The sequence below is a fragment of the Pelodiscus sinensis genome, chromosome 15 (genome assembly GCF_052426305.1).
Source record: "Pelodiscus sinensis isolate ZL-2025 chromosome 15, ASM5242630v1, whole genome shotgun sequence".
Classification (NCBI taxonomy): Eukaryota; Metazoa; Chordata; order Testudines; family Trionychidae; genus Pelodiscus; species Pelodiscus sinensis.
In genome coordinates this window covers 35,853,837-35,971,691 of record NC_143066.1, presented here as the reverse complement: position 1 = coordinate 35,971,691, position 117,855 = coordinate 35,853,837, and the positions used below count along the sequence as shown (strand labels likewise).

At 57.9% G+C, this 117,855-nt stretch overlaps 1 protein-coding gene across 1 annotated transcript; it reads right to left on the bottom strand.

Annotated features, from left to right (window-relative positions):
* Positions 1 to 12,886: 12,886 nt before the first annotated feature.
* Positions 12,887 to 104,914, bottom strand: MYO15A (myosin XVA). Its single transcript, XM_089782282.1, has 64 exons — positions 100,498 to 104,914; positions 95,429 to 95,511; positions 94,876 to 94,939; positions 94,227 to 94,336; positions 93,652 to 93,726; positions 93,165 to 93,255; positions 92,349 to 92,354; positions 88,818 to 88,921; positions 87,242 to 87,305; positions 87,046 to 87,159; positions 86,536 to 86,697; positions 84,981 to 85,094; positions 84,312 to 84,370; positions 83,130 to 83,253; positions 80,639 to 80,734; positions 79,930 to 80,061; positions 77,590 to 77,715; positions 77,034 to 77,111; positions 74,432 to 74,586; positions 73,941 to 73,986; positions 72,139 to 72,263; positions 71,646 to 71,763; positions 70,967 to 71,142; positions 70,173 to 70,257; positions 68,273 to 68,326; positions 66,669 to 66,750; positions 65,521 to 65,651; positions 64,034 to 64,129; positions 62,540 to 62,775; positions 61,818 to 61,996; positions 61,236 to 61,308; positions 60,502 to 60,693; positions 59,740 to 59,852; positions 59,242 to 59,333; positions 58,277 to 58,391; positions 57,666 to 57,709; positions 55,214 to 55,268; positions 54,341 to 54,479; positions 54,070 to 54,166; positions 53,602 to 53,725; positions 51,207 to 51,328; positions 49,831 to 49,890; positions 48,799 to 48,874; positions 48,199 to 48,314; positions 47,375 to 47,493; positions 45,751 to 45,892; positions 40,188 to 40,299; positions 39,763 to 39,837; positions 37,223 to 37,428; positions 36,840 to 36,982; positions 36,004 to 36,076; positions 33,815 to 33,887; positions 33,110 to 33,183; positions 32,866 to 32,948; positions 32,253 to 32,383; positions 29,542 to 29,636; positions 28,484 to 28,561; positions 27,577 to 27,673; positions 24,260 to 24,420; positions 20,446 to 20,579; positions 18,421 to 18,554; positions 17,413 to 17,546; positions 16,242 to 16,382; positions 12,887 to 13,110 (listed from the first exon to the last, which is right to left on the bottom strand). Exons 1-64 carry the CDS (start codon positions 104,836 to 104,838, stop codon positions 13,009 to 13,011), a joined length of 11,151 nt encoding a protein of 3,716 aa, XP_089638408.1. The 5' UTR covers positions 104,839 to 104,914; the 3' UTR covers positions 12,887 to 13,008.
* Positions 104,915 to 117,855: the final 12,941 nt, after the last annotated feature.

Below are 117,855 nucleotides of genomic sequence, written 5' to 3'. Positions count from 1 at the left end.
GCTGTGTCTACACTGGGCCACTTATTCCGGAAAATCAGCCGCTTTTCCGGAATAAGCTGCGAGCTGTCTACACTGGCCCTTGAATTTCCGGAAAAGCAACGATGCTCTACTGTACAAAATCAGCCGCTATTCCGGAAAAACTATTCTGCTCCCGCTCGGTCATAAGTCCTTATTCCGGAACACTGTTCCGGAAAAGGCCCAGTGTAGACAGCCCAGTAGTCTTTTCCGGAAAAAAGCCCCGATGGCGAAAATGGTGATCGGGGCTCTTTTCCGGAAAAGCGTGTCTACATTGGCCACGGGCGCTTTGCCGGAAAAAGGGGTTTTCTGGAAAAGCAGCCTGCCAATGTAGACGCTCCTTTTCCGGAAAAACTGAAAACGGAATAGTATTCCGTTTTAAGCATTTCCAGAAATTCATGCCAGTGTAGACACAGCCATGGGGAAAGTTACCCACCCCTGAGTTCTGCGTACCCAGCCACCCTTACATTGGAGACTGAAAGTACAGAGATGGGACAGGGGTTTGCCCCTTACAATGCAGGCCCAGGTCAGGGGAGTCTCTGCACATGTTCATTCTCCTTCCAGCATCCCTGTGCATCACACCTTTTTTTGGTATCTCAGGAGCATTAAGCCCTTTTGAGTAGCAAAGAACTTGCTTTTTAAAAAAAGCCCTGGTGAATCAAGGGATCTGTGTATAGTACAATAATGTTACAACCCACCTCATCCAGTTTTAGTGTGATCATCCTTTCAGAGACTTTGGGACTGAAGGACATAAACTTTTGTGCCCTTTTAGTACAAAACCCTGTACTAGTCTAGGGAATTAGACTAGAAGGCTAATATGAATTCTAAATAATTGCTCACATTACCAGTAGATCATAATGTTAGATTCCAAACAGAAAGTGGCTAGTGGTGACCTTTTATCTCTAGTGTACTATGGGAGGAACAGAAACTAGCTATGCAGAATCAAAGAGGACAGGCGCTTTTAGGTTCCTGGGAACACCCGGAATGTCACTGACTGTATTCATGTGCTGAGAATAGTAACTCACTAAGTCACTGAAAATGAAAAACACCACAAGCCACAAAAACAGGCTGCAGGTGGCAAGTTCATCTTACAGGCTGTCCAGGCCACTGAAGAAAAAATATCAACCTTGAACACAAGCCCTGAACCTTTGCCTTAATCTGTTTTAGATCACAACTGCAGTTTCCTGGCCTGTGCCCAATTTCTACAGTGCACAGAAATGAATCATAAACAGAGCCCTCTTCAGGAGATATGTGAATATACATTGCACCACCACCACTGTCCTCAAGCTACCATCTTGTGCTCCAGCAACTCAGCTTTCATTTTAAAAGAAGCATATTTCTAGCTTTCAGGATTTAAAAGAAATCCTTCAGAATGTGAACCAACCATAACCGAAGTGATGATGGGTACCTGAGTCTGCAGAGCCAGAAACAGTAGCTCTGAGAGATGTGAACTATCCCATTCAGCCCAATGGGGTGATTTAACTGGACTATCCAATACTGGTAATTTAATGTCACCAGTGTTAATGATTTCTCTGCTGATCAAAGAAAGGAGGGGGATGACCCTTTTATGAAAACAAGCACAATGTGCTGTGAATGGGATTTCAACTGAGTGGAGTTTGGTTTGTGGGTGGAGCTTGGAAGAGAATCTGTTTCCCTGCCCTGCCCAATTTAACCTGTGAGGGTAACATTGGTGAATTTCATAGTTCAGCCTGGGACTACACTGGGAGCCAATGGGCAGCATGTGGACCTCTTTCAGGCAACTGGCACCAGCGGGGGCTCTGGTTGCGGCCGTTTCCTATGCTGTTCTGTGCAGGTTCTTATCTTCATCCCCATGGAATCTGAGCGCCTTCCAGTAGAGCATTAAGTGTCATGACTGACATCTGGCACATGCGCTTTGTTCAGCCTCATCCCAGGGCAGAGTTGTGCATGTCAGGGTGTATTTTGGTGTGGTAGGCCTGCATTTGGTTTTTTAATGGCCTTGCTGCTTTGTATATATGTTAGAGAAGGCAGGTCAAAAAAGTGCCCCTTGCAATTGCAGCAGAAGGTGGTGAGCAGTAGGGATGTTAAGTTTAGTTTAATCAACTAATCGATTAGTCGATGGATTTTCAACCCCGCTGCGGCCCTGCCTTTTAAATGTATTAGGAGCCTGTTGGTTCTTAATACATTTAAAAGGCTGGTGCGCAGCGGGGGGACCCGGCACAAGCCAAGAATCAGCTGTCCCAGCTCGTGCTGGGTTCCCCCTCCGCTGCACGTTAGCCGTTTAAATGTATTAAGAGCTGACAGATCCTTAATACATTTCAAAAGCAGAAGCGCAGCGTCTGGGACTGGGCGTGAACTGGGAATCAGCTGATTCCTGGCTTGTGCCTGGTCCCTGCTACCTCCCTGCCCCCTGGGAAGATGATGCTGGGGGGAACCGGCTTTTAAGCTGGCTCCCTCCAGCACTGGCTGCTTCTCTCCCCCTTGCTGCCTGGGATAGAGGCCCCCCAAGGCTGCAGGGAAACAACTAGTCAAGGAACTAGTCAACTAGTCGCTTACATCCCTAGTGAGCAGGCCTGCTGACAGGGGCAAAGGGGCCTGGGGTTCAGCAGCAGTGGCGGGTGGAGCCCCAGGACTTACAAGTCTCTGCAACGTGTGGTTCGGGCAGCGCTGAGAGCTGGCTGCCCCGGCCTTGCCCCTTCTGGGACCACGGAGCTGGGTCCCCACACACACGTTCGCCAGGGGCGTGCGGAGCCTCTCGACTCCCCTGGTGATCAGGTTTGGGTCCTTGGTTCCGGAGGGAGTTCACTCCACAGGCGTGGACCAGCTCCCAAGAGAGCTCTGTCGCTTGTCCTGGCTGAGCTTTCTTCTTACAGTAGAAAGTTCAGCGTGCGGGAGGAGCGGTGTTGTCAGTCGTGGCTCTCATCCCAGAGCTGTAGCTAATCTTCTAGGTGCCCTGAGCCCAAGCAGGGGTGACTGATGCTGGTGGGGGAAGGGGAGGCAGGGAGGACCACTCAGAGCGGCAGGGAAGGGGGCACGTGGGGGCACCTCGTTTAGCAGTTAAAATTTGGGAGAGCATAGGGAAGCAGTATGTTTCCTGAGTGCTACCATGAGTCAGCTGCGAGCCCAAGCGTGCAAGTCTTTAGATCCCTAAGGAGAAGAGGAGACCCTCCCCTGAACCTGTGCCCTGCTTGGTTTCATTCCAAGGCTACAGTCTCTTCTTTGCAGCCATGTTTCCTTTGAAGAGGCCCTAACTCCTTCAACTCACCCTCCAGGGAAATGCTGGGCCAAGAAAGCTGATGTTTCTCAGGCTTCTTTTTCTCAGAGGGGCTGTCTTTATAGGCGTTTTTTCAGTAAGATTTTTAACCTCCGACTGTTGCTCTGTTTCAGCCTCACTCATCCCAACAGGGGGAAGTGCTGTCTCAGATGACATACTGGGCTCTGTCTCCTTGTCTCCTCTGGGTGTTAACAGTCAGAGGCTGTGTGTGTGCAACTTGAAAACAGTCAGAATCACGAAGCAGCCGGATGAGCTCGCATGGCAGCAACCATGTTTCTTAGAAGCCCTCGGGCTTGAGGGGTGGCGGTGGGGATTAGGAGGGGCACTGGACTGGTAAATAGCTTCATAAGATTGCAGTGCACGGAGAGATGGGAAAGTAGGTTATTACTACCTGACACAAATAGGACGTTGCTATCACTATAGACCAGAAGGGGAGAGACTAAGAGAAACCGAGGGAAAGGTTGTTTGTGAAATAGGAAGAGCATGGTGAGTAAAAGTCGCTCCCTGTATCACCTCATGCTCTCTTCTCCTCCTTTAGGGTAGGTCATGCTCTGAAACAGGTACATGCATAGCGATTTCCTTTCTCTGTAATTTCTCATCTCTCTTTTGATCAAATACCCAGGCACCTGTAGTTAATAATACTTCACACTTCCATAGCACTTGTCATCCAAAGACCTCAAAGCACTGGGCAAAATGGGTATTGTTATCCACCCTGGACAATGGGGAAACCAATGCACCGAGCAAGCCAGGGAATCGTGCATGGGGACATAGCCATAGCATGGCCAAATGGGGACGAGAATGCCAGTCGCAGGGCTCCCCTAGTGCCAGGCTCAGGGCATGCACGTAGCGTTTTGTATGTCTCTAAGCACTGCCCGGGCATTCCGCCGTTGAAACCCTCACACGCATTTGAAATCCTCACGTACAAACAGTATTTGGAATGTACGTACAAGAGCAAGAACATGAGGGGAAAATCAGGTCCCCCCGGAAAGCCTGGAATATCATTTAGCCTCTGCCCTCGTCTCTTACCGCAATTAGGGAATCATTATTTTTAAAGCTGGGAGCACCGGGAATAAGTGACCTGCTAACCCCTGACTGTCGGCTCTGCAGCAGGCCTGCTGTGACTCTTGGAAAACTTCTCTCTTTCTTGCTGGCCTGCCAGTTCAATTAACACAGTGTAACTGGCCCCTTAATAGGCTCTGGCAGGTCTGTGCTGCTGTTGTGCAATGGAAGGATGCCTCTAGAGTGAAGAGACCTCAGCTCCCCGCGGTGGAGTTAGCCCTTCCCCGGGGGTGGGAGATGAACAGCCCACTGGGCGTGTCCCCCGCAGCGTGGCTCGGTGAATATGCGGTGGGCAGTGCAGGGAAACGGCTCCAGCATTTGGATACTGAGAGGTGGGAGAGGCAGGTCCGAGGATGGCGCTCCAACACGGCAGGGGGTTGTCGTTCCACAGGTGTGTGCTGCTCAATGTGGGGACTAAAAGAAGGGAACGAGCGTCACCCCCAACTGCACTGTCTCCTGAGCGCCTGGCAAAGGCAGGGCCAAATCCAGCCTGGATGTCAGATGGCCCCGCTGCACCTCCACCATGTACAAAGAGGAGGGATAGGAAGGCTTCTCTCTGGCGCTGGATCCGTTTGGTTTCACCCTGTTGCACCTCTTGCTGTGTCTGTCCCCAGGCGGCTGGCCCACACAGCCCTGGTACGCACATCCCTTACTGTCCTGGTCATCCTGTTCCTCCAGGACGGGTCTCGTCGCTCTCAAACCAGCAAGGCCCCAGGGTGGCACATGCCAGGAGGGTCCATGCTGCTACTCAGTGCATGATAATTGTCTACAGATTAGACTGAAACTGATTCGTACGCCTACCTCTTGGCAGGGAAGAGCTTCTCCTGCCCTGCCTGTGCCTGTCAAGCTCCACAGCTGATCAGAAGACTTCCCCCAGACTGAGAGAATCCAAGATAAGGGGGAGGAGGTCAGGTTTTTAGGTTGGCCAGCTGGTCTCCTCCCAGCTCTCCAGAAGTTCTGGATCTAGGCTGCTCCTTGAAAGAAAGGTGATTCTAGCTTTTTACTAATTTGTACTACAAAACTTTAAAAATTAAATCAAGAAAACATCCCCAAAGCTAAGCATGTCTTCACATTAAACTAAGAAGCAAGCAGTACAGCTATCAAATCAAGGTTAAGCCGACAAATGAGTCTCAATGTTGGACAGAAGTTAAATCATCAAAATTAGTTAAATAGTCAAATTAATTACAAAAATCAACCTTCACAGTCGTAGGGTTGCCAGGTGTCTGGTATTGACCTGGATAGTCCAGTATTTTTGCCTCCTGTCCGGTAAAAAAAATTCAGAAAATACCAGACACCTGAACTGTCTGGTATTTTCTCATTTTTTTCCCAGCCAGGAGGTGAAAATACCAGACAGCTGGCAACCCTAATGCCCAGGCCCCTGGCTTCCTCCCTGGGCCCCGACACCCCTAGTCCCCTTCCTCCTGCCCCCATGCTTACCTGGTTCCGCAGGGAAGCTAAGTTCTGGTTTGAAAAAGAACACAAAATGGCCTCCAGTAAAAAGCCTAAAGACCAACAATAGAACACCACTTGTCATCACCTACAACCCCCAACTAAACCTGTCCAACACATTATCAATAAACTACAGCCTATACTAGAACAGGATACCATACTCCAAGAGGCTCTGGGAGACAGACCCATAGTCTCCTATAGACAACCACCTAACCTCAAGATGATTCTTACCAACAACCACAGGACATACCACACTAATACCAACCCTGGTACCTTCCCTTGCAACAAACCCCGTTGCCAGCTTTGTCCACATATTCATTCTGCTGATACCATTATTGGACCTAACCAAGTGAGTTAGAAGATCAAGAACATATATTCCTGCGCATCCAGAAATATAATCTATGCTATCATGTGCCGAAAGTGTCCGTCTGCTATGTACATTGGACAAACATCTCAGACACTTCGCCAAAGGATTAATGCCCACAAAACAGATATCAGACAAGATCACAAAGAAAAAACAGTTTCTTGCCATTTTAACCAGAAAGGACACTCTCTCAATGACTTAACCACCTGCATTCTGCTACAAAGACCTTTTACATCTGCACTTGAAAGGGAATCCTCTGAACTGTCATTCATGTTAAAATTCGACACTTTCCAAAAAGGACTCAACAAACACTTGAACTATCTTACCCATTACCAAGATAGCTTCCCCAATTATCACCTCTAATACCATTAACTCACAAACATCCCACTCTCCCCACCTCTAATATCATCAATTCACAGACACTTACCTTCCTTCCCCCCCCCCCGCCTCCCCCTCCTGTTCTGAAATGTGATTTGTCCTTTTCATATGTGTTCATTTTTTTAAATTGTATCCTTTGGTATATATGGTTGTGACTATTTTCTTCCACTATTTGATCTGAGGAAGTGGGTCTGGCCCACGAAAGCTCATCACCTAATAAACCATCTTGTTAGTCTTTAAAGTGCTACATTGTCCTGCATTTTGCTTAAAGACCAAGGGGAAGCAATGCCTTCCCTGGGTCTTAGTGCTCAACCTCTCCCCTGTTCCTATCCCTATTCTAACTCTGCACTCACTCTGAAAGGGGCCTTGCTGTTTTAATGATGTTTTATTATTTATTATTAATTATTATTATTATTTTGCTTAATAAGTTTTGGAGTCCTTAATAAGTCCCCGGTGTTTTTTTGTTGTTGTTTGGTTTTTTTTTTGGGGGGGGGGGGTGTTCAGTATTTTTGGTTCAACCATCTGGCAACCCTAAGTGTAAAGAGGATTCTAAGGATGCGTCTGCCAGTTTGGTCATCCGTCCCAATCAAAGGGTAGTACCAACGTCATCCAATCTGTAATTTAGAATGGGCTAAATATCTTAATATTGAGCCAATTATAAACCTTCCTCTTAGATGTGTTTCCAGCCCTTTCCTTCTTCCCTCCTATAACAGATTTTAACAAAATACTCTGCTAACCCACAGTGTAACGGCCTTTATTTTCTAGAAATTACAGGTGACAACCACACTTCACTGAGTAAATGTACAAGACAATCTTTAGAGCTGGTTAAGCCTGGGAAACTTTTCTTTCAGGTACTTTTCCCATGTGGACCTGCTGTGTGTTCATACACACGTACGCACAGAGCCATGCTTTCACTTGCAGAGCCTAATCATAAAAAGGCTGAAGAGCTAGGACGTCAGCCAGCTAATTAAAAACAAAACCAGAGAAAAGAGAAACCAAAGACTTAAAGAGGCAGGGGGTTAGGAGCTCCTGCAGTCTCTTGAATGCTCCGAGTAGGAGCTGAGATTGCAGTCAGGGAGCCAGACAATGATATGCTATTGGCATAGCATTTGTCATTAACAGGTCTCCTTCAGATGCAGGGACTGACTGGTCACAGGAGTGCTTTCATCACAATTTCCTCTCCCGAAGGCAGCTGGTGCTGAGAATTTTGGAAGTTCGCTCTTCCCCCTCCAGTGGCTCCTTGCTCTGAAAGGCCTTATGGTTTGCAATCTTCACTTACCCTGCCTTGCGACACCTGTCTTGGGCCACTCAAGGTCGAGTTAGGTCATCCGTAGTGAGCGTCAGTTTTGGGAGTGGCCCACTTAAGATCAGCAGGTTCAAAAATATTGGGAGGTTTGCATCCTGCAGGGACCAAGCTCTGGGACTCCTCCTGCCCCAAATCCGAGTTGCACACACATGAGACCACATCTGAGACGGCTCTGGGACCAGAAAGTTTGATATAAAAAATCCTATAAAACAGCTGATGACTCAGTGGGGTGGAGGGGAGGGGGACGATTCCGCAACAACCAGTCACTCATCATTCTGCCATCAACAAAATATAAAATAAACCGGCGAAGTGTACGACTGAGGCCAGCACTCTGGCAAACAAGCCAACCTGCAGCAAAACTTCCATTTTGGAACCGAGCTAGAAGTCAAACTTTTAGAATCTGTCTCTTGAGGGAGAAAAGCGACTTTGAAACCGACTAAGAGACAAACCCACTTCAAAGAGAACATTTTCTAGAAGGCTGGTGGGGCTTCCCGTAAAAGTTCTGGACTCCAGACTCAGATGATCGGCTATTGTTCATTGTGCACAGCCGTGCTCTGGAATCCAGTTGGGAAACAAGCCAGAACTGTAACAATATGATCTGTTATTAGCTTAATTTCCTGCTTCCAAATGAACCATCCTTAGGCACCGATCAGATATAGGAACCGAGAGGTGGCTGAATGAGGGGTAGGCACTCGATCACATGCCTGTCCTAGTGACACACACAACAGGGTAAAGTTACAGTAGAAGCGGGTGATGTTGCAGTTTTGGTTCCTCTCCTTTCTCAGGCTGGGCTGGGCACGCCGCATGGAAGGGTGTTGTTGAACAGTAAATGATTCATTGAAAGACATAGGAGAAGGACAAGTGGGGGTTTAAGGGAAAGCAGCAATTAGTCAGCAGCTGTGACTAATACGGAGAGGATGGGCTAGGCGGTAGTCAGGAGAAATGGGACGGAGTGCACGCTGGTTCCTAGGGGTTCAGGAACTCAGGGGTTGCTCCTCCTCCACCTGCTAGGGTGAAGTACAGCATCAGCTGACCAGCTAGTGGAGCCATCTTTGGGGGCTTCATTCTAGTATTTTCCTTCTCCACCGTCCCTGAAAAAGGCCAGGTAAGGATCCTCCCCTCACTGTCCATACAGACTGGGAAGGGACATGACAACGGGAAGAGTTGAGCAAGCTAAGAAAGTGACTTTCGGAAGAGATGAGACCAGCAGCAGCAGGCAGGTGGCTTCAGCACTAGTCGTGGGATCTATTTTGTGAGCTGAGCATTGACCATAAGCCATTGGGTCAGCCCAGCTGTCTATAGTCAAACACCAGGGGGCTGAGTGCAGGGTGCAAGCTGGTGCCCAAACTGCCCAGCCGTGGGAGCAGCAGCTTCAGCCCCCGTGAGAGGAAAGACCGGGTCAGTCTGCCTGGCTGAGCCAAGGAGCAGCATGGTCTGGGTTGGCTTCTTCCGCCCAAGAGCTGGAGTCGGGCTGCGATGACGCGGGGCCCCGAAAGGAGGGGAAAGAGGCAGGGTGGAGAAACACAGTGAAAAAGCCGCACGAGGAATGCCCCAGGGAGCAATTGCAGCTGAGCGAGGACACAAGGGGGGACTCACTCCCTGCCTAGCTCTGCTCTTTCGCTACTCGCTGTGTGTCCGGCTCCTGCCTCTAAGGTGCAGGGAAGCAGACGGCAGTCCCTCTCCCCCCACATGTAACCATATGCCGGGCTGCTTTACTGGGAGGCAGGAGACCGGGCGAGAGCCAACCCCCCGTCCCGGGAGTGGCGTCCCAAACTAGCGCCCGGTGCTGCCAACGCACGGTCCCACCTTTCGAGATGATCAGCGCCACCACAACCTTCTCCGCAAAGGCCGCGCAGTCCAGCCAGCCTGGGAGAGGCGCCGACAGTGACTTGCTGGGCCTCGCGTTCTTCCCACCCCTTCACAGACCTGCCTTGAAATAGATTCGGGGTCCAATCCTGCGACTGAGCCCACGGGGCCCTTTGTCTGGGAGTCCGGTGGGAGCAGGGCTGGGCAGGTAGCTTCTTTACCCCGCAGCTGAACAGGTCTGGGCACCCCCCAGACACAGGCAGCGGATTCTTCACAACACCCCCGTCAGGCGCCAGAGTGCTTTATCTCCCCCGACAGGTGAAGTGACGTGCCCAGGGCCACACAGGAAGTTTGGTGAGTGAGGAACTGAACAGAGGTTGTCTTTACACACCAGCACCCGTCTCACTAGACCGGAAGGGATAAAGTACGGCCCACGGGCCCGTGGGACCCTTCTGTCTGGCCCCTGGGCTCCTGCCTCGGGAGACAGTGCGGTCAGGGACAGTGCCGGAGGGGTGGATAGAGGGCAGGGGTTGAATCTTGCCATGCTTTCTGGGGAGGCACCCCCCCCCCCAGTCTTCCCTACCAGCCCTCCATACAATTGCCCCGATGTGGCCCCCAGGCCAAAAAGTTTGCCCATCCTGCTATTCAAGTGGCAATGGCTACATGCGTGCTTGCTGTGTAGCAGGGTGTGAACCAGCGCCCCAGCTCTGGCTCTCCACGTCTCTCGTCTCCATGTCACTCCACTGGACACAGCCCCAGCTGCTAATGTCGCAAACCAACTCCAGCCGTAGCCAGCCCATGCCAACCGTATGCTCTGAAACCGGAGCCTCGGTGTTAGCCTCCAGAATCGGAACTTACTGGCTTACGCGCTCCTGGGGCCGGGTTTGAAGGGCTTAACGCTGCCGATAGGCCCCTGGAGGGAATTTCAGAACTCGCTGGGCACCTGGCTGCTCACGTTACACACGTTTATTGGGCATCAGCTCTGCGGGCTGGAGGCATGAGGTGGAAACAGGGCCGGATTAAGGGGGGGGGCAGCCGGCCAGCTGCTCGGGGTGCCCACCTATAGGGGCGCCTGATTGAAGTGGTAAGGGGCGCCGTGCCCAGGGCGCAACTATGAAACGTCCGTTTGGCAGGGATTTATGCCCACGCCCAGAGGGGCGTGTTACAAAAGGGGCCACGGCATGGTCGCTGATTCTGCCGAAACAGACTCCCACGGCTGCCCCTCCGTAACGTGTCCAATCGGAGTGAGGCCGGTCAATCTGCTGGGCAAAGCAGCCTGGGTCCATGCTTGAGAGTCGCTGTTCAAGTTTCGCCAACATGTTTGTGTTCGAGTCCCCTTCTAGACCACCTGCCGTCTCGCCCACTCAGGCTCATCTCCCTTTGCGGTTACTGTCAGGCAGCAGGGGCTCAGCTGGCAAACGCTGGCGCTATCGCTGCAGCTTGCACACAGCGTTAAAGGCCACACTAATCCCTGGGGGGCATCTCCAAAGTCACATGGAAAATCTGGCAGGGCCAGGAACATAACCCAGATTCCTGGTCCTGTGCCTTAGCTGCATGATCTTCTGCTGTGGAAAGATGCTGCGATTCAGCAGAAAGGCCTGGTTGGATTCAACAAATTGCCACGCACAAGCTGCAGTTTCTCAAGGCCTAGTTGCCATGGTGGTAGAACACTTGGGGCCAGGGGGCGAGGTAGCAGAGACGCTGTAGTGATCCTCGAATTTCCCCGACCTGAGATCAAGTAGGACCCTTGAGTGCTCCGCTGTTCTGTGGGGATACATCTAGACTAGAGTTTGGGGGCCTCTTTCAACTTAACTGACACCCAACTAGTCAGTACGATTGTAAGAACTAGTCCAGTCACTTGCTCTATATTTGGGAGAGTTTGTCTGTTTGTTCAAGAACTCCTCCTACAAGGTAAGAGCTAGGAACACCAAATTTGGTAGGCAACTTCCTCTTATCATAACAAGGTCAGGGTTTGGTTGTGCCAGCACAATGGGATGTGCCTGGAATGGGATGCGTCTCATAACACCGTACAGAAAAGAGACTGAATCACCGGGCAGGTGAAAGAAGCCCCCGTCTGGTACTGCCCCAGCCAAACCTCCCCCCCACCCTTAAGGCAGGGTAGGGGGGCTGACACCCCCTCCCTAATTTGTATACGAACATTGCTGGCTATTCCCTTTGTCAGCGAGCAAGGGGAAAGTGCACGGCGCTGCATTCCTCATTCTGCCTGTGGAGTGCAGGGGGCAGATGAACCTGGACCTGCCCCAGCTGGGGGACATGCCCCCCTCCCCCAGCAGCAGCCATGGAGAGGCACTTCTCACCTGGCCCCAGGCTGCTGCAGGGAGAGAGGGCTGGGTCTGTCCTCTCTCCCCAGGGCAGCCTGCATCTTGAACCCCTCCTCCCCAGCCCCGCCCCAGAGCAATGATTTAAATGAAGCATGGGCCTTGTCATTGTATTTTCCAAAACATAAACATTAATTGAGTTAAGGACCCAGCAACACCAGGTAAATCTTCTAGGGCCACACATTTGTTTTAGGGTACAGCCAAGAGTAAACCATAAATATTTGTGTCTGGCATAAATGTCTGGGAGGTGGGTAGACGCATTGACGCTGGGGTGAACAGGCGCTTAGTTGAAACTAGCTTTCAAACTCTGCTGTAAGCGCTACGCAAATCCCGAGTCGAGGCAAGACAAACAAGTTCCCCAGCACAAAGCAGCACAGCCGAACGACAGGCGCCTTGTGACGTCGAAGGAATTTTTAATTTTGCACCAATTAGAAACAAAAATTAAATCTCAGCGCAACGCGGAGTGCAAAAAGTTACAAAAACGGGAAGCCATGGACTGGGCTAGCGCTACAGCCCAGTGTACAAATGCAGGCGCCAATTACATTTATAAAAATAAGGATTACATCAGAGGACAAACAAGAGCAAAAAAAAAAAAAAAAAAAAAGGAGCGCAGACAAATAAAAGCCATCTGGTGTTTGCAGTCCGCGAGAGGTTAGCCTGCTAGGCCCTTGATACGGACAGATGTGCAACACCGCGCATGTCCTGCATACGGCCAATCTGACAATACGTTGCGAGTAAAGGGACAGATTAAATACACCCGATTCCGGAAAAAGGTCGTGACCTTCGTCCAGGAGGGCAGTTATTAAACACAAATTAAGGCATCCGTGTTCACCTGTTAACTGGCCAGACTGCATTCCCCATACGCTTAACCCCTCCCACCTCACCTGTGGTCTGGAACTCCCCCGTCCCACCCCTCAGCCCCATGCCACTGAAATGGGCAGAGCTACGCTGATTGGGACCAGCTGAGCATCCGTCCCATCAGTGTCTATAGTTAGTCCCTGCTGGCGTGTGCAAGTGTGTGCGTGTTGAACAGGCCTGATCAGAGCAGCGTGATCTCGCTGGGGGGGAGGGTCAGTCTCTTCTCGCGTGCGCACAGCAGGCTTTCCACGTGGGTGGCGATCACGCGGCACAGCTCCAGGCCCTGAGGAGGGAAGGAAGCCCAGTGGCGCGTTACGGCATTTTCACTCTGGTGACCTCCCCGCCCTCCCCCCCCACGGCAAGGCACACGATGAATCGCACTCCTGGGCTGGCCCCGGAATTGTCTGACAGCCGCTGCTCCTGCAATGGCGAAAGCCGAACCCTTGTCATGCACCTCTGTGAGAACCTGCGCTTGAGCACGGGCAAGCCAGGACCCTGCTGCCTCTGCACTCGCAGCGTGGCTGCCCTGGACCGATAATGGCGTCTGCCGGCAAGGGTGCAACGCGGTGCGATCCTGTGGGACTCACAGGGCCCAATCCTGAGAGGCACTAAGTGCCCCCCGCTGCTGCCGAGCGCCACCCGCGCCTACTGCTGTCACTGGGAGCCAAGGTCACTCAGCCTGGAGGTCACCAGGACCTGGCTCCAGCCATTTTCTGCTGCTCCTTCTCTTTGTGGCTGGCCCTTCTCTCTACCTGCTGTCCGGCAGTAGCTCCCTTTGGCGCTTGCTTGGAATCGCTAGGAAACCCCCCTCACTCTGGCCCGGCCCGTGGGGCAGTGTTGGAGGTGCCTTTTTCCAAAGCAGCCATCACGTCGGGCAGCCCCTGCTTCTATCATGTCCCCCACGTCCGGCGAGCAGTGCCCCCGAGCTGCAAACCACACGCAGCCGGGGCACAAGAAAGGACACCGATCAGCTCCTGACGCTGGCAGCGAGATCCTCGGAAAGGGGCCGTGGGTGATAAGGAGCCGCGGGTCTCCTGCTGCCCCATGCTGGGCTTTAAACCACAAGGCCACTTCCCCTCTGCAGCCTGCAAGAGGAACGGAAATTGCTCCTGGCACGGCCATAAAGCCCTGGGATGATCTCCTCAGGCCTCCGGCTGCAGTTACAAGGAGAAGCAGCTAAGGGGCCTTAGCTTTGGAGACTGATGGGGGAGCTGGTTACCTGTCAGGGCAGGATTTCATTGGGGTTTAGACTCAGGGGGTGCATCTGGGTGGCAGTCGGGGGGCCTGACTGCAGTGCGACTAACTGTACCGAGATAGATTTAACCCAGCAGCTGCGGTAACATCAGCAGGGAAGCTGCGGCAGCTTGGACTGCAGCGTGGGCCGATACTTGCGCAGGTCACCTGCACTGAAGTCTGTGCCCAGCTAGTGTTCAGCTGGCTTTGGCCAAAGGGAACATGTATCTATCCATGCAGGCCGCCGACACTCTGAGCTTGTCTCACTTGGCTTCCCTTGTATTTAAGCAGCTGCCTCCATGAGCTGGTTGTCCGAGCCAGCTGGGCAGGGAAAAAGCCAAGCCTGTGACGAGGCAATCCGCCTGCACTTACATGGTGTGTGGAGATACCGGGACTGCACGTGAAAAGCAGGTAACTGCTCACACAGACCGGCCTGCTTAGCACAGACGCCGCACACTCCCTGCGGGGGCTGCTGAGCTCCTAACTTATCTGAAGATGTGTCTCTTGCTTTGCTGAGGCGGAGCGTGTGGTCCAGGGGCACCGTTGTGCAGCGATCCCGGAAGAAACAGGCTGGGCTGGTGTTGGCTTTACTGTGTTTCTGTACCCTCCTCAAATACAACCCCCACATGCATTCTTTCTGGAAGGCAGCCGCTACCTACCATCTGCAAGTTTCGCTTCAGAGATCCGAGGGAAGGAGCCAGGAGAAAGCCGAAAGGAGACAGTAGGAAGAGAAGTGACATGGAAAGAATTAAAGGAGAGAAGGCAGAATGGGTCATGTGGAGCCTTCTCTGGGCTGTATTGGCCTGATGAGACATGCACCCTGGTTGTGTTCGATACCTCCCCTCCCTGAGTCTCTTCCTGGTGGGTTCTGTGCTCCCTGCAACCTGCTGGCCAGGGCCACTGGTGTCTTTATTGTGTTGTAATACAGGGGGCCTCACAAGTGCTGTGTAGAGGGTGTCTGTGGCCCTCTGGAGCACGTCTCATAGAACCATAGAATCAGAGCTCATCGAGTCCAACGCCCGCTCGTAACAGGGCCGAGCCCAACTCAATCACCCCAGCCAGGGCTTTGTCAAGACGAGACTTCAAAACCTCTAGGGATGGAGATTCCACCCCTACCCTAGGGAACCCAGCCCAGCGCTTCACCACCCTCCTAGGGAAATCGTTTTTCCTAATATCCAACCTCGACCTCCCCCACTGCAACTTGAGACCATTGCTCCTCGTTCTGCCGTCTGCCACCCCTGAGAACAGCCTCTTGGGAACCCCCCTTCAGGTAGTTAAAGGAGGCTATCAAATCCCCCCTCCCTTCTCTTCGGTAGACTAAATAATCCCCAAATCCCTCAGACGCTCCTCTTAGAGAACATGTTCTCCAGCCCCCTCGTTTTTAGTGCCCTCCACTGGCCTCTTTCCAATGTGGCCACCTCCTTTCTATAGTGGGGGGCCCAGAATTGGACACAATACTCCAGATGCGGCCTCACGAGTGCTGAATAGAGGGAATCATCGCTTCCCTAGATCTGCTGGCAATGCTCCTCCTACTGCAGCCCAATGTGCCGTTAGCCTTCTTGGCTACTAGGGCGCCCTGTTGACTCTTCTGAGGCTTCTCATCCCCAGGCCCTTTTCTGCCCAACAGCTGCTGAGCCAGTCGGCCGTTTGTGGGGAGGGACCATAGCAGGTCCACAGCCTGCGCTCCCCGCTCTCACCTCTCACTGAGGTGGGGGGGTTAGATAGGGAACAGTTGCCCCTGCTGGGCTCTCCCCTCCCCAGGCGACACAGAGGACAGTCACACCTACGACACCTGTGGCAGTGCCACCCAGTCTCCATGGGGCACACTGGCGAGAGGGCGTTGCCTAGCTCCAGGCAGGGGGTGCATGGAGTCAAGGACCTGCCAGCCCCTCCCCTACCCACAGTGGTGTGGGAGAGACCTTGCAGGGCAGTTTTCGGGGGCTCCTGGCAGCCTGCTCCCTGCAGAGGGGACCCAGGCAGGCTGGGCTGCATCCCGCCAGCCTTGCTGCTAGCGAGTGGGGCCATTCCGCCCACAAATCCCTGGGCAGCCAACCACCCAGAGTCACTAACCGAGTCCAAATGGCCATGCACGTTGCAGGGAGGTAATACAATCCTGCCCTGCACCACCTCCTGCCTCTGGATAGGGCTGGGGAGCTTAAGGGGCTCATCTGCCCTCCGTACCTGCTCCAGCTGCAGCTGCGTCACCCTCTGTGACACCAAGTCTCCCAGCATGATCTCCACGTAGGGGTAGCTGGAGCCGGCCGTGGGCCGCTGGGTCCGGGTGGACTGGATCTCCTTCAGCGAGAACTTCACAATCAGCTCCTGGGGCGGCAGGGCAGCTCCTTTAGACATGCACCCCCCACCAGGGATACACTCCCTTATGTACAGCCTATGAGCCCCTTCCTACCCTGCCATGGCCTTTTATCATTGCAATCGTGCTTAGGAGCCAGCGTCAGAGACCGGACTCCACCACGCCAGGGGCTGTACAAACCCAGAACAACAGGACAGGCCTGGCCACAAAGAGCTTCCAATCTAACCCTAGGACAGGAGACTCTCATGGATACCGAGGTGGGAGGGGAACACCAGGAAACAAGAACAGCTACCCCTGCCTTGGGCCCTTTGGGTAACCCATCTCCAACAGTCGTTGCAAAATTGCTGGGGCTCACGTGGAACAGCTTTGCACTGAGAGGCAGACCCAAGCTGGGGTGGCCACTCTATGGACAGGACACCCCCCAGGCCACTGGGCTTAGCCCCGTGGTCCGGTCCAACGGGGAGGGTCGCAGCGACAGCAGAATTAAGCCATTGCCCGACAGAGAGGAGGCTCCGGTGTCTCACAGGCGGGTCGCTGCCATGGGAGGCACAAGGCTGAGCTCTGGGGGGCCTCTGTGTTGGGGCTGCCAGGGCAGTCGGGAGGGAGGGGGAGATCTCAGCCCTCGCAGCACAATGTGGTGCTTTCACGCTGACTTCCAAATTGAGGGCATTGGCCCTTTACTGGCCTGGTCGGGAGCAGGTGGCTGCTGGGAAGCCCCTGGCCCCCTGCCAATCTGCCCACTGCCCGTCTGGATGGGTTCCACTCTCGGAGCCAGCCCTCCTAGGGCAGAGGTCACCCCAGTGGGCTACGGCCAGGCCGACGTGCTCCTGTCCCTTTCAGAGGGGAAGCAGCTGGCCCAAACTTGCAGGGGCCGTTCAGCTCTTTGCATGCCCCGGGGGCTCTCCTGGAGCCCCCCCCATGCTGGCGGGTAGCCCTCCGAGCCTGAGCCAGCCCACACGTACGCCAGGCCTTGGCCATCACTGCACATGGCATGTCAGGAGAGGGACCGGGCAAGGGCTGCCTGCTGCCCCCCACACCTACGTGGGTGTCCTTGTTGAGGAAGTTGAGCCCGTTCTGGTTGACAGCCAGGATGCACGGCGAGACGATGGCGTTGTTGCTGCAGCTCTGGATGTAGAAGAAGGAAGAGCCGAACATGGGGAAGGCGCTCAGGAGCCCTGCCCAGACAACATGCAGTCAGCAAAGACCTGCCCTGGGCTGAGCCATGTGGGATAGGGCCACAGGGATGTAAGGGGGGGCCATTGAGGCAGGCGGTAGTACTGACACTGTCCAGTAGGGGGTGGCATTAGGTCCTACCACCCTGCTGGTGGAAGCTGCTCTGGCCCCGCCCCTTCTAAACATCCTACAGCTGCTCTGGCCCCGCCCCTTCTATAGAGCCCCGCCCCCTCTGGGCTCTCCCGGGCTGTCTGTTCTGGCGCGAGGCTCTGCGTGGAGGCCAGCTGCTTGGGGAGAGCATCAGGCCCTCTGCGAGGGCTAGAATCAAATCAGCACCAAGCCTGGCAGGTGCTTCAGTCTAACTCTGGGGCTGGGACCCTCACAGCAGGGACAGCCCGTCCTGGGGGATTTCAGCTCTTTGCACCTGGCGGGGGCATCGCAGGGGCCTCAACTCCCCCCTGGCTCGGCACGCCCGGTTCCCCACACGGCACACCCGGTCTCTTGCACAGCTTCCGCCTCAGCCTCTGCTGCTGGCTTGGGAGTCGTTTGGGAAGCGACATTTTGCGTCGCTGACGAATGAGCAGAAGCCAGGACACCCAGGGGAGCACTAAGGGCATGGCAGGAACCTGGGGGGCACAGCTGAGACCTGCCGCTGCCAAGGCCCAGCCATGGTGTGGGGCAGCCAGGGGGCTCCTCTCTGTTGCTGGGGCCCAGGGCAGGCCTGAGCTGTTCTATCCCAGGCTCTGCCCCACCTGCAACCACGATCTCCTCTGATCTAGGAGCTCCCCAAATCCCGGCTCGGCCGGCTCCCAGCAGCGGCTCCCTCGCGAGCGTGGCCACGTTGCCCACCCCCGGTCCCGGCAGGGGCTGGCTTACCGAGGAACTGAGCTCTGGCCTGGTGGGCGCTCAGGGCCTGGACCTGCGGCATATGCTGCAGCACCATGTTGAGCCACGACTGAGGCTTCAGCGCCCGGCAGAACTGGGGCGGGACGTAACCCTGCACCTCGTGGCTGCGGGGGGAGGGAGAGAGACAGGGAAAGGTCACAGCCCGCCCCAGGCAAACACCCCCTGCCCCTGTCGCAGGATGGAAAACCCGCCCCAGCCATCCCCCAGTGCGTGCTGGGCCGCAGAGAGCCGGGCGCGGAGGAGAACACAGATCCCGCCCGGGCTAAAACAGCCGGGCTCAGCCCTGAGAGGGACCCCTCACCTGCTGGTCCCCTTGCTGACGGGGAGTCCCTCATCCCTGCCAACGGGGGATTCCCCAACCCCCTCCCAATTCACCACATCCCGCCTCGGTCCCTCCCACCAGTCGATAGCGGAGCCGTATGGCAGGGGGGTGCATCCGAGCACAGGCCCCACCCTGCAGTGACTCACACATGCACCTAGCTTTGTGTCCCCCCTTCCATCACATGCCTATGGGGGGCCGAGCGGGCTGATGAGTGTTTCCCCCGCAGGCCGCCTGCCCTCTGCTCACTGCCACTTCCCTCGGAGCCGCTCTGCTCCTTAGGGCACTAACCAGAGTCCCCTGGTCTGGTTAGCAGGGGGAGTCAGAGCAGCTCTGCACCTCCACGCAGGGCCCGGCAGCGGGAGTCCCGGAGACAAGGGCACGTACCCAGAGTTCAGTCTGAATACGCGGCAAACCTTGGCTGGACCTGCCAGCTGATCTGCGCCCTGTTAGGAATTCAGTGAGGTCCAGGGGCTGGGCAGACCCAGGCGGATCGGATTGCAGGGTCTGCCCGCAGGCAGCTACGCGCTCAGCCTGGAGGACCGGGGAGGCGAGCCACCAAGCGGACACTGCTGCCAGGACACCCAAGCCACAAGGCAGCCTCAGTCCACGGTGCTTGGTCCGGGACCGAAACTCCTACCTGAGTTCATCTTTCTGCTCATTTAGGGATTATGGAAGTGGAGGGGATTCTCTCACCTTTCCTCCTGCCTCAGGCTGCTCCCCAGGGGGCGGCGGCTTCGCACTCGCCTGAAAGCTGTGCCCCCCATGAGTCAAACTCCAGGAATTCCCCGGCCGCAAGGGCCGTGTGGGATCTAGTTCCCCGCCACAGGAATGGTCAGACTCCGATTTGAGACCCGCCTTTTGCATCGTCTCATTGCGGGCAGCCACTTCCCCACGCGAGCGCCGCGCTGGGGGCTGTTCTGCGCCGTCGCCCAGGGGTTCGGAGCCCCCGGGTTCAGCGCCGCCATGGTGCCAGCAGTCTTCCCCGAGTTCCTGCATCCACTCTGGGGCTGGGCTCCCCCTGGGATCTCGCTGGGACGCTGGGGACACGGCCCCACTATTCTAGGCGCTGCAGCCAGCCGAGCCGCCCTATAACTCTTTCCCGGTGAATCGTGGGAGAGCTTGTCTGTTCTTGTGGGCATTCGGGGGACCTGTGGGAAGGCCTGGGAGGACTATCCATGCTCTTTAGCCAGCATCCTCACTGCAGATCAGCCTCAGTGGCAATGGATCCAGGCTCTCACCCAGCCAGGCCAGCAACCTGAGTCAAAAGCACCACTACACTCGGCCCAGACTGTTAGAGGTGGGTTAGACACGGGGTGACTGCAGTGAAGACAGACCCTGGGGAGGCCCATCAGGTCATACCGATGCCGATGCCACCTCGTCTGTCTATAGCATGTGCCCTCGGCGGACCTGGAGGCACTATGCAAGCAATGGGGCCGGACGTATCACACGTAGGTTTTACAGCCAAACGAGATTAGGCAGAGAGCGGCTAAGTGACTCCCCCAAGGTCGCCCAATGAGTAAGTGGCGAAGTGTGGAACAGAACCTAATTCTCACTCCTCTGCTCCAGCCACTAGCCGGGCTCCCCCCTCACTAAGGCGCGAATGCACCGCGCTGAGACACCAGCCGTGGCTAGCGGGGTACGCCCAGCGCCGCCAGGCCCAGCCAGGGACCTACACGGTGGGCAGGTAGATGCTGTCCTTGGCTCGGTGCTGGAGGGCTGCCAGCTTGGAGACCTGCTGGCGCTGCTGGTCGCTGGGCTGCTGGGGAGGTAGGACGCTGAAGAGTCCCTTGAGGTAATCGGGCAGGACCTGCAAGAAGGCGCAGAGCAGGGCGGGAGTGAACGGGAGCTGCTGGGCGCAGGAAAGGCTGGTCCTGGGGTGGATTCGTTCGCACCCACAGACACCACGGCGAGGGCCACGGCACAACCCCACCGGACGCAGGCTGAGGCCCCGAGTCAGCAAAGCATGTAACTTCCCATGTGGGGGGGGGTATCCCCGAAGCCGTGGGCAGGAGGGGCAAGGGGACGGCCAGCAGCTGGCAGGACCAGAGCTTCTGGGCGACCCGGGAGCTAGCAGGAAAGCCTGGTGCTCACAGTAGGGGTCCGCCACCCCCCCAGCAGCAGTGGGGAAGCGGAGCAAGGCGGCCCCTGCTCGCTCAGCTCTCGCAGCGCATCGCTTGGGGGAGGGGAAGGGACCACCCTAGGGACCCCTGTTCCCATGGACTTCAGAGAGAAGTGTGGGCTCGAGAGCCTTTCTGACCAGATGCTTTCCAGACTGTGCGCGCGCATGCAGACCCCCCCCTTCAGGACACAGGCGCCTGGTGCCTGCAGGGCGAGGGGTGGAGGGAGGACGGTGTATGGCGGGGGCCCGAGGGCTCCCCTTTTGGCCATTGGCGGGGACACAGGGGAGATGTCACCACAAGGTGCCTGTGCCCCAGGACACACGCGTAGATGAGTCAGGGAGGATGCCCGAGGAAGGGAGGCACCTGAGAAATGCAGGGGGACCAGGGGCACTCGGGGACTGGCTGGGCAGGGAGACTGGGCCGGGGAAAGAGAGGGGCCAGGGGAAGAAGGTGGAGATGTGGAGGGAAAAGGGCAGCAGGAGACTAGCTTGAGGGAAATGGGCTCAGAAGCTCTGCCCACTAGAGCACACGCCCCATCACATGCTGGAATGGGACCCCAGATGTCGGAGTCTCACCATTCCTCCACAAGCATCAAATATCCCTGCAGCCTTCTGGCTCAGTCCCAACCCCTGCTAGTGCTGGTCCACACAGAAGATGATAAGCTGTGTCCCCGCTAATGTTTTCCATCCATGCGTGGAATAAATTTTGTTCTGTGCGCCAAGGCATGTGCCGATGTGCACCACCAGTAGCAACACACACTGCCAGCTATGGGCACTGTGCTAATAAGCCAGGTGGCACCTGACTCTCTCCTGGGTGGCCACCCAACCCCCCAGTTTCCAGGTTGGCGTGCTGACAACCTCCTATTGCAGCACTCCAGTAACTCTGGTAGCTCACGTGGCAGAGGTCTGGGCGACAGGTCTAAGGGTTCCAACCCTCCCGACGACCCACATGGATGGCAATGCGAGGCCACATGATGAGACCGCAGGGGGATTTCTTGCTTGTCAGTAAGCCGAGGAAATCGCACACAGCAAGTGACATTAAAGAACAGTGTTAAGGCTGCCAAGTCAAGCACACACATTAGCGAATGCCAGAACAAGCACGTAAACAAATAAATACAAAGCACAGGCTAAATAACACAATACTGATAACTTTGTTAAAAAAAAGAAAAGGCCAGAATTAAGGTGCTTTTGCAGCCTTAATGTGGCCCCCTTGTACATGCACTATAGGATACAATCTTTAATCACATGATCACGTCTTATTTTTTCCACAGGCCTCATTCAATGCCCAGGACGGATCTGCTCTGGGGATGAGTCAGGGCTCTGTAATGAAGGCGGATGTTGGCTGTTGGACCCTGATTTATTTGTTGCAGAAGTGAAAAGTGACCGAGGCAGGGGACTGCAGGAAGAGAAAGGAGGCTCCGTTGAAAGCTGTGCGGGAGAACTGGAGTCTATCCCCATCTCTGCCACTGAGTTTCTGTGTGATTCTGGGCATGTCCCTTAACCCAAACTTTTCAGAAGTGGTCACTGATGGTGTGTTCTTCATTTTCTCAGTGGCCACTTGACACCCAGGGGTCTGATGTGCAGACGTGCTGAGAGCTCACAGCTGCAGCTACAGTCAATGGGAGCTGGGCTTTGAACCCACAGAGCTAAGGGGCTGTGAAAAACCAGGACCAAAGCGTCCCAAATGGGGCACCCAAAATTAGTGGAAAATTTTTACCGGTGCCTCAGTTCCTCAGCTGTGAAATGGGGATTACCCCACCCCCACATCCCAGGGATCGTGTGATGATAAAGCCACTAACATCTGCAAAGAGATCAGATGCTACAGCGATGAGCTGCAGAGAAAAGCCCAGGAGGAAACGAATGGTTCTGTCTTCAGAGCTGGGTCTGAAGAGCATGCTGCAGCCAAGGCTTGCAATCACACTCTGGCCAAGGCGAAACCGAAATGCTGAACAGTTGCTTATTACATGAAAACCACCCCCCTGTGCACTGAATGAGGCTGTGTCCAGTGGGGAAAAAAAACAGTCCATGATCATGTTAGGAAAGCCTGTATCCTAATGCACGGGCACAAGCCGGCTGAGTGACAAGTGCACAGGGGCACCGGCAATTTTGGCATCCTCTGACTTTTCAGAGCTTGGCTTTGCAACCTTCCCAATGTTTTCCTAGCGTCATTTTTTGGTGTAATGTGTGTGTGTGTGAAACAGGAATGACAAGGAGCGGACAGGCCAGGGGTGAGCAAGATCCAGCCCGTGGGCCACATCCGGTCCACCAAGCCATTTGATCCGACCCACAGCGGCCCTACTACATCCCCGCCCCAGGTCAATCGAAATGCGGGGGTGGGGGAGTGTGCGAAGTCATTTGCTGTTCAAAGTGGGTGGCGACTCCCTCTCCTCGTCAAGGGCGCATGGCACCTTGAGCAGTGGTTCCCAAACTTTTTGGCATCACACCCCCTTTCTGATTTTTGAGAAACCCGCACACACACACCCCCAATAGAAGCAAAACTTGTTGAGCAAAAAAAAAAAAAAAGCCGTTTAAGAGCAGAGTGGGTATTGCCCTTTTAAGGTGGCTGAGCAGACTGACGAACCAGCCTCTTTCTTGGGGGCGGGGGGACTGGGTTGCCTTGCACCCCCCCTGGAATTTCTTCGTGCCTCCAGGGGGGCATGCCCCCCAGTTTGGGAACCCATGACCTAGAGGGGGCCACCAGTTGCTTTGAAGAGCGAATGACTTTGTGCGTTGCCCCGCCCCAGGTGTTGATTGGCCTAGGGGTGGGGGAGCACACAAAGTCTCCTTCCTCTGCCAGGGACACACAGCAGGCAGCACTTAGGCTGTGTCCAGATTCAGGGGTTTTTTCGAAAAAAGTAGCCTTTTTTCGAAAAAACTTCCCCTGCGTCCAGACTCAAGCTGCAGTCTTTCGAAATTAATTCGAAAGAACGCGGCTTTTCTTTCGATGGCAGTAAACCTCAATTTACGAGGAAGAACGCCTTCTTTCGAAAGTTCCTCTTTCGAAAGAAGGCGTTCTTCAATGTAAATAGGGCTTCTTCAAAAGAGAGCATCCAGACTCACTGGATGCTTTCTTTCGAAAAAGCAAGCCTCTTTTTCGAAATTTCTCCGTGCAGTCTAGACGCTCTCTTTCGAAAGAGGCTTGCAGTCTAGACATAGCCTTAGAGGGACCCGCAACTAATCACCTGGCAGCAAGACACCAGGGCTAACCCCAGTGCTCTGCCAGGGGACTTTAATAACCGCGAGAGATCGGGAGCTTGAAAGGTGGCACTTCATCCCACTTCCGCTCCAGGCAAGGGCGGAGGAGGAGAACTAGGCCCGCCTTCAACTAACCCAACAGAGCCTCCGCCCCGCTGGGTCGGGGACGCTACCTGGTTATAGTGCATGGTGACATAGAGCTCATTGTCAAATTTCAGCGGCTGGGTCCAGATGACGCGCCGGTACCAGAACATGTAGCTGCTGTCCACTAGCTCCATCTCCGTGGCCACGTCCAGGATGTACTCCCGCCGGCTCAAGGGACGGACGTTCTGACCTGCGGGGAGCAGAGGGGAAGGGGCAATCGCGCGGCTGTGATGTTCAAGGCCGCCTGCCAAGGGAAAGCCAGCTGGGCTGCTCTGGTTTTACTCCTTTACGATGTATCCCAGGCCTGAAAGGGTCCTGCCTCCCCTCGGAGACTCTGGGGATGGCTGGAGAACTCAACGGGGTATGCAGAGCAGAACTAGCGCAGGCAGGAAAATGGATTCTCTGCTGCTCTTTGATGCTTTGGCTTGTCTCCACAGCTACGTAACCCTTGGGAGCAGGGCTCTCTTGTTTCAGAGTCCACCCCGCAGCCCGTTCCACTGGAAGCAGAGAAAGCTGCCAGACTGGTCCCCGTCTGATGGGCTGCGTCTACACAGGCTGGCGTAGCCCCGTCGGCATCTCCCCGCTGCCCTTGACCCTTTGTAAAGAAACCGCTGCACACGCCAACAGGAGATCGTGTGCCCGTGTCTGGACACCACCTCCCCGCACGTTGGCTACAGCAGCAGGGCTGGGGCTACGCTGGGGGGGTGGGAGGGGGTTGGTGGTGTGGGCATGTCGCTGGCTTGAGCAACATAGCTCTGCTGGAGGGGTTTTACGTGTAGCCTCAGTTGTCCGTCAGAAACAGGGAAGGCAAGACTGGCCATTCCTGATTGTTCTAAGAGAAAAACCAGGCACAATCCCCCTCCCCTCCGCTTTTCTTGTAAAGTCCAGGCCTTCTTTAACCTCGTCCCAAAAGGAGACATGCTGAGTCCGGGTTTCCTTCTGCAGGTCGGCCCTGAAAGCTTCAGGCTTTGGGGCACACAACTCCTGAGCACACTTTCTAACTCCACAGAGCCCTCACGCAGCTGGATGAATATGGGTGTCATCAGCCCCATGCTATAGATGGGGACACTGAGGCAAGAGGCACTGAATTGATTTGCCCCAGGTCACAGAACAAGTCGAAGGCAGAACTAGGGTTAGACCCTACTAGCCGGTGTCTCTGGACCATGCCGCCCCCGCCCCTGGCGCAGATCCCCTGCTGGGCATCAGATCGGCCAGGCAGACTCTCCATTCAGATCCCTGGGGCTCTGTTTCCGAGCAGAGACGTGTTGTTTTCAGCTGGTGCTAGCCCCGTAAAAGGCAGCGGAGGAGTGAGGGGATGGTGGGGCTAAGGCAGCGGGTGACATTCCTAGGTGATGCAGGATATGACTCAGATGTTATTTCCTGGCTGTTGCGGGACCAGCCATTAACTCGCCCACTGGCCAACGGGGCTGTGGTGGCAAGGAGGAGACAGGGAAGTGGGGGCTCCCCGCAGGATAACACGAGCAATTTCCTGTCTTTCCAGCCATTCAGAAGAAAGCTGAGGCCAGTCATTCACACCTCTCCCCCGGCATCTCCCTGGGGCTGGCATGGGAGTGGGGGAGCTGCCAGGGCAAGGTGAAAATACCATCCCGCAAAGGCAGCACATGCCTAGAGCCGGGCCCAGGGAAGGGCAAGAGGGAAACTTGCTCCGCTACGTGCACTGTCCCCGTCCGGTGCCTAGAGACGCCCAGGCTGCGATCCCGGCACCGCTGAGAAAGGACAGAGCTTGGCAGCTGCAGCTCTCGGGTGCCTTCCTCCTCTCACCACTGCCTGTGCCTTTTCCTTCCTCTCTGCTCCTCTCACCCAGCACGGAGAGGAAGGAAAAGGCACAGGCCGTGGTGGGAAGCTCCACGTTCCCACCCTGGGAACAAAGGAAGGATAAGGGGGGGTCAGAATGTAGGGAGGTTGGGGCCTCCCCTAGTGGCGCAGTGGATAAGGTATCTGCCTGCGAAGCCAGAGCCGTCCGGAGAGGCCTGGCACTGCCCGAGGCTGCCCAGAAAGGGGTGGGCTAGGACCTCGCTCATCGCAGGCCTCACTCAATCAGACCCTGTTTGTGCCCGGGCGGCCCACCGGGCACTGGATCGACTGGCGGTTGCCTCGCATGCCCACTGGCTGTTAGGAATACGCTACAAGAGAAACCTGCCCGGCACAGAACAGGGAGGCCTGTTCCTCAGGGAGGTTATGGGCTTTCCGTGCAGGGTTTCACCCCAGCCAGGAACGTGCATCACACGGGCTAAGCCTCCGGACACACCCACGGCTTAACCGAGATTAAAACATCCCTCGCACGCAATCCAGCCGGCGCGCCCTGGGCCGCTCAATTTCCTAGTCGTAGGATTTTCAAAAATGGTCAATTTCATGCTTTCAAGCTCACAGTTCACGGTGTTGTAAATGGAGGGGTGCTGGCCCCAAAAGGAGGAGTGGAGAAGGGGGGGTCACAAGGTTATTGTAGGGGGCTGCGGCACTGCTACCCTTGCTGCTGGCGGCGCTGCACTCAGAGCAGGGCAGCTGGAGAGCGATGGCTGCTGGCCGGGAGCCCAGCTCTGAAGGCACAGCCAGCAGCAGGAACAGGAGCAGCAGCACAGAAGGAAGGATGGGCTGCTATGGCATTGCCACCTTTATAGCTGCACTGCTGCCTGCAGAGCTGGGCCCTCCGTTAGCAGCCAGCCCTCTCTGAAAGCAGGGCAAAACTAAGGGTGTCAATACCATAACCCCCTAAAAGAACCCTGCGACCCCCTGCAACTCCCCTTTGGGCCAGGGCCCCCCGTTTGAGATGGTCTGCCCCATGAAATCGGTAGAGTACAGGGTAAAAACACCCAAAAGTCCAGATTTCATGGACCAGATAATTTGGTAGGGCCCTCTTCATTAGCGCTTGCTTGCTCCGTGCCTCAGTTTCCTCTCCCACCTGTGCTTGTTAACACTGTAAACTCTGGAGGGAAAGGCCTATCTGTGTGTGCCCAGCTCCCAGGACGATGGCGCCACTGGGATCTGTAGGCAATAACAAGCTGGGTGATGAATCTCTCTCCCGTGTTTTCAGTCATTTCCCTTCTCGTAATGGGGCAGCGTCTTGACCCCAACGATGGCCTGTACCATTGCTCCTCAAAGGAGGGGGAGCACCAGGGCTCTGGAGATGGGCCTCAGAAATGGGATCAGCCAAGAAGCCCCCCCATGCAATGCATTTGGGACCTGAGGAAGCCAGACGCTGGTCAGCTCTAGCTGCCCGTCTGTGGGCAGGCAATAGGGCGGGGTGGCAGAGGCAGGCTGATGGGCAGGACGGGCGGGGTGGCCGGGACCACTTTGGAGGAGACCGCTCCCCGCCCCCGAGACTCACCTCCATTGGTAACGGCGAAGATGACATATTCCTCCAGGGCCTCGGGCCGATGCAGCCCCATTTCATCGCACATCTCCTCGATCACGTCCAGCGCGACCTAGGGCGAGGGAAAACCACCCGCTGCCCCTCAAAGGCTGGGAAGGAGGGTCCAGCACGGGCAGCATGGCAAATGGGACTTCCTGAAGCGACCCCCCACCCCACCCCTCCTGTCGGCTTGGAGGGCCCGATCACGCCACAGGCTGCACTGCCGCCCAGGGTGGGCTTGGCACGCCGGAGCAGGCCCTGGAGAGGAGCCACCGGGGAATCTCCGGTGGGTTCAGAACGTGCCCAGAAGTTTGGGGAGCTTTGCCTCTCGGCGCTGGGGCTGGGCCAGCGACCCCAGGGGATCTCCCCCCCCCCTCAGGCGAGAGCACCGCAGGCTCCGCCTCAGGGACAGAAGAACCGGACCCCGCCTTTGTGGGGCAGGCAGGTGCCAGCCACTTGGGGTTAGCCGAGGCTCCAAGAAAACGCTCCCCTCTGGGCAAACCTTAGAAACCAGCCGCATGCCCTTGCCCCCGGCCTGAGCCTGCGAGCCCCGGCGCTGAGCCCAGCTCTCGGTGAAGCCGATAGCCCTGACGTGCCCTCTCCCCACACGAGCGCTGCTGAGCTGGAGGGACAGCTGCCCAGCGCTGCAGCCTCCTGGCTGGATCCCACCGCGCACGGCGCCCTGCCTGGAAGCAAAGCCTCCCCCGGCTCCCCAAGCTTTAGGGCGCTCCCCTTAATCTTGCTGTCAGGGAGAGGCCAAGCCCTGTCGGGTGCTCTCGGCTCCCATGCTCGGAGCTACCGCCAGGAGCCGCACGGAGCCTCCCTCACTGCCCAAGCGGGAGCCGGGGGATCTGGGCAGCGGCGTGCTCCCATGCTGACGTACCGAGCACGTTTTGATCTTCAGGTGCCTCTCGATTCCTCCTGGCAGGAGAAACAGCTGGCGCTTCGCACTCCGGCCGGCCTGGGGGGCAAAGCACAGAGAAGCAGGCAGGTTTCCTGACTCTTCAGCCATCCATCGGCTCCCACGCCCAGGCGAGAGTCCCCAACCTTGGCGCAGGGAGGGTCCGTCCAGGGGACCCCGTTCTGCCTAGCCCAATCCCCAAGCGCTTTCAGGCTGGCTCCAGCACTCGGCAGGGCTCCCAACCCTCGGTTGGACATGGGAGGCAGGCAGCTGGTTTCACAAGGCACTCACCAGCCCCTGGTCTGCAGACATGAGGCATGATCCTGGGGCTCTCTGTTCCCAAGTTCCTCCCCATTCCCAAAGGGCAGACGCCTAGAGCTTCCCAAAAAACACCTGCCCCTTGGGAAAGCCTTGTCCTGATGGGCAGATGTGCTGAACTCCCCCAGCTCTGGCTGCAGCGAATGGGAGAGGGAAACCAGGCCTAAAACAGCCTCCTCCAGGCGAGTTTCTGTCCATTCCAGCCCTGGGCCTCTGCTCTCCACCCCTCAGCCCTACCGCAGGGGTCACAGAGGCCGTGTTCCCTGGAAGCTGGGCGCTTGTGCGACTGCTCAGAGAGATTCCAGTGCTGCCCAGCTGATTCGCAGAGCACCCACAGCCAGCAGCAGGTGTTTGTACTGGTGGTGCACATCTGCACGTGTTTTGGTGCACATAACAATTTTTTTTCCACACACAGATGGAAAAAAAATTAGAGGGAATATTGCACAGGGATGACATGCCCCATCTGCACCACCCACAGAGCCAGACACCTGCCCAGCCTCGTTCTAGCCCGCCCAGCTGGAGGCAAGGCACAGACAAATAGCGCAGGGGGAGTCCGGACAGTGGAGGCTGCTGGGGGAATTCAGGCTGAGTAGCCCAAAAAGCTGAAGGGACACAGTCCCAGGCCACCCGCTAGGTGAGCTGTTTATGACCCAATCTAGCCCTCCAGGAGCATTCACCCCCACGTGCCCCTTTCCCCCCCCCGGCTCACACTTAGGACTCACCACCATGGCTTTGAGCTCCATGCTGCTGGGGAATTCGCGCCGCCCGCCAAACTGGAAGGTCTTGCGGAGGTTCTGCGTGCAGGCCTTTGCGATCCCTTCGAGAGACGGACACCGGAGCCCCGTCAAAGCAGAGCCAGGCCCCAGGCACGGCACGGGGCGCCGGGTCTCCACCTCCCCTAGAGGGAGGAAGCAGGCAGCCAGGGCTTGGCTTTGGCTCGCTAGGAAGACAGCGGCTAACGGGGACATTCAGGGTGCGGAGGGGAAACAAATTCAAAATCGGGAGGTGCGGGGATCTGGAAGGGAAAGTTACGTTTATTTCAGACGCCCCCAAGAGTTGCCCCTGCCTCCCCCGTTTGCCTGGCTCTAGCACGGCAGAGGCTCTGGTGCGGTGACTACGATTGTCCTGCAGTGGCCCGATCAGGGATCTGGCCCCATTGTGCTAGGAGCTGTACACACACATTTAATGACGAGACAGCCCCTGTCCTGCAGGCTGCACAGCCCGCCAGCCGCGCTGCCTGCACCACGCCGCAGAGGGAGTCGGTAGGGAGGATCAGATCAGGGTGTGAGCGTCCCCAGATTGGCTCAGGTCTCGTCCCGGCGCCGGTGGGCCCTGCCGCGCCAGCCTCTGCTGGATGCAGAGCTGCGGGAGGCTGATGAAGCGGGTCCAGCTGGGATAATCTGTCACCGCAGACAGTTCTCCCCGACAGCTGCAGCCAGGGAGTTTGAATGAGGAAATTACTGCTGGCTGGGCGAGGGATCAAGGCATCACAGATGGGCAGCACTGCCCTTCGGGAGCGGCTCTGGGCCAGGCGCAGGCAAGCCCTCCTGGTGCTGATCCCAAACAGGGAGCTGCCTGGATCGCTGTGTGCAGATGCTGCTAATTCCCCACCCTCACAGCCCCGCTCCACTGGGTCCCTAGGCCCCATGGGCAGGAGACCAGCCTGAACCTGCTCTTCACTAAGGCTCCTCAGCCACACACAGCAATGGCCGGCGCTCGCTTCTGCATGTGGGGCGTGAAAGGGGGGAGAGCAGGATTCCAAAGTGAGGAGCCAGAACGGAGCCAGGGACAGGAGCAGAACAGGGCCTGGGCCGGATAGGCTGCTAAGCCGGGAGGTCGGGGTGTTAAGAAGTGTGTCATTCGTTGATCGTGTGGTCGACAAAAGTTTTGCCAACCGCACGTTTAATCGACAAGGGGTAACACGGCTAGCACTCGGTCCCGGCTCCTGCTGGGTCTAGCCACTACCCCCGCTGCGGCTCTGCACTACAAGCACCAAGAGCCAGTGCCAGGGTTGATGCCAGGTCCCAGCGCGAGCTAGGACTGGGCCAGCTTGTCAGGCAGCCTGCTAAAAAATGTATTTGCGGGTGTGTGTTGTGTGTAATCGATAAGCACCCGCTTATCGGTTAATCGTTTAGCCGACTACGCTATTACACCCCTAACGGGAAGCCAGTGCCATCCGAGGGCTGCAGGAGACACAGGTTAGCGGGCCTCAGTTGTAGAAGACCAGTGGCCATAGCACCATGGCCCAGTGCGCACAGTCAGGGCATGTCAGGCTGTGTCACCTAGCATGCGAACTGTGGCGGGCAGGCGCCTCTCTTTGTCCGGCACTGGCCGCCCCATGCAAAGCACTCTCTCTCCAAGCAGCAGCTGAACTGGAGCAGCACCAGTGCACGGTGCAGGTCACTGTGGAGCAAGCCATCAAATAAGAGAAGCCAGCTTGAGATTTCCCTCTCACCAAGGGGGAAACTGAGGCACAGGGCGGGGACGTGACTTGCCCATGGTCACTAGGGAGTTTGGTGTCAGAGCTGGGTCTAGAATTCCAGAGTCCCTAGCCGTCAGATTTGAGCTTCGGCCATGCCCCTGGTACGTGGCTGAACCGGGAGGGTCCCTGTCCCTGCGCGCCGTCTCGACAAGTCAGAGGAAAGGGGCCCAGTGAATGCCCCGAGCTTTGTCTTGCTCCTGCTTGACATCTCCGCGCCTGCCCTGCCGCCTGGAGCGTGGGAGCCGCTCCAGACACGGACGTGGCGGTGACGTATCTCCACGCTGCGCGAGTGACGTCCAGCCGCCACGATGCCCGGGCAGGGCGTTTACACCGAGCCGTGGCGCCCACGAGCTGGCGTCAAACACACACGTGGGCACAACCCGTGGGGAAGAGGCCACCTCCCAGGGCGATCTAATGGAGCCAGGAAATCCCTGTGAATGGCTCCCTGCGCTGCACCTCCCCTTCCCTGTGCGGGATGGGCTGATGAAACCCGCCTGTGCCCCATGGCTCCTGGCCAGCCCCCACCACTGCAGCATCTCAGCACCTCGCTGCTTGAATGGATTCATCCCCACAGCCCATCTCTGTGGCAGGGCCCGGCTGTTGTCCCTGCAGGGGAAACTGAGGCACCAGGTCGCTTAAGCAACCTGCCCAAGGCTACTCCGGGAGCACGCAGGGATGTCCTGGCTCCATTCTCTCCAGCTGCAGCAGAGTCAAGACTTGAGCCCAGGTTTCCTGAGTCCCAGCGCAGTTCCCTACCCACGAGACTGGCCTGCCCCACCCCGCCTCCCTGGGGCACTGTCTGTCACCCACCCTGACCCAGGCCAGGGGTACAGCTGCACAACCTGCATCTCCCCCTGCCAGCTGGCCCGTGGCTCTGCAGAACGGGCTGAGCGCCAGCCCCCCCGGCCAGTCCCGCGCGGGGTTCCCGGCTCTGCAGAAGGCGCGGCCTACCTTGGAAATGCACCCCGGGGCTCCTGCAGGTCTCCTGGAGGTGCTGCAGCAGATAGGGCCTGAGGACCTCGGAGCACTTGTAGTAGGCGGTGAGGATATAGAGCAGCCTCCATCCCTTCTGACAGCTGTCCCTGCCCAAGCCGGGGGAGGAGAGCGGGAGAGGTTTCAGAGAGGGAGAGGCCCAGGCTGCCTAGCACAGGGATCCCAGAGTCTTTGGGACAGGCCTGGGCCCTGCGCCGCTCCTGCCCCCTTCCATGCTGGGCTTCCAGGTGGGACCCTGCGTGAGCAGCGCTGGGGTGCCAGTGGGGGGCGAGGAGGAGTAAAAAGGAGAAGCAATAGAGCTGGGGGAGGGGAGGTAACATGGAGGGGGTGGCTGGGCGGAAGGCAGGCTCTTCCAGCGGCCGGCTGGCTAAGGCAGCTGGGCCCAGACTGGCCCATCTAGGGCCAGGCCCAGAGCCAGGATCTGGAACAGCGGGAGGCTCCTGGCGATTGGGATTCTCTCCAGGCCACAAGGCACAGGCCCGCCGGCCAGGGAGGGGGCACCCGGGGTGGGGGATGCGCCAGGCCGGCGGGGCGGGGCGGGGCGGGGTGGGGAGGGGAGGGACTCGCTCACGTCTTGGGGCTGGTGTTGTCCGTGGTCTGCTTGACGACCTGGCAGTACACTTCATCCCTCATGACCTCGTGCTCGGCGCACACCTGGAGACAGAGAGAGCGTCACTGCCCCGCCGCCGGGCAGCCCCCTGCCCCTCCAGCACCGCCCACCCCCGCACCCTCCCCCTGGGGCTGCAGGGCAGGGCCCAGCCCGCTGACCCAGAGCCCCCCCCCCCGGCCAGTCTGCCCCCCAGGGAGGGAGGTACCTTGAGCACGGCGCAGACGACGTCCAGCTCCGTCTGCCCCCTGAGGGGCCAGTCGCCCATGAATTTCATCACGGCTGGGGAGGACAAAGCAACGTGCGATGACAGGCTCCAGCTCCCTACGCCCTGGGCAGGGGGGCGGCTCAGGGCCCACCGTGTGGGTCCTGTGACCCACAGGACAGCGGGGCTCCCCCACACCGTCGGAGCCGCCACGCCTGACTCCCTTCTCGTGGGCTCTCCTTCCCAGCCCCAGGGCCCTCCTGAAGTGCTGGCTCCTGGATTCCTCGCAGGTTGCCCTCCCCCCCAAAAACTGCCCGGTCTGGGCCCATGCGCCGGCCTCAGCCCGCTCCTGAAATTCCAGAGGTGCCCCACCTAGGGGAGGTCTTTGAGCCTCACTGCCCCACGGGGGCAGAAGGTGGCGATGGGCAGGCTGCGGTGCCCCACGTGGGGGACAGGGTCGGGCAGAGGAGTCCCGCCGGGGCTTGGGGTGGTTCAAAAGTGGCTGAGATTGAGGGGGACTCGAACCCCAGGCTGTCAGGGGTCCCACGGGGCTGGCCAGGGCGTGAGAAGGCTGCCCCCTGCTGGGCACGTTGGCTTCAGACGCCCGGAGCAGCCGACACCCAGAGATCGAGGGCAGGAGCACACCCTGCCTCCCCTCTGTGGGGCGAACCAGCGGCCTCCCAGCCCCGCCCGGCGCCCCCCACGCACCTTGGAAGGCCTCGGCTGCAGCTCGGCTCAGGCAGCTGTCGGGGAAGTCGATCAGCGACTCCTGGAGCGGGCACTGGCCGGGGAGAGCAGAGGCCGCGCACGGCAGTTACCAGCGGGGATGCCCTGAGCTCAGTGAGCCAGCAGAGCCACCGCCGCCAGCCCTCACGGCCACTGGCGAGCGAGCGAGGGGCCGAGGGCCGTGAACTGCGCCGCGCCGGGCATCCAGCCCCCGGTCCCTCTCTGTCCAGCGCCCCACACACTGCAGGGCCACGCCCAACGCCTGGGCTCCCAGGGTGGGGGGGACACAGAGACCCAGTGGGGGAAGATTGGGGGACCCTAGGATGGAGGGAGATGGGGAAATGGGGAGACAGGAAGAATGAGGGCGCACGGAACCCCTGGCATGGGGGTGGGGTGGGATGAAGCCGGGTTGGGGGGCGCACGGAACCCCTGGCACGGGGGAGGGGTGGGATGAAGCCGGGTTGGGGGCGCACAGAGTCCCTGGCACGGGGGTGGGGTGGGATGAAGCCGGGTTGGGGGCGCACAGAGTCCCTGGCACGGGGGAGGGGTGGGATGAAGCCGGGTTGGGGGGCGCACAGAACCCCTGGCACAGGGGTGGGGTGGGATGAAGCCGGGTTGGGGGGCGCACAGAACCCCTGGCACGGGGGGAGGGGTGGGATGAAGCCGGGTTGGGGGGCGCACAGAGCCCCTGGCACGGGGGGAGGGGTGGGATGAAGCCGGGTTGGGGGGCGCACAGAGCCCCTGGCACGGGGGTGGGGTGGGATGAAGCCGGGTTGGGGGCGCACAGAACCCCTGGCACGGGGGAGGGGTGGGATGAAGCCGGGTTGGGGGCACACAGAGCCCCTGGCACAGGGGTGGGGTGGGATGAAGCCGGGTTGGGGGCGCACAGAGCCCCTGGCACGGGGGTGGGGTGGGATGAAGCCGGGTTGGGGGCACACAGAGCCCCTGGCATGGGGGTGGGGTGGGATGAAGCCGGGTTGGGGGCACACAGAGCCCCTGGCACGGGGGGAGGGGTGGGATGAAGCCGGGTTGGGGGCACACAGAGCCCCTGGCACGGGGGGAGGGGTGGGATGAAGCCGGGTTGGGGGCGCACAGAGCCCCTGGCACGGGGGTGGGGTGGGATGAAGCCGGGTTGGGGGGCGCACAGAGCCCCTGGCACGGGGGGAGGGGTGGGATGAAGCCGGGTTGGGGGGCGCACAGAGCCCCTGGCACGGGGGTGGGGTGGGATGAAGCCGGGTTGGGGGGCGCACAGAGCCCCTGGCACGGGGGTGGGGTGGGATGAAGCCGGGTTGGGGGCGCACAGAGCCCCTGGCATGGGGGTGGGGTGGGATGAAGCCGGGTTGGGGGGCGCACAGAGCCCCTGGCACGGGGGGAGGGGTAGGATGAAGCCGGGTTGGGGGCACACAGAGCCCCTCTCCCAGGCCCGATCTCTAACCCCAACCCAGAGCCTGAGGGGTCACGGGCAGAGACAGTCCCAGGCAACCGGGGCTGTTGCACAGCAAGGGCCGGCCATGTGCCGTCAGGGTCCCACGGGCCAGCTCCATGCCAGGCGGGGCCCTGCCAGAAGGGCGCAGAGTGAAGAACCTAACCGGAGAGGTGCAGGGAGCGATGGGACGGCCGTGGGGACTGGTCACCGGGCCCTGGGTACAGACCCGGCCTCCTGCCAGCCCAGCAGCTCTGGCTGAGCCTTTCCCCCAGCCAGGAAAGCGCCTGCGATCTGGTTTGCATCCACTGACCAGTGTCTCTCCTGCTCTGCGCAGGCCCCCCCGGCAAACCCCGCTGAGAAAGGCTGCTGGGACCGTCCGTGGCCTGCCCCAGCTCAGCTGATCCCCAGGGACTGACTTGGGGCCACGGACTCTCAGGGCGAGGACGGAGCCAGAGGGAGCCCACGTGTTCATGGGCCAGCAAACTATTTTCCATTCCCACCAGTGGATCTGAACCACCAACCCTGAGAGACTCCTTAGCACTGCACCAGCCCGGCCGCCCTCTCCGGGGCAGCTCCATGTGGGGGGCAGTGCCAGGGCCAGCAGGCCAGGGGCCCTCTCCAGCAGGGGCTGTCCTGAAGCAAAGGGAGGGGGCGAGAGGCAGGCAGTTAGTCAGGCTGGGGTCTCTCCAGCAGGCCCAGCCTGGCCCGCTAGGAGTACGCGCAGTGAGCAAGGGATCTCCATTACCTTGGTGAATTTCAGAAGCTCTGCTACATCCGGCGAATCCTTCCCTTTCCGGGATTTCTGCTTGTAGGACTCCCTGGAACAAATCCCCGAAAGAGAATGACAGCTCCCTCTCTGGGCATGAGCTGCTGGGAGATGGGCGGAGGATCCGCTGGGGTCAGCGCATCTGCCCACCCATGTTCCCTCTAATCTTTTCCATTTGGACGCAGAATAAATTTTGTTAGGCGCACCAAGGCGTGTCGGAACGTGCACCACCAGTCAAGACAAAAGCTGTGGGCGCTTTGCTAATCAGTGGGGCAGCATTTGTATCGCTTCCGAGTGGCTGCCCAGGCGCCCAGCTTACAGGGAACACTGCCGCCTACCCACGGATAGGAGCTCTGGGCCCTGCTGTTGGAAGAACAACCGCAGCAACAGCAAAATCCGAGCCCAGACCCTGGTCCTTGCCGTGACCTGCGGGCTCCCATACGAGGGCCTAGTCAGCAGCCTCCCTGAGCCACCAGCAGCGTGAGGACGGATGCGGCAGCTCCCGAGCAAGCCAAAGGCCGAGCAGGCGCAGACAGCAGGCGGTGCTGGAGACAGCCGGGCCTGGGGCGGGACGGAGTGGAAAGCCCACAGGCGCAGCTCCACAACTGACCAGAGCAATGCCAGGCCCATATGCTGCCTCCATGGACAGCCCCTGGGATGCCAGCCAGGGCTGTTAGTGCCACGGGTTCGGGGCTTTCTGCGACGTGGCTTCTGTCCCATGGGGATAATGCTGAGCCCCACCAAACTCACTGCACACGGGGGTCACTGGAGGCTGGGAGGTTAAAGGTCAGGCCCCTCCCCCAGCCAGCACTCACGGCTTCCTCCTCTGCGACTCCCGGAAATACTTCTTGGCAAAGTCCAGCATGGGGAACTGCCCCTCCTGCAGGGCACTGTCCCCGGGAAGCTCACCACCGCACTCCTCCACGTTGTCCGCATAGTCGCTGCCTGTGGGGGACACCTGGGAGAGGGGGACCATGGGCTGCAGGGGGTGCGACGTGCACCGGGGCCCCGGAGCCGTTAACCCTCAGAGGGGCAGGCCCTGCTACAGACAGACCCTCCTGGTGCCCTGTGATCCGTGCCCCCGCCAGCTGCAAGGCCCCCCCACCTAGCCTCCCACTCTGACCAATGCCGCCTCCCAGCCCCGCCCTCTGAGCTCCCAGTTCCCAGCACTGCGAGGATGACACGGACAGGCGCTCACCTCCATCTTCCTGTCCAGCTCCTGAGCCACGGCAGTTGAGGCCACGGCTGCCGCCACGGCCGCCGAGGCTGCCACCTTGCCCTGCTTGTCCCTGGGCTCCTCTTTCCTGTCCGCTGGTAGGTGGATAAAATCGGGGGCTGCCACGGGCTGGACGTACTCAGTGGGGAAGTGCCCTGACTTCCCGTGGATGGCGCCGAACTTCCACCCTGCACCGGGACACGTCGTCGTTAACAGCTCAGAGGAGGTGGCTCAAACACGTGGTCCAGCCAGCCCTGTTGGCTTTTCCCTGCTGCACCGGGTCCCGCTATCGGTCCAGCCAGCCCCGTATCCTGCCTCCCACCACTCTCATTTTAGCTCCACTCGTTCAAAGCAACACCCCAAGCCCTGCTACCCTAGATCAGACGTGTTTCTCAAATCCAGCATCCTGTCTGCAGCTGCGGCCAATGCCTAGGTCTTGTTAGGGAGCCGCAAACTCCCCATGAAGACACACAGCGCAGCCAGACTGCATTCAAGGAGGGGGAAGGATGGTTCCTTCCTGACCTCTGCAGAGACCTGTCCTGAAGCATGAGAGTTGATTTTCCATATCTCAGCAGGCACAGCTGCAAACATCGGCCCCATAAACCCAGCCAGCCCCCTTTGAAAATCCAGCCACAGTGTTTGATTGGGAATGGCTGGTCTGTTTGTGCACAGCACTCTTAAACAAAGGATCCGGGGACCATGCACACTGCATCCCGTCCTGCATGCAGCAACCTGCTGTCCTCCTGGGGTCAGCTAGAGCATCCCCCCCGCCCCCCGAGACCGAAGGGCGGGGACCAGGGGGACATGCACAAACCGGATGCAGAAGCCGGCAGTGGGCGAGGCATGGAGGGAAGCAACGTGGTTAGAGTTACGGGCTGTTATCGAGAGCATGGCTAGGGGGATGCCAGAACTCCAGCCTGTTCCGCCACGGCTTCTCTGCCCACAGGGTCTGGAGGCTGCTGGGCAAATAACCACCGGGCCCTGCGCTCGGCCTGCCACCGGGGCCAACTGCTGGAGCTGCATCCACCCCCCCCCCAAAAAAAAACCATCCCAGGGATGGCATGACGGCATCCTCGCCATATGCACTCATACCCCAGCCTGTCTGCACCCCCACAAGCACCGGGGCCCACAGGAGAAGGGCTAGCTCAGTGGTTTGTGCATTGGCCTGCTAAACCCAGGGTTGTGAGTTCAATCCTTGAGGGGGCGGTTTAGGGATCTGGGGTAAATCTCTCAGGGATGGTACTTGGTCCTGCTATGAGGGCAGCGGGCTGGACTTGATGCTCTCTCAAGGTCCCTTCCAGCTCTATGGGTCTCCCTGGGCCTGGAATGAGATGGGCTGCTGGGCAGATGGATCTTCCCTGGGGAGCTCTAGTTCTCAGCCGTGGACTGAGCAGCTTTTCTAGTCTCTTGCCAGAACCCTGGCACAGAGCCGGAGCAGCAGCTGGAAATCAGATGGCCTCCCTTAGGCATGGGATGTAGCCCCTGTATTGTATTGGACCATCAAGGCCACAAGCCCAGGCTGGTGAAGCAGGAACTCCTGTCACTGGTAGCAGTAGTAGGCACTTGTCCTGCCTAGGGACTAGCTCAGCCAGCGTGAGCGTGAGCACGGATGTGCAGCTCCCAAGCAGGCCAAAGGCTGTGCTGGAAACAAACAGCCAGGCCGGGGGCTGGACTGAGCAGAAAGTGCAGCTCCACAATTGACCACAGAGGTTGCTCTTGAGCAATTCCAGGCCTGCAACACCTACGGCCCAGGGGGTGGAATCTGGCCCCCTGGTTCTGGCCCCTGAAGCTTGGGGCTCCCTGCCCAGCCCCCTCCTGCTCAGCCCCCAAACCTGCTTCCTGGCAGCCGACTCACATACCAAACCCCTCATTTTTGGCTCCACCCCAGAGCCTTGGGCAGGCAGGAGAAGCCACAAAATCTACCAGCCCAGCCCAGCCCGACCCCCCCCCCCCCCCGGCATGTTTTTTTTAGGGGTTTGTTGCTTCTCACTTCTGTGCGGCCCCCGACTGATTTTCCTGGGGTGTCAAGTATCCGAGGGGTCGCCGTGTTAGACTGGCTCTGCAAACGCGGCGAGGAGTCCTGGGCACCTCATCGACTAACAGACGTATTGGAGCATGAGCTTTCGTGGGCAAAGACCCCCTTCGTCACATGCATGTAGTGGAAATTGCTGTGGGTCAGCCGCCCCAAAACAAGCCCCTGGAGGGGGACACAGCGCCCTGCACCAGCGTGTGACAGTGACCGAATGGGGCAGGCCGGGAAGCGCCCTTTGGCTATTGGGTAGGGCTCCTTGCCCGGACCTGGTGCTTTGATGCTACCCCAGGCTGTGGAGTGAGGTCTGGCCGTGCGGGCTGCAGCAGGGTCCTTGGGATTCATCGCCGGGGGGTGGGGTGGGGTGGGGGGCTGGAGAGCACCTGCTTTGCCAGAGGGGAGGGGGGAGCTGACCGCAGAGGAGAGAGCCACACGGGGCGTGGGGCAGGGCTCACGCATGGACAGCACCGCACGGCACCCCAGTGCCACCCACCGAATTCCTGGGTGCCCTTCTTCAGCTCCTCCAGGTACGTCACCTTCTTGCGCACCACGCAGCCGTGCCAGCGGTCTGTGGGGAGGGGACAGCCTCAGGGCACTGTGGCAGGGCTGCCTGCACCCGGCCACGCAGCCCCCCCCCCCCCCCCGCTGCCCAACAGCGACGGGGGCTGGGGAGGGAGCGAGCCCCTTGAGTGCAGTGTGTGTGTGTGTGTGTGGTGGCACCGGCGGGGGAGCAGAGCAGTCACAGACAGACGCATGCTGCGGCGGAGGGGCGGGGGCAGGGGCTATCAGCCCGGAAGCACAGGGCTGGGTGGTCTCTTGCAGCTCACTGTGCCTGTGCAGGGAATGGGCCCCTCGCAAAGCCGGCCCGGCCCGCCCCAGAGGGCTGCCAGCCGCGCCAAGTGCCTGCCGGGCGCTCACCTCTGGCGGGTTGCTCCAGCGGCTGCAGGTGGATGATGTCCCCTTTGTGGAAGCTCAGCTGGCTCCTGTCCTCTGTAACGTGGCTTCTCACAGCAACCACGTACTGCGAGTCCTGGCGCAGGGGAGAGGGGCTGTGCTGGGTGCTGCTGCAGCCCCCCGACCCCGAATACACTCATACAGGCAGCCCCTTGCCCACCCTCCAGAAACAACCCCCCAAACACACACCTGCGCTCCGAGGGTAACTGCACAGCCAAACACACACAGGCCTGCCCAGACTACAACCACATGCATGACCCCTAGCCAACGTGCCCTCTCATTTTTTCCATCCCCGTGCAGAATAACTGTTGTTCCGTCACGTATCGATGTGCACCACCAGTAGAAACACACGCAGCCGGCTGGTGCCAGCTGGGGGCGCTCTGCTAGCCAGCCAGGCGGCATTTGAATGTCTCCTGGGCAGCGGGTGGCTATATTACAGCAGGGGTCTCAACTCACCGCCCGGCGGCCATCGGCAGCCCGAGCAGGGCCACAAACTCACAGCTGCTGGCACGTGAGTCCCTATGATGCTGGGGGGGGGGTATAGCGTACCCGTCCCCCAAATCTAGCTCCTGCTCTGCCCCCGCCCCACCACCTCCCGCCCCTGTTCTGCCCTGTCCCCCATCGCACCCCTTCCCTCAAGCCCCCTCCCCCGAGGGACACAGCCCCAGGGTTTCCTGGGGGCCTGGAGCAGGGTGGCAGCGGGGAGGGGGGGTCCCCCGTACTCACTGCAGCGGTGGGAGCTGCGGGGAGACGGAGGGACACGGCAGCCTCTGTCTGTTTTGCTCTGCTGCCAGCTCCCGGGCCAGCTGGGTGGCTCTGCCTCAGGGCGGCAGGAGGCAGAGCGCCCCGCCCTGGTGTGGGCTGGCCTGGGAGATGGTGGCGGAGTGGAGCAGGCTGCTGTGTGGCTCCCCTCCCCAGAGGCTCCTGCCGCTGTAGCGAGCGAGGGGGGCTTGACCCCTGCCACCAGCCCCCAGCCATCCCAGGGCCCCGCGGGCTAACCCGAGTATGGGGGAACCGCCAGTCCGTAGGATGTTTGGGGCAGCTGCCGCGAGGCCCCCCAAAACGCAGGGCCCAGGAAATCTGCGTCGAACTGCCCTACGGACAGGACAGCTCTGCACACACCTCCCCTAGGTCACAGGGACACGCCTGCCCTGGTGCACAGCTAGAGCAGCCTTCAACTTCCTGAAGGGGGGTTCCAGAGAGGATGGAGAGAGGCTGTTCTCAGTAGTGACAGATGCAGAACAAGGAGCAATGGGCTCAGGTTGTGGTGGGAGAGGTCCAGGTTGGATATTAGGAAAAACTGTTTCCCTAGGAGGGTGGTGAAGCACTGGAATGGGTTCCCTAGGGACGTAGTGGAGTCTCCATCCCTAGAGGTGTTTAAGTCTCGGCTTGACAAAGCCCTGGCCGGGTTGATTTAGATGGGATTGGTCCTGCCTAGAGCAGGGGGCTGGATTTGACGACCTTCTGGGGTCTCTTCCAGTTCTATGATTCTATGATAAGGGGATGGTTTGATGAAATACAGGCAGTCCCCGACTTACGTGGATCCGCAGTTACGAACGGGGCTTTTCTAGCCCTGGAGGAGGCGGGCAGCGGGACTGCCCACACGCACCGCGGTCCCATCGCCCACGTCCTCCAGGGCGAGAAAAGCTGCTCCACGTCTCCCTGGTCTGCTGGAGGACGCGGGCGGTGGGACAGACCAGATGTGCCGCGGTCCCGCTGCCCGCGTCCTCCAGCAGACCAGGGAGATGCAGAGTAAAACCACGGAGGACGCGGGCAGCGGGACCGCCCAGACGCGCCGCGGTCCCGCTGCCCGCATCCTCCGCGGCTTTGCTCTGCGTCTCCCTGGTCTGCTGGGGAGGGCTGGGGGAGGTCCCCCCAGCAGACCAGGGAGACGCGGAGCAAAGCCGCGTAGGATGCGGGCGGGACCATGGCTCGTCTCGGCGGTCCGCCGCCCGCGTCTCCCTGGTCTGCTGGGGGGGGGGGGCGCAGCTAGTGCGCCCCCCCCAGCAGACCAGGCTTTTCTCGCTGACGCCTGGGGTAGAGCAGCTGGAGTGCTGCCAGGTTGGTCCAGCAGCACCGCTCCTCGGCGCTACTGGACCAACCCGGCAGCACCCCAGCTGCTCTGCCCCAGGCGTCCCCAAGTCAGCTGCTGCTGAAACTGACCAGCGGCTGACTACAGGAAGCCCGAGGCAGAGTTGCTCTGCCCCGAGCTTCCTGGAAACAGCCGCTGATCAGTTTCAGCAGCGGCTGACTTGGGGACACCTGGGGTAGAGCTGCTGGGGTGCTGCCGGGTTGGTCCCCGCAGTGCTGACGTGCAGCGCTGCAGGGACCTACCCAGCAGCGCCACAGCTGCTCTGTCCCAGGCGTCCAGATTCAGCCGCTGTTGAAGCTGTTGAAACTGATCAGCGGCTGATTCCAGGAAGCCCAGGGCAGAGCAACTCTGCCTGGGGCTTCCTGTAGTCAGCCGCTGGTCAGTTTCAGCAGCGGCTGAATCTGAACGCCAGTTCCAACTTACATACAAATTCAACTTAAGAACAAACCTACAGTCCCTATCTTGTACGTAACCCGGGGACTGCCTGTAACATGATCTTGGTAACTAATGGACCATTCATTATCAGTGGGAAATAGGTCAATGGAGGGATGATAGGAGCTACGATAGTGAACTTTCTGGGTGTCTGGCTGATGAGTCTTGCCCACATGCTCGGGGTTTAGCTGATCGCCATATTTGGGGTCGGGAAGGAATTTTCCTCCAGGGTAGATTGGCAGAGGCCCTGGAGGTTTTTCGCCTTCCTCTGTAGCATGGGGCACAGATCACAGCTGGAGGATTCTCTGCATCTTGGGGCCTTCAAAATATTTGAAGGCTTCAATATCTGAGATCTAGGTGAGAGGATTATTCTAAGAGGGGTGGGTGAGATTCTGTGGCCTGCACTGTGCAGGGGGTCAGACTAGATGATCATAAGGTCCCTTCTGACCTTAAAGTCTATGGCTGTATCTACATTGGCACCCCTTTCCGGAAAAGGGATGCTAATGTAGACTTCAAATTGCAAATTCCGCGGGGATTTAAATATCCCCTGCGGCATTTGCATTTACATGGCTGCCGCGTCAGGGCATGAGTGGCGGGGGAGGTCCGGGGCAAAGCGCCAGGGCGTGAGGGGCGGGGCAGGGCCAGGGCAGTGCGCCAGGGCGTGAGGGGCGGGGCAGGGCCGGGGCAGTGCACCAGGGCATGAGGGGCGGGGCAGGGCCAGGGCAGTGCGCCAGGGCATGAGGGGTGGGGCAGGGCCGGGGCAGTGTGCCAGGGTGCGAGGGGTGGGGCGGGGCCGGGGCAGTGCGCCAGGGCGTGAGGGGCGGGGCAGGGCCAGGGCAGTGCGCCAGGGTGCGAGGGGTGGGGCGGGGCCGGGGCAGTGCGCCAGGGCGTGAGGGGCGGGGCAGGGCCGGGGCAGTGTGCCAGTGTGCGAGGGGTGGGGCGGGGCCGGGGCAGTGCGCCAGGGCGTGAGGGGCGGGGCAGGGCAGTGTGCCAGGGTGCGAGGGGCGGGGCAGGGCCTGGGCAGAGCGCCAGGGTGCGAGGGGCAGGGCGGGGCCGGGGCAGAGCGCCAGGGCGTGAGGGGCAGGGCGGGGCCGGGGCAGAGCGCCAGGGCGTGAGGGGCAGGGAGGGCCGGGGCAGAGTGCCAGGGCGTGAGGGGCAGGGAGGGGCCGGGGCAGTGTGCCAGGGCATGAGGGGCGGGGCAGGGCTGGGGCAGAGCGCCAGGGCGTGAGGGACAGGGAGGGCTGGGGCAGTGTGCCAGGGCATGAGGGGCGGGGCAGGGCTGGGGCAGAGCGCCAGGGCATGAGGGGCAGGGCGGGGCCGGGGCAGAGCGCCAGGGCGTGAGGGGCGGGGTAGGGCCGGGGCAGAGCGCCAGGGCGTGAGGGGCGGGGTAGGGCCGGGGCAGAGCGCCAGGGCGTGAGGGGCGGGGTAGGGCCGGGGCAGTGCGCCAGGGCGTGAGGGGCGGGGCGGGGCCGGGGCAGTGCGCCAGGGCGTGAGGGGCGGGGCGGGGCCGGGGCAGTGCGCCAGGGTGCGAGGGGCGGGGCAGGGCAGTGTGCCAGGGTGCGAGGGGCAGGGCGGGGCCGGGGCAGAGTGCCAGGGCGTGAGGGGCGGGGCAGGGCCTGGGCAGTGTGCCAGGGCGTGAGGGGCGGGGCAGGGCTGGGGCAGAGCGCCAGGGCGTGAGGGGCAGGGCGGGGCCGGGGCAGAGCGCCAGGGCGTGAGGGGCAGGGCGGGGCCGGGGCAGAGCGCCAGGGCGTGAGGGGCAGGGCGGGCCGGGGCAGAGCGCCAGGGCGTGAGGGGCAGGGCGGGCCGGGGCAGAGCGCCAGGGCGTGAGGGGCAGGGCGGGCCGGGGCAGTGTGCCAGGGCATGAGGGGCGGGGCAGGGCTGGGGCAGAGCGCCAGGGCGTGAGGGGCGGGGCAGGGCTGGGGCAGAGCGCCAGGGCGTGAGGGGCAGGGCGGGGCCGGGGCAGAGTGCCAGGGCGTGAGGGGCGGGGCAGGGCCTGGGCAGTGTGCCAGGGCGTGAGGGGCAGGGCGGGGCCGGGGCAGAGCGCCAGGGCGTGAGGGGCAGGGCGGGCCGGGGCAGAGCGCCAGGGCGTGAGGGGCAGGGCGGGCTGGGGCAGAGCGCCAGGGCGTGAGGGGCAGGGCGGGCCGGGGCAGTGTGCCAGGGCATGAGGGGCGGGGCAGGGCTGGGGCAGAGCGCCAGGGCATGAGGGGCGGGGCAGGGCTGGGGCAGAGCGCCAGGGCGTGAGGGGCAGGGCGGGGCCGGGGCAGAGCGCCAGGGTGTGAGGGGCGGGGTAGGGCCGGGGCAGAGCGCCAGGGCGTGAGGGGCAGGGCGGGCCGGGGCAGAGCACCAGGGCGTGAGGGGCGGGGTAGGGCCGGGGCAGTGCGCCGGGGCGTGAGGGGCGGGGTAGGGCCGGGGCAGTGCGCCAGGGCGTGAGGGGCGGGGCAGGGCCGGGGCAGTGCGCCAGGGTGCGAGGGGCAGGGCGGGGCCGGGGCAGAGCGCCAGGGCGTGAGGGGCGGGGCAGGGCCTGGGCAGTGTGCCAGGGCGTGAGGGGCGGGGTGGGGCAGTGCGCCAGGGTGCGAGGGGCAGGGCGGGGCCGGGGCAGAGCGCCAGGGCGTGAGGGGCGGGGTAGGGCCGGGGCAGTGCGCCAGGGCGTGAGGGGCGGGGCAGGGCCGGGGCAGTGTGCCAGGGCGTGAGGGGCGGGGTGGGGCAGAGCGCCAGGGTGCGAGGGGCAGGGCGGGGCCGGGGCAGAGCGCCAGGGCGTGAGGGGCGGGGCAGGGCCTGGGCAGTGTGCCAGGGCGTGAGGGGCGGGGCAGGGCCTGGGCAGTGTGCCAGGGCGTGAGGGGCGGGGTGGGGCAGTGCGCCAGGGTGCGAGGGGCAGGGCGGGGCCGGGGCAGAGCGCCAGGGCGTGAGGGGCGGGGCAGGGCCTGGGCAGTGTGCCAGGGCGTGAGGGGTCAGGGGATACCGAGAGGCACCCTCCTGGCTCTGTGTCCACAGCCGGCTTCTCACCTTCTTGAGCTCCGTGATGAAATAGTCGATCATGGCCTTCACCTGGGGGGCCCTGGGGGAGAAGAGGATGAGCTTCTCGTGGCTCAGGTTGAACTCCAGCATGTGCTTGGAGGGGATGGTCACGAAGAGGAGGTCGGCGTAGCTGGGGGAGGGGAAGGACGGGTTAAGAACAGGCGAGGAGAGCGCCGCTGAGACAGCCAGGGGTGGGGTGGGTCTTACTGCCAGAGCCAGGGCAGAACGGAGGCACCGCCTGTGCCTCCCATGCACCCTGCTCGCCAGCCACTGGGCTCCGGCTGCTTGGCACGGACTGGGATGGAGCTAGGAGGGGCCTAGAAGTCGGGATCCGGGCTCGCAGGGGAGTGAGGGGCTGAGCTAGGGGCCGATCCTTTACTCCCTCACTGGGGACGAAACGTGGATGCACGTGGGGACTGATACAGCAAAGGATAAATCGCACTTTGTCCTTTCGTAGCCCCTTCTCCTGGGGATCTCAAAGTGCCGCGGGCCCTGGCCCACTGGGTCGGCAGGCGTGTGTTGGTATGTACACAGGTGTGTGCCTGTGGGCTCGTGCGTAAAGAGATGTGTGCGTGTGTCTATGCATTTGTGTGTATGTGCGTGTGCGTACACAGGTATGTATATGGCTGTGCATGTGTGTATAGCTGTGTTTGGACGTGTGTGTTTGCGTGTGCATGTGTGTATAACTGTGGGTATGTGCATGTTTGCCTGGACATGTGCATGTGTGAGTGTGTCCATGGGGGTATGTGCATGAGCATGTGTATAGATGTGTGTGTACATGCATATTTGCACAGGTGTGGGTAGGTGGTTGTGTGTATGTATGTGCACATTTGCACATGTGAGCACTTGTGACTAGGTGGTTATGTGCATGCTTGTTTGCACAAGTTTGTGCACGTGTGGGTTTATGGTTGTGTGTGTGTGTGTGTGTGTGTGTGTGTGTACATGCATGTTTGCATAGCTGTGTGAACGTGTGGGTAGGTGGCTGTGTGTGTGTACACAAGTTTGCACGGCTGTGTGCACATGAGTAAGTGGCTCTGTGCGTGTATACGTGCATGTTTGCGTAGCTGTGTGCACGTGTGGGTAGGTGGCTGTGTGTGCGTATGTGCATGTTTGCATAGATGTATGCACGAGTGGGTAGGTGGCTCTGTGTGCGTACGTGTATATTTGTGTAGCTGTGTGCATGTGCGGGTAGGTGGCTCTGTATGCATGTATGTGTGTTTTCGTAGCTGTGTGTACGTGCGGGTAGGTGGCCGTGTGTGCGCACGCGTAGCTGTGCGCACGTGCGGGTAGGTGGCCGTGTGTGCGTACGCATAGCTGTGCACACGTGCGGGTAGGTGGCCGTGTGTGTGTGTGTTGCTGATCACAGAGCTTGGCAAAGGGAGCTCCCAGGCCTGATCTGTGCTGGGAAGTGGCTCCGTGTCTCACCAAACCCATTAAAACTGCCACCTCCCCCTGCTGCGCTTTGGCAAGGCGCTGCCGGGCTGGTGGCTGGAATTGCCGGAGCCACAGGCTGGTGCGGCAGTGCCAGTGCCAGGCAGCCGCACACCAGCCCTCCCCCGGACGTGCCCGCGGGGCTGGCTCCTCTGCCGGCGTCAGCTGGCCCTGGCCTTACCCGTAGCCCCGCAGCACCCGGAGCTGCTCCCCGGTCACGTTGGTGCCCTTGACTAGCCGCAGCAGTTTGATCCCCGTGTGGGACACAGCCAGGACCTGCACCCCTGTGCCGACGCTGCCCTGCGGAGGGAAGGGAAGAGGGTGCAAGTCAAAGCCCCGACCAGTGTCCCTGGCAGCAATGAGCCTGGCCAGGCTGGCTCCACAGCAGTGCCGGGGCAGAGACTGGCACCGTGGAGAGGCAGGGGGTAGAGCCAGCCCGGGTTGCCCCAGGAGCATTCGGCTCTTCCTGGGCTTGTCTCTAAACCAACAACAGCCTCAGGCCCAGGATGATCCCACAGCCCCAGCTACCTGCTGCGTATGGGGCTTGCATCCCCCGGCCGGCACAGGGCAGCCACTCTGGGCAGCAAACCTCAGGCCAGGGGTGGGACCCGTTTTTGGGTTGGGGGCCGATGACCCACAGAAAAATCAGACGAGGGTCACACACAAGTGAGAAGCAAAAAAAGCAAACAAAAAAAACCCAACCCTCACTGACGTGGCCCCTGACCAAGAAGAAGAAAGGAGAACGACACGCCCCCTCCCCACGGTCTCCTCGCACACCAGACCCTAGGGGGCCAGGCTAGTAGATTCTGTGTTTTCCCCGTGGAGGTACAATGCTGGGGGAGCCCGGAGCCTTGGGGGACGGACCAGGCAAGCCAGGGGCCGCATCCAGCCCCACCCCTGCCTGATTGCATCAGGAGCCGCTGCTGGGCCCTGCCGCAGCCCGGGGACTATCCCTCAGGGCGTGGGGCGCAGGGCGTGGGGCGCAGGGCGTGGGGCAGGCCTTACCGTGGCGGGGAAGAGGCGTGAGAAGTAGACCTCCCAGCTGTCCCGGGCTGCCAGGACTATCTCCTTCTTCACGCTGTCGTCGGCCACGGGGCTGAACGAGTCCAGCTTGTTTTCCGCTGTGGTGAGACCCCCCCCCACCCCGAGAGACATGTCAGGGGCTGGTTCCCCCTCCTTGGATCTGCTGCGGGGGCAAGTGAATCTGGGTGGGGGCCCAGAGGGAGAACAAAGGCCTCCCGGCGGGGGGGAGCTCTGCTTCCTGCTGCGCTACAGCCCCAGCCAGAAGGGCTGTGTCCCACCAGCATGCACGACGGCTCCCTGTCGCTGCCGGGGACCCGACCTTCCCGTGGGGGATGGGATACCCCTAATGCCCAGGGCAGGGCAGAACTAGTGACACTCGGCTCCCAGCTCAGACCAGCCCCGGCCCGAGGGGTGAGAGGCTGCTGGGGCCAAACCCAGCCCACTGCACGCCGTGGCAACCTCACGCACTACACAGACCTGCCCCAAGGAACAGCAGGGAGATGGGGCTGGAGAGAAGAGCCCCCCCCCTCCCAGCGGCCCCTCGGCCTGACGCAGGACTCAGTGGGCCGGGCCGGGCGTTACCGAAGAGGGATCTCATGCGCAGTCGCTCCTCCGGGGAGATCCTGAGGCAGGCTTCGGAGAGCGTGTCGTGGAAGATCTGAGGGGGGAACCCGCCATGTTGGCATTAGCAGCTTCAGAGCTGAGGCCTCTGTGTCCCCGATGCAGCCGCACTAACTCCTCCTTGTAAGCCCCATCCCACGTCCATCGGCTGCCATGGGGCAGGGAGCAAGAACACCCGCCCGGGCACCCGCAGCCTCTCAATGCTGCTGCTGAACTGGCCGGAAGCGGCAGTTTGCCTGAAACAAACCCCTCCCGTCCCAGCAGGTGTTGATCCTGCTGGGAAAAGGCTTGGTGGGTTCCTAGCCCATCTGCATATAAAGGAGGTGGGAGCGGCTCTTTACAGAGGACCTAGGGTGTGGGCTGAGCAGTCCTCAGGGAGGAACCGTGGGAGCAACCCAGTCTGGGGGCAAGGCCTGGGCTGGATCCAACATTCCTGCTGTGACTAAGGCCAAGTCCTAGCAAGGGACTGAGCAGTTCTGAGCCACGACAGCTGGTGTGGCCAGGGCTTGCTCCTGGGGGCGTTGCTGAGCAATGGGGGGGGGCATTTCCTGCAGACTGGGAAACAGATGCCACCAGACACACGTATAGTAGGTCTGGGATCCCCTTCCCAGGGTCTGCCTGGACCCAGGACCCCCCCCCCCCCATGCGCCTCCAGCCAGCCCAGGCTCCGAGGGAATCAAAGCAGCCTGAGCAGCTACCGTGCTGACTTTCTCAAATGCTCCCCGCTGGGGATCAAAAGGCACTTTCCAAATGTTCATTAGCCCTCGCAGCCCCCCTTGGGGCACGGTCCCTGTTATATGGAGGGGAAAGGGAGGCAGAGAGAGGGACTGGTTCACTCAAGTACCCACGGGGAACGTGACCAGGCCACGGACCGAACCCAGGAGTCCTGACTCCCAGCCCTTGGCTTTAAGTCGGGAACCAGAACGACTCTTCTGCTCTTCTAACAGAGACCGCTCACAGCAGGGACACCGTGCGCGGAGCCTGGGGCCTCACCTGTCTGAAAAGGAGATCCAGTAACCAGGGGTTGTTGATGCTCTCCTTTGGATAGAACACCTGCCAGGAAAGAGACCCAAGGGTCTGTTAGCGAGCAAACCCCTCAGTCTGTGCTCCACATTGCTGAGCACAGCGAACCCGGCGGGAGTTTTAAAAACAGGGGGGGTGCGGGGGGGGGGTTTCATTAGTCCCTTCATTGCACTCAAAGCAGGCCAGGCCTTTGGGGTGACATTTCCAAAAGTGACGATGTACCTTAGCACCTAAGTCCCATCGAGTCCTAAATGCCGACGCCACTTTGGAAAACGGGACGTCGGCTCCTACGTCTTTTAGGCACCTTTGAAAACGTTACCCCAAAACTCGTCCATTTCACTTACCAGGGATTGCGTCAGTGACTGCGGCAATTAAAGACGGGAAAACGCACAAAGCTCGCCCTCTTACTAACCTGGGGAGCTGTGGATCTTTTTAATTTGAATAAAGAACTTAAATGTTAGGCCTAAAGTCCCTGAGCTCTTCTCTTGCAAGCCAGAGAACTTTTCATGGACAGTATACAGCACAGCTGAGAGGCAGGCAGCACAGCCGAGAGGCAGGCAAGGGCCAACTTTTGAGGTGCACAGATATGACAGATGGCATCTGGTTCTGATCCCTGACAGGATCCCCTGGGAGCTGCCATATCTCTTGAAGCCCCCTCCTCTTCCCTTTCACTCGGTATTGCGGCTTGCAAATGCCCCTTCCCTTCTCAATTTCTAAAGAAACCCACGGCCGCCAGCTCTGCGCTGAACACTCGCTCCTCAGGAGAGAACGGACACTGAAATGCACTTGCCAGAGAGGTGGGAACAATTTTTGGAGAGGGCCCCTCCCTTATTTCTGTCCAAGCCCCTCCCAGCCCCACAGTAGGGACTTTGCATGTAGGGCTGGGGGCCAGGATCCCAGACCCAGCGGCTGGGCAGGGGCCTGGCAGTAGGGCCAGCAGCTGAGCGGGCCCCAGGGCTGGCGACTGAGCTCCTGTGCTTAGGACTGGCAGCTGAATGGGTCCCGGGGCTGGAAGTGGCGGCCACAGGAGAGGTACAGCGGGGTCAGCAGCCAGAAGCCTGGGTGGCAGGGGCACGGAGCTGGCATCCGGGAACCTGGGAAGCAGGGGCATGGGGCTGGGATGCCGCAGCACCCTCCTCCCACACCCCTACTTTCTGCGCTTATGGCATTTGCGCCTTAACAGCCACTAGATGGCCCGGTTCCTCTGCAGAAAGAGACAAACGGTGATTTTTCAGGCCAGCTCTTTCCACCATCAGGGTCTGCCCTGGGTGTTGATGTCCCCTGGCCCTGTGGGTCAGATGGGAGAGGGAGGAGGGGACCGCGTGGATCCCTGCCTGGGCAAGTACCTCTTTCCGGATGTATATTTTCCAGGACACGTTGCGGTAGGTGTAGAACTCCTCGCTGCAGCACCGGTGCAGCCGCGTCTGGACCTGCTCCTGCTCGCCTGGGAGCTCCCGGGAGACTGCGACTGAAAAGAGCCACAGCAGAGAGCTCACGGGCAGCTGAGGTGCTGTGGCTGCAGGAGGCAACCGGCTAGCTAGGCCACGGCTATTTCATACTGCACTGAGGCAAATCAGGCCTACGCTATCCAACCAACGTAACCTGCCGTCTCCTAGTCTCTGGGCACTGCACAGCCTTCATTGCATTTCTCCTCCCAAGTCCCTAGGCTAGGGGCACAGCAGTGCTGGGATCACCTCCAGGAAAGGAAGGCAAAGTGACTTGTCCAAGGTCACACACAGAAAGTCTGTAGCAGAGCAGCAAACTGAACTGGGATTTCCTGAGTTCTCAGGCAGTGCACTAACCACTGCACCAGACTTCCACTACCAGCTGGTATTGGTGCAGCTATGTGTGTGGTACAGCTGACAAGTTTCTGCCTCCTCAGGGGCTCTGGCATGTGCAAGGGTACTGCCCAGACTGTTTCTTCTCCCCTGTTCCACGCTGTGCGCAAGCTAACATCCTCTGCACCAGGAACAGTTCACCCACCACTAAAATGCAGCCACTTCTGGAGTGGAAGGCAGCAGCTATGTAACTGCACACAACACCACCACTCAGAATTCACCCAGCACTGAAAGGCAGTCACCTCTGGGGTGGAAGGCAGCAGCTGTGTAACAACAACATTGCACAACTGTTTACTACAGAAGTGATGGAGAAGTCCACGTCCAACTGAAATTGCAGGGGGAATTTAGGGCCGTAGGATGTCATTACTCGAGGGGGAATTTACTCTAATCCCAGGCTCAGCTCTTGCAGAAGATACCGAGGGATCCTTAATGGCCATAAACCATCAGGAGTTTGGCTTAATTGCTCTTCAGAAATGGTGCAATACTCTCTCCTGAGGCGCTGGGGAGGGCGGGACTTTGCTTCCTGATCCCATCAGGAGTTTGAGCATATGCCCAGGAACATGAGGACCTAGTCACTTCCTCCTGCCTAGTGTCACAGGAAAACCCACTCCTCTGAAAGTACCCTGGGCCCCTGGCCTCGCCACTGAGCATTGGTGCTCTGGGATTGAATGCCAGCTGTTCACGGCCCAGTCTGATCCATGTCTCGGGTCTCTGGACCATCGGATTTGCATTCACTCACTCCTGCAGGTTTCCTATCCTGGCCTCTGCAAATGTCTACGGTCGGATGACCATGTAAGGCTAATCTCCCTGACTCTTGGCCAAACTCCTATTAAGGACGCCTGCCCAGGCACACATCAATGCTTCCTGTCTCAGGAGAGATTCAAATGCTGCCCTGCTGATCAGAGGACTGCTCACAGCTAGGTTTTGTTTTTACTGGTGGTGCGCATTCACATAGGCCCCAGTGCACATAAAATTATTCCACACATGAATCATAGAGCTGGAAGAGACCTCAGAAGGTCATCGAGTCCAGCCCCCTGCCCACGGCAGGACCAACCCCAACTAAATCAACCCAGCCAGGGCTTTGTCAAGCCGAGACTTTAACACCTCTAAGGATGGAGATTCCACCCCCTCCCTAGGGAACCCATCCCAGGGCTTCACCACCCTCCTAAGGAAATAGTTTTTCCTAATATCCAACCTAGACCTCCCCCATGGATGGAAAAGATTAGAGGGAACATTGGTGTACACCCCCAATCGGCTGAAGATTTCATGGGGTGCAAGTTACCCGCTCCTCTAGGCTCTCTGGGACACCCCTCTGTCCTGGCAGCTCTCTGCTCCATCAGACTCTCATCCCAAGCCCATCGCCATGGTAACCGATCGCCTTGCGTGTGTATAGCTACCGCCTCGTCGGCCTAACATGAGCAATTTAATAGCCCAGGGACCCGCGGGTGCATCCAGTGGCTCAGCATTTTCCTAGCTTGCAAAATGCGAACGTGCATGGACAATGCCAAAGGGTCATTTGGGGGCGGGTAGCAGCAGCAGCAGCGAGCGGGGTCCGAGGGTCCAAACAGGCCTGATCTGGAGCCGTTGAAAGTCGGGTGGCAGTGGAGCGAGACCTCGGCAGGGCTAAGGTCTCTACCAGGCTCTCTGCACACTGGGCACTGCTCTTAGGGCCAGGCCTGCGGGGCTCTCTGGAGGATGAGCCTGCTGAATCAGAGGCATCTCTGGCTTCCGCCAGGCCAGGGCTAAGCTGACCAGGCCCGTCAGTACCGACAGGCTTTCCCATCACTTCCCGGCAACGCGCTCCTGGCCGGGGGAAGCGATGGGCCCAGAACCTGGCAGGACAGCATGAGGCTCCGGCGTCCAGCCCTGAGCCCCGGAGCTGCACAGCCTCTCGTGCTGTTACCTGGAGGCGACGCAGGAAAAGACCTGGCCACGGCAGCCGGCGGGGGAATGGCGGCTGGGGACAGCGGCAAAGGCCTCCTGGTGCTGGTAACCGGCTTCACCATGGCTACTGTCTCCTTGGGCACCTACAACACAGAGGTGGAGACCAGCTTCCTGGGAGGGGTCTGGCGATTTCCCCAGCCTGGGGGGCTCTCCCGTCAGACCCATGGGCAGGAGTGGGGGACACTCCCTGGCCCTGGGGCTCAGTGGCCAGCCGGGGGCCATGCTCTCCCCGGGAGCCCTGTCTCTGATCCCAGCCGCAGGGACTGCCGGGGGTAACCCCGAATGCTCAGCTACACTCAGAGCTGCGCCCCATGCTGTTGCCTTCGCCAGGCCAGCAGCCGGCCTCTCCGGCCACTCTCGCCCTCCTCCCCCCAGGCTATCGACGGGGAGAGCAGCCGCCTGTGCCTTCAGACCAGCATGTTCCTACCGGGGCCCTCGGCGTCCCTGACATCTGCCCCTTTAAGATCCTCAGGGCCTCCTCATGGGGATCCCTCTTCTTCACAAAGACCTTCCCGCCTTCCTTCCTGCAGAGACAAAGAGCCGGGGCCAGTCAGGGGCAGAGACACAATACAGCCCTGGGCCCTCCAGCAGCCGGTGCGCCAGGCCTCAGCCCAAGCTAAAAGCTTTGGTGCAGGGTCAGAGGCTGCTGCTGGAAGGGGCTGGGGCAGTCGCAGGCATCTGGCGGCCCAGGGTCTCACCTGATGGACTCGGGGGGCCGGGCAGGCCGCTGGCACTGCTTGATGATGTTCCTGATGTGCTGTGTGGGCTCGGGCAAGTGCTGCGCGTTCAGCTTGGCCGGCCGCACCAGCTCCCCGGCCCGCAGCCTGGAGGCAGGAGCTGTAGTGGAGGCAGGGAGCAAGGGAGGGGGGGGACTGGGTTGAGACTCTCAGGGGGGGGGGGGGGGAGACAAGCTCCAGCACTGAGGAGGGGAAAGGCGCCTGCTTCGGTTTGCAAGGCTCAGGCTACGATTCTGTCCAGCACCATGCACAAGGACCCGTGGGCCGCCCCTCACTGCTGGGCTTTCCTCTCCCCTTTGCAGGCGTCTTCCCCCCCGCAGGGGCCTTGGCTCTGGGACATGCCCTGCAGAGCAGTCCCGGCGGCCTGCCCAGCCCTTTGCCCCCTTCACATGGCGCGAAGCCCTGCCCGCTGCTCTCACAGCTTTCCCCCAGGCCAGCAGCCCCAGCTCGGTCCATGCTTCCCGACCTGCCGTCCTCATCTCCTGCGAGTCACGGCTTCCTTCCCGCCCTGCCCCCAAACCTCAGCTGGAGCACCTGCCCGGCTGCCTCCCGTACCACCCGGGGCTCCCCTCCCAGCTCTGCTGATGCGCCTCACTCCCAACCCACAGCCCTCCTAGCCCTAGGGTGGGTCATTTTCAAATCACAGCAGCAAACTAGACCCTAAACCACGCTCCCTGATGGGCTGAGCCAGGTCTCCAAAGCCCATGGCACCACTATGCGCCGTGATGTGGCGTCAGCGTCTCCTGAGGGCTGCCCGGCGCGGGGGGGTCAGTGTGAGCGCCCAACCCAAGACAGGAGGTTTCTCCAGGGGGGGGGGGGGGGCTGATTCCTTACCAGCTTTCTGCAGGAGAGCCGCCGTCCTGGCAGGAGTCCCGCTCACAGCTGCCCTCTGGCCAGGGGGAAGGAGAAGGAGCGTGTTACATCGGCAGGCCGGTTTCTGAAGCGCCGCTCTAGGAATTCTGTGTATTATGCAGGTGGCCAGGCTACGGAACCCCTGAAAACTCCCTGTCCAGCTGCTACCGCGGCTGCTCTTTCCTCAGGGTCTTTCACTCCAAAGCACTTATCGGCTGTAGAGCAGGGGTGGGGAACCTCGGCCTGGGGGGGCCGGATGTGGCCCCTGGTTTGCCTGGATCCAACCCCCAAGGCTCAGTTCCCCCCCCCCCCCGTGCATTGGGCAGCCCATACTGGTGCTCCATCCGCCCCCCTCCAATGCCCCACTGCGAGGCTGCTGCACACACAATCTACTAGGCTGGGCTCCCCCAGGCTCTGGTGTGCGAGGGGAATGTGGGGAGCGTCTTTTCCTCTCAGTCAGGGATCACGTTTTTGTTTTGTTTTGTTATTTGCTTCTCCCCGCCCCTGCCATAGAGAATCATTTTATCCTGCCCTGAAATGCAGCTGCCTCTGGGCGGGAGGGAGCCAAGCAGCCCAGTGCGCTGTAGAACAAGGCACTTCTGGCCCACGCAGGCAGTAAATGCCTCATCTTTCCTCCTCTGCCCCGGGGAACTTTAACCTCTTCCCAGAGCAATGAGGGGCTGGGAGGGGGGCGTTTAAGGCTCCATCATAATATTTCCGCCATAGAAAACTGCCCAGAGTGGAGACATTACTACAGGCATGGCCAGGAGATATCCGGGGATGCCCCGGATCCAAGACCTCTGGGAGGCAGAACACTCTGAGACTCCCTCAGTACCCAGCCCCACCACCTGACGCTGGGGGCAGGAAACAAAACGGAGCGTCGTCAGCTGAGAATGCAGAGGGGACCCAGGAAGCTGACAGGAATCGCCAGGGGATCGGGCCAGGACGTGGGGGCCGTGACCTCACACGGGGCTTGGATAGTCACCACAGGTCGGGGCTCCCTGAGTCGGGATGGGTGGGAGACGGGGTACAGCAGGCTGGGCACAGCAGCCTCCCAGCTGGTAAGTCATTGGTGGTGGCGCCCAGTCCCAGCCGGGTGAGCTGCTCCTGGGTGTTCCCTCCCGGGGTGCGAGCAGGGCCCGGTGGGGGATGGTTTGGGCCAGCGGGGCTGTAACAGGAAGAGGATTGTGCCCACGTGCCTGGCCAACGGGCTACGCGTCCTGCTGCCTGTGTGGTGGGCTCTCCCGGCCCGGCTCGGTTTGCCAGCTGGGCTGGGTCCCTGTCAGCTCAGCTGAGGGGCAGGAGTGTTGTGACGTCCGAATATAAACACTGAATATCGCTCACTGTGGAGCCACCGGTACATCACCCCAGAGTGTCCATGAGAAAGTTTAACTCCCCGCCACTTTCCTATGCGGTGCCTAAGAATCATTTGCAGCTGTGCAGCCCCGGGGAGGGGAACATTGAAACCTCAAAGTCCCTGGGGCCCGCCCTCTCCAGCGCCCCCTTGTGCCTGGGGCCTGCCCTCTCCAGCGCCCCCTTGTGCCTGGGGCCTGCCCTCTCCAGCGCCCCCTTGTGCCTGGGGCCCGCCCTCTCTAGCATCCCCTTGTGGCTGGGGCCTGCCCTCTCCAGCGCCCCCTTGTGCCTGGGGCTCGCCCTCTCCAGCGCCCCCTTGTGCCTGGGGCCTGCCCTCTCTAGCATCCCCTTGTGGCTGGGGCCTGCCCTCTCCAGCGCCCCCTTGTGCCTGGGGCCTGCCCTCTCCAGCGCCCCCTTGTGCCTGGGGCCCGCCCTCTCCAGCACCCCCTTGTGCCTGGGGCCCACCCTCTCCAGCGCCCCCTTGTGCCTGGGGCCTGCCCTCTCCAGCGCCCCCTTGTGCCTGGGGCCTGTTCTCTCCAGCGCCCACTTGTGCCTGGGGCCCGCCCTCTCTAGCATCCCCTTGTGCCTGGGGCCTGCCCTCTCCAGCTCCCCCTTGTGCCTGGGGCCTGCCCTCTCCAGCGCCCCCTTGTGTCTGGGGCCCGCCCTCTCCAGCTCCCCCTTGTGCCTGGGGCCTGCCCTCTCCAGCGCCCCCTTGTGTCTGGGGCCCGCCCACTCCAGCGCCCCCTTGTGCCTGGGGCCCGCCCTCTCCAGCGCCCCCTTGTGCCTGGGGCCCGCCCTCTCCAGCGCCCCCTTGTGCCTGGGGCCCGCCCTCTCCAGCGCCCCCTTGTGTCTGGGGCCCGCCCTCTCCAGCGCCCCCTTGTGCCTGGGGCTCTGCCCAGCCCAAGTGCCCCGGTGACTCTCCCGGCAGGGATTTACGCCTCTCGAAGGCGCTGGGCTGGAATCGTCAAGGAAAAAGCTGCCCGGCTCTGGCAGGATGGACAAACATCCCAGCACGCGCGGGCTGCATCACATCTCAGTGCTGCCTCCTGCTGGGCCCCCCGCCTGCCCCGCCCCCACTGACCTGGATAGGGTCCCGCCGCAGTTCCAGGGTGGATTCCTGCAAACCTGCAAGGGCAAAGAGGAGGGAGCTGGGAGCAGGAAGTGCTTGGTGTCCCAGGCGCGTGCAGGGGAGGGCGAGTCCAGCAAAGGCCGGAGCCTGGCCGTGTGCACACAGCCTCGCTGGGGCTCCGGCGGGCCCAGGGCATGGACCCGGAGAGGACAGAGTCACTGGGAAAGCTGGGGCAGAGTGCGCAGCCCAGTGACTCAGGAGCACTCTGCTTCACTCTCACCTGGCTCCTCGCGTCCATGGCTGCAAAGAGCCCTCTCCACCTTTCCTTGGCCCCGCAGCGCCGCCCCTCCCTTACCAGCCAGGGCTGGATCCTGTCTGAACTATGCTCCAAAAAGTCCCGTATTCTGCAGCAGGGAGACTCGCTAATGGACCGTCCTGGGGGCAGCCATACAGGCACGTCGCTCCCAGCGCCCTCATTGCAGGAGGGCTACGGATATGGGAATGGCCTTGTTGAGCTCCCCATCTGCCCTGCTGGCCCATGGCAGAGCTGGGACTATAATCCAGGAGTCCTGCCCCCCCCCCCATTTCCCCAGGCACGGCCACGGGGCTCTGCCCACACTCACCGGTCTCCCTGGGGGCCCTGGCGCGGCTTTGGTCCACGCTGCTGTTGCTGCTCCCACCTCCGACCTGGCCTCCTCCTTTCATCTTGCGGGAGACAGCCGCCGGCTTCTCCAAGTCCTGGCGCCGGCGGGAGGCAGGAGTGGAGCAAACAAAGGGCGGACAGTGGCGGGGTGGGAGCTTTGGGGGCAGGCTGGAAAGTGATCCCTGCCATGGCAGACAGTGCCAGGGAACATCCGGGCCAGGGAGATCAAGTGACAGCTCCGTCCCCAGTCACGCTGCGCTCGCAATGGGTGGGTAGGGAGCAAACGTGACCTCGGCCCCGGGATTGTTGTAACAACTGCGGTCCCGTGTCTCCGAGCTTCTCCCAGGGCCACCTGTCCCCAGGCCCCACTTGCGAGGCCCAGCTAATGGTTCCGCCACCCTAGAGGTGGGCATGGGCCCCAGCCAGCCTTCCTGACTGCCGTGTAACCGGGCCCCTTCCTGCTGCCCGGCATGGCACAGGAGACAAGAACCTCACCCCAGAACATCACAGCAGGTGAGGTTTAGACAGCACCTGTCAAGCCTCCTGTTAGGGAAATGCAGCCACCTCTGGGGTGGGAAGGAAGTGGGAGAACAGAGGCCACCACCCAGCCTCGTGGGGTCTTTGGGGCCCACACAGGCCCTTAGGTCCCAGAGACTCAAAGGGAGCCCTCCCAGCCCCAAAGCTCTCTGCTACCACTAGGGCAGGCGGCCTGGCTAGCAGACAGACCCTCCGGCCCTGAGAGTTTTCTGCTGTGGTTCTCTCCCCAATTAGACCCATGCTCCAAAGGGTCCCAGTGAAACTGCTGCAAGCCAGGGCCTCCCTTGGTCTAACTGTGGTCCTGACCTGGGCCATGTCCCTAGTAGCTGAGCCCCTCACGTCTTTCATGATCCCCCCCCCCCCGTGAAGCCAGGCAGGCCCCCAAGCCCAATGGGAATCGGTCCTTACCCCATTCCCATAGGACAGCACTGGGTCAAACAGACTGTCCAGGTAGCGATCCAACCCCTTGTGCATTCGAGGTTCGCTGACGGTGTCAGAATCTGCCAGCAGGGACACGACAGGCAGAGTCAGGCAAAGGGGAAGGTGTTGCTGGGGTTTGACCGGAGGCGTGTGGCTGGCTAGTAATTCCACCCTGAACCTGCCTGCACACCAGAGTCTACAGCTGACCCTGGTGACACTGATCTCTGCAGGCGAAAGGGGTGTGTGGGATTAAATCGCATGCTTCATGGCATCTGCCCATCACCACCCAGGTCAGGAAGGTCCCCTCTCCCCCCCACCCCCAGGAGTGGTCCGGTGCATTATGGGAAGGGTGGCCTTTTTCTAAGGACAAGGTGATTTCGAGCTGGGTTGTGAAGCGACCGGGAGAGACGTGGCCATGCTGCTTTGGCTGTGGAAAGAGGGGCCCGGTCTGAAGGAAGGACGCCCAGAGGAGAGCTGGACGCTTACCACGACAGTAATATCCCTCTGAGCCAGGGGTGTTTGGAGGCGGCCCCGTGGGGGCCTTGGTGAGCGGAGGGGGAGGGACTTCCTCATCCGAGTCCAAGCCCTGTCCGAATACGCTACAGAGAACAGGGAGGGGCACAGAGAGGGAACAGCTGTTTAACCTCCACCCCTGTTGCTCTCCCTTTGTCTGCTGGAGACGCCAGCCTGCTGCTGGTACCTTCGCGTTGGAGACACACGGAGGTGGAGACCCCGCATGCAGCCAGCTCTGAGGCCAGGCAAGGCTGCTGGGCCAGGCGGCAGGGCCGGTCTGCACCACGCTGCTCATGGGTTCAAGTCCCAGCCTGGCTGAAGGCTCCCATCAACTGCTGATCTCGCATCCCCCCCCCACTGTTCCTGGCTCCCAGTCCTATGCTCAGCTCCCTCCAGAGGCCACACCTCCTCTCCAGGCCACGCCTCCCTCTCCAGGCCACACCTCCTCTCCAGGCCACACCTCCTCTCCAGGCCACACCTCTTGCTTCTTGGAAGGCAGCTCCGGCGCATGCCATGGTGCGTATGCTGCACACTATGCAGCTGAATGATCAGGTGCTTCGAAAGGGCCCCCCCGCATGGTTAGCCGCCCCTTTACAGGGCAGGGCTGCTGCGGAGGGCGCCCAGAACCTCCGAGTGGCTCAGGAACAGGTCTGCCCATCCGGGAAGGGATTCAGGGTCTGATCCCCCCACAGCTGCTGCGGCCCACCCAGCTCCTCAGCAGCCCCGGGTACCTACGCGCTGGTGGCGCCACTGCCCTCCTCCGCCCCTTCGGAAGCGATGATGAAATAAGATTTCTGCTTGGGGAAGCCCCGAGGCAGCTCCAGGTCGGAAACAAGGTCCAGGATGTAATCGTGCCCAGCCAGCTCGGCCCACTGGGCGCCGTCCTTCATGGAGACGGACCAGCCCCGCCAACCTTCTGTCAGCCCCCTGCCGGCAAAGCAAGGGCGCTGAGCCAGGAGAGTGCCCTCCCGTGGGGAGGGGAAGGACGCAGCGAAAAGGGGACAGGGCCAGTTGCCATGGGAGAAGCCCTGCCTGCTCAGCCCCCCTAGGTCAGGCCTTGGCCCTCCCGCGCTTCGTGCACCGAGACCCAGCAGCAGCTCTGATAATCCCACCCACATCAGAACAGGGCCCCGTGAGTTCCCCAGCCCGCAGCTGCTGGGACAGCCCACGGCCCTGCTGGGGAAGGGCTCGCTGCTTTACACATCGCAAGGGGTGGCATTCGGCTCGGGATGGGTCCTGGACCAGCCCCCTCGCTCCCCAGATCCACCTGAACACTGTCCCTCGGGATTCTGGATCCACACTGCGTCCCGCTGGTTAGTCACTGCTGCTCACGTGACCAGAGCTCCCCAGCCCTACCGGCTCTGCCTCGCACAGAGCCAGGACGCCCAAGGCCTTACAGTCCCTGTGGGACACGGAGCAGGCAGGTCCATAGGGCGGGAGGCGGGGAGGCAGGGCCAAAGCCCCCGTACCTGTGCTTCAGGACGTCTCCTGCCAGCTCCTCCCCGGTGCTCCAGGAATGGATGGGGCAGGAGAACTGGTCCCCTGGGAAGTTAAGAGCAGACCGTCAAATCGCTGCATGTTACCGAGCAGCCGAACCCCAGCGCTGCCCCACACCCCATGGGGGGCACTGTGTGTGCACCGCTAAAACTCACCCTGGGTGAGTAGGGAAAGGAAGGCCAGAGGCAGGCATGGGAACAGAGGATGGTTAAGGTGAAATGGGGGTTGGGGGCACCCAAATGTTGGGCTCCCCCAATTTACTGCACCCCAAACCCCCATCCCTCATCCCTGCCCAGATGGAGGTCTGCCTCGAAGGCCTGATCGGCCCTGCCTCCCTGCTTCCCCCACACCCTCTCTCGCCTTAGGGCCAGTCCCCTGAGATCCCAGACTCTGGGGAACCTTCTGCTCTCGCTGACCCCTGTGAGTCCCACTGAGCCGGGCGCCAACCGGCCCCACCAGAGCAGCGGCAGAAACGCTCCTCGCAGCCCCCCTCGATCGCCCCGCCCTGCTGAGTCTTGCCGGAGGCCCGCGGCTTCGTCCAGGAGGCCCCTCACCGTTGAAGCAGTAGACGTCCAAGGCCATGCTGGCTCGCTGCCTGCTGGCCGTCCACTCCAGCAGCGAGGGCGGGTAGGTGCGGGCCGCCTCGGGGCCAAGCTGGGACTTCAGCATGGCCCGCATCAGCTTGTGCTGGCACACCGGCCTGTAGCCGTCGAAGGCGTAGTCGGAAACAAACCTGCCCAGGGAGGATGGACGCCGTGGGCGGGGGCCGGGCCGGCCAGGCGAGTGTCTGCACAGCGGAGTCGCACCCAGCCCCCTTTGACTTTCCCTGACCCATCAGTGGCCTCTTGGGTGGGGCTCTCCAGGCAATGCTGGGGGCCACCTTCCACAATGGGGCCTGTCCAGGGCTGTCCCAACCGTTCCAGGTGCTGAGGGAACACCCTGCATGAGGGCTGATGTCGCCCCCTACAGACCAGCCCACGGATTACAACAGCTTACTGCTGCTGTCCAGCCAAAGGAGTTCCTGCTTTAGCTCCAGGGGTCCAAACCAGAGGGCTGGGGGTGGAAGGTTGAAGGTTTGAGCCCCGGGAGGAGCTGTATGTGTGGATGCCCTTGGCTCCCACGGGTCACTGGCAGGTAAGGAGGCTGGGAGGACTGGGACCATCAGAGAGATGGGATGGGCTGGATTTTTCAGAAGCACTGGGAACCCCGGGGAGCCGTGAGGCTCAGCCTTTCGCCGGCCTCCTCCAGGCTCCCTCCGGCCCTCTCCCCAGCTCACTTGAGCAGGTGTTTCTCCAGGCTGGCGGAAGGGGCGAAGCCGCTGAGGCAGGCGGCCAGGAGGAGCCAGCCCCGCTCCTCGTTGTTGACGTTGGTGTTGCGCCACACCTGGTTGGCGACCTGGGCCAGGAGTTCGTCCCGCAGGCCAGGCGCTGCGAGCCCGCGCTGCACGATGTAGTTCCCAAACAGGTCCTCCTGCGCGCCGCCGAGCTGCGGGTCACCCATGAAGCGCAGAATCTACCGCCAGGAGACAGGGGATCCCGGGGGAGGGTCAGAAATCTCTCCGTCACGTCCCCCCGAAGCACAGACCGGCCCCCTTCTGGCCCCTGGATATTTCTCTCCTGGGATGCACCGTCGAGCTCTGTGGAGCCTCCCACGCTGCAGCTGCTGGCCCCAGCGCTGTGTCCGTGCCACGCCCAGCCCCTGCCTTGGTGCCGGGTCACCACCTCTCCTGGAGGGGGGCCAGGGCTGCTGCGAGCAGGGTGAGGCCGGGCAGGCCCCTATGCACAGCCTGGTGCAGGAGCTGGCCCCAGGGGAGAGGGAGGGGGAGCAGCCCTGGTCCTTTCAGAGCTGCAAGCTCAACACGGAATGGGCAGTGGGGTGCCCTGCGCTGCAGCGCCTCATCCCTGCCAAAGGTAGCCCCAAGCACAGCGGGCACCCGCCTGCCGGTGCCAGGCTCCCCCCCTTCCCCACAGAGAAGGGCCCCATCTTCTCCCGCCCTCAGGGAGCCCCCCACCTTGCCAGGGAGGATGGTGCGCAGGTGCTGTAACTGCTCTTGACGGATCAGACTGGGAAGGGACCTCGGGAGGGGTCTAGTCCAGCCCCCTGCTCAGAGCAGGACCAGCCTCCACTCAACCATCCCAGCCAGGGCTTTGTCAAGCCGGGACTTAAACACCTCCAGGGATGGAGACTCCACCCCCTCCCTAGGGACCCCGTCCCTGTGCTTCCCCACCCGCCTAGGGAAATGGTTTGTCCTAATAGGCAACCTGTCCTCCAAGCCCCTCTCCTCCTGAACAGCTCCCTGCCCCACCTCCACCGCCCTGGGCCGGTTTCACCCCTGTGGAGATGGTGGGTCGAGAGCTTTACCACCACCAGCGTGGGCACCAGGCTGGCGCTGGGGAAGCCGCAGGGTCCCCTAGCAACGCTGGGCACTCCTGGCAGTCGTCTCCTCTCTGTCCCTGCTGAAAGGCCCCTTGGAGCACATGCCGTGGGCCAGGTCGGCAGAGTCAGGCCAAGGCCGGAGGCAGGACAGGAGGGGCTATCCCAGGCCTCCAGCCCAGACTGATTTATTGAGCTAATGCCTGTTGGCCACGAACCCTTCTACCCTTTGGATGGACCCAGCCTCCCTCCTCGCCCACTGCACTGACCCAGCCTCCCTCCCCACCCACCCGGCCTCGCTCCCCGCCCTTTGCGCCCACCCAGAGCCCAAGGAGAGGCTCTGGACAAACTGAGGCCAAGGGGACGAGACTGGGAGATGCTGTGAAGACCGACCTACCAGCTTGAACAGAGCGAGCGCTTCCTGCACCAACTCCTCCTCCAGCTGGGTCAGGGGGGAGGCCAGAGGCACGGTGAGCATCCCGAACAGCGGCTCCTGTGGGGCAACAGAGGGCAGGCGCATTGAGCGCTGTAGCAGGGATTCGCCACAGCTCAGGCGATGGGCACCAGGAGGGGCCCGGCCTGTTGAAAGGCCCAGCCTGGAACATTCCCCGGGGGCCAAAGTAACATGACGAAATCCCCTGGCACCGAGCTCCTCATCCTGGTCTGTTCACACGAAGGGAGAGAGGTGGGGCGGCACCTGGCTCTAGAAATAGCGAAGCACCGTGTGGGGCCACGCCACTTCCAGCAGACAGTAGAGACGCTGCAGCACCCCCAGATTTTGCACCCCACTGCAGGATCCCGGTCTCCAGCCCACGCCTGGGGTCCCTGCTGCAGCCTGCAGGTCCAGCCCCACAGTTCCAGGGAACCCCAGCTGTGGCCCCACTGCTTCTGGGGATACTGGCCACCGGTCTCCTCTGTTGGTCCCAGAGCCCCGGGTGCCGAGGACTCTGCTGCAACCTGACCCTTGGCCCCCCCCAGTTGTGGCCCCAGCCTGGGGCATGGGGGTGCAGATGAAGTAAGGGCGGGGGGGCACTGCTCCGCAACCCCACCCTAAATAGTGTTCCAGTGCCACTGTGGGACAAGCACGGACCAAATCCAGAACGAGGGGCCGCATCCTGCTGCCGGACGCAGGGTGCCTTCCGCACAGAGAGCAGGCCCCGGCCCCTGTTTGCCAGCGGACACTGGACACCGTCCCGTGGGAAAAGAAACGCAGGGGTGAGGCTCTGAATGAGCTGACAGGCTCTTTTGCCTCAAACTGTACAGGATTCTGGCACCCTGCTGCGTGCGGGAGACCCCACTGGCGCCGTGGGCTAGAAAAAGCCGGCTAGGACCCGGCAGGGGCTGAGCGAAAGCCAGAGACGCAGCCAGGTAAAAGGGGAACCAGTGCCACAGAGCAGCCCACTCGCTTTCTCCTCGCGGCGGGTTTTCTCTCAGCCACATCCCTTTAAGCTCAGACCCATTCACAGACGCTGCCTGGAACCCCTGGAAGCCAAGCCTCAGCGCCCTCCAATGACCTGGTGCTCAGCATTCCACAGGATCTGACCCCGCCCCTGGGAGGTCAGTAAGCACCCTCAGCCCTGCTTTGCAAATGGGGAAAGTGTAGTTAAGTGACTTGCCCCAGGTCACGCAGTAAGTCAGTGGCAGAACTGGACTCCAACAGTCCTGATTCCCAGGCCCCTGCTCTAACCACTCCACCCTTCTCCCCAGATCTGGGAGAGCCCGGGAGTTCTGAGTCCCTGCATGCTCTCTAACCACTAGGGTTGACTCCCTCCCAGGTGTCCTGGCTTCTGGTCCCAGCTAACGACCGGCATTGCTCCCTCCCTACACAGCCAGTTCTTCGGAGGGCACAGAGTGGCTCTGGGGGCTGCTCAGGGCCACCCTTACCTGGAAGTGGACCCGCACGTACTTGGCCATGGGGTAGTTGTTGATGTCGAGAGGCAGGGTGAGCTGGGAATCCACTTGCAGTGTGGGCACGGGGGCCAGTGCGACGCACTGAGCAGGCACCGGCGTGTGAGCTGGGGGACAGAGGCACCAGGAGTCAGTGGGGTCAGGAGGAGAAGAGGCTCCACCCCCCACCATTGGCTTATGACTAAGGGTGGGCAACAAACAGAAGCTCCCTGGGGTGTCTGAGCCTAGGATCCTTGGGCTGCGGGGCAAGGCAGGATCAACTCACCTTGGTGCAGCCGGGAGACTGGGCCAAGCTCCTTCTGGGTGGGGCAGAAACAGCGCTCACTGGTCTCTAGAGCCTCCTAGAGAGCAATCTGGCCCAACTAAACCCTACTGGGGAAACTGAGGCCCAGGGGCCAATGACAGAGCTGGGAATAGAACCCAGGCATCCTGACGCCCCGTCCCTTGCTCTAACCACTAGACAGCTAAGCCTAGGAGCCAGTCCGGCTGGCCCCCTGCTGCCAGCGCTCTGAGGGGGGCGAGCCTGCGCCAGTCTCTGTTTAGATGGCAGCTTGGCGCAGTGCTGCTGACTTGGGTAAGATAACAGCATCTGCCTCTAGCCGGCCTTTCTCCCTCAGCGCCCCAAGGCATTGGAGAGGCGGGAGACAGGCCCTTTTCCTCCGTGACTCCCAAGAGCGGCTGGCTAGAATCTGAGCCTACATTTAGGGAGCGCCTCACCTACCACTGCAGGGCAGCCACCTCTGGGGTGGAGTCTGGCGTCTGAGTTGCACAGGAGCAGGCAGACACTGAGCAGGGCGGTCTTGGGCTAACGCTCCTCAGGGCCTGTCCACAGAGACAGGAGGACAGCGCTGGTGAAGCCAGGCCCGGTCCACAACATTTTGGCCCCTGAGGCGGGGAGCTCAAATGACGGCCCCATGTCCCCTCACTTGGGCCAAAACTTTGAAAGGTCTCAATTCTCTGGGTCCTAGTGGTACCCCCCCCCACAGCTCTTTGCCGTGACCTGCCTCAGTTTGCCTCGTGGTAAGGCCAGCCCTGGGTTAAGCTGCCTTTGCTAGTGGCCTGGAGCCCCACAGGACTGTTTGCTGCTGCTCCGGCCCAGCCCTCTGTGGGAAACGCGCACTTACCTGCCACCAGCTCCAGCAGCCCTGCCAGCTCCGCAGGGATTTCCAGGTGCGTCACATCCACCACCTCCCTCTTGGTCAGCTCCTGAGAGCAGAGCACAGAGACGCCGGTCAGCGCGCTATGGTCTGCCCATCGCCCTGCTCCAGCGCCGAGGCGGAGAGCTGGAGGCGCTAACCGGCTTCCCCACATCACCTCTCTGGGTCCAGTCCTCTGGGTGGCAGGCTGGGATGGACCAGCCTTGTCTGCATTGTGCTCCCAGAACAAGGGGTGCAAGTCAAGAGGTGCGCCCGGTGTGCCGCTCCGGCAAGAGCCAGGCTGGGGGCGCTGCTGAGAGCCAGGCTGGGGGCGCTGCTGAGAGCCAGGCTGGGGGCGCTGCTGAGAGCCAGGATGGGGGGGCGCTGCTGAGAGTAGGCCGGAGCATGCACCACCGAGGCTACGTCTAGACTATAGGCTTTTGTCGACAGAAGTTTTGTCGACATGACAGCGTAGACGCAAAGGACAGTGGAGATGCAATAACGCCTTCTGTGGACAGAACTCTGCCGACAGAAGGCGTTATTCCTCGTAGAATGAGGTTTACAGCCGTTGACAAAACTGCTGAGTTGTGTTGACGTTATGTCGCCAGAACCCAGTGGCAGTGTAGACGCAGGTATAGTTTTGTCGAGAAAAGTCCACTTTTGTTGACAAAACCCTGCAGTCTAGAGACACCCTGAGAGCTGGCTGGGGGGCGCCGCTGGGGGGCTCGCTGTGCGCTCTCCCAGCCAGGCTCCTGGGGCTCCTGCTGCAGGCTGGCGTGAGTGGCCCTGCGCGTGCAGCCAGGTGAGGCAGGGGGGCGAAAGGGGCCCGCCAGGGTGCACTGCAGGGGAGGTGGGAAGGCTCCCAGCTGGGCTCCTGATGTGCATGCGGCAAGGCAGGGACCCGCCCACCAGCCAGGTAATGGTAACCTGGCAACGACTGGGACTGGCCCAGCCTCCCCCTACACACACCCCTGCCCTGACCCTCCCCCTGCACTCCCAGCCCCCTGCCCTGACTCCTGCATCCCACCTTCCAATCCCCTGCTTTGAACCCTCACACCCCCAACCCTGACTCCTACATCCTGCCACGTCCCTAGCCCTCCGCCCTGAGCCCCGTGCTCCGCCCCACACTTAATTCTTACAGATACTGCCCTGTCACAACCCGACCCCCTGCCCTGAGCCCCCTCCAAGCCCTGTGATAGGACAGTGCCTGTAAGAAATGTAAGTGACTGTCACCAGAACCCAGCCGCTGGAGATGCAGAGACAGCCACCGGCTTTACACCGTGGGGCCCTGAGCCTTTAGCTCGGGCCCGCCCAGCATTGGCAGGGCGGTGAGTTCAGCTGACACTGTGGGCAGAATGTGGCCCTGAACTGCTTCAGTGGGCAGCTGCCCTAATATGCACCCTCACCCACCACACACAGACACCCCCCCCACTGGCATGCACCGCCCCGCCTGCCAACGCATGCCCTCCACTCGTGCCAGCATGCGTGCACACTCCCATCACACACACACACACACGCCAGTGCACTCACGCACCCGCCACGACATGCTAGACACTCGCCAGCAGGCCCCCCCGGCAGGCACCAGGCATTACCTGCTCGGCCTTTCTCTTCTCCTCCTCCGCCCGCCGGCGAGCCTCCTCCTTCCTCTGCAACCAGAGCACACGGGCACATGGAGAGCAGCAGCCAGCGGCCGTTGCCAGGGCCGGGTCCCTTGCCCGCTAGGAATCTGGTCGGGATGGGAGGGGCCCGGGAGGACGCGGCGGGAATGAAGCCAAACAGCCGGATGCTGGCTGGGGGCTCGACGGCACATGGTCGGGTTCCACTCCTGCCTGCCCCCTTGGCAGAGCTGAGAGCGCGGGGGCTGCAGGCTGGGATTGCAGGGGGAGGGGGCCCAGTCCCTGCCTGCACCAAGCCTGCCTCCATCCTCTCTCTCTCCTGCGTGCTCACCCTGGCGAAAGGCAGCAGGGGACCCTCCAGGCCCGTCACCCCGTGCTCGTCCCCGTCGCCCTGCCAAGCGGGGCTGGACGCTCTTGCCGGTTACTCACCCCGGCCTTGCCATCCAGCTGGAAGCGGACGCGCTTCATGGGCCCCGCCGGGCGCCCGCGCTGCTGCCCTGCCTGGGGCAGGGGACGTGCCCGTCTCGGCACAGCTGGCCAGGGCGGGACTCAGTGCTCGGAGGCGGTTGTGTGTGTTTGCCTGCGGAGCCGGCTAAGCCAAGGCTTAACCCTTCTGCGCTGGCGCCCGGGTGTTTGGCCAGGATGTCCGGCCCCAGCACAGCAGCTCTGAACTGGGGGAGCCCTGGGCAGGGCTGGGCATGAGCACAGCTGGGGGCTCCTCACCCGGAGGGAGGGGAGCATTCACCCTGCAGCTCCCAGCCCATTCGTCCCATAGGCCGCAAGGGCCAGGCCCGGCTGGATCTCCCTGGGCCCCACAGCTGGGGGCCCAAGAGCCATTCGGTAAGCCTGGATGCAGTCAGGATGCCCCAGCCCCCACCGCAGGGAGCGTGGCTGGGAACCCTCTCCCTCTGCCCCATGCTGCTTCCATTCACCCTCTGCTCACGCTGGGTTTGCCCCCTGCCCGCAGGCGACAGCAAAGGTTCCTGAGTCCCCAGCCTGCAGGGAAACGCCCCCCGCCAGCACCGTGGGCAAGATCAGACACCTGGCCTGGTGTCTGCAGGGTGCTCAGCAGCTGGCTCGGGCCCACAGGACTGGCCCCCCGAGTCCAAGATCTGAAGCTGTTCCCTCTGCAATCTCCTCTCTCCAGCGGCTTGCGGGGACGCAGCATTGGGAGCCCCCCCCCCTCACTTAGGCAGACCGGCGCCTGGCCCATGTGACCGCCAGACAATGCCCCGGTGCTGCTGGGGCAAGAGCAGACCCCCCCTTTCCAAGGCGCCATCCAGGTTTGGGCGAATTCAATCCATGTCGGTGTCAGAGTCCCAGCTGTTTTGCACAAGGACGCAGTGCAGCTGTCCCTGTGCAAAGCAGCTGTCACCCGCACCCACCCCGTGCGGCACAGGCCTATAGCAGCCAGGCGGCTTGACTGCACCTCGCACTGCGCCGGAGCCAGGACCTGCCGGCTCTACACGACAGGGGACGGGTTACGTGCTACGTTCTGTCTGTTCCCGCTGAAGCCCCTGGAACCCGCCCCCACAGAAGACTGAATCCTGGCTAGAGGGACCATTGGTGTGACCCAGCCGGGCCGCTCTTGTGTTCTTAGTGCTGCCTGGGCTCTTGGGAACTACACCTCCTGCCCCCACCGCACGCTGGATCTTCGGGGCAAAGGCAGTGCTACAGCACAAGCTAGAGGCAGGGCGAGCTTCTGCCCGTGCCCTGCCATCCCGACCTGCAGCTCCTGCTATTCCACCCCCAGCCCCTCACAGCTCTGCTGCCCCTTCGTCCTGAGCGACAGAGCTCCCTCTGATCCAGGCCCATGGCCCATCGCACGACCCCTTTCCCGCCCCATGCCTGCCCATTCCGCACCAGCCGCTCTCACCTTGAGGTACCTCCTGCGATTCACGTACACGTGCACCAGGGACCGGAACTTGATCAGACTCTTCCTCAGCCGCTTGTACCTCTGCCTGCAGGGAGCAGCGACCCCACGGTTAACGGGGCTGGGGGCAGTCTGTACCCAGGCCCCGAACGCTGAGCCCATGGCGAAAGCCCTGGCACTGCCCAAGCGGCAGCATCGGGACGGTGGGAAATCAGGCACAGGGAAAGGACTCAGAGCTCTGTCTGACCAGCGCTGGCCATGGGCGTGTGACACCAGACTCCTCCTGTGCCACCCTCATCTGCCTGTCGCTGTCTGCTGCCGGACATCCAGGCCAGCTCCTCCCTGACTTTGGCTGGTTGGTTAGGGAGACAGGGCTGGAAATTTCCGTTCTAAGGACAGTCGGCAGCACAGCGTGGCTGCCCTATTGAGGAGTCAACATGCATGTAACATACAGGCCGGGGGCCTGACCCGAACCCCACTTGAACCTGATCAGTCTTGCCAAAGGCCTTTGGATCAGGTCCTCCGGAGTGGGGACGATAGGCCCTGACAGCTGTGCAGGTGGGTCAGACCCCCAGCAGCCTACGCTCAGTCCCTTGACACGGTTTGATTGTGTCTGGATCCCACCTGGTCCCAAAGCGCCGCACGAGGCTCCTTGAAACTCAGCCCCGGAGCGCCCCAAAGGGCAGGAGGCCTTGGCGTGGGCTTTGACCCAGCCCTGTTCCCCAGTAGCTTATCTCTTCCCACGTGGGAGTGCGAGCAGCCGGCTGGGCCCCCCCGGCACAGCCCCGCCTCCGCACCTGGCCAGGTAGCCCCGGGCCTGGCTCTGCAGGAGGACGATCTTGCGGCGCAGCGAGCGGAAGTGTTTCTTGATGAAGAAGGCGCGGGCGTAGTGCTGCAGGGTGAGCGCGGCCCGGTGCAGCGCGCGGTCCCGCTTGCTCTCCAGCAGCTGGTACACGTGCTCCTTCATGAACAGCTGGCGGGAGGGAGAGAGAAACGGCATCAGCCCCAGGGGAGGAGGAGCTGCTGCCCGGCTCGCTCACCTGGCCAAAAGGCCCCGTCCTGCTCCTGCCCCAGGCTCTAGCAGCTCCCACCAGTCTCAGTGGGAACTCTGCTCCTCGTGCCCAGGGCCTGACCCAAGGCTGAGAGGGGGATGGAAAGATTCACTGATTCAGGGGGGCTGGGCCGGGCTCTATGAGAATTAACAAAGCAGAGGTGGGGTGGGTTTGGCTTAATTCTCTGCCCCACATGAGCTCCCTGTAGATGGCCACAGGGCATCTCAGTATCCCGCGTCTGGACGCCAAGGGGTTAACAACACGGGACATGCAGCCGCAGGGGAAGGCACCCATGGTGGTCTGGGACATCCGATTTCCATCCCACGGAAGCTCATGAGTGGAGCCAGGGGGGAGGAGAGGGCAGTCTAATGGGCCCCCAGCCTGGATCCCTTGCTGCCACCGCTGCAGACCGTTGCTGCCGTACCTTGCTGGCTCCGACGCAGTACATGGTGGGGCTCACAGCACACAGCTTCTTCAGCACCTCCACGCAGCTCACGCCGTCCGGCCTGACGTCCGGCCGGAGATCGACCAGGCACCTGTACCTAATTGAGCCCAGGAGCACAGTTAATGCGGGAGACCCAGACTCGAGTCAAGGCAAACTCTCTTGAGCGGTTCCACCCCACACCGGAGCCAAGAACAGGACCCGGAACAGAACCCCGGAGACCCACTCCCCCCAGTTCTCCAGTAAGTTAGAGAGGGAGGAGACCTGTTGGGAGGCCTTTGGGGGAGGTGCAGGATTGCTTCTTGAGGTGCGTCCCCCGTGTGGGGCACCAGCCCCTTCTCAGCTGATTCGAGAGATGAGGAATCAACTTTGCTCTCCCTCTGCCCCACTCCCCCTGTCTACTCGGGCTCCCTTTTGGGACAGGCCCCTTCCCAAAGCTTCTTTGTCTGGAGCCAGCGGCTCCGGGCGGCAGCACCTGTCGATGAAGATGTGGAAGGGGATGCGAACTGGGAAGCCCTCTTTGCGGATGCGGATGGTCTCTAGGATTCCAGAGTACCGGAGCTGGCTGCTGACGATGTCTGCCTCGAAGACAGCTGGCTCCTGAGACGAGGGGGAGGCAAGAGGAGAGTTGTCACGGCCTGGCTTTCATTGCCCGTTGGAGCAGCGGGGACCAGACAACTCGCGAGTGACACAGCCGGGGCTGGTGGCTGTATGGGGACACTGCTGCGTCCTCGGCCTTGGCGCGGCGATCCAGCAAAGCCCTCAAACGCACGCTCAGCGGCAGGCGACTGGATTCAGTGGGACCTAAGGTGGCGCCTTTCTGAGCTTTGCAGCACCGGGGTCTAGGCACAGGGAGCGGCCTGGGGCCCGGGAGGCCGGCGGGAGAAGAGAGAGGGCGAGGTGGAGAAGGCAGCGAGGATTTGAGGCAGCATGGCCGGAGCAGCACGTTTCCTGCGGTTACCGAAACGCTTTGTGCTGTTCACCTGCTTGCAAACCTCCCGTCGTACCGGCAACTGCAGCCGGGTCTCCAGGGGGAGTCTCCTCTCTGGACAAAGCTCCTTTGTCCCATTATTTGCCAAGCAGCACGTCCGCAAAGAGCTTCGATTGGCTCGGCTGTGAGAAATGCTAGTCCAGGGACAAAGGGACAGGAGCCGCCAAGGCCAGATGTGTCTTACGCTGCCCCTGCGGGTCTGGGCTGTGTATTAAGTCTTAGAGCAGGGGTGGGCAACCGACGGCCCAGGGGCCAGATGTGGTCCCTGGCTTGCCTGGATCCAGCCCCCTAGGCTCAGGGATCCTCCCCGCCAGCCCTGGGGAGCCCCCGCTGCCAGTCCAGCCCCCGCTGCCTCCCACCCGACTGATTTTTCTGTGGGTCAGCAGCCCCAGACCCAATAAAGCGCGCCCCACCCCCGGCTTATAGTGTCTCACAGCATCAGCCTCCAGAGGGCAACAGGATGAGAGTCTCGCCCAGCAGAGAACAGCAGGGACGCAGGCTGCGTGAGGCCAGAGACAGACATCGGTGCAGGAAGGGGAGTGGGCAAAGAGCAGGAAGTGCGTTTTGCTTGCGGGCATGGGGGAGAGCAAACAAGGAGAGACAGTGGGTGAGGTCCAGTCTCGGCGCATTGTCTCCTTTTGTTAAGAGAGGCAGATGCAAACCGATATCTCACTTTAGAGCGATAGGCTCCAGGCTTGGGAACAGGGTGAAGCTGTAACTGGAGAGGCACCCGATGCAGTGCAAGCCACATGACATGGAACTGAAAGGCAGTGGGCTGCCAGCAGCCCCCTCCCTCTATGGCACCCGCCGTCACGCCAGCCAGGGTGAGGTACACGTATTGCAATGCCCGTATGGGACACCTTACTCCTTGTGCTAAGTAGCAGGATCTAGTGGGTAAAAAGCCCAGGGCTGAGAGGCAGGGCATTGTCCATTCCCTGATCTGCCACTGGCTCACAGGGTGGCCTTGGGCATGTCACTTTGCTTCCATTTAAAAATATGGGCTCCCTTTGTGGGTGCCTGGCTAGGACGTGATTTACAGAGCTGCTACTGTGCATGGCTGACTTCAGGGTGCATGGCTGTTGCTACGGATACAACCTCTCAGGATATCTAGCCCCTCACCCTACAGCCTGTTCGCCATCCCAACATCTCCAGAGTGCCCACAGTTAAGAGACACAGGGAGGGAAGAGGCAACTCCCTCCTGGGGATTATGTCAATGAGACGTGGCTTTGGCGCTGCTAACCCTGCATCCGGCCCCACTGCCACACCCGTCATGGGTGTATTCTTACCTTCTTGTTGTTGGGTTTGAGGCAGCGGACGAAGAACGGGTTGCACCTGAATCAGAGAGAGAGCTGCACTTATCCGCTGGAGGAGCTGACAAAGGAACCCATGAGCGGGGATGCCAGGACATGCTGGGAAGTTTCCGTTGCATTCGGTGGCCAGGAAATCGAGCCGCGCAGCTGAACTGCTGGCTTCACCCCAGATCATTCTGGGCACATCTGCCAGGCTGACAGCAACTTTCCAAGGCATCTAACTCCCCTAGGCCCCACAAGCGCCTCGCTTCTGGCTCTGGAGAGCAGTGCATTGCAACACTGTGGTTACAACATCCTGGAAAGATCTCTTCCCTCCATGGTCCAAACCAGGACTCTGGGGTGACTCAGGGCAAGTCTCTGCCCCATTCCAGAGGAGGATCTGCCGGGATTTTCCCACCAGCCCATTTCCCCCCTTCCCCGAATAGACAATTTCTGAATCTGTTTCTTTAAGCTCCCTCCTCACTCACCTCTCCATCTTCTCCACCAGGTCCAGGAGCGACTGCTGGAACTTAGCGGCCACCGTTGGGGCTTTATACCGCCGGGTGACTGTGCTGTTCTTCCCCATCATGGTCCTCTGCTGGGCCACTTGCTGGGCATGGCTGAAGAAGAGGTTGGCCACCACCTTGGAAGAAAGGGGGACGGTTGAAAAAGGGGAAGGAATAGGGCTGTGTTGAGACAGTGATGTCTAGTGGCTAGAGCGCTGGACTGGGACTCAGGAGACCTGGTTCAATTCCCAGCCCTGCCAATGGCCTGCTGGGTGAACCTAGGGAAGGCACTGCCCTGCTCCGTGCCTCAGTTTCCCCCTCTGTACAATGGAGACACTGACCTTTTCTGTGAAGCACTTTGAGCTCTGCTGCTAAGAACTATTCTTATTGTTGTTATTCTTCATTATGTCTGCTGTGTCTCCTCAGAGAGTTCAATGCGTAATGCGCAGGAATGGGAGCGAGGGTTCTTGGGCTCTTTTCCCAGCCCCACCACAGATTGACTACGTGACCCTGGGTAAGTCACCGTGACTCAGTTTCCCCCACTGCAAAATGGGAACACCCATATTGTGTCCTCATGGGATGCTGGGAGGCCTCATTGGTTTTTGTTACGTGATCTGTCCGAGACCAAAGGTGCAACAGAAGAGCAGAGTGCCAGGGTAGCTGGAGTGAGATCGGGCAAGCGCGTGCCAGGAGTGAGTGGAGTTCAATGCCTGGTCGAGCACTTGTCTCTAGCATCTGAACAGGAGCATGCTTCACACTTGTCTGCTCCATTGTGCGCACCATCCCCAGGAGCACGGTCTCGGGAGAGGGTGGGCTGTTTGCTAACGCCGTTGGCCAGCTGGCCAGGTGGATTACCAAGTGCCTGTAGGTTGGCAAGTGTATTCATCTTCTGCAGGCGCCTCTAGTCCTACATCCACTCACATCCACATAAGCTTCTGGAATGCAGGGTAGCAGCTGAACAAATCCTTGGGAAACCTATTACAGCGACCCACCCTGTCCCAAGCCCTGGGAAGGGTGACGTGACATCACAGGCCTCCAGCGTGCCTTTCCATGGTTCAGCCTCGGCAGCCAGGGCTTGCATGGTTCAGCAGAGAGCAAGCTGGCGGGCTGCTCTTCGGCGTCAAATAACGGATACTGCCAAGAGGCATGACCGAGTTCCAAGAGAGGAAATCCCCCAGCAGGCCCATAGCCGCTTGACGTGTTAATTACGGACTGGGAAAGAGTCCCACCAGTGGCAGCACGTTCCAACAGTAATATCTCGCTCTTCTCAGTGGTAGACTGCGATGCAGTCTGCATGATTATACAGGCATCGGTGACACTGGTAGCCATTCACATTAAATTAGGGCAGTGGTCACCAACCAGCCGATCGGGATCTACTGGTAGATCTTGGAGCCTTTGATAGGTGATCCTGAGACGCTGTCAAGTGCCAGCACTTTTTTAAGTGCAGGGCACAGAAAGACGGGGGGGGGGAGGGTGCTGACATCAGGGTGCTTCTCCCTCCACCCTGCACCCCATCTCCACAGAGTGGAGGGGAGGGCGCAGGGATGGAGAGAGTTTGCTGGCTGCTTTTGGGAGTGATGCAGGGCCAGAGGAGGGCCAAACCTGCCTTAGCCCCACTGTGTCACCAACCAGCAGCCACCTGTGGTAAGTGGTGCCCAGCTGGAGCCTGCATTCCAAACCCTGACCCCAGTTCTGAACCCCTCCTGCACCCCAAACCCTTGCCCTAACCCTAAGTCCCCCTGCACCCAAACTCCCTTCCAGGGCCTGCACCCTGAACCCCTTCCTGCACCTCAACTCCCTGCCCCAGGTTCATCTCCCAACCCCTCCCACACTCCAAATCCTTTAGCCCAAGATCAGAGTCCACATCCCCCTCCCCCGCACCCCAGCCTGATAAAAGTGTGTGAGGACAGGGGAGGGAGGGAGGATGGAGTGAGCAGGGGCAGGGCCTTGGAGAAGGGGTGGGAAGGAGGCGGGGCAAGAATGTTTGGGTTTGAGGTGGATCCTGGATTGCACTTAAATTCAAAAAGTGATCTCATGCTTAAAAAGGTTGGAGACCCCTGAATTAGAGGGTGGAAAAAATTCTCATGCGTCAGGGCATCTAAACTGACAGCCAGAAGGGTCAGGAAGGAACTTCTGCTACCTCCCCTCAGCATCACCATCCTCAGCATTGGCCTATAGGCAAGGGGTATCACACCACAGAGAGCACTTGGCAGAGCTGGCAAAACACTTGGCATGCAACCCGAAAGCAGGTAAAACTTGCCTGAGTGGGAGCTACAAGCTGGAGGGAGCATTGGCTAAAGCACAGAGCTCTGAGTTAGACTGCCAGGTTTTGGGGACCTGTTCCCAGGTCTGCCACTGACTCACTGAGGTCTGGAGAAAAGTCTAGTCCCAGTAGGCTGGAGACAGAGCTGGGACTAGAACTCTGGTTTCCTTCCTCCATCAGCTGCTCTGCCTTATAGGCCACACTGCTTCCTATACACAATGCAGTGCTGCTGTAACAACCCCCAGCTCCCTCCCTGTCTATCTCCCAGCCAGCACCACCAGCGCTGGTAACAAAGAGTCGGAGACTGGTGGAAGCTCTTACTTTGGTCTTGCTGTTGACAAAAAGGTCCAGAACATCCTGGCGGACTTGATCATAGTTTTTATCCAGAAACTTGTGCACCTGAAAAAACAAACAGAGCCCCTCCCCCCAGTTACTCGGATCAGAGGTGCCAACTCCCCAGCTGCTCCGGGGCTTCAGCACCCCTGGGAAAAAAAACAGGGGGTGCTCAGCCCACACCAGCCACAGCTGTTGGGCAGGGCCACCACTCAGCTGTTCAGCAATTGGCAGGAGGCAGTCAGGGAAGGGGTGGCAGGTGGGGGCCTCGGGAGAGGGGTGAAGTGAGGGCAAGGCCTTGAGATGGAGTGGGGTGGAGCACCCACCAGAAAAATAACAGTGATTTAGACCCATCCGGTATAACAAGGAAGATCTAGAAATTAAGGGCCAGAGGCTCTGGCCACGGGAGTAGTGATTTACCCCAGCTGAGGATCCTGCCCCAGCTGGACAGCAGGGGGGAGAGAGCCAGACTGGTAGCTACCGAGCACTGGTTCTACCCACGTGCCTGTCTCTTGCTCCGAATCCCGCTCCTCCAGCCGCTCACCTGGTAGGTGACTTTGCCAGCATAGTGTTTGATGGTGAACTCCGGGAGAGGCATCTTTGGCTTGGTGTACAATGCACTGGAGCCGTGGTGGTAGTGACACTTCTGCAGGAAAGTATGGTCCGTGGCCTGCGAATGGGAGCAAGGGGCATGGGGTTACCTCAGCAACCTGACTGGCTGCAGCCACAAGCAGGCCGCCTTGCTGTTTTTAGGCAGCCTTTGTCACTGTTTAACCAGCCCCTGTGGAACACTTTGCATCAGCAGGCGGCCAGATGAAAGGCTGGATGGTTACATGGGCAGGGGTAACACTTGTAGCCATTAACTTTAAATTAGGGGCTGGAAAAATTCTCATGCTTCAGGGCACCTAAACGGACAGCCAGAAGAGTCAGGAAGGAACTTCTGATACCTCCCCTCAGCATCACCATGGGCAGCATTGGCCTAGAGGCAAGGGGTATTACACCACAGGGAGCATTTGGCAGAGCTGGCAAAACAGTTGGAATGCAACCCGAAAACAGATAAAACTTGCCTGATTGGGAGCTACAAGCTGGAGGGAGCATTGGCTAAAGCACAGAACTCTGAGTCCGACTGTTAGGTTTTGGGGATCTGCTCCCATGTCTGCCACTGATTCACTGTGTGACCTCAGGCATGTCACCTCATTGGCATGTGCCTCAGTTTCCCCATCTTCAGAAAGGGGATAATAATGCTTCCCTCCTTCCCAGGGGGCTTGGGAGGCTCAATTTATTAACATCTGTAAAAGCTCTTGGAGATCCTTGGCTGGAAACCTCTGTAGACATAGGGGCTACATCTAGACTGGCATGATTTTCCGCAAATGCTTTTAACGGAAAAGTTTTCCGTTAAAAGCATTTTCGGAAAAGAGTGTCTAGATAGGCACGGACGCTTTTCCGCAAAACCACTTTTTGCGGAAAAGCGTTCATGGCCAATCTAGATGCGCTTTTGCGCAAAAAGCCCCGATCGCCATTTTAGCCATCTGGGCTTTTTTGCGCAAAACAGTACTGTGCAAGAGGGCTTTTGCCCAAACGGGAGCAGCATAGTATTTCTGCAAGAACACAATCTTACATGAGAGCATCAGTGTTCTTGCGGAAATTCAAGCAGCCAGTGTGGACAGCTGGCAAGTTTTTCCGCAAAAGCAGCTGATTTTGTGGAAAAACTGGCCAGTCTAGACACAGCCACAAAGTATTTAACCTATCTATACCCACCTGGGACTTTCTGAACCTCTCCATGTCCCGGAGGTGTCCCCATGACCACACACAACACCACAGCAGCAGAATAGCTGGACTGTAGACCCTTCCTGCTCTAAGGTCATGTCTTCACTCTGGGGATGATCCACACTTCCACGATTGATCTTCTGGAGTTTGATTTAGTGAGTCTTGTTAAGACACCCTAAATCAAACTCAGAGAGTCCTCCCCCGCCTCCCTATCAGCCGGTACTCCTGTGAGGAGTAAGGAAAGCCAACAGAAGCATTTGCTCCCCTCAGCCTCCCGCTATAGGGACTGTGGGGAAACTTGAATCAAGGTCCGTCGACTCCAGCTACATAATTAACGTAGTTGGAGTTACGTCTCTTGATTTGACTTTCCCCTTTAGTGTAGACCTGGCAGTATGTCTATACCAGAGCTAGAGTATAATTTCTTAGGTAGACATACCCTTAACAGTGTAGCCCCAGCTGAATGGGAGAGTTTGGTGCTCTGAGCACATTCCTAGGTTTCAGACAAGATTGTACACAGGGAGGTTAACTTGTCCCACCTCCCAAAGCTAGCCTGCTCTTTTTAGCACACTAGCTCACTCACAGCCAGTGCAGGTACAGCTGCCTGAGCTGGAAAATTACATCCCAGTGGGGATGTAGCCTTAAACCCAAGCCCTCTTAACACTCGAGCTAAGGGAGAATCTCGTCCAGCAGCACAGGGTCTGTGACACGCAGTCGTGCAACTCAAATTCAATCCAGCAGAGAACCCTGGTGTGCACAAAAGGAGAGGAACAAACTGGCTTGTTGCCCTGCTTGGCCACATTCATCCCTGTTGGGAGGGCAGTGGAATCGTGCCTGTTCATGCAGCAGCTCTGAATTTGGATCAGTCCCATTCGTGAGACCATAGGATGCCTCCAGGGTCCCTCTCAAAAGCTTATGTGCACAAGGATCACAGTATGTCACTAAGGCTGCCTGCCTTCACAGGGACCGACATCAGGGTCAGCCCTGGGCCTGGCAGAACAGTCCCATCGCTGCTGCATCTGCCGGAGCTCTCTGCTTAGCTACTCGTGCTCACGTGTAAAAACAAAGAGCAATTTGCCTACAAGATGCAGGCAATGCTGAGCCTCCGCAGCGCCGCTACCTGAGGGAAGGAGCTCTGATCATCCAGGATCCTCAGAATCCCATGTGGCTTTTGCGCAATGAGGTCAATGCAGGGCTGGTTGTCACTGAAGGTGATTTCTTTCCACTCGATCTGTTCCCGGATGTACTCCTCCTGCAGGAAGTGCATAGCACAGGGAAGCAAAAGGCCTCAGGGTTTCGGGCTTCATCAGCTGGCTGACTGATCTGTATTACGATTGTTTGGCCTTGACACAATTTTACCAGGATGGCCTTTCCCAGAAGAGCCCCTATTATTCCGAGGGCACAGGGAGCAACCAAAGGCACACAGAATGAGGGGTTTCAAATAATCCTGGAGCCAGCCCTGCAGGCTGTGAAGTAAGCTCTGGGGACTGGAAAGGGCTGAACCCAGGGCAGCCTTCTCCGGGTGCTGGAACTTGGGATGTGGGGGGCACACTCACACCCGCTAGCTTGATACAGGGTTTGGTTCTCGGCTCCCAGCACCCCCACTATAAAAATGGTTCCATCCCCCCGGACTTCCCTGAGAGGCTGATGTTATAAAGGGGGACTGGACTGTTCACTCACTTGCCAGGTTGGCAAGTAGCATACGGGCCAGGAGCTGCCTCGATTTCCCCCCAGCTTGCCCAGCGTACAGGCCAGGAGCTGCCTCAGTTTCCCCGTCCCCCCCCCCCAGAGTACAGGTCAGGAGCTGCGTCCATTTCCCCCCAGCTCACCTGCTCCTCCTTAAAGACGATCTTGTTGAAGAAGAATTGCAGATATTCGTTTGCATAGTTGATACACAGCTGCTCGAAGCTGTTAAAGCTGAGGTCCTGTGAAAAACAGAGGCCTCTGTGAAGCGCGCCTGGAAGGAGGCGCAGCAGGGCTAAGGGATAGGGAGCAAGCACAGACGACCCCCCCCCCACACACACCCTGGGAGCTCGCATGTTCTTCCTGGCTTTGCTCCAGACTGCAAATGCACTTGCTGGGCTACAGCCTCCCTGCCCTCCGTGCTCACAGAGAAGGACCATGTAAGATGGCCTCATTTGACACAGCCGGCTGCATCTCTCGAGGACTGGAACAGCCTGGTGTGCTGCAGCCCAGGACTCAAGGGGCTTTGGGAGGAGCAGCGGAGGAGAGAAGGCGGTTAGGGCTGAGATGCACTGGTCCAGCTGGACTGGAGCAGCAGATAATGCGAGACAGCGAGACTAAGTCACATTGGCAGAGCGGTGAGACAGCCTGGGGTTGGCATAGCAGAGAACTGGATTGTGTAGGGCCAGGATGCTGAACTAGACGGGTCACAGACTGATCCTGCCTGGCACCTCCTATGTTCTTATGGGCAGGAAGGCGGGGGGCAGTTTAAGGGGGAAGGGCTTAGGAGCGTGACAGCAGACAGAGGTAGAGTTCAGGGCAGGCTAGGGTGGTGGGTGAGGATCCGCAGAGCCGGGGCGGCGAGGCCAAGCGTGGAACACACACAGACACCCCCAGTTCTGGAGGCAACAACGCTGGGGCCTGACATCACATTTGCAGGGCTCTGTTCTGCGGAGGATGGGAAGAGACTAGAGGTGGCAGCTTTGGACTTGGACCTTAGTGAGTGTCCTGCCTTAGGCAGCAGCACCATCCACGTCTCCACACCATTCCCAGATCCTCTCAGGAGACCTGCTGCTGGCACGTTTCCAGGGCAACGAGGCCTGTGTCATCCAGGCCTGTTTGGATTAAAAGCCATGGACGTGGGCAGCCGGGAATGTAGGCAAGCAAAGTCTTCCCCAAATTGCCTACATGCCCCGGCCGCCCTCCAGGTGGCCAGGAAGGATTGGGCTGGGGTGGATGGGGCTTGGTCCAGGGGTGGGGCCTCGGGTGGATGGGGTGAGGCTGGGGTTGTCTTCCCCAGCTGGGCCTTCACCTGCCACCCATGTGCACGGACCCATTGTTTTATAGCAAGACAACCAAAGGGCCCGATCCTCGGCTGGTGTCCTTTGGCGTCGCTCCAGCGACCCAGCAGAGCAGCGATGGTTTACCCCAGCTGCGGGGCTGGCCGTGAGGCAGGGCGCTTTTGAGGGCATGGCTGCAAAGCGCAAAGCATGCAGGGAAAGGTGGGCCAGGCTCCAGGCAGGAGGAAGGGGGAGCCCTGGCCATTTATAACAACTGTCTTCACGGGCGTCGTTAGACAAGTGGGGAGTGAAACACCCAGGGGCCACGAGCCCACGAGAGGGGAGGGGTGTCGTGGCAGCATCCGCAACAGGGGGGTGGATCTGAGGTCACGGATGGATTCCCATGAAACCGAGAGGGGAATTGAGGGGGAGGGGTTAATTTAGGGTTTGAACATTTCCATTCAGCGTGTCTTTCGTTTCCTTCCCACGGGCCCAGTAAGTCACGCTACGGCTCCGGTAGGTCACGCCAGTGCCCGTTTGAGTTGGTAACAAACATTTATACTGCCAGGGCTCTCCATGTCGTCTGCTGAACTCATGGGAAGCTGCATTCAGCCCTGGTCACAGACCCACGCTGCCCTCCACAGGGGATACCCATACGTCCACCAAAGCCACGCTGAGTCTCACGTTATTATTCTCCTGGTAAGCCATAGCAGGGGTCTCACAATCACGGCCCATGGTGGGTCATCTGCAGTTCCACAATCCAGCCTCAGTGGCTGCTGGTGTGTGTGTGTGTGTGTGTGTGTGTGTGTGTGTGTGTGTGTGTGTGTATTTTCGGACCCGTCCCCCAAGCCCAGACCCTGCTCTGACCCCACCCCACCTCTTCCTGCCCCTGTTCCACCCTCTCCCCCCATTGCACTATTTCCCCAAACCCCTCCCCTGAGGGATGCGGCCTTAGGGATTACTGGAGCCTGGCACAGGATGGCAGGAGGGGCCAGGCTGTTGTCATCTCTCATGCCAATCCGATTGCTCTGCTTCATCTCCCCCAGGTCACAGGGATGCGCTGGCAGCGGCGTGGAGCAAGCAGCCGGAAGCTACTCTAGCTCCCCTGTGCTGTCGGTGGGGACCCCCAGTGTGTTTTAAATCATCCAGGGATGGCAGATTGGGCTGAGGGAGCATCGGCAGGAACAGACGGGCAGGTGGGGGAATGTACAGAGACCCCCATCCTCCCAGAGCCGGTGCCAGAGCAGCCAAGGTGGAGAATTTGAGGACTGGCTCGTAAACTGAGTTGGAGACCCCTGCTCCACAGGAACACTAGGGATGGGCCAGCATCTCGCACGCAGCCCTGTGCCGATCTCACCTCGAACCCATAGATATCCAGAATGGCTATGGAAAGAGCCTCCTTCTTGGGGTAGACCAGCTTGTTAATCCTGTCCGTGAGCCAGCTGAAAAGCAGGGAGTACAGGATCTTGGCAATGGCATCTCTGAGGAAAGGAGGAGACAAGCACAGCTGTTGGGATACAGAGGGGCAGGCGGACGGGGCTGCCGGACTGAGACCCAATCACTTCGGGAGACAAGCAGTGCTCCCTCCCATCACCTCCACAGGCTATCACTCCTAGCCTCTCCCAGGCAGCCCCTCTGCAGCACTGAGCTCCATCAATAATATGATGGAAATAGCTGGGGCATAGTGGAAAGTGACCAAATGGCCACACCCAAAACCAGAGGGTGTCTACCTAACAGAGTGTTACGAGGAGGAGGGAGAAAAATTGTTCTCCTTCACCTCTGAGGATAGGACAAGAAGCAATGGGCTTAAACTGCAGCTAGGGAGGGTTAGGCTGGACATTAGGAAAAAATTCCTGCCTGTCAGGGTGGTTAAATACTGGAATAAATTGCCCAGGGAGGTTGTGGAATCTCCATCACTGGAGATTTTTAAGAGCAAGTTAGATAGACACCTATCAGGGATGATCTAGATCAGAGATAGGCAAACATTTTTGAAGGGGGGGGGCCACTATTTTGAACAGCTGGCAGTTCCCTCTGGTGCAGCTCGCCAGGTAACTTCACATGCTCCCCCTTCCCAGGTCTCAATTGGACTGGAGGTGGGAGAGCAGCAGAGTGGCTGTGGGCTGGATCAACCAGACTTGGGACCGCTGGATTGGACTCCCTGCTCTGCCACAGGTGGTCTGTACAACCTCGGGCAAGTCACTTAGTCTCTCTGGCTCTGTGTCTCATCTATTAAATGGGGATAATAGTTCTGCCCTACCTGACTGGGGCAACTACCATAAAGACGACAAGGTGCTCAGATATTGTAGGCATGCAGGGCTGTGTAAGTCGACAGAGCAGGCACAAAATAGATTTGGCTGCTGAATCCTGCCTAAGCAGGGTAGCTGAGCTTGCCTGCCACCCTCTCCATAGCCTTGGGCTGTGTTTATTGCATATTTTGATATGCTGCCAGCCTTTCCTCATTCTGAACCCCTCAGTCCCATGTGCTGCTTGCTAATGACCCAGAGACAGTTCACAGCCCCTCCTAACAGAAGCCTTTTACCTGGCATCAACAGCACTTTCCACAGTGAGGGGGGTGAAAATCTTTTCCCTCAGCGTTTCCTGTTGGGAAGGACAAAACCAAACAAAGAAACAGCTGAAATCCCCGCCAAAAACAGGTGTAGCCAACATGGGCCTCCCAGCACCTTTAACGCAAGAATGTGGCCCATGAGTGACGACACGTCCCAGAATGCACTGCTCCATTCTGAATCAGGCAGATGGAAGCGCGGGAGAAGAGGGATGAGATGATACAGGGAAAATTCAGAGAAAGCTTTGCTGTCAGGGAGGCCTGTGAGAGGGCCGGACAGTCGTCCATAGGGGACCCAAGATGCCCCATCTCTTGAGTCCTTCAAAAACAGATGGGACAAAGTGGAGGTGACTGCCCATTGGTGGGACATGCCAAGACACGACTACGTGCTGCATAAATGGAGAGAGAGGTAAGGGGGGAGAGGACTCCATAGGGATGGTCTGCCTCGGAGTCCGACAAACGTGAAAAGCAAAGCAGGGGTGTCCTGTCCTGCCAGATCAGATACTGAAAATACACCAGCTGATGAAAAGTACTTGGAAAAGCAGGTGCGGGGTCTCAGAGCGGTGACTTCTCTTCACTGTCGCTTGACTCTTGCCTCTAGGCACAGCGCCCGTGCATCCGACCAGCTGCGTCCGCGAGCCTTACCGTCACTTTGAAGGTGATGGCCTTCTGCAGCCCCTCTGGCGAAATCTGGAGCAGCTCCGCCACGGCACGGATCTCTCTCTCACTCACCACCGACGCGACCTCCTGGCAGTCTGCCTGGGAAATGCACAGACGGCCCACTGGCAGGCAGCCTCCCAGGGGCCAGCATAGTGGTACTCAGGGACAGCCTCCCATGGAAGGCCTTTGTCCATCTCTGTTTAAGAGTTTAGGCCAGATCCTCAGCTAACGTAAATCAGTGGGGCTGACAGACTCGCCCGGCCCCTGGGCAAGATGGGGAACAGATGGCTTTGTACCCTTGAAGGGGCGTGGCCTTGAGTGGAAGGGGCAGAGCCAGGCAGGCAGGCAGCCTTCAGCGCTGCCAGGAGCATGCCACACAGTGCTCCGGCAGCAATTTAAAGGGCCCAGAGCGCCAACCATCACTGCTGCTGCAGTTGCAACGACCGGGAATCCCGGGCCCTTTTGAATGCCCACCCCTCCCTGTTGGTGGGTCTGAGCTTCATTGATCTGGTGCTCACAGAAGCACTGACTTACCGGAGCGATGCTGATTTACACTAGCACAGGATCTGGCCCATTGTCAACTTTTTGGAGTAGCACTGGAGGAAAGGCTGATTTTCTGACAGTGGCTTTGGTACCAAACAAGGCCAAAATGTCAAAACCCCAATTTATCTTGCAGAACAGGACATCAGAATGGTTAGACTGGCCAGCCAATGCCAGGTGCCCCGGAGGGAATGAGCAGAACAGGCCATCACCAAGGGATCCTCCCACCCTTCGCCCATTCCCAGCTCCTGGAAAGTTCAGAAAAGTGTTAATTTGGAAACATTTTGTGTCTGCTCATTTCAACGAGGAAGCAGCAGCAATGAGGTTCACTGGATGTTGTAGCTCAGGTGCTCAGTGCTGCTTTGCTACCTAGTGGGCATGGGATTTGTTCTCCGTAGGTTCCACTAAATGGAGAGTAGCTAAAATCAATTTTCTTTCGAGAGCTTCCTCCCTGCACAGAGGCTTCGGGTCTGATCCAGATTCCACCGAAGCCACTTTGGCTCCACAGGGGCTCAAAGCCCTGGTTTGCAGCATGCATCTAGGCTACGTCTAGACTGGCATGATTTTCCGCAAATGCTTTTAATGGAAAAGTTTTCCGTTAAAAGCATTTGCGGAAAAGAACATCTAGATTGGCACGGACGCTTTTCTGCAAAAGCACTTTTTGCAGAAAAGCATCCGTGGCCAATCTAGAAGCGCTTTTGTGCAAAAAAGCCCCGATCGCCATTTTTGAGATGGGGGCTTTTTTGCGCAAAACAAATCTGAGCTGTCTACACTGGCCCTTTTGCGCAAAAGGGACTTTTGCCCGAACGGGAGCAGCATAGTATTTCCGCAAAAAGCACTGATTTCTTACAGTAGGAAGTCAGTGTTCTTGCGGAAATTCAAGCGGCCAGTGTAGACAGCTGCTTGATTGCTGCTTTTGCGGAGAAACTTGCCAGTCTAGACACAGCCCTAGAGTCCTTGCCAATCCTCTCCCTTTGCCCACTCCCCAGTGCCCAAGTACCTCGTATTTTTCAAAGTAGACATTCCCCAGGTGGAGGATGGAAGACAGAATTCGGAAGATGCTGTTCTGGTCCTCAGTGCTGAAGTTGAGGATTTCCATGGCGCTGAGCAACCTCCGGAAATCCTCCGCATCGCTCTTCCCAGGGATCTCGCAGTTCCCCCCCTGCAAAGGTCCCAGACCAAGCGTATCTGAGTAACATGCAGACTGAGGCCCAGGCGTTAGCCGCTACAGGGGATGCAAATTTACTGCAACTGGGGATTTTGCAATCTGGGGAGCGAAGCCACCTGAGTGTCACAAGGACATGGTACTATGTCAGCAGCAGGAAGAAATGGAATTGCAGCACTGGGACACGAGACTGTCAGCTCTTTGGGGGTAGGGTGGCATCTTCCGGCGTATTTGCCCAGGGCTGGGGACAGAGGGTCCTGGATCCTGCTTGGGGCTTTCGGGTGCTGCACCGTAGAAATAATAATTCAAGGGGGGCTGATTGCTGAGCTCACGTGGGCTCCATACCTGGTTCAGGTAATAGTAAGTTTCTGCATCTTGAAGGCAGAATTGCTGCTTCTGCTGAGCCGGAAGGCCAGCCAGCATCTCATAGAATATGTGATAGTTCCGCTCGTTTTTGGCCTAGGCAGGAGAGGGAGAAGGCTGAGGAAGCAGCTGGACATGGCAATGGCCTCCGGGGGGTGGGGGAGGGACTGACACTCACCTGAAACACGATTCTTGATTTCTCAAGAAGGTACTGGGAGGTTATGGCACCACAGATCAAGCCTCTGGGAGAGAGGAAGATTAGCACCTGGGGGCTGGGCCTGCATTGTCCATGGGGTTTGCTTGCAGCCTAGCCAAATGGGCTGCAGAACTCAGCCCAGTGGGTACCTTGCTACCAGTGCAGCAGCCCCCTGCACAGCTGAGCTAGTATGGCACCTGCCTGCTGTTGACGGGCAAAGGGCCAACCATGCACAGCCACCCAAGACAATGGATTGGCTGTTGCAGCCTGGCAGACGGCAGTGAAACCCCCTGCACTAAAAGCCAGCGTTGAAGAATGGCATGCTGGACAGCTAGGAGAGGACCTCCCCCTTACTCTCCAATGGGGAGAGATGGATTCTAGTCTGTTCTGCAGAGTATCTCATGCTGCCTTCATTGCCAGAGCATCTGCGTGCCTTCCAGCTGTGCATTAAGCCACATCAGCGGTTGCGTGCCTTCCAGCTGTGCATTAAGCCACATCAGCGGGGTCTTTATGGATGGAGGGGCAGTCAGGAAACCACAATAGCTGCCTGATTGCCAGGCTAAGCGAGAGGACCAAACTGAAACCGGGAGGATTTGAGCTGCTGCGTGTGGTATAGTGAGAACTGTGTAGGAATTGCAAGCTATCACTTTATGAGCGGAGAGGGGAGTGCAAGGGGGAGAGGGGTTCCCAGTGCTGCTAGCATGCTAGAGTGCTCTGTAGTGGAGCAGTCAGTCTGCAGCCAGCCAGCCCAAGAGCAATGTAGGGTGAATCGTGCGCCTTTGTTTCAGGGAGCAGCCTGCTTTGTCGCTCTGGTTTCAGTTCCTGCATCCCAAGAAACAAACTCGCACTGCTTTACAAGCTTCCAGCAAGAGCAGTTGTGTTTTTATCTTGCTTCTCTGCACGTGCCAGGAACACACCACTGAGGACGCCGTTTGTGCAAGGGAGCTGGTGTCCCCGTGAATGGAAGCATTTCTCTCACACACGCATCCGCGTATCTGAATCATGCCCACAGTGCAGAAAGAGCCGTCCCTCTCCAAGGCCGTGTCAGTTGGGCCCGGCGGAGATCAACAGGAGGAATATTTGTAGGGCCCGATATTTGCCGTGACCGCATGTGCCGCTCTAGCAATTGGGTGCATGTGTGGCTGGTGACACGTCTGTCGGGCAGTGCTCAGGGTTCCACGACTGGCAGTGCAAATGAATTGTGCAACGCACGCACACAGGGTTTTGAAAAGCAGGCCCCGCAACTCAAACAACTCCCCCTCCCCATGAGCGACAAGGACACAGTCTGCCAAGAGGGGCGCCTTTCCACAAAGAGTTGCCTGTAGTTGGGTTATCCAACCACCCAGCCAACGGAGTTGCACTGGACCCATGCTTTGAACAGAACCGTCCCATCCCAGCTGTGTAGCACAAGCATCTAACATCTCCCCGGGTTTCTAATGGCCCCTCAAGTCAGCAGCCCAGAGACAGGACCCCGGGGCAGATTCCCCAGGGCTGGGGCCAGTATCAGACACACAGAGCAGGGTGTTAGGGGCACACTTGTAGGCTCGTCGTTACTTACTCCTCCAGAAAGAGTTCCACAAATTTCCCAAACCTGCTGGAGTTGTCGTTCCTCACGGTTTTGGCATTTCCGAAGGATTCCAGCAGGGGGGTTGCTTCGAGGATCTATCCCAGCCAGACAAAAAGAACACCAAGCGCCAGTCAGGGTGAGACAGTCCAACCAGGGGCACCAAGATGCTCCCAGGTCCAGCCTGCTCATCCTGAGGATAGGAAGTAAAAGCCTTTCCCATCCTTTGCATAAGAACAGCCATCCTGGGTCAGACCAAAGGTCCATCTAGCCTAGTGTCCTGTTTTTTGACAGTGGCCAATGCCAGATGCCCCAGCGGGCCATTGTTGAGTGATCCATCCGCTCATCCGGTCCCAGGTTCTGGCAGGCAGAGGTTTAGCGACATCGAGAGCCTGCGGTTGCATCTCTGACCATCTTGGCTAATAACCATATGATGGATCCATCCTCAGTGAATTTATCTAATTCTTTTTGGAATCTGAAACAAAATACAGGACTACACCAGACTAACACGGCTACATTTCTATCACTATTCTTTTTGGAATCTGGTTATACTCCCGGCCATCACAACATCCCCTGGGCAAGGAGTTCCACAGTTGACAAGCTCCCATGATGTGAACTGCTTCCTTGGGGTTTCCAAACTGGTTGCCTATTCATTTCACTGGGTGACCGCTGATTCTTGTGTTACATGAAGGGGCTAATCACAGCTCCTGATGCACTTCCTCCAGTCATGATTTTACCGACCTTTATCAAATTCCCACCTTAATCGCCTCTTTCTAAGCTCAACAGTCCCAGTCATTTTAATCTCTCCTCATTTGGAAGCTCTTCCATACCCTTCATCATTTTGTTGCCCTTTTCTTTATCTTTTCCAATTCTACTATATCTTTGTTGAGATGAGGTCACCAGAACTGCTCGCAGTATTTAAGGTGTGGGTGCGTGCGTGCGTGCGCGCACGCACGCACACACACACACTCATACATATATTGTCTAATGTCAGGGTTTCCCAAAGTGTCCTCTGTGTGAAGGATGACAGAACAAGAAGCAATGGTCTCAAGTTGCAGTGGGGGAGGTCTAGATTAGACATTAGGAAAAACTATTTCCCTAGGAGGGTGGTGAAGCACTGGGATGGGTTCCCTAGGGAGGTGGTGGAATCTCCATCCCTAAAGGTGTTTAAGTCTTGGCTTGACAAAGCCCTGGCTGGGTTGATTTAGTTGGGATTGGTCCTGCCTTGGGCAGGGGGCTGGACTTGATGACCTCCTGAGGTCTCTTCCAGTTCTATGATTCTATGGAGCCCTGGGGTTTTGCACAATGGGTCAAGGGGGAACCACAAGAAAATATTAATGGCAGTCATGTGACCCTGTTATTTTATTACTAATTTTCTGATAGCTGTCTTGGGGAAAAAAGAATGTATAAGAAATATGCAAGAAATAAACATCAAATTCCAAAGCGTTGTCTATTCATTTGGGTACCTATTGAATGAAAAAAATCACAATATTTTAACAGCTCCGCCAAATTTTTAAGACCCCATCGGGATTCTGTGGCCAAAAAAGTTTGGGAAACCATGTCTTATGTTATATCCCATTCCTAATACAGTAAAACTCCAGTAGTCCAGCACCCAATTGTCCAACACTCCCGACAGTCAGGCATCAAAATGGCAAGCGCTCCTGATGGAACCAGGACGAAACCCGGCACAGCTCAGGTCAGCCGTTCTCACATGGATTACAGCAAGGAGGGGAGGTGTTTGGCTCTGGGAAAGGGGAGGGGAGTGGGATTGGGTTACGCACAGTGTCCTGGCCAGCTCATTGAAAAGCCGGCGGCTCAGAGCACGTGCCCCAGCTGAAGGGAGACGCGCAGCTGTACTGGCGGCTCCGGGGGACCTGAGCATAAGGTTGGGGGCGGAGGGGGATTGGGTTGGGAGTATGCAGTACCTCCTGATACTTCGGCATATCCGATAATCCGGCACCACCTAGGTCCCAAAGATGCCGGATTATCGGAAGTCTACAGTACTGTAGTTCCTAACATTCTAGTCACGCTGCTGCACCCTGAGCAGATGGCACCAACATTTCTTTCTTAAGTGGTAACAGCTAATTTAGACTCCATGGTAGTATATGTACAGTTGGGGTTATGTTTTCCAAAGTTCGTTACTTTGTATTTATCAACCCTAAATTTCACCTGTCATTTTATTGCCTGGTCACACAGTTTTGTGGCATCTCTTTGTAATTCCTCGCAGTTCGCTTTGGAATGAACTATTTTGAGTACTTCAGTTTCATCTGCAAACTTTGTCATCTCACCGTCTACCCCCTTTTCTGGATCATTTATGAATATATCGAACAGCACTAGTCCCATTACAGATACAGATTGTTGTGACTCTGTTTTTACCTCTGTCCATTGGGAAAACTGACCATTTATTCCTAAGCTTTGTTTCCTGTCCTTTCCCCGGTTACTGATCCAGGAAAGGACCTTCCCTCTTATGCCATGACTTCATTGGCACTGAACTCAGGGAAAAGCTTCGATTAAGTGCAAGAATCCATTGGCGACAACATCCTAGCAAGCAGAGAGCAACCTGGCGGCTCTGGTTTCTGTTCACCCCCTATGGGGCATCTGGCATTGGCCACTGTTGGAAGATAGACTACTGCAGTGTTTCTTAAACTTTTTAAGACCAAGGGACACCAATAATTTTTTTTTTATGAGAGCACCAAGGATTTTTTGTTGAGCAAAAAAAAGAGTCGGGGGGAAGTTACTAAGAAAAAAGAGTCGTCCCTTTAAGGGCAGCCATATTGAATTCTGTTGTTCTCCGCGGCACACCTCCGACTGCCTCACGGCACACCGGTGTATCCTGGAACTCACTTTAAGAAACACTGGGCTACTGGGCTAGATGGACTTTTGGTCTGACCCGCTATGGCCGTTCTTATTGGAGGCAATGTCCCAGCAACGAGAAAGCCCATTGGACGTAGCATCCCAATGACTGAAGAGCAGCCAGTAGGACACAACGAAACACACAACAAAGGCACGTCAAAGAGAACTGCTGAACACAGTGAAACCTCCTCCTGGAAGCAGGCTCATGGAAAACAGTGCTTCCAAATTAAACATTTGGCCGAGCAATGGGGCAAGACCAGGGTCTGGCTTCCTTTGAATTCTTTTTGCGTTAAGGAGGGGAATACAGCGTCCTGTCTGCAAATGCAACAGCCATTGCCGGCTCTGCAACAGCTCCTGCACAAGGCTGGGGTATTAATGGGAGAGGGGACCTGGGTTCTCGAGCATGGCTGCAGAAGGCTGCAGCTCCCCCTACCCTCCCCACCCCCCCAATTATGGCTGATGGAGGGCAGGGGGGTTGAAAGGAGTGACAGTCACTGCAAAGCTATACACACAGACACGGGGCTCAAGGCTGCAGGCAAACCTCCCCCGACCATGACTCCTAGGGGAGTTCTGAGCTGCAGACTTTGGCCCCTGCAGAGATAACACGGCAGGCCACTTCAGCATCACTCAGTTAGGTAAGTGGAAACTGCCTCCCCCAGACACTCCCCGTACCTCGATCTGTGGTTGTGCAGCAGGGATGCAGAGGAACAACAACAGGCGCAGGGTTACCAACACGCCAGCAGCGAGAAGAGAAGAACCCACCCTCTGTGGCAAAGCAATGTACACGTAGCCAGGCATCGTCCGGGGCATGAGGTCCAGCAACGGGACCCCCATCCCTAGAACGGGGCTGACCTCTGCTCATCCTGCTGCGGAGGGGCTTTAGGGGCCACCCTAGCAAGCCAGCCCTTCTCTGGCTTTCATACGGGATCCGTCTGATGCTCTTCTCTTTGCCTGGCAGAACGCACTGCTGGGTGTCTGCTGTGACGGGGGAGGAAGGCCCCTGCTCTGGCAGGGGGGGCACAGCTCGGTGTCCCAAGAGACCCCGAGTTCAGGCATGGAGAGCAAGGGAGGGAGGGATCTGGAGGGAGCCGAGAGACCCCAAATGAGTCCCAAGGAAAACGGCCGCAGGGAATAAGGCCCTGAAAGACATTCCAGGAAGCGGCTCCACGCAGCCTTCAGTTTTAACTGGCGCCTCTGGGGGGATGCTGGGCTGCAAACTGGGCTGATTCCATTCCTGGGGACATACCTGCCGAGCTGCTAGCCAGGCTGGGACCTCTGAGGGGGAACACACCTGCCGTGCTGCAGAGCATGCCAGTCCATCCCGGTCCAACGCACCGGCCAGGCAGCTGCCCCTCCTCCCGGGGCTCCCCTCCCCCCGCGCTGCCGGCTCTCGTGGTGCATGGGGGGGCTCCTGGAAGCACAGCTGCTACCGCTGGCCAGCAGCCGCCGCAGCACAATGGCTTGCGGGGCCTGGAAAGGACCCTGTACCTGCTGCGTCACGTTGCGCCTCTGATTGACAGCCGCCAGGTAACGCAGGACCAGCTTGGTGGCTTCCGTTTTGCCTGACCCACTTTCGCCGCTAGGAAGAGAAGAAACGAACGTAATGGTGGCCACTGAGCGCCCATGGGCGCTGTTCCCATGGAAATCCATGGCCCAAATCCAACGGGCCCCCAGCCAGGGCTAAGCCAGGCCTGGCCGTTTTACACTTCTATTGATTTTAATCCTGTAGCGCTGGCTCTAGATGCCAGCTAGAGATTGACCCGGGCAGCGCTCAACCAACGTCCCTTTGGGGTTTGCCATGACGATGCACATACCAGAGTCACAGCCCTGGGCAGGGATGTCTCAAGTCTACCTGCGGGCCAGGTGTGGCATGGGCGGGGCAAGGTGGCAGGGGCGGTCCCAGCCCAGCGCTAGGGAGCCCCCTTCTGGAAAGAAAGGAGAGCTTCCTTTCCTCAGCAAAGCTGCAAGCTCTCACCTGATGATAATACACTGGTTGTGTTTGGCATCCATCAGTTTGGTATAGGCGACGTTTGCAATAGCAAAAAGGTGCCTGCGAAAGAGCCGGAGGCACAGAGTGTTAGGGGCAAAATGGCCCCCGCAGAAGAGAGGGTCCCACCAGCCAGATACCCGACCAGGCTGCTGATGCTCTGAGCTGAGCCAGCTCCTTTGCCCGAGGCCACCCACCGGCACAAAGGAAGTCTGAGCGCACCCAGCCAGACGGACCCCCCGGCTGCTACCCACGGGCAGGACGGAGCTGTCACCTGTGCTGGGATCTCCACTCGAGAGAGAAAACTGCTGCTTCATCATCAGACCTGGTTGTGACCTGGTCCTGCCCAACCTCAGGGTCCGATCCTGCAAGCCCTTACTACCCCAAGGGGTCATGCATTGCAGTGGGGCTACTGGGCTGAGAAAGGGTAACGCCCCACAGTAAAACTTTGCAGGCTCGGGTCCCTCAGGGAAATCTGAGCTCAAGGAGAGTCAAGGGCCCTGAGCAGCCAGGCTGGGCAGCTAAGGCACCAACCGGAAGGGGGCTGTAAGGGAGGTACTTACGGGGGATTCTCTCCCAGCGCCTTTCCCTCGTACTGCAGCACCTGCTCTGTCCCGTAGATGTTGTACATTTTGTACGGGTTCACGGACACCAAGATGCTGCCTATGTAGGTCTGAAAGAGCAAAAGATGTGGTGGAAGATGGGGTGCCTGGTGTCTGCAGGGAGCGGGGTGCAGGGAAGGCCACCTAGAGGGGCAGGGAGGGGGCATGCAAGGGCACCCCATTTAGCCAGTAAAATGTTGGCGGGAGCACAGGGAGCAGTGCCTCTCCCGAGTGCTACCGCAAGTCATCTATGGCTGCTTATGCCGTTAGCCTCAGCCCCGCTCGGCAGAAGATGAGCGGCGGCATCTGGCCTAACACGGATTCCCGAAGGCTCTCAGGGCACTTTGCACAAGTGGGGGAAGGTCGGTCTCTGGACAGCTGGTTAAGTCACTGCACAAAACCTTTGTCGCGAGAGGGGGGCAAACACCCCAACACGCTGTCCCGCAATCAGCCCAGCCGCCACATGCTCTGCATATCTATCCCACAGGCCCGGGAGGAGCAGGCTAGCCGTGTCCGGCACAGGCCGGCCCCTCCAGTGGCCAGGCCGAGAAGACCCTGGTGGCCTGTAATGAGCTCCCAGTGTGCGGAACTCAGCTGGCCAGGAACTTACATAGATCAACTCGCGTTCAAACCTCGTCTTGATGTTGTGCAGCACCGCCCCCTCCTGGAGGTCCCTGGAACACAGAGCACAAAGGGGAGCACGGCCTAGCCCCGGGGCACGGCGCCAGCAGAAAGGCGAGGCCGATGGCCGGCAAATCCACTCCTGAAAACCCAGCCAGCCCAGTGCGGCCAACGTGCAAAGAAGAGGCAGCGGCCCGAGGCACGCACTCCGAAAAACGAGAGTGGAGTCCGCTGCCCAGGCTGGGGGGGATCTGGGAAGGATAGCAATGGGCGAGGGCTTGAGGACACCTTGTGCTAGTCGCTCTGCCTACACAAGGGGAGACACGGCCCCTGCCCCAAACAGCTAGGACAGAGGTTAGGAGGGGACACCAAGGTGATGGGACCCACCCAAGGTCATGCGGTAGGTCAGTGGCAGAGTTGGGCCAAGACCCCAGATTCCTGACTCCCAGGCTGCTGGCCCCCAGGGGCACTCTGCTGAGTGACACCAGCCAGCCCGGGGCAGGTAACATTCCTTCCCGATCAATCAGAGCATGCCAACTTACTGCAGCTGGGTCATGTCCTCCACGCCATCTTCCTTCGGCTCGGCTCGGGGGCTCGCGGAGGGCGGGCTGCCGAGGGAGTGCATCTACACTCGGGGAGCAAGACACGCAGATCGGGCCGTTATTGCAGGTGCCACAGGGCAGCGTTACTCAGACGACGGAGGGTTGGGGTCGGACCCCATGTCGAGCTATTGGGGCTAAACTGGTCCCACTGGCATGTCCATCTACCAGGGCCGGGGGGACAAGGTCCCCGCTGTTTGCTAGTGATGGCTGCTGGATCGACCCTCCCGTCAGCAAGGGGAAGCCCTAGGCAGCAATGAGGCAGCGCAAGTTCAGCGAGAGATGACAGGAGGGACTTTGCAAAGGGAGTCCCTTCATTGCAGCAGCCCACCGGGGCACTACCCTGTAAAGCCAGTGACAGGGTTGGGACACCAGGCCCTGAAGAAGATTCTGTTCCCTCACTTATTTTTGGGAGTGGGAGGGGTCAATATTCCCTCTAATGTTTCCATTCGTCTGCGGAATAAATTTTGTTTTGTGCACCACAGCACATGCAGATGTGCACCACCAGTAGAAACACATGCTACCAGCTGTGGGCAGCTATGGGCACTCCGCCAATCAGCTGGGCAGCACCTGAATCTCTCCTGGGTGGCTGCCCAAGTGTTCAGCTTAGGGGGAAGCACTGGTGGGGGCGTAACGGCCGCCATGCTGGCCGGCGCGACTGAGACTGAGCCAGGGAAAGAGCCCAGAGCATGAACGGCTGCAGCATGAGCTAACGAGCCTGCCCTGCAGGGAAGGCTTGTCCCAGGACCGTAGCTCTGCAGCCTGGGGCATGCTCACACACTAGCCAGTTCTCGCGACGGGGACACTGACCAAATCGGCTGCTTGATGGAGGTGGCGTTCCCCTGTCAGAGAACAGACCCGACTGTGGGCTGCTCCGGGTGGATCCTTCGAGCCGGAGGCTGCCTAGACCAGTGGTTTTCAAACTTTTTTCCTCACACCCCCCTTGAAGAAAATTGTTGCTGCCTGCGACCCAACAGCTTTATACCTTTTGACTCGAGTGAGGGCTGGGGTGGAGGGGGCTCCTTCTGGGTGTGCAGGCTTTGGGGTGGGGTAGGATGCAGATTTTGGAGGATACTAGGGGGCTCCAAGCTGGGGGGCAGGGTGGAGAGGTTCAGGGGAGCTCTGGGCCGGGGTGGAAGGCAGATGAGGTGTTTGGAGTGCAGGAGGCGGCTCTGAGTTTGGGGCAGGGGATCGGTGCTCAGGGTTTGGGTCTGTGCTTTCCTCTGCCGGCTCCCAGGCAGCCGTGCAGCAGGGGTGCTCCGCAGCTTCCCGCCTGTCCTGATGGCGCTGCACCCCGGAAGTGGCCAGCAGCCGGTCTGGTTCCTAGGCAGAGGTGCACAAATGGCTCTGCATGCTGCTATCGCCCACCGGCACCCGCCCCCAGAGTCTATGCCCAGGATGGAGGCCATGCCGGGAGCCCCATCCAGCCCCGCCTAGGAGCTCTGGCATCACTCCATTAGCTCCCCCTTGCTTGCCACGCCCAGCTCCACTTCTCAGCTTTGGTTTCCAACCCCTACACAACTCAGCCCTGGTCTGCTTCTCTAAGCACATTCCTTGCCCCTCCCCTTTGCTCCGCCCATGATGCCGGCCCTGCCTTTCCCCTCTTCGCCCATGCTTTCATGCTGGCCCCTCAGTGAGATCAGCTCAGCAATTTCTCCCCTCCCATTCAAATCCATCCCTAAGACTAATTTTTTCTACAAGCTGCACCCCTCTCCCCTGCCACACATGCAGCACACACAGGGCACGTCTACACCGCAGGGTGAAAGTTGAATTAAGCTACGAACTTGAGCTGTGTCAATTGGTAGCTGAAGCTGAAATAGCTTAATTCAGCTTTTGGGGCTGTCTACACAGCAGGAAGTTGAAGGAAGAGCCCTCTTCCTTCGGCTTCCCTTACTCCTCGTGAAATGAGGGTTACCAGAGTCGGAGTGAGCAGGCCTCCAGCGTGCCATTATTTCGAAATAACGGCTTGCAGTGCAGACACGCTCTTTGTTATTTTGGAATAACGTGAGTTATTCCGAAATAACGCAGCTGTGTAGACGTACCCATGAGAATATTAGCCTGAGGATTTGCCTCCCTGGGGACGCTTAGGAAAGTTAATGCACATTAATTTTCAAAGTGAATTCATTTAACCACAATAAATCTCTTTGTGCATGCTCTTGTGAATTAGGCTAACCCAAATCAAGGTCACTTGAATTCTGAATGAGAACCCACAGATGAGTTTGATGTGGTTTGACTAATCCATTTTTATGCATTTGACGCAAGGTGTGAATTTATTTTCCTGAGGATCCCCATGTAGACAGAGAGAGAAAAGGAAAATGACAATGAATTATTTGCATTACAGGAGCACCTACATGTCCCCGCTCATTTTTTTCCAGCCATGTGTGGAACACATTTTGTTCTATGCACCGAGGCAAGTGCGGATATGCACCACCAGTGGAAACACATTTTGCCAGCTGTGGGCACTCTGCTAATCAGCTGGGCGGCATCTGAATCTCTTCTGGGTGGCCACCCAAGCACACAGCTTACAGGGAACACTGGTCCCAGCCAAGAGCAGGCCCTGAGACAGTCTCTGACACAAAACAATCACCATCTAATTCAAGGCGGATGGGGGAAGCCAAGCAGTGCCCTACCCACTAGACCACACTGTCTCTCAGTGTGCAAAAGCAGCTCCCCAGTGTGGCGTCCCTCTGCATTCCACACCAGAGCACGCCCTGAGCGGCTGTGTGCCATACACACACAGGCACCTCTTTAGCTTTCAAGGACAATGCTGGGCTAGCTGAGACATGGTTACAATCCCTGTGTGAATTTCAGAGGTGAGAGGTCGCCACTGGGCCTCGGTTCATCTCCCCCTAGCCAGTGCAGGCCGGGTCCCTCTCCTCTCAACCCCTCTGCTTCGTCCGACAGGACTTTCAATGCCGCGCAGTGTTAGCGGAGCGCACAGAAGAGCCACCGAGCGTCTGGGGCTCCGCAAAACCCCCAAGGTAACTAAGAGTCACCAGCTTGGAAGAGCAGACAATAAACCCTGGCGCTTTTTTAACCCCATGGTAGCTCCCAACCTGGAGAGCATCCAGCGCCTCGTGGGCTCAGGCCAGGGCAGGCAGCAAGCAGGTAAGCAGAACCCCCTCCCAGGAAAGTCAGTCCCGTACCGGGGTAGGGCTCAGATGAGCTCTGTCAGCCAGCGTGTGCCAAGAGAGGCCCCGGCAGTGCCGCTCTAATTAATAAACCCTCCTGTTCCAATGCAGCAATCTGCCCCAGATCAAGTCCCTGCATTTACATACACCCCTTTTGTTCCCTTGCCAGGAGAGAGGTCAAATGGCTCCAAAAATAACAGCTGTCACCCTGGCTGCAGGGTGCTTATAGCGTTACACCGACAGGGCCCGGGGATAGCTCTGGGCCTTTATTTAACCTCAGTGGGGATTAAGGTGGTTTCTCCTTGCCAGAGGGCATGCCGGCTCCTTAGCCGTGCCCGTACAGCCTGGATCCTGCAGCCCACTGTTTGGGAACCTCTTTCAAAACAGAGGGGTCGCCGTGTTAGTCTGAATCTGCAAAAGCGGCGAGGAGTCCTGTGGCACCTTATAGACTAACCGAAGTGTTGGAGTATAATGCATCGGACGAAGTGGGTCTTTGCCCACGAAAGCTTATGCTCCAACACTTCGGTTAGTCTATAAGGTGCCACAGGACTCCTCGCCGCTCTTTCAAAACAGGACATGTTTTTTAGACTGCCCAACCAACTTCATGGCACCAGCTGTGGTCTCCGGGGGCTTGGCTGTAAGCGGATAAGTCAGCCCGAGCTGGGGTTGTTTGCATGGGAGTGCAGCCTGGCCGCCTTAGCTTCTCTCCTGCGCAGCACGGCCATGTGGGCACAGCCACACACCCATTGGGATGGTGAATCATAAAATCCTAGAAGTGGAAGGGACCTCGAGAGGCCATTGGGTCCAGTCTCCTGCCCCCGTGGCAGGACCAAACACCAGATCATCCCTGACAGGTGTCTGTCCAACCTGCTCTTAAATATCTCCAATGATGGAGATTCCACAACCTCCCCAGGCAACTTATTCCAGTGTTTAGCCACCTTGACAGACAGGAAGTTTTTCCTAATGTCCAACCTAAACCTCCCTTGCTGCAGTTTAAGCCCATTGCTTCTTGTTCTATCCTCAGAGGCCAAGATGAACAAGTTTTCTCCCTCCTCATGACACCCTTTTAGATACCTGAAAACCGCTATCATGTCCCCCCTCAATCTTCTCTTTTCTAAACTAAACAAACCCAATTCTTTCAGCCTTCCCTCATAGGTCATGTTTTCTAGCCCCTTCATCATTTTGGTTGCTCTTCTCTGGATCTTCTCCTTTCTCTCCACATCTTTCTTGAAATGTGATGCCCAGAACTGGACACAAGACTCCAATTGAGGCCTGAGGAATGTACCAGCGCGAGTGACACCCCAGAGCAGGCGAGAGGAGCGTCACTAGCTGGTACGGAGGAGAAAATGTATTTTAATGTTCATATCTGAGGCTAGCTCTAGTGCAAGAGAAGGGAGTCATATCTAGGGGTTAGAGTAGATGGCTGGCAGGATTCCTGGGTTACTTTGGCTGGCTGACTATAAGAACCTGATGCTCATTCCCATGTTGTGATGAAGGCAGAGAAGGGGGGCGGGAGCAGGGGAAGGGTCACCGCCAGGGGCTATAAAACTCTACTAAATAGACAAGGTCTGTTTTTAACCTTTCCGACCCTGGTGTTTTCTGCAGCACTAGGCCAAATTGTTTCTCTGGCCAATGTGTAACTTACACCCCTTATCTCATTTCAAGATTTGGTCCAGAGGGTTTTAACAGAGCTGTGCCTACTTATCCAGGGGTCAAATGTGGCACTCTCTTCAGTGTAAAGGCCTGATCCAATGCCCCCTGATAATCAGCAAGCTTTGGATCCGGCCCTATATTTGGATTAATCCCCGTGAGTTTACCAAAGTGTAAACTGGCCCCAGGTTCTAGATTCCGCTCAAAATGCACCACATTGCTCCAAATTACCTTATTGTGCCAGGGTGGCGTCTTGCCCGTGCTCCCACGCACCCAGTGGTTCCCATCGCCCCGGTTCTGCGCTGACGGTCTGTGGGTCAGGTACCTCGCAGCGCTGTCTCCTCGCTGGCCTGACCACCTGTTAAAGCTCTCAGCAGGAGGGTTATGAAGCAATTTCTCAGACGACCGTACGCTGGGCGATGCATGGACGTTCACCATCTGCTGCTTAGACCAGTGTTGCTTGTGCAGGTAGGACATCCTTCTGAAGGAGCCCAGCCTCTGGACCTGCGGCATGACCACAGCGTACCTCCCTGCGCCATCCTCCCCAGACACGTCCTCATTCTCCAAGAGCTCAGCTGGGAGTTTAGCTGGTCTGCTACATGCTTTCCGCAAAGACGGGGACCCGGCAAAGGCGGGACCAGTTGCCGTCACAACATGGGAGCCTTTGAAGGCCACTGTTCTTTGTGACTGAAGGCCCAGATGTGCCCGTGACTTATTTGCTTCTCCCATTGGCATCGTAGCGTGTTTTAGAGAGGGAGCGGGGGAGGCCGGTTTCTGAGAAGGGCTCCTTCCAAGAGGGTGTCTAGGATGTGTCGGGGATGGCGGGCGTTGTGACTGGGCTACATGTCCACCTTCCCTTACTGAGAATTTGAAACCCGTGGGTCCTGGTGTTTGACCTGCCGCTGGCTGTCCAAACCGTTTCAGCAATGTATTCCCACCTCCTGCTCTGCCCGCGAGCATGCTGCTGGTTTCTGTGAGAGGCATCTGGGTCATCCCAGCCAGAGGCTGACCGATGCGTTTGATAAATGCCTTAGGGGCTCCAGGAGCAGGGCTGGGAGGTGGAGGCAGCTTTGAAATGCTCCTCAGGCTTCCACCTCCTGCCACCTTGGGTGACGCAGATTGCTGAGCCGGTATTTCATTCTCAGAAGCCCCATCCCTACGTGGCCCCGCAGGCAGCTCTCTTGATGGCCCCTTAGTGTTTATGGGGGACGGGGACCAACCAGGTGGAAAGTTAGCAGAGTCCTTCATGGTAACGCGATGGCTTCCTTGGCGTGTCAGCATCTGAGGGGAGGGCGTTCTTGCTGATGCCCGGGGAGGTGGCACACCTCGGACAGACGGCATCGGGGATGTGGGGTGGGGAGACTGAGCCCCTGCTGGATGGCCCAACTGCTTCAGGAATGAGTTCCTCATTAAAGGCTTCACTGCTTTCGTTGGGGGCTCGGGCTGCCTGTTCCAAGCCTGGGGGAGCCGCCTATGCATTTCCATGGATAGCTGAGGGGAAGACTGTCTGCTCCCAGCATCCCTTGCCGAAAAGCCAGGAGACATTGCCTCAGGAGGAGATGCAAACTGCCTCATGGAGGGGTGAGGTAAAGAGGGGCCCTTCAGCTCCCCAGAGGCAGAATTATGGAGCCGTTGAGGGGCTAAGTTCCTAGCCAGGGTGGCGCCTTGGGGAGCTGAGCCAAACATCTGAAACCTCGATGAGCTGGATTTGAGGGACAGCTGCGGAGACGGCAGGCTGGAAGGTGGCTCACCCCTTGTGCTACTGATGTGCTTTAGCACAGGGGGCGGAGACCAATTCCTCTGACTTACAAACTGGGCCTGAGCTGTTGACCTAGGAGATGAGGTGGGCTGGTAAGTGGAATCGATAGGTTCTGTGCGCCCCCTGGTGGAGAAGCTCTGTCCCCTTGGTAGAGGGGGAGAGGAGACATTTTCTCTGGCTGGGGACCCTAGTCTTCTCAAAGAGGGAGAAGGAGCAGGAGTAGGGCTCTTCATCCTCAGAGAGGATCGCGGTGAGGGAGGAGGACTTCTGGGTCTCATCGGTGGCCGGGGAGAGGGCAGCTGCGGAGATTTTCCAGTCACGTGGCTACCAAACGGCTGCAGAAAGGGGCTGTTTGCCTCCGGCTTTTGAAAATCGGGCTGTGGCTGGTTAAAGTTGAGCCTTTTCACACTGGGTTTCGGGGAAGGGGATCTCAGCCACGCAGTAGACTGAGACGGTGGCCTGGGGGGCTCCAGGCTGCTTCTGCTTCCTACTCTCCTTAAAGGATGTGGGGAGGAGGAGATGCTCCTCCGGGAAGGCTGAGGGGAAGGAGGCCCTTGTGAATTGTTGTTATTAGTGGCTGTGTACCCAAATTTTCTCCTAGGCAAGAGAGCTGCCGAGTCCAAGGTTTCCATCCCTGCTAACTTGTGGCCAAACTTTTTATAGGAAGGCTCAATTAATGGATGCTGGACGTGTGATTCCTCCTGGGAGATGTCAAAATGTCTCTCAGAAGGCTGAGGAGAAGGGTGATAAAAACGCGGTCCCTCTGGACTCCGGCTGTGCCTGCTAAGTTTTGGGGAAGAGGTGGCTCTTGGCATGTCGCTGTGTCTAATTGATGGCTGAGGGGAAGGCGGCCTCTGAGGCCCGCTCTCACCAAATGACAAGGACGTTGCCCTCCTTACCGATGAGGGCGTGGCGGGCCTGCCCTTCACCACACTCTCGCGGTGTTTTAAAATGGGCTTTGGTTGCGTGAGGGATTTCTGTAAGAACTGCCCGAGGGGGCTCCCACATCCTCGTGGAGAGAAGCTTTGCGAATGCGCCCCCTGGATATTGCCTTGCTGGACATCTGGGCTGAACCTGCTTCCCACCGACTTTGGAGAGTGAGGCCTAGGAAGCCTGCTGCCATGAGCCTGGCCAACATGGCCTTGGGCCACCGAGGGTTGGAGATACCCATTGCTGAACTGGGCGAAGGGAGGTGCCAGCGACTCGTATTCATCGTAGTCATCCTCATCTTGATCCAAGCCAGCAAGGGAGATGTGCGGAGAAGGAGGGAGGGGAATGTCCAGTTTGTCCCGGCCAAACAACTTCACTTGAGGCCTGGGGAAGAGCCTGAACTTCCTGTTTAACGACAGCTTAGAAGGCAACGTTTCCTCGATCCCCTGCTGGTCGAAGAAGGAAGAATTAGGGAGCATAAAGGGGTAATCTCCATTCTCCTCCGCCAACTCCTCTGGCTCGTCCATCTCCGTTATATCGTCCAAAGGATACGCATAAGGGTTATAGGAAGACTGAGCTGGAGGGCCCCATTCACATTCACTGTAACTGATTTCATGCTGAGGAGAATAATCATCCAGATAGCCCATTTCATCTCCCCTCAGATCGTAGTGCCCCCCAGAAGGACCGTATTGGTCTTCAAAAGAGCCGTATGGCCCTGTTTGCTCTTCATAGTAATCCATATCACCCCTATATTGGTCATAGGGTTCATATGGTGAATAGCCAGAAGGTGGCTCATAATCCTGATCTTCATAGTCATAGTAGTCAGGTTGGTTTTGCAGTGGATCGTCATAGTAGTCCATGGGCTCTTCGTAAAGCCCAAAGTCTCCTTCCATCTCATACTCAGGGTAGTCCTCGTAATCAGACGCCCGTCTGTTATGAAAGCTGTATCCATCCGCGTAGTCAGCTGGTGCCTGGAGGTAGCTTTCCACCTCAGGATAGCCATACTGAGCTGGGGCTGGCGGGTCATAAAAGTTGCTGTCATCCTGGTAACAGTTGTAGTAGTCCAGTGAGGATGCAGGGTTCTCATACCCACTTGGCCCTGGCTGTGAGAACCTACCAGAGGGCTGCCTCACAAAGCCACCGTGTTCAAAATATGGCTGGTAACCATATTCCTCTTCGACTTGGCCACAGAGCCTCCTGGCTCCAGAGAACCTTCTCATGTTGGCTCGGTGCCTTAGAATCTCATCCTCGGATGGGAAGGGGAGTTTCTTAGCTCCAATCCTAGACAGCCAGGCCTCATTCATGGACCTCTCATTGGAGGGAAGCCTGGCCCGTTTGGACAGGAACTTTCTTGTCAGCCAGCTGGTGGCGGCCGCAGCTTTGCTCAGGATCTGAGCTCGAGGTTTGAATTTCGCTTTCATTCTCTTCTGGCGGAAGAGGCTACTGAAGAACCCACCCTGCTCCTTCGGTTTCTCACCTCCCAGCCGTAGTAGCAGGAAGGAGGGCTTTTTCAGGTTGCCACGGGCCACCTCTTCCTTCTTTTTCCCCATACTCTTAAAGCGCATCATGAGGTTGGAAGTGGATTTCAGCATGGCCTTGTTCTTCGATTTCTTCTTCTTCTTCGTGCTGTATTTCTTCAGCCCCCAGAAAAACCGGGAGGTGTTTTTAAACTGGCCCTTCTTGGAGCGCTTGAGGCCTAGCCTCTTGAAGCCCATGAAGAGCTTTGATGCACTCTTCAGGCTTTTCTTCATTTTGGACTTGGGTGGTGCCACTTCCTTCCTCGCTAGACCTGCCATGGCCTTGGTAGCCCCTTTTAGCTGAGCCTTGGCATGCTCCTTCTTTGCCCCCTTCTTCTTCCTGGCCTCATCGCCCGCCAGCCCCATCAACAGGTGGGAGGCACCTTTAAGGTGGAGGTCCTTCTTCTTTTTCTTTGCAGAATAATCTTCCTCCTCCTCCTCCTCTTCTTCCTCTTCCTCCTCCTCAGACAGCATCTTTTTCCCTTTCCCCTGTTTCTTAGCCTCCACGGCTTTGGAGGCCCCCTTTTTGTCCTTCCCTTTCTTTTTTTTAGGGTCTTCATCACTGTCTTCCTCCTCCTCCACCATCTCACTCTCCTCGTCGCTGTCTTCCTCGGCATTGCTTTTCGTTAGCTCAGAGTCCGAGGCCTCCTCTGACTCACTGAGAACCTCCTTCCTCCCCTTCTTGGCATCCTTCCCCTTCCTCTCATCCTTCCCTTTCCCCTTTGCCGCTTCCTTCCCCTTCCCCGCCTTGGCATCGCTCTTCCCGCCCTTGCCCTCATCCTTGCCCTTCTTTGCCTTGCCCCCCTTCTCAGCAGGCTTTTTGGTCTCACCTTTTTTGCCACCCATGCTCCTCGTGTCCCAGGCTCATACTCTAGCTTCCAGATGCAATGGGGTCGCCATACGCCCCTTGCGGTCCCCAGTGGAGGTGCGGGTCACTCCTCCAAAGCCAGGCAGCAGCCAGCCCTCAAAGCCAAACGCTCATGCGGCCCACGCACATTCATGAGCCAATTGTAATGTCTTCCTAGCAGCAGGGACAGCTCTTCTGCTTTGCCCTGAAAGAGCGGAGCGCACTGCCCAGAGCTAGTGCTCATATATAGGTCTTGGCTTTATTTACCTTCGCAGGGTTTCAGCCTTCCCCTCCTAGCTTCGTCGTCCTGGGGCTGACCTGCTCAATCCCTCTGCTGCACTTTAGAATGTGAATGCAGCGTCCCACCAGCGATGAGTACATCCTCTGAAGCTTGCCGCTGCATCTTCCGGGACATCCTGCTTCCTCCTTCCACTGGGAAGTCCCTGGCCCTGCCTTTTAACATTCCATAATGACTTGTCCGTCAAGACGTCTCGTCCCAACCTGCGATGCACCTTTCTGCCAAGCACTGGGAGTTAAGAACTCAAAGTTATTGCCTCTGTTCTGCTAGACTGTAACTGTATCTTCTTGGCTCCTGGCTGTATGAATAATGCAAGTGGGCTGCCCTGCATCTACTCAGAGACTCTTCCAAAGGAGAAAGAAGACAGAAGAAGCAAAGGAAGAGAATTCAGAAATGGCCTTGGGCCCGCACTGCAAATGCACCGGCCACAGCAATCAGAAGATAAATCTGGATGAAGGCAAAGAGTGGAAACAACCCTTCTTAGAGGGTGAAATTCATATTCACGGCTAGCAGCCTACATCTCAAGTCACCAAAATGGCTTAAATGAGATAAAGTGGTGCTTAATCTCTCTGCCTACAGGTGCATTTTTCCCAGACAGAAAAAGTCTTCCATAAGTTCTCCTCCCAGTATTGACCACCACCAGGTAGAGCCGCATTAAAACAGGGGCTCTGAGTCTCCTCTCGCTCACTGTGCCGTAAATCAGGAGCAACCCACTGCAGTCCATTGCTGGGAAACACCAGAGTTCCTCCCAGGAGGAGCATCAGGAGCTTGTCTGTCTATTTCTCCCCAAGCCAGGAGGCTATATTGACATCATCAAAATTAGGAGACAATGCACCTGTCACAGTGGGTGGGTCAGATTCAATTTTCATTTACACCAGGAGTGGTCACGTCCCATAAGACGGCAGATCTACTGTGCTAAGAAGACTCATGGCCCTCAGAGACAAATTCTACTCTCACAGCCATGCATCCTCTGGGTACGTCTACACTAGCTCGTTAGTTTGAGCTAGGTAGGGTAATTAGGGCAAGCGGAGTTGCAAATGAAGCCCAGGATTTCAATATCCTGGGCTTCCTTTGCATGTTCCCGGGCGCTGCCATTGTAAAATCCCCCTTAGTCCGAACTCCGTGCCCTGCAGCTACACGCGGCACGGTGTAAGTAGTTCCAATTAAAGATCCTAATTCGAACTACTGTTACTCCTCATTCCACGAGGAGTAACAGTAGTTTGAATTAGGATCTTTAATTCGAACTATCTACTCCGTGCCACTTGTAGCTGCGGGCACGGAGTTCGGACTAAGGGAGATTTAAAAATGGCAGCGCCCGGGAACATGCAAATGAAGCCAGGGATATTTAAAGCCTGGGCTTCATTTGCAACTCCGCTTGCCCTAATTACCCTACCTAGCTCAAACTAATGAGCTAGTGTAGACATACCCTCTGATTCCAGGAGGGCTTCATGGAGGAGACCTTCACAATAGGATTTTTCTAATCTTGCAGATCTGACAGCTGTGGTGAAATTCACCCTCAGGAATGACTAATGAGCCCATTCTTCTATATAGAGGTTTTCACAAGAGCCAATGAAAAGGGAGAGGGGGGTTTATAAAAGGCAGCACTCTTCATTGATAGGCCTGAATTCTGGAGTTAAGTGTCCAGCCCCTCAATCTTCAGCCTTCTCAAACTCCCTAAGGGGACATAAGAACAAGCCGGCCTAGGGCAATAACACCCAGAGAGGATCAGGTGAGTTCCAACGTAGTAAATACACCTCAGAGAAAAGGAAGGGGCCATTGGAATGATCATAAGCTGCCACGCAAAGACCACGCAGCTTTCTGCCGACAGCTTGGACCCTACAGCAGTTCACATCCCAGACAGCCTGCGCTTCTGGGACAGCTCTTTTGGGACAGCTCTTTGTGGCTAAAAACATGAGCTGTTACAGCAGGGTTTGCACTAAACCTGTCTGGAGGGCGAAGGGGACGTAGCAGCTCACATCCTTTGGGGTTCAGGCATGTGCCCTGCATGAAAAAGAGGATAATCTCCAGGTGTTTTTAATTTACTTCCCTAGCCCCAGTGGAAAGAATACAGAGATCGTGCCCCCACCCAGTAGCAGCCATCAGTACAGGCGACCTAGGCGGTCACCTAGGGCACCAAGAAAAATGGCCGTTGAGGGCTTTGGAGGTGGGGGCGCCGATCACGCATTTTGCCTAGGGCGCCAGTTGCCGGCAGCTCATCTAGGGCCGCTCCTGCCCCCACCACATGGGCTCTTTTGCAGCGCACTGGTACAATCTCCTCTAGCATATGGTAGACCCTAAAGGCAGCCAGAGAGCCTTCGCCTTATGATTTCTGAATCCTCAGTCGCAGCCAGCTCCTTGTGACATCAATAGCACTCCTCAGCAAGCCCAGCAGTGTGCTTTCCCTGGCAAGTAGCCAAAGGCTGAGTCACTGGGCGCTGCTGTGGGCTTTATAGCCCTCCCCCTTGAATTTCAGCCCCCTCACCGCCCTGCCCTTTCTCAGAGCACAAGGCCTCTGTGCTCCTGGTTCAGGTTTCATAAGGAAAGCAAAGGAGCCCATTTCATATCGGCGCGCGACTGACGTGAAACCAGACACTCAAATCTCCCCCAGCCCTTCGTGCTCACTGCTCCGCTCTTAGTGCAAATCGGGGAGCCTGCTCTCTGGCGAATACCGTGGCGGGTGAGGTGCAGCCAAGCCTGCTCGGGCAGAGGGGTAGTGACTGGACTTGCTTTTCAGCCCGGCAAAATTCATCACTATGCGGATAGAGTAGCCAGCTAAAACTAAAAATGAAATAAAGGGGGTGGGGGCTTTCCACAGAGGCAAGAGAGGAGACCCTGGTTTTCATTGCAATATGCTGCCTCCTCCACACCCAGGTCCCCCCTTAGTGACTCCCTCTCTCCCCACCCCGTGACTGTTCCTACAGCTGGATTCTACTCCCACTTTTCCCTCCCTCCATTACGGAGATGCTGGACCCGTGTATGAGGCGCCCTCTGCTGGGAGGACACCAGTTAAGGCAGTTTCCCATTTGCAATGAGGGGACTGGACCGCCATGGAGACAGCCGGAGGCCTTGTTTTCATCTGCAGCCCTACCGGAGGTATTGAGGATGGATATCCCTTGGCGTTGCTTAGTCCTAGCTCTCAGTGACATGCAGCCTGGGGCATTTCACCTGGGAAAGGGCAACACCTAAAGGGCCGAATACTCAGCTGGTGTAAATCCCTGGAGCTCCATCAGGTCAGAGCTCCATCTCTTCATGCCGGCGGAACATCAGCCTCGTTAATGTTTGATCTTTACTCAGGGTTCTGAAGGACATTTTGGAGCCTCACTGAGCCCAGACCCAGGTTCTGCTGCTTGCCGGCTGCGGGTTCGCAGAAAGCCACCCAGCCCACGAGCATCGCAGCTGACAGCATCTCCAGAAGAAAGAGGCTGACAAAGCAAAGGAGCATTGGGAATCCCGATCGGCAGCAGCAGCACGAGGGGCCTACAAGGGCTGGCAACCCCAGGAGGAGAGGGGACACATCACAGCTGTGACGTGAGGGCACAGGAAAGATGAGGAAGAACACGCGCCCAAAGGGCATCCCAGCATGACAGGGCTCCCTCAACTCTTGGCCAGAAAGAATCGATGCAGAAGGGCCTGGAAATGCCTCCAGGAGAGGGCTGGTTCCTAAGCAATCAAAGAAAATGGATTCCACTTTGGTCCTATCCAAGATGTATCCTGCCACCCCGGGATGCCTGGCTTTCTAGAGGTAGAGGGCTGAAGAAAGAAGTGTCTCTCGAACTGTGTGATACAAGAATTTAAATCCCCAAGGGCACCAGAGAGAGGGGACCGGAAATGTTCCAATTAAAATACGATTGGATTTTATTGCCCATTGTCCCGGGCACCCTTCAGCAGGCCTGCAAACCGGGCACCCTGACCCAGTGCATGCAGCTCTTTGTACTTGGGATTTTAGGTGTAGAAAGGGAGGGCCATTCTGAATGTGCCACCAGCCTATTGCAGCGTTTTCAGACCAGCTACATAGCCGGGGCGCTGGGCTTCTCCTGCAGGAACTGCTGGCATCACTCATCCCTGCAGCAGGGTAAGGAACGCAACTCCCTGCCCCTTCAGGAGCTGTTAACAGATTCTGTCATTGTTACAGGAGACGTGGGGAGCCTGCAGCTTTCATCTGGCAGGCGAAAAGCTCTTCACCTTTCAAAGAAGCCCTGCTCTTAGTATTCCCCCAGTATGGTGCTCAGGTCCAGTTCCCATTGCCCATTCCTTGCCATTCTTCCAAACCACCAGCAGCCTCCTGTGTACACATGGCCATACCTAGACATGCACCATGGATCAATGCTCCACAGAGCAGGGCAGAACAAAATCCTGCAATGTGGACACCGTGCCCCGGGGAAAGATGTCTTTTCCAGGGCATTCAGGTCTCTCTTACCCAGAGCTTCCTACAGTTCATGAGCAGTTGGCACTCGGGGCCTGCTCCTGCTTCCGTTGACCTCAATGGTAAAAAGCTCCCATTGATTTCCAGGGCTCAGGACCTGCATGATCAACAAGATTCTTGACCAGCTGAGCAGGAGTCACCAACAGGCCCACTCCTCAGCGTGTACAGATGGCAAAGCTCAATAATGGAGCTACACTGATCTAGGATGCGTGTGAAACCTAAAGCTAGGGCCATTCTTAGCCATCCGCAGAATATGCAGCTGTATAGGGCACTTGAAACTTTGGGGCACTATTGGGTCTTCATGTCCACCCATTCATCTCTTCCTAACCTTCCTCTGTAGTTTTGCTTCCTCCAGAGAAGATCTAGTTAACTTAAAAGTGACAAAGCCTGATGAATCTATTAGCACAACTTGGAACCTGCGAAAGAGCCATTCAAGTGATAAAGATGCCATTTAACAGGCATTTGCCAGCCCCAGGTATAGGCTGTTAGTTTCTGAATTTACTGAGCTTCAGGGGGTAGCAGAGTTAGTCTGTTACAGAAAAAAACAAATGGTCTGGTAGCACTTTAAAGACTAACAAAACATGTAGCTGGTGGTATGAGCTTTCGTGGGAATAGCCCACTTCTTCAGATGACCAGAGTTATGAGTAGGGGATTTGAAAACTTGAAATAAATAGGAGAAGGGAAAGGGGGAGGGGGAGAAGGAGAGGGAGGGAAAGTCTATAAAGTGCTACCAGACCATTTGTTGAATTTACTGAATTAGTCTACAGAGTCGTTTAAAATTTGCTTTAAAAATATTTCGTTGGTGGGTCGCTGAAGATTTTACAATCACATCTCTGAGGCTTTGTCTACACTGCAAGTTTTTGCACAGAAAATATGCTATTGAGGGACTCATTAGCATGAGACTCAATGTCATTAGAATATTTCCTGCCAATGTTTTTGCGCAAAGGGTTTTTGTGCAAAAAGAAGCAGTGTAGCCACTTCTGTTTTGCGCAAAAAAAACCTTTTGCGCAAGATCCTTTTGCTGGAGGCTAATGACGTCATGACTCATGCTAATGAGTTCCTCATTAGCATTATTTTCTTCCGCAAAAACTTGCAGCGTAGACAAAGCCTAAAACGCTGCTCCCCCCCTTGGCTACCATCAGGCATAGGGCACCAGTTTAATAGCACTGCATAGGGGCACGTAAACCCTAACCACAGCCCGGCCTAAATCCCAGTGGGAAAATTCATGAAGAGGATGAAAAATGACCTTTTCTGGAGAGACCTGAAGGAGAGCACTGCAGAGCTGAAAGCTCATCTCTTTTGCTAACAGAAGTCAGTCCAATAAAAAGGTATTACCTTGCCCACCTTGTCTTCTCTCCAGTGTGTGTGTGTGTGTGTGTGTGTGTGTGTGCGCACACGCGAGAGGGAGTGTGTGGGGTGTGATGCACCCCAGGAATGAATCAACAGTGTGTATGGGGCAGGGACACGTATATTCACACTGGTCGTTACATTTCCCTTTTTCACCCTCTTCTATTCACAAACTCTCCCACCAACCATGCAGCTTGCTGCCAGCATCAACTATTAATGACGGACCTGGATTCAAGTGGCTGCGAATTCATGAAAGTTTAAGCAGAGATGTTCTAAATTTGTCATTTGTTTCACCCGCCCCGATCACCTTCCCACCGAAAAGTCACTCAGAGCCTTTACACTTGATTTCAAAGCCATCCTGACAGGATTACGTGCATCTCAGGGGCCGGAGAGCTGGCCGGCCAGCCAATATTTTACACGTACAACTGCTGAAAGCTAAATGCCAAAGACATTATCGCATGGCAATTTACATACAAACAAACCCAAGGCATATTATGAAATATACGAGCACCTGCACAATAGAGACGTTTGACCAGAATCAAGGGAAATCAAGACACTATTCCTCATTGTGAGCTAATGGCTTCTGTAGTGTGGCTTGTGGCCACTTGATCTGGGAAACTGCGTCTCCACTAGCCAGCCTGCCCCCAGCTCCTCTCCTTGCCACGTCCAATAGAGAACCCAGCTTCACCCTGCAACAAGACGGTGGAATTCCTGTCTGCCTCGGGGCACTGCCACCCTTCCAACCCTTTGCACACCAACCCCCATAGTTCTTTTGAGCTAGGGCCTTTAGCAGCCCCTGATGGCTGGCCCTGATCTCTCTCTGGGCACAGCCAGGCAGTGCCCCTCATAGGTACGTCCCCTGGTTTTCTGATGTGCTATTTTACCTTGTTGCTGTAAAGAATAAACAGAGAAAACCATGTGGCTGGGTTCAACCAAATCAGGGCAGGCCCATGCAAAGAAGCCACCCTTAAACCTAGTGTTGCCAACCCCAAATGCTCAAAAATCATGGGATTGACTTAATGAGATTATTTTTATGTTGTGGTTCTTTTTATTTATCTTCTGGGTGCAATGACATCCCACTTATATGCTTTTCTCAGCATCCATGAGGGCTAAAACTTAAACAAAGATTTTAACATATTCCCATGACTCCAGGAGCTGGGGCTTTATGAAAAAGCCACAATGATTGCAAGACTCATGTCAGAATTGTGCGAGCTGGCCACACACTAACACTTTGCTTACCGAAGCACAGCATTTACACACAGATCTAGTGTGGCAGCATGGGCAGCAGCCATATTAGCCCTAAGTGATGGCTAATTGTGTGGCCCTTTGTAGAACAAGATGTCTGATCTGTTCAATAGATCACGTGTGTCACTATCTAGAGGCTGCAGCCCGCTGAGGCTGTAAACCCAATGTGATTCGGTTCTGGTCAAATGGCTTTAACCTGTGTTTTTGGAGCAAAGGTCCTACGTTTTGTCTCCAATGCTACATATGAGCCATTTGGCTACAGATGAAAATTTGGATGGAACATGTGGCTTCCTTTCAGGTTTAAACTCATGGTCTCATTTCACATAAACCACCAAAAAGGCCCCAGATGGCAACAACTTTGGGTCTTCTACAACCCCATGCTGGGTCTGATTGACTACAAATCACTGTATGAATGCTTGGACCTAGCTAACCTGCCTTACATTGATATTCTGAGCACAGAACTGAGAGAAAATTTTTATATTAAAGTGTTTTTTGACAAAAAATGCAGAGTTGGTGACACCAAAATACATTAGGAATGTGTGTAAGTTTTGCTGAATCATTTTGGTTAAACCCCCCCCCCCCAAGTGTCAATTTGTTATTTGAAATTACTTTTAATTTCAAAATTTCCTCTATTTTTTTCTTTAAAAGTTCTTTAAAATGCTCAGAAACAAACAAGAACATCTGAGGTCAAATAAAATGTTCATGTCTTTTCTTTTTCATTTTTGACCTGAAACAAAACTTCTCAGTTTGCAAAAATGATGGAAAATGTTGGTTTTGGCTCTGCCTGAAACAATTCCCTCCCCCACAAGTTTTTTGGAGTTGCCAACAAACAGAAAAAAAACCCATTATTCGCCTAGTTCTGTTTAATCAGTGTTCTCTCTCTACATTGTCCTGCATTTTGTTCTCTCTCAGTGTGAGTGGAGGGTTAAATTAAGATCTGGATCAACAGGACTCAGAAAAATTTAAATGAATCTGAATCCTACCTGTTAGCCTTCAACATAAGGGCTGCATCTAGACTGGCAAGTTTTTCCACAAAAGCGCCCACTTTTGCGCAAAAACTTGCCAGCTGTCTACACTGGCCGCTTGATTTTACGCAAAAGCACTGACGTTCTACTGTCCAAAATCAGTGCTTCTTGCGCAAATGCTTTGACGTTCCCGTTCAGGTAAAAGCCCTTTTCCGGAAATGTTTTTGCGCGAGAGGGCCAATGTAGACAGCTAAAAACTGTTTTGCGCAAAAAAGCCCTGATGGCGAAAATGGCGATCGGGGCTTTCTTGCTCAAAACCGTGTCTAGATTGGCACGGATGCTTTTCCGCAAAAAGTGCTTTTGCAGAAAAGCGTCCGTGCCAATCTAGACGCTCTTTTCCGCAAATGCTTTTAATGGAAAAACTTTTCTGTTAAAAGCATTTCCGGAAAATCATGCCAGTCTAGACGTAGCCAAGGAGTATTTTCAGAAATAACAAACATAAGTCATCAGAACTCAGCTGGAATAGGAGACTCCTGTGGAGACACCTTTAATTAAAGGCTTGGAAGTTCAGACCAGGAGGCATCAGCGGAGAGAGGTTTATCAAAGGCAGAGGATTAGCATAGGTTTAGAAAAACAAGGGCACGGAGCAGGGAATAAAATGGCAGCTGGTGGAAGACAACCTGGGAGTGCCTCTGTGCAGCTAATTAGATATTAGAGAAGTGTTTATATGCTGATATTAAGGCAAATTCAACAAAAAATTATCCTTTGGATCCAACAGACTCCAAGCAAACTGAGAAATGTTGTGTCTGGGGAATGACAAGTCACTCACTTGCAAGTCCTTAACCAAATGCGTAACTTCCATGAAATCCGAGGAACTGAAGGGATCAGTTGCTCTTTTAATAGCATCCTTAGCACTCTCACCTCTAAAGACAGGTGCAACCTAGACCACCAACTGCAACACTAATACCACTTTTCTGTGCTCAGTCACTTTTAGCTAGTAGGAGCACAGCAATACACATGGACTCCGGCTACATAGACAAGTAACCTGTTAGTTACTGGACTAAACAACAGATGCCATCCACAGCACATTTCTGTCAGCGAAGACAGATGTGTTTGCTGAGGAGGGCTGGGATGCATTTGATCCCATATAATTTGGGAAAGCCAGAACATCTCGCTCTTTGGGCATGAGGAAGTGATGGGAATGAACCCAGTTCTGCCCACAATTGCTGCCATATTTCTCCAGGCATGCATAAGGATACAGTTGGTTGAGAAACTGCACATCTACTAACGTAATATATGCCATCATGTGCCAACAATGCCCCACTGCTATATACATCGGCCAAACTGGACAGTCCCTATGTAAAAGAATCAATGGACACAAATCAGATATTAGGAATGGCAACATACAAAAACCTGTAGGGGAACACTTCAATCTCCCTGGACACACAATTGCAGATCTATAGGTAGCCATCCTGCAGCAAAAAAACTTCAGGACCAGACTTCAAAGAGAAACTGCTGAGCTACAGTTCATCTTCAAGTTTGACACAATCAACTCTGGATTAAACAAAGACTGTGAATGGCTCGCTAACTACAAAAGCAGCTTCTCCTCTCTTGGAATTCACACCTCCAGATCAGCTACTAGAAGTGGGCCTCATCCTCCCTCATTGGATCCACCTTAGCCTGATTCTGGCCTGCATATTTATACCTGCCTCTGGAAATTTCCACTACATGCACCTAACGAAGTGAGTCTTTGCCCATGAAAGCTTATGCTCCAACACTTCAGTTAGTCTATAAGGTGCCACAGGACTCCTCGCCGCTTTTGCAGATTCAGACTAACACGGCTACCCCTCGGATACTTGGTGGAGAAAGCATCTCTGACCGCAGTTCACAGCATGCAAAGGCAGAGTAAGGCTGACACTTAAGCCTGGCTGTTTTGCTGGAAGAGCTGCTCTGGTTTGAACAGGAATTACAGTGGGGAAAGGCAGGGCCGTGGCGTAACAGAGTTTGGAGGAGAGGAACACAACGGGCCCTTCTGGCCTTAGAACCAGCAAAACATCCTAAGCCAGAGGATGTCTAGAGTGGAATGGCCTTCCAAACCAGCCCCATCCACCTTCTCCCCTCCCCACTCGCTGCTCCTTGTAATGCACAGAGCAAGACAACACACCGGCAGCCCTGGCTGGGGAGGAGGCTCTGCTAGATCATCTCCATCTCGAAGTTACGTGATTCTCATTAGCAGCTGCCTTAAGAGCCAAAGGACGTGGGGCCAATTTTAACTCTGGTGCAATAGGATCCAAATCATAATTAATACCAAGCAAGCCAAGGGCGCTTTCACCAGGCCTGAATTTGTCCCTGGTGGGCAAAAATGGCCGTTCTTCTGCTTGCTGAACATAGATAGGGGAGAGCAGCCTCCTGCCTCCACCACTCTTCACAGCAACTCTGACATTAGAGGAGAGAAGGCCCAGATAGGCTTTGCCAGCACAGCCATTCCAGCAGCATGCCAGCAGCAAACCAGCAGCATGCCAGCAGCAAACCACCTATCCCGGCAGCAAACCAGCTATCCCGGCAGCAAACCAGCTATCCCGGCAGCAAACCAGCAGCAAACCAGCTATCCCGGCAGCAAACCAGCAGCAAACCAGTTATCCCAGCAGCAAACCAGCAGCATGCCAGCAGCAAACCAGCTATCCCAGCAGCATGCCAGCAGCATGCCAACCGTCCCAGCAGCACGCCAGCAGCATGCCAACCGTCCCAGCAGCACGCCAGCAGCAAACCAGCTATCCCAGCAGCAAACCAGCAGCATGCCAACCGTCCCAGCAGCACGCCAGCAGCAAACCAGCAGCAAACCAGCTATCCCAGCAGCAAACCAGCAGCATGCCAACCGTCCCAGCAGCACGCCAGCAGCAAACGAGCTATCTCAGCAGCACGCCAACTGACCCAGCAGCAAACCAGCTGTCCCAGCGGCACGCCTGCCATCCTGGGGGAGTGAAATCAGCAAACCCGCCTAGTGGAGACACAGCTCATACTGGGAAAGGCACACACAAGCAGTAATAGCTTATGTCAGTTCCAATGAAATAAGCTCTCACAGGTGAAGGCCATGTTGCCTGCATGGCCGTGCCTGCACCAGGGTGGTGGGCGAGTGAGTTTTTCACACTTCTCACCAGCCTCGCCTTGCCAGCAGAAGGATTCAGTGTAGATCAGGCCCCAGCATTCTCCACAGGGGTAAAAGGGAACATCAACCCACTGGTCAATTTTAATGCCAAGGCTTGTGTGGCAGGACAGTGCCATCTAATGGCCAGGACATGTATCACCCAGGTGAGACCTTCTGGGCCTAGCTGACACCCCTCGCAGGGCATCCATGGGGGTTGATTAACGATGACGATGCAGCCCCAGTCAGGGCCCATGCCCCCTTATGCTAGGTGCTGTACAAACACAGAATGAGAGTAGCCCCTCTCCAAAGCGTTTACAATCCAGCGCTAGAGCCTGCCAGCCTAGTGCTCTGTTTGCTCCGGGCTAATCAGATCTGAAGCGTTTTCCAGCCCACACCCAGCCTGTGTTGCCTGGAACAGCTAGTATGCTTGTTTGAGGAGGCTGGTGCTTTTATTCCTCTGTCCTGTGGCGCTCTCAAAGGCTGAGCTGTGGGAACAGTGTCTCTGCCTTGGACTGAAGCTATGATTCTGCCCACGCATCCCTTTTCCAAGCCATGCAGAAGGGTTTCTACCTAGAGGGCTTCACCAGCCTGTACCTAAGGGCCTGCCTGCACCAGGAGCACCGGGCAGAGGTACCGCTGATTTCTATGGGGACAGGAACATGTCCTATGGGCTCATCTGCCCTATGGGGTCTCCCATGGCTGCAGTTCTGCTGCTTCCACCCCATAGCACAGATGCCTCCTACAGCAACAGAAGAGGTTCTCCCTCGCCACCTCCCCCAGAGTGGTAGTGGGGTCAAAAGAAGCATTCCTCTGTTGACCTAGCCACAGCTACGTCCCAGCGCAGACTGGCGTAACTAGGGCACTCAGGGCTGGGACTTTTTGGTAGCAATATCAATCTAAAAGCGTAGTGCAGAGCAGGCTGTGGGAAGTGGGGTGTTGCTGAGCTGAGGAGTTGCCCTAGAGTTACGCCCCAGATTTACGCTTCTCCAAGGGAAACGCGCAGGAGGCTGAGGCTGGTCCTAACAAAGCCCTGACCTCATCCTGCAAACCCAGCTGCTTGCTGGGCTACAAAGTCCAGTTCCCTGAGTCTGTCCGTAACTAGCGCTCAGGCCC

Coding starts and splice junctions, on each gene's coding strand:
- MYO15A (XM_089782282.1), bottom strand. CDS start 104,838: ATGGGGCTGGCGGGCGATGAGGCCAGGAAGAAGAAGGGGGCAAAGAAG. Junction 87,306..88,817: donor GTGGAACTCTTTCTGGAGGA/GTAAGTAACGAC, acceptor CCTCTCTCCCAG/AGGCTTGATCTGTGGTGCCA. Junction 48,315..48,798: donor GCGCATGAGATCCCTCTTCG/GTAACGCCCGGC, acceptor GTCTCACCACAG/CGGAAAACAAGCTGGACTCG.